General features: G+C 52.0%; 1 protein-coding gene across 2 annotated transcripts; it reads right to left on the reverse strand.

Annotated features, from left to right (window-relative positions):
• Positions 1–32910: 32910 nt before the first annotated feature.
• BCAT1 (branched chain amino acid transaminase 1) lies at positions 32911–99020 on the reverse strand. 2 transcript variants are annotated; one of them, XM_075343516.1, is made up of 11 exons: positions 98932–99020; positions 64805–64879; positions 53734–53934; positions 53132–53242; positions 41541–41660; positions 40916–41079; positions 40661–40803; positions 35997–36082; positions 35785–35925; positions 35387–35455; positions 32911–35242 (listed from the first exon to the last, which is right to left on the reverse strand). In XM_075343516.1, the coding sequence occupies exons 1-11, from the start codon at positions 98935–98937 to the stop codon at positions 35195–35197; spliced, it is 1164 nt and encodes a 387-aa protein (XP_075199631.1). In that variant the 5' UTR covers positions 98938–99020; the 3' UTR covers positions 32911–35194. The 2 variants fall into 2 exon arrangements, with proteins under 2 accessions (XP_075199631.1, XP_075199630.1); XM_075343515.1 differs by lacking the exon at positions 98932–99020 and adding an exon at positions 67953–68056.
• Positions 99021–144179: the final 45159 nt, after the last annotated feature.

Below are 144179 nucleotides of genomic sequence, written 5' to 3' on the forward strand. Positions count from 1 at the left end.
CTATATACAAGAATATAACTACTATAATACTGCCCCTATATACAAGAATATAACTACTATAATACTGCCCCTATATACAAGAATATAACTACTATAATACTGCCCCTATATACAAGAATATAACTACTATAATACTGCCCCTATGTACAAGAATATAACTACTATAATACTGCCCCTATATACAAGAATATAACTACTATAATACTTCCCCTATATACAATAATATAACTACTATAATACTGCTCCTATGTACAAGAATATAACTACTATAATACTGCCCCTATGTACATGAATATAACTACTATAATATTGCCCCTATATACAAGAATATAACTACTATAATACTGCCCCCTATATACAAGAATCTAACTACTATAACACTGCCCCTATATACAAGAATATAACTACTATAATACTGCCCCTATATACAAGAATATAACTACTATAATACTGCCCCTATATACAAGAATATAACTACTATAATACTGCCCCTATGTACAAGAATATAACTACTATAATACTGCCCCTATATACAAGAATATAACTACTATAATACTGCCCCTATATACAATAATATAACTACTATAATACTGCTCCTATGTACAAGAATATAACTACTATAATACTGCCCCTATGTACAAGAATATAACTACTATAATACTGCCCCTATATACAAGAATATAACTACTATAATACTGCCCCCTATATACAAGAATCTAACTACTATAACACTGCCCCTATATACAAGAATATAACTGCTATAATACGGCCTCTATGTACAAGAATATAACTACTATAATACTGCCCCCTATATACAAGAATATAACTACTATAATACTGCCCCCTACATACAAGAATATAACTGCTATAATACGGCCTCTATGTACAAGAATATAACTACTATAATACTGCCCCTATATACAAGAATATAACTACTATCATACTGACCCTATATACAAGAATATAACTACTATAATACTGTCCCCTATATACAAGAATATAACTACTATAATACTGCCCCTATATACAAGAATATAACTACTATAATACTGCTCCTATGTTCAAGAATATAACTACTATAATACTGCCCCTATGTACAAGAATATAACTACTACAATACTGCCCCCTATATACAATAATATAACTACTATAATACTGCTCCTATGTACAAGAATATAACTACTATAATACTGCCCCTATGTACAAGAATATAACTACTATAATACTGCCCCTATATACAAGAATATAACTACTATAATACTGCCCCCTATATACAAGAATATAACTACTATAATACTGCCCCTATATACAAGAATATAACTGCTATAATACGGCCTCTATGTACAAGAATATAACTACTATGATACTGCCCCCTATATATAAGAATATAACTACTATAATACTGCCCCCTACATACAAGAATATAACTGCTATAATACGGCCTCTATGTACAAGAATATAACTACTATAATACTGCCCCCTATGTACAAGAATATAACTACTATAATACTGCCCCTATATACAAGAATATAACTACTATAATACTGCCCCCTATGTACAAGAATATAACTACTATAATACTGCTCCTATGTACAAGAAAATAACTACTATAATACTGCCCCTATATACAAGAATATAACTGCTATAATACGGCCTCTATGTACAAGAATATAACTACTATAATACTGCCCCCTATATACAAGAATATAACTACTATAATACTGCCCCCTACATACAAGAATATAACTGCTATAATACGGCCTCTATGTACAAGAATATAACTACTATAATACTGCCCCTATATACAAGAATATAACTACTATCATACTGCCCCTATATACAAGAATATAACTACTATAATACTGCCCCTATATACAAGAATATAACTACTATAATACTGCCCCTATATACAAGAATATAACTACTATAATACTGCCCCTATATACAAGAATATAACTACTATAATACTGCCCCTATGTACAAGAATATAACTACTATAATACTGCCCCTATATACAAGAATATAACTACTATAATACTTCCCCTATATACAATAATATAACTACTATAATACTGCTCCTATGTACAAGAATATAACTACTATAATACTGCCCCTATGTACATGAATATAACTACTATAATATTGCCCCTATATACAAGAATATAACTACTATAATACTGCCCCCTATATACAAGAATCTAACTACTATAACACTGCCCCTATATACAAGAATATAACTACTATAATACTGCCCCTATATACAAGAATATAACTACTATAATACTGCCCCTATATACAAGAATATAACTACTATAATACTGCCCCTATGTACAAGAATATAACTACTATAATACTGCCCCTATATACAAGAATATAACTACTATAATACTGCCCCTATATACAATAATATAACTACTATAATACTGCTCCTATGTACAAGAATATAACTACTATAATACTGCCCCTATGTACAAGAATATAACTACTATAATACTGCCCCTATATACAAGAATATAACTACTATAATACTGCCCCCTATATACAAGAATCTAACTACTATAACACTGCCCCTATATACAAGAATATAACTGCTATAATACGGCCTCTATGTACAAGAATATAACTACTATAATACTGCCCCCTATATACAAGAATATAACTACTATAATACTGCCCCCTACATACAAGAATATAACTGCTATAATACGGCCTCTATGTACAAGAATATAACTACTATAATACTGCCCCTATATACAAGAATATAACTACTATCATACTGACCCTATATACAAGAATATAACTACTATAATACTGTCCCCTATATACAAGAATATAACTACTATAATACTGCCCCTATATACAAGAATATAACTACTATAATACTGCTCCTATGTTCAAGAATATAACTACTATAATACTGCCCCTATGTACAAGAATATAACTACTATAATACTGCCCCCTATATACAATAATATAACTACTATAATACTGCTCCTATGTACAAGAATATAACTACTATAATACTGCCCCTATGTACAAGAATATAACTACTATAATACTGCCCCTATATACAAGAATATAACTACTATAATACTGCCCCCTATATACAAGAATATAACTACTATAATACTGCCCCTATATACAAGAATATAACTGCTATAATACGGCCTCTATGTACAAGAATATAACTACTATGATACTGCCCCCTATATATAAGAATATAACTACTATAATACTGCCCCCTACATACAAGAATATAACTGCTATAATACGGCCTCTATGTACAAGAATATAACTACTATAATACTGCCCCCTATGTACAAGAATATAACTACTATAATACTGCCCCTATATACAAGAATATAACTACTATAATACTGCCCCCTATGTACAAGAATATAACTACTATAATACTGCCCCTATATACAAGAATATAACTACTATAATACTGCCCCCTATATACAAGAATATAACTACTATAATACTGCCCCCTATATACAAGAATATAACTACTATAATACTGCCCCTATATACAAGAATATAACTACTATAATACTGCTCCTATGTTCAAGAATATAACTACTATAATACTGCCCCCTATATACAAGAATATAACTACTATAATACTGCCCCCTATATACAAGAATATAACTACTATAATACTGCCCCCTATATACAAGAATATAACTACTATAATACTGCCCCTATATACAAGAATATAACTACTATAATACTGCCCCTATATACAAGAATATAACTACTATAATACTGCCCCCTATATACAAGAATATAACTACTATAATACTGCCCCCTATATACAAGAATATAACTACTATAATACTGCCCCTATGTACAAGAATATAACTACTATAATACTGCTCCTATGTAAAAGAATATAGCTGCTATAATACTGCTCCTATGTACAGGAATATAACTACTATAATACTGCTCCTATATACAAGAATATAATTACTATAATACTGCCCCTATATACAAGAATATAACTACTATAATACTGCCCCTATATACAAGAATATAACTACTATAATACTGCCCCCTATATACAAGAATATAACTACTATAATACTGCCCCCTATATACAAGAATATAACTACTATAATACTGCCCCTATGTACAAGAATATAACTACTATAATACTGCTCCTATGTAAAAGAATATAGCTGCTATAATACTGCTCCTATGTACAGGAATATAACTACTATAATACTGCTCCTATATACAAGAATATAATTACTATAATACTGCCCCTATATACAAGAATATAACTACTATAATGCTGCCCCTATGTACAAGAATATAACTACTATAATACTGCCCCCTATGTACAAGAATATAACTACTATAATACTGCCCCTATATACAAGAATATAACTACTATAATACTGCCCCTATGTACAAGAATATAACTACTATAATACTGCCCCTATATACAAGAATATAACTACTATCATACTGCCCCTATATACAAGAATATAACTACTATAATACTGCCCCTATATACAAGAATATAACTACTATAATACTGCCCCCTATGTACAAGAATATAACTACTATAATACTGCTCCTATGTACAAGAAAATAACTACTATAATACTGCCCCTATATACAAGAATATAACTACTATAATACTGCCCCTATATACAAGAATATAACTGCTATAATACGGCCTCTATGTACAAGAATATAACTACTATAATACTGCCCCCTATATACAAGAATATAACTACTATAATACTGCCCCCTACATACAAGAATATAACTGCTATAATACGGCCTCTATGTACAAGAATATAACTACTATAATACTGCCCCCTATATACAAGAATATAACTACTATAATACTGCTCCTATGTACAGGAATATAACTACTATAATACTGCCCCTACATACAAGAATATAACTGCTATAATACTGCCCCTATATACAAGAATATAACTACTATCATACTGCCCCTATATACAAGAATATAACTACTATAATACTGCCCCTATATACAAGAATATAACTGCTATAATACGGCCTCTATGTACAAGAATATAACTACTATAATACTGCCCCCTACATACAAGAATATAACTACTATAATACTGCCCCTATATACAAGAATATAACTGCTATAATACGGCCTCTATGTACAAGAATATAACTACTATAATACTGCCCCCTACATACAAGAATATAACTGCTATAATACGGCCTCTATGTACAAGAATATAACTACTATCATACTGCCCCTATATACAAGAATATAACTACTATAATACTGCTCCTATGTAAAAGAATATAGCTGCTATAATACTGCTTCTATGTACAGGAATATAACTACTATAATACTGCCCCTATATACAAGAATATAACTGCTATAATACGGCCTCTATGTACAAGAATATAACTACTATAATACTGCTCCTATGTACAAGAATATAACTACTATCATACTGCCCCTATATACAAGAATATAACTATTATAATACTGCCCCCTATATACAAGAATATAACTACTATAATACTGCCCCTATATACAAGAATATAACTGCTATAATACTGCTCCTATGTACAAAAATATAACTACTATAATACTGCCCCTATGTACAAGAATATAACTACTATAATACTGCCCCTATATACAAGAATATAACTACTATAATACTGCCCCTATATACAAGAATATAACTACTATAATTCTGCCCCTATGTACAAAAATATAACTACAATAATACTGCTCCTATGTACAGGAATATAACTACTATAATACTGCCCCTATATACAAGAATATAACTACTATAATACTGCCCCTATGTACAAGAATATAACTACTATAATACTGCCCCTATGTACAGGAATATAACTACTATAATACTGCCCCTATGTACAAGAATATAACTACTATAATACTGCACCTATGTACAAGAATATAACTACTATAATACTGCTCCTATGTACAGGAATATAACTGCTATAATACTGCCCCCTATATACAAGAATATAACTACTATAATACTGCTCCTATATATAAGAATATAACTACTATAATACTGCCCCTATTTACAAGAATATAACTGCTATAATACTGCCTCTATATACAAGAATATAACTACTATAATACTGCCCCTATGTACAAGAATATAACTGCTATAATACTGCCCCCTATGTACAAGAATATAACTACTATATTACTGCCCCTATATACAAGAATATAACTACTATAATACTGCCCCTATGTACAAGAATATAACTACTATAATACTGCCCCTATATACAAGAATATAACTACTATAATACTGCCCCTATGTACAAGAATATAACTACTATAATACTGCTCCTATGTACAGGAATATAACTACTATAATACTGCTCCTATGTACAAGAATATAACTACTATAATACTGCCCCTATATACAAGAATATAACTGCTATAATACGGCCTCTATGTACAAGAATATAACTACTATAATACTGCCCCCTACATACAAGAATATAACTACTATAATACTGCCCCTATATACAAGAATATAACTGCTATAATACGGCCTCTATGTACAAGAATATAACTACTATAATACTTCCCCCTACATACAAGAATATAACTGCTATAATACGGCCTCTACGTACAAGAATATAACTACTATCATACTGCCCCTATATACAAGAATATAACTACTATAATACTGCTCCTATGTACAAGAATATAACTACTATAATACTGCCCCTATGTACAAGAATATAACTACTATAATACTGCCCCTATATACAAGAATATAACTACTATAATACTGCCCCTATATACAAGAATATAACTACTATAATACTGCCCCCTATGTACAAGAATATAACTACTATAATACTGCTCCTATGTACAAGAAAATAACTACTATAATACTGCCCCTATATACAAGAATATAACTACTATAATACTGCCCCTATATACAAGAATATAACTGCTATAATACGGCCTCTATGTACAAGAATATAACTACTATAATACTGCCTCCTATATACAAGAATATAACTACTATAATACTGCCCCCTACATACAAGAATATAACTGCTATAATACGGCCTCTATGTACAAGAATATAACTACTATAATACTGCCCCTATATACAAGAATATAACTACTATCATACTGCCCCTATATACAAGAATATAACTACTATAATACTGCCCCTATATACAAGAATATAACTGCTATAATACGGCCTCTATTTACAAGAATATAACTACTATAATACTGCCCCCTACATACAAGAATATAACTACTATAATACTGCCCCTATATACAAGAATATAACTGCTATAATACGGCCTCTATGTACAAGAATATAACTACTATAATACTGCCCCCTACATACAAGAATATAACTGCTATAATACGGCCTCTTTGTACAAGAATATAACTACTATCATACTGCCCCTATATACAAGAATATAACTACTATAATACTGCTCCTATGTACAAGAATATAACTACTATAATACTGCCCCTATGTACAAGAATATAACTACTATAATACTGCCCCTATATACAAGAATATAACTACTATAATACTACCCCTATATACAAGAATATAACTACTATAATACTGCCCCCTATGTACAAGAATATAACTACTATAATACTGCTCCTATGTACAAGAAAATAACTACTATAATACTGCCCCTATATACAAGAATATAACTACTATAATACTGCCCCTATATACAAGAATATAACTGCTATAATACGGCCTCTATGTACAAGAATATAACTACTATAATACTGCCCCCTATATACAAGAATATAACTACTATAATAATGCCCCCTACATACAAGAATATAACTGCTATAATACGGCCTCTATGTACAAGAATATAACTACTATAATACTGCCCCTATATACAAGAATATAACTACTATCATACTGCCCCTATATACAAGAATAAAACTACTATAATACTGCCCCCTACATACAAGAATATAACTGCTATAATACGGCCTCTATGTACAAGAATATAACTACTATAATACTGCCCCTATATACAAGAATATAACTACTATAATATTGCTCCTATGTACAAGAATATAACTACTATCATACTGCCCCTATATACAAGAATATAACTATTATAATACTGCCCCCTATATACAAGAATATAACTACTATAATACTGCCCCTATATACAAGAATATAACTGCTATAATACTGCTCCTATGTACAAAAATATAACTACTATAATACTGCCCCTATGTACAAGAATATAACTACTATAATACTGCCCCTATATACAAGAATATAACTACTATAATACTGCCCCCTATGTACAAGAATATAACTACTATAATTCTGCCCCTATGTACAAGAATATAACTACTATAATACTGCTCCTATGTACAGGAATATAACTACTATAATACTGCCCCTATATACAAGAATATAACTACTATAATACTGCCCCTATGTACAAGAATATAACTACTATAATACTGCTCCTATGTACAGGAATATAACTACTATAATACTGCCCCTATGTACAAGAATATAACTACTATAATACTGCACCTATGTACAAGAATATAACTACTATAATACTGCTCCTATGTACAGGAATAAACCTGCTATAATACTGCCCCCTATATACAAGAATATAACTACTATAATACTGCTCCTATATATAAGAATATAACTACTATAATACGGCCCCTATATACAAGAATATAACTGCTATAATACTGCCCCTATATACAAGAATATAACTACTATAATACTGCCCCTATATACAAGAATATAACTACTATAATACTGCCCCCTATATACAAGAATATAACTACTATAATACTGCCCCCTATATACAAGAATATAACTACTATAATACTGCCCCTATATACAAGAATATAACTACTATAATACTGCCCCTATATACAAGAATATAACTACTATAATACTGCCCCTATGTACAAGAATATAACTACTATAATACTGCCCCTATGTACAAGAATATAACTACTATAATATTGCCCCTATATACAAGAATATAACTACTATAATACTGCCCCTATATACAAGAATATAACTACTATAATACTGCCCCTATATACAAGAATATAACTACTATAATACTGCCCCTATATACAAGAATATAACTACTATAATACTGCTCCCTATATACAAGAATATAACTACTATAATACTGCTCCTATGTACAAGAATATAACTACTATAATACTGCCCCTATGTACAAGAATATAACTACTATAATACTGCCCCTATATACAAGAATATAACTACTATAATACTGCCCCCTATATACAAGAATATAACTACTATAATACTGCCCCTATATACAAGAATATAACTGCTATAATACTGCCCCTATGTACAAGAATATAACTACTATAATACTGCTCCTATATACAAGAATATAACTACTATAATACTGCCGCTATGTACAAGAATATAACTACTATAATACGGCCTCTATGTACAAGAATATAACTACTATAATACTGCTCCTATGTCCAAGAATATAACTACTATAATACTGCCCCCTATGTACAAGAATATACCTACTATAATACTGCTCCCTATATACAAGAATATAACTACTATAGTACTGCCCCCTATATACAAGAATATAACTACTATAATACTGCCCCCTATATACAAGAATATAACTACTATAATACTGCCCCCTACATACAAGAATATAACTGCTATAATACGGCCTCTATGTACAAGAATATAACTACTATAATACTGCCCCTATATACTAGAATATAACTACTATAATACTGCCCCTATATACAAGAATATAACTGCTATAATACTGCTCCTATGTACAGGAATATAACTACTATAATACTGCGTCCTCCTGAGTATATGATTGTGGTCACGCTAGGTATGGGGAAGTACTACACGTACGGCAACTGGGAATAGGATGGAAACCCTGTGTCTAGATAAGGGGACATGGCTCCCTGACCACCCTAGATAGGTTGGGCACCTATACGCTGAGCAGGATTCCATAACCCTGACTGAGCCAAGATAGGAAACGGATGGTATGAGCGCTTAGTCAACCCCATCAACCCCAGTAAGCTCTAAAGAAGACACAAGGACCACACACACATGGGAAAGCATGTAAGGGGGTCTAGGGCAGAGCTAAAAAGCACTGTCCTCAGTGAGGAGAAAGTGAAGAGCTGCAGTAGGCCTTATAGGCCAGAGGCCTGTTTGGATTAGTTTGGCCAGACCTTCGGGGTCAGACTTGGACACCGGATACACAGGGTCCTGTGCGAGGAAGGACTGAGTGTAACTGCTTCCCCACGAGATGGTTAGTCCGTGTGGTCTTAGTGGCTTCCGTTTCCTTGGAACAAATACCCAAAGAACCCCCTGTAGAGACTGACGGTTAGTGTGACCCTGAAGAAAGCGTGGGCCGAATGTGAGAGCAGAGGATGATCCTGCCACGTTCTGAGACGTCCTTAGAGGAGATGAGGGGCTTAGAGGTCTTCTCAGAGACCCAAGTGCCAGGAAGCGGTCGGCCCGTAACATGGACATTGTGACTGTTGCTTTGAGGAACCGCGCCAGGGTCAAAGTCAGTGCCGCATACTGCGAGGTGAAGATGTCTGTGCGAAACGATCAAGTAACGTTCCGGTGACTAAAAGAAGCCCACACGTGTCAGAGTTACTGTCAGCGGATGGATGGAGTTTTATTGCTGTGTTGCACTGGAGTGGCGACCGGGGTGCGAGGAGTTAATGACAGGCTGCGGCCACGGCCCCCGTTTGCCACGCAAACATATGGCGTAGTCCGGAGGATATTCCTGCGTGTCCTGGCCCTGCTCGTAAGGCGAAGCTTAAATGAAGCGCCGCCATCCGTGTGCAGCTGAAGAGAATAAAGATGGAGGAGACTGCATGGAGAGGAGGAAGGCCCAGTGTGACCGGGCGAGCCACAGGCGTCCTGGAGGCCTAAACGACTGGGCAGGAGAGCTGCAGAAAGAAAAGTGGGCGGTGAGTTTCGCGGGTGTGCCCAAGCCTGCGGTCATGAAGTCCCCTGTCCCAGCGAGCATACCCCATGTGGTCGAGGTGCCCGACTGCAGCAGCCAGTAGAGGCCGCATTGGCCAGTGAGGAGGCCGCTCAAGCCAAGGAGGAGGCCGTGCGTGCCAAGGAGGAGACCGCACAGGCCAAGGAGGAGGCCGCTCAGGCCCAAGAGAAGGCTACCGCAAAGGAGGCCCAAGGAGCCTACAAGGACTGCCCTGTGGCCTATGTGGAGCCCCTGAATTCGGCCTGGCTGGGGGACCACCCTGCCTGGGTCAAAAACGTGATAAAAGGCAAGAATGAGCAGGAAAGGCAGGTGCGGGGGCTATGGGTTCTTCTTGGCCGAAGAGGGGACGGGCCACAAGATATACATCAACGCGGGCTCGTTTGATGCAGGACCGCCCGTATACTGCAGGGATAGGATGAAATTTGTTAAAGAAAATGGACCAAGGGGATGGTATGCCGTGGCAGCCCATGCGGTGGTGGTGGAAGTGGAGATGGCTGCTGCTTCCCCTGAGAGATGGCGATCCAGGACCCTCAGCGGGGACACGGGAAGTTGGGATTTTGTGCCGCCCCCGTGGCAACAGCCGAGCTGCTCAGATCTGGATCCGCGGTGGCTTGAGGGTCTCCGGACCCGGGGGTCTTGCGGCCTCTCAAATGAAGGGGGTATTTACAAAGGATTATAGAGTTCGTGACGTGACCCGTGGTGTGTGGTAATTAGGAGTACCACCGCTGCAGTTGGGAGTACCCGGGGATGATGGAACGGGGCAGCCAGGTGTTAGAACCATCCACGGGTAGGGGGAATGCCCTGGGACTCGGTGGTGGTGTTTGGGGAGTGCCGTGGGATGCAGGGATGATTTTTGTACTCACTCAGTCTAGTAAGCTGACACCGACAACTGGATAAACCAAAGTTCTGGACACCACTGCCGCTGAGGGGAGCTAGTTCGGGTCCCGTCCCCAATGGTGCTGCCTGGTGATCTGTGACCTTCCTCCTGGCACTAAGTTTACTTCTCTGTTGGTCTCGGTAGTGTGAAACTTGCCGGGTCCCGCTCCCCGCTATGGCTAAGTGTGGGAGCTTGCTCTAAGGGCTCACGCTTGGGATTTTCTGGACCGTTTTGGATGGAAAGTCCTATCCCTCTTGTTGTGCTAATGCCTCGATTTTGGGGCGGTTGGGAACAAATCTTGAAGGTTCCTTTCTCCACGGGTAAATTATCGGGTTGCATGCAGCTACTCCCCAACCTAGGGTCCACGTACGCTGTTGTACCTTGGTCCCAGCCCGGTGATGGTGCAAGGCCGCCGGCCGTCCTGCTCGACAGACCCAAGCCCCTTGCTACGATCCCCTGCGACCGGGGGTCCAACTCATCTAGGCCCAGAACACCGTCTGCTACCTAGACAGTTTCCTTATAGGAGTCCCCGCTCCCGACCTCCTCAGAGCTCCTCACAGCTCGAGGGCTACTCTCTCCACCACTCCCTAACTCACTCTCTGACTCACTACAGAGTGACTACACTACTCACCTCCGCTCCCTGACCCCCCCAGGTGGGCGACTCTATTCCATTCAGGCCGTCCACTGGTGTGTTTGGTGGGTGTGGTGCAGAGTGTATCTAGGATTTGATTAGCTGCTGTAGGCAACACCATTTGGTTAGGGACCCAGAACCAAGAGGGAGGTGGATACTACACGGGAGGGCAGATTGTGCAGTACCCTGTGACGACCTGATAGTCCAGGGGCATCACAATCCCATCCCATCCAATGCAGGCCGTTCAGATGTGGGGGACCTCACCTCTCTGCTGTGGTGATGCATGTCACCCAGGGGGACAATTCGTCTATCACCATATGCCTGGGTGACCCCGAGTAGGCAGATGGTCCGGTCGTATACTACCCTTGTTTCCTTCGACTGGCCTTGTTTTACCCCCATGATCCCCCAAAAGACTGTTGTTCACAGGAGAAAGAGGATACTTGGGAATTTGATCTCTTTGATAATATTGAAGAAGTGCCCCTAGGGGGAGATGCAGAGCCCCTTGGGAGCTGAAGCTCAGAGTTGTCTATAGTCACTATATTTGGGATTTAGTTGCTTGGTTGATTTTTCCGGCTTTTTGTTTTTCTCGTTTTTTTCATGGTGGGAGAGACCCCAGGCCCTGAAAGGACTTTGCAGTCGGCCCTAGAGGTCAAATTAAGAAGTGTGTTTGTGTTGTTATTAAAAGATGTTATGTGGTTAACCCACGGTGCATGTGTTTAAGGTACAAATTGTGTTTACTGGACCCCAGTACCAAAGGACGAATCATCGGACCCCTGTGGTAGCCAGGAGCAGGCTACATGTTAAGCGGTATGAGGAATGTGGTCAGTACTGATTGTGTGATGTTGGTGATAAAATATTTATTGCAGGTAAAGTTTTCCTTGGAGTGTTCGGCCGGGGACAGCCGAGGTTAAAAGAAGGAGGGATGTAAGGGGGTGTAGGGCTCTGCCACCCCCGCAGAGGTAAAAGCACTTTATATACATTAAAGGAGTATGTTATGTGTTATATGGCCACTAGATGGAAATGTTGTACAGACCGCTTCCCTGGTACCCTCTGGGTTGGAAAGGAGTTAATTGCAGGGAAGAGTATAGTAGATAAAAAGGATAAGTAATAGGGAGAGTCCCCAGTGAGGAGAAAGTGAAGAGCTGCAGCTGCAGTAGGCCTTATAGGCCAGAAGCCTGTTTGGTTTAATTTGGCCAGACCTTCAGACTCGGACTCCGGACACACAGGGTCCTGTACGAGGAAGGACTGAATGTAACTGTGTCACGGGGTCCTTCTCCGATATCACACAATCAACAGAGCGAGAGATGATTGAACAATCCAGAGATCCTATATTCCATGCAAATCAGAAGATCCATAAAATAGTCCACCACACAGAGAGTAAAGTAGTCCAGTAATGGGATAAATGTCCCAGGAGGTTAGTCATAATCCTCCAGGAGTCCTTTTCCAGGGAAATCGGGGGGTTTCACAGTCTCTCTGGGGTGTCGGCTTCTCCCTCAGAGGATCTCCTTCTCGCTTGTCTTTCTCAGCCAGACTGAATAATCTGCCAGGTAAGCAGAGAGTTTAGGTGGATCCCCCAGACTTGGGGACAAAAGCCCGGCAGGGGGTGATTAACCTGCAGACAGGACAAATAATACATAGAATGAACAGAGCACCACGCCTACAATATGAAACTACTCAAAATGATACACAACCCACAATATCACACCAACACAACCTCTCCCTCCTTCGTAATAAGTGAGTGTGCCATGAGATCTACACAGACTTCTGGCCACCTCACTTAAGTCCATGTTGCTCAGCTGTGGATAGTCTATGGTTCTTCTTGCTGGGACAGTCCCTCAGCGTTCTGGTGTTGGCTTCCACGCTTGTATTGGATGGAGAAGCTGTGGATAGTCCCTTGTACAGCGGTAGGGTTGGAAGGACAGGCTTCCCTTTGTGTCCTCCTTCACTCAAACTGTTTCCTGCACCCACAAACCGGCATTGTAGATCTCCCACATCATCTCCTAGGAGAATATCTGCAGGCAGCCGCTCATCACCCCAACCACACATTGCTTCACCCCAAAGCCAAAGTCCAGATCTACAGTTGCCTTTGGGATCTTCCTCCTTTGTCCTCCAGCCAATTCAATAACAACCCCTGGTCTATGATGTATCGCCTCTGGCCGCACCCCCCGGGGGTCAGCTATTGTGAGAAATGCCCCGGAGTAACAAAATCCAATGCCTCTCCGTCCATCCAGCACGACCTCCTGTAAGAGCTTACTGCGATGGTGAGAGGAACTCGGGGCTGTGGCTCGCACCTCATAAACCCCTAGTGGCCGACCACGAGTGTCAGAGTCATTAGGCAAGTCATCCTGAAGGGCGAGAACTCTTCCCCCTTGTATTTGGCTGTAGAGAATGAACAGGTGGATTTGGTGCAAGGTCATTCCTCAATCGACCAGGAAATGCCCCGGCTGCCCACATTGAGAACATCTCCTCTGCGTCGTGCTCCTTCCAATGTGTATTCTGAAGAAGGCAGGAGGAGAACCTGGTGACGAAGGCCGGAGCCCATACACTCCAACCGGGGCATCTATGGTGCAGGGGTCAGCGGTACACTCCAACAGGGGCATCTATGGTGCAGGGGTCAGCGGTACACTCCAACAGGGGCATCTATGGTGCAGGGGTCAGCGGTACACTCCAACCAGGGCATCTATGGTGCAAGGGTCAGCGGTACACTCCAACAGGGGCATCTATGGTGCAGGGGTCAGTGTACACTCCAACAGAGGCATCTATGGTGCAGGGGTCAGCGGTACACTCCAACAGGGGCATCTATGGTGCAGGGGTCAGCGGTACACTCCAACAGGGGCATGTATGGTGCAGGGGTCAGCGGTACACTCCAACAGGGGCATCTATGGTGCAGGGGTCAGCGGTACACTCCAACAGGAGCGTCTATGGTGCAGGGGTCAGCGGTACACTCCAACAGGGGCATCTATGGTGCAGGGGTCAGCGGTACACTCCAACAGAGGCATCTATGGTGCAGAGGTCAGCGTACACTCCAACAGGGGCATCTATGGTGCAGGGGTCAGCGGTACACTCCAACAGGGGCATCTATGGTGCATGGGTCAGCGGTACACTCCAACAGAGGCATCTATGGTGCAGGGGTCAGCGTACACTCCAACAGGGTCATCTATGGTGCAGAGGTCAGCGGTACACTCCAACAGGGGCATCTATGGTGCAGGGGTCAGCGTACACTCCAACAGGGGCATCTATGGTGCAGGGGTCAGCGTACACTCCAACAGGGGCATCTATGGTGCAGGGGTCAGCGGTACACTCCAACAGGGGCATCTATGGTGCAGGGATCAGCGGTACACTCCAACAGGGGCATCTATGGTGCAGAGGTCAGCGGTACACTCCAACAGGGGCATCTATGGTGCAGGGGTCAGCGTACACTCCAACAGGAGCATCTATGGTGCAGAGGTCAGCGTACACTCCAACAGGGGCATCTATGGTGCAGGGGTCAGCGGTACACTCCAACAGGGGCATCTATGGTGCAGGGGTCAGCGTACACTCCAACAGGGGCATCTATGGTGCAGAGGTCAGCGGTACACTCCAACAGGGGCATCTATGGTGCAGGGGTCAGCGTACACTCCAACAGGGGCATCTATGGTGCAGAGGTCAGCGGTACACTCCAACAGGGGCATCTATGGTGCAGGGGTCAGCGTACACTCCAACAGGAGCATCTATGGTGCAGAGGTCAGCGTACACTCCAACAGGGGCATCTATGGTGCAGGGGTCAGCGGTACACTCCAACAGGGGCATCTATGGTGCAGGGGTCAGCGTACACTCCAACAGGGGCATCTATGGTGCAGAGGTCAGCGGTACACTCCAACAGGGGCATCTATGGTGCAGGGGTCAGCGTACACTCCAACAGGGGCATCTATGGTGCAGGGGTCAGCGTACACTCCAACAGGGGCATCTATGGTGCAGGGGTCAGCGGTACACTCCAACAGGGGCATCTATGGTGCAGGGGTCAGCGTACACTCCAACAGGGGCATCTATGGTGCAGGGGTCAGCGTACACTCCAACAGGGGCATCTATGGTGCAGGGGTCAGCGTACACTCCAACAGGGGCATCTATGGTGCAGGGGTCAGCGGTACACTCCAACAGGGGCATCTATGGTGCAGGGGTCAGCGTACACTCCAACAGGAGCATCTATGGTGCAGAGGTCAGCGTACACTCCAACAGGGGCATCTATGGTGCAGGGGTCAGCGTACACTCCAACAGGGGCATCTATGGTGCAGAGGTCAGCGGTACACTCCAACAGGGGCATCTATGGTGCAGGGGTCAGCGTACACTCCAACAGGGGCATCTATGGTGCAGGGGTCAGCGTACACTCCAACAGGGGCATCTATGGTGCAGGGGTCAGCGGTACACTCCAACAGGGGCATCTATGGTGCAGGGGTCAGCGTACACTCCAACAGGGGCATCTATGGTGCAGGGGTCAGCGGTATACTCCAACAGGGGCATCTATGGTGCAGGGGTCAGCAGTGCACTCCGGTGGAGGTGGTGGTAACTCTTCCCCACGTAGGATGGAATGCACAAAATGCACTTGACGAGATGGAGGTGTGTGGGGGTCCCTCTGAGTCATCGGCCTGCGGCTGGGTGGAGGGACAGATAAGATATAACTGGAGAGGGCCGGGGGGCAGGAGCAGGCTGTGGCTGGGTGGAGGGGCAGATATAACTGGAGAGGGCCGGGGGGCAGGAGCAGGCTGTGGCTGGGTGGAGGGGCAGATATAACTGGAGGGGGTCGGGGGGCAGGAGCAGGCTGCGGCTGGGTGGAGGGGCAGATATAACTGGAGGGGGTCGGGGGGCAGGAGCAGGCTGTGGCTGGGTGGAGGGGCAGATATAACTGGAGAGGGTCGGGGAGCAGGAGCAGGCTGTGGCTGGGTGGAGGGGCAGATATAACTGGAGGGGGTCGGGGGGCAGGAGCAGGCTGTGGCTGGGTGGAGGGGCAGATATAACTGGAGGGGGCCGGGGGGCAGGAGCAGGCTGTGGCTGGGTGGAGGGGGAGATATAACTGGAGGGGGCCGGGGGGCAGGAGCAGGCTGTGGCTGGGTGGAGGGGCAGATATAACTGGAGAGGGCCGGGGGGCAGGAGCAGGCTGTGTCTGGGTGGAGGGGCAGATATAACTGGAGGGGGTCGGGGAACAGGAGCAGGCTGTGGCTGGTTGGAGGGGCAGATATAACTGGAGTGGGTCGGGGAGCAGGAGCAGGATGTGGCTGGGTGGTGGGGCAGATATAACTGGAGGGGGTCGGGGGGCAGGAGCAGGCTGTGGCTGGGTGGAGGGGCAGATATAACTGGAGGGGGTCGGGGGGCAGGAGCAGGCTGTGGCTGGTGGAGGGCAGATATAACTGGAGGGGGTCGGGGAGCAGGAGCAGGCTGTGGCTGGGTGGAGGGGTAGATATAACTGGAGGGGGCTGGGGGGCAGGAGCAGGCTGTGGCTGGTGGAGGGGCAGATATAACTGGAGAGGGTCGGGGGGCAGGAGCAGGCTGTGGCTGGTTGGAGGGGTAGATATAACTGGAGGGGGCTGGGAGGCAGGAGCAGGCTGTGGCTGGGTGGAGGGGCAGATATAACTGGAGGGAGTCGGGGAGCAGGAGCAGGCTGTGACTGGTGGAGGGGCAGATATAACTGGAGGGGGCTGGGGAGCAGGAGCAGGCTGTGGCTGGGTGGAGGGGCAGATATAACTGGAGGGGGTCGGGGAGCAGGAGCAGGCTGTGGCTGGGTGGAGGGGCAGATATAACTGGAGAGGGCCGGGGGGCAGGAGCAGGCTGTGGCTGGGTGGAGGGGCAGATATAACTGGAGGGGGCCGGGGGGCAGGAGCAGGCTGTGGCTGGGTGGAGGGGTAGATATAACTGGAGGGGGCTGGGGGGCAGGAGCAGGCTGTGGCTGGTGGAGGGGCAGATATAACTGGAGAGGGTCGGGGGGCAGGAGCAGGCTGTGGCTGGTGGAGGGGCAGATATAACTGGAGTGGGTCGGGGAGCAGGAGCAGGATGTGGCTGGGTGGTGGGGCAGATATAACTGGAGGGGGTCGGGGGGCAGGAGCAGGCTGTGGCTGGGTGGAGGGGAAGATATAACTGGAGGGGGCCGGGGGGCAGGAGCAGGCTGTGGCTGGGTGGAGGGGTAGATATAACTGGAGGGGGCTGGGGGGCAGGAGCAGGCTGTGGCTGGTGGAGGGGCAGATATAACTGGAGAGGGTCGGGGGGCAGGAGCAGGCTGTGGCTGGGTGGAGGGGGAGATATAACTGGAGAGGGCCGGGGAGCAGGAGCAGGCTGTGGCTGGTTGGAGGGGTAGATATAACTGGAGGGGGCTGGGAGGCAGGAGCGGGCTGTGGCTGGGTGGAGGGGCAGATATAACTGGAGGGGGTCGGGGAGCAGGAGCAGGCTGTGACTGGTAGAGGGGCAGATATAACTGGAGGGGGCTGGGGAGCAGGAGCAGGCTGTGGCTGGGTGGAGGGGCAGATATAACTGGAGGGGTTCGGGGAGCAGGAGCAGGCTGTGGCTGGGTGGAGGGGCAGATATAACTGGAGAGGGCCGGGGGGCAGGAGCAGGCTGTGGCTGGGTGGTGGGGCAGATATAACTGGAGGGGGTCGGGGGGCAGGAGCAGGATGTGGCTGGGTGGTGGGGCAGATATAACTGGAGGAGGTCGGGGAGCAGGAGCAGGCTGTGGCTGGTTGGAGGGGCAGATATAACTGGAGTGGGTCGGGGGGCAGGAGCAGGCTGTGGCTGGGTGGTGGGGCAGATATAACTGGAGGGGGTCGGGGGGCAGGAGCAGGATGTGGCTGGGTGGTGGGGCAGATATAACTGGAGGAGGTCGGGGAGCAGGAGCAGGCTGTGGCTGGTTGGAGGGGCAGATATAACTGGAGTGGGTCGGGGGGCAGGAGCAGGATGTGGCTGGGTGGTGGGGCAGATATAACTGGAGGGGGTCGAGGGGCAGGAGCAGGCTGTGGCTGGGTGGAGGGGCAGATATAACTGGAGGGGGTCGGGGGGCAGGAGCAGGCTGTGGCTGGGTGGAGGGGTAGATATAACTGGAGGGGGCCGGGGGGCAGGAGCAGGCTGTGGCTGGGTGGAGGGGCAGATATAACTGGAGGGGTCGGGGGGGCAGGAGCAGGCTGTGGCAGGTGGAGGGGCAGATATAACTGGAGAGGGTCGGGGGGCAGGAGCAGGCTGTGGCTGGTTGGAGGGGTAGATATAACTGGAGGGGGCTGGGAGGCAGGAGCAGGCTGTGGCTGGGTGGAGGGGCAGATATAACTGGAGGGGGTCGGGGAGCAGGAGCAGGCTGTGGCTGGGTGGAGGGGCAGATATAACTGGAGAGGGCCGGGGGGCAGGAGCAGGCTGTGGCTGGGTGGAGGGGCAGATATAACTGGAGGGGGCCGGGGGGCAGGAGCAGGCTGTGGCTGGGTGGAGGGGCAGATATAACTGGAGAGGGTCGGGGGGCAGGAGCAGGCTGTGGCTGGGTGGAGGGGCAGATATAACTGGATAGGGTCGGGGGGCAGGAGCAGGGTGTGGCTGGGTGGAGGGGCAGATACAACTGGAGGGGGCCGGGGGGCAGGAGCAGGCTGTGGCTGGGTGAAGGGGCAGATATAACTGGAGGGGGCGGGGGCAGGAGCAGACTGTGGCTGGGTGAAGGGGCAGATATAACTGGAGGGGGCCGGGGGGCAGGAGCAGGCTGTGGCTGGGTGAAGGGGCAGATATAACTGGAGGGGGCCAGGGGGAGGAGCAGGCTGTGGCTGGGTGAAGGGGCAGATATAACTGGAGGGGGCGGGGGCAGGAGCAGACTGTGGCTGGGTGAAGGGGCAGATATAACTGGAGGGGGCCGGGGGGCAGGAGCAGGCTGTGGCTGGGTGAAGGGGCAGATATAACTGGAGGGGGCCGGGGGGCAGGAGCAGGCTGTGGCTGGGTGAAGGGGCAGATATAACTGGAGGGGGCGGGGGCAGGAGCAGACTGTGGCTGGGTGGAGGAGCAGATATAACTGGAGGGGGTCGGGGAGCAGGAGCAGGCTGTGGCTGGGTGAAGGGGCAGATATAACTGGAGAGGGTCGGGGGGCAGGAGCAGGCTGTGGCTGGGTGGAGGGGCAGATATAACTGGAGGGGGCCGGGGGGCAGGAGCAGGCTGTGGCTGGGTGGAGGGGCAGATATAACTGGAGAGGGTCGGGGGCAGGAGCAGGCTGTGGCTGGGTGGAGGGGCAGATATAACTGGAGGGGGCAGGAGCAGGCTGCGGCTGGGTGGAGGGGCAGATATAACCGGAGAGGGTCGGGGGGCAGTAGCAGGCTGTAGCTGGGTGGAGGGGCAGATATAACTGGAGTGGGTCGGGGAGCAGGAGCAGGATGTGGCTGGGTGGTGGGGCAATTATAACTGGAGGGGGTCGGGGGGCAGGAGCAGGCTGTGGCTGGGTGGAGGGGCAGATATAACTGGAGGGGGCTGGGGGGCAGGAGCAGGCTGTGGCTGGTGGAGGGGCAGATATAACTGGAGAGGGTCGGGGGCAGGAGCAGGCTGTGGCTGGTTGGAGGGGTAGATATAACTGGAGGGGGCTGGGGAGCAGGAGCAGGCTGTGGCTGGGTGGAGGGGCAGATATAACTGGAGGGGGTCGGGGAGCAGGAGCAGGCTGTGGCTGGGTGGAGGGGCAGATATAACTGGAGAGGGACGGGGGGCAGGAGCAGGCTGTGGCTGGGTGGAGGGGCAGATATAACTGGAGGGGGCCGGGGGGCAGGAGCAGGCTGTGGCTGGGTGGAGGGGCAGATATAACTGGAGGGGGCCGGCGGGCAGGAGCAGACTGTGGCTGGGTGGAGGGGCAGATATAACTGGAGGGGGCCGGGGGGCAGGAGCAGGCTGTGGCTGGGTGGAGGGGCAGATATAACTGGAGAGGGTCGGGGGCAAGAGCAGGCTGTGGCTGGGTGGAGGGGCAGATATAACTGGAGGGGGCCGGGGGGCAGGAGCAGGCTGCGGCTGGGTGGAGGGGCAGATATAACTGGAGAGGGCCGGGGGGCAGGAGCAGGCTGTGGCTGGGTGGAGGGGCAGATATAACTGGAGGGGGCCGGGGGGCAGGAGCAGGCTGTGGCTGGGTGAAGGGGCAGATATAACTGGAGGGGATCGGGGGGCAGGAGCAGGCTGTGGCTGGGTGGAGGGGCAGATATAACTGGAGAGGGCCGGGGAGCAGGAGCAGGCTGTGGCTGGGTGGAGGGGCAGATATAACTGGAGAGGGTCGGGGGGCAGGAGTAGGCTGTGGCTGGGTGGAGGGGCAGATATAACTGGAGGGGGCCGGGGGGCAGGAGCAGGCTGCGGCTGGGTGGAGGGGCAGATATAACTGGAGTGGGCCGGGGAGCAGGAGCAGGCTGTGGCTGGGTGGAGGGGCAGATATAACTGGAGAGGGCCGGGGGGCAGGAGCAGGCTGTGGCTGGGTGGAGGGGTAGATATAACTGGAGGGGGCCGGGGAGCAGGAGCAGGCTGTGGCTGGTTGGAGGGGCAGATATAACTGGAGAGGGCCGGGGTGCAGGAGCAGGCTGTGGCTGGGTGGAGGGGCAGATATAACTGGAGGGGGCCGGGGTGCAGGAGCAGGCTGTGGCTGGGTGGAGGGGTAGATATAACTGGAGAGGGTCGGGGGGCAGGAGCAGGCTGTGGCTGGGTGGAGGGGTAGATATAACTGGAGGGGGCTGGGGGGCAGGAGCAGGCTGTGGCTGGGTGGAGGAGCAAATATAACTGGAGAGGGACGGGGGGCAGGAGCAGGCTGTGGCTGGGTGGAGGAGCAAATATAACTGGAGGGGGCCGGGGGGCAGGAGCAGGCTGTGGCTGGGTGGAGGGGCAGATATAACTGGAGGGGGCCGGGGGGCAGGAGCAGGCTGTGGCTGGGTGGAGGGGCAGATATAACTGGAGAGGGTCGGGGGGCAGGAGCAGGCTGTGGCTGGGTGGAGGGACAGATATAACTGGAGGGGGTCGGGGAGCAGGAGCAGGCTGTGGCTGGGTGGAGGGGCAGATATAACTGGAGAGGGCCGGGGGGCAGGAGCAGGCTGTGGCTGGGTGGAGGAGCAGATATAACTGGAGGGGGCCGGGGGGCAGGAGCAGGCTGTGGCTGGGTGGAGGGGCAGATATAACTGGAGAGGGCCTGGGGGCAGGAGCAGGCTGTGGCTGGGTGGAGGGGCAGATATAACTGGAGGGGGCCGGGGGGGCAGGAGCAGGCTGTGGCTGGGTGGAGGGGCAGATATAACTGGAGGGGGCCGGGGAGCAGGAGCAGGCTGTGGCTGGGTGAAGGGGCAGATATAACTGAAGGGGTCTGGGGGGCAGGAGCAGGCTGTGTCTTATTGTCCAGAAGCCCCTCCATTGTGGTCGGATAGTAAGGGCCTCATCATCCAGGGCGGCAGCTCCATCCATGGTGCACGGTGCGTTCTCTGACCCATTCCCGTATTTCTGAGGGACTTGTACAGAAATTGTTCTATAAGAAATACCTGTATAATGTCTCCACAGTGAAGGCGTCTTCCGCTTCCAGCCATCTCCGACATGCCTGGGACATCTTATGGGCACACATCCTAAACGATCCCCCCGTGGTGCATGGGAGGTCTCGGAACTGTGCCCTATGTGAATCTGGGGTGATGGTAATCCAGGATAGTCCGCCTTACAATGTTGTAATCCCAGTTCTGCTGTGAGGCAATGGTGGGATAAGCCTCTGCCAGGCTCCGTTCAGGGGTCCCACTAACAAACGCCTCCAGCCAGAGTGGGGAACTTCCATCACCGCACACTGCTGCTCAAAGTCCTTGAAGAACCCTTCCACATCTCCGGAAGCCTCATCAAATGGCTTGAAGTCCGCCCGGGGGATCCGTACAGGCTCCCGGATCGCTGGGTTTACACTCCAACTCACATCACTCCCTCTGTCGGACTCCATTGCTTCTTGTCTCCTCTGTGCTCGGCGAGCAGCCTGCTCCTTATACTCCTGAGATACACCGGGGCCCAGAACCGCCATCTCTTCTTCATACCACACCACCCACTGGCTTTTTGGTGCAGGGATTCTCGTCTGATGGACAAGCGCTGGAAACATCTGGGAGGAGGGGGTCTGGCTCGCACCCACCAGTAGATCAATTAAGACTTTTTTACTCAGTCCCTGGTAGCTCAGACCCAGATCTCTGGCTCTCTCCTGTAGACTGGATCCAGTTTCTCTCCTCACTCTGTGGGTGGTTCCCCATTAGGTTGCGCTTTGTTGATCCCACCGCTGCCACCAGTTGTGACGGGGTCCGTTTCCTATATCACACAATCAACAGTGAGAGATGAGTGAAAAATCCAAAAATCATTTATTCCAAGCAAGTCAGACGGTCCATAAAATAATCCACCATACAGAGGATAAAAATAGTCCAGAAACACGAATATAGTCCTGTAAGCAATAAATGTCCAGCTCTCTCTGGGGAGCCTCAGCTTCTCCCACAGAGGATGAATCTTCCTGCTTCACTCTTGAAGTTTTCAGCCAGACTGAATAATCCCCCAGGTAAACAGAGATGTTAGGTGGATCCCAGGCCCCCCTCCCCCACACCTAGGGACAAAAGCCTGTCAGGGGATGATTAACCTGCAAACAGGACACTGTACACACAAGGCAAGTAAATAGTAACTGAGCTGAGCAAATTAACTTGCAGACAAGACAAGGAAGACAATGAATAGAGCAAGGCTCCTAAAATATGAACCTACACAAAATGATAATATCACATCATCACACTCCATATTACTACGTCTCCCCACTGCTTGTATAATAAACTGCCCGATGTCACTTGTCATGATCTCCCACCACTCGGCTGTGTCATCGCACATCCACTGGGTAGTCCTCCGCTCATTATAGAAGATGGTGAAGGCCTCTCTGAACCCCGGATCCTGGAGCTGTTCACCTTCCAGTACCTCCCATCACAGCGTCGGCCAGATCCAGTGTCCCGCTCACCATACAACGGTCGGAGGACTCCATTCGGCTGATCTTATACAGAGAGCCTCTCACCACACCTGGTTTATTCTGCTGGTGTTACCGCCCTTATGGTAAGTGTAGGCTTTACTGGTAGGATGGGAACCATAGCGGTCTACTGGATGGGCCTGCTGGACTCTATCATTAAGAAAGGTCTCCTCATATCTCAGGCTCTGGTTGCTGCTGGGTCTATCCACATTATGTGACACATTATTAAAGTCCCCACACAATATAAACCCTTTGTGAAGCAATATGGCCTCTTGTGATCAGACAGTTCCCTCCGCTCTTTCCTCGTCCGCAGAGTGTAAATCTTCATCGCATCAAACATCGGTCCGGTCAGATCTCCAGGACTCTGTCCACCTGGACGTCCATGGTATTAAAGATGATGCCCACACCGTCATCTCTCTCCTGACCGAAGGACCAGTATGACGGCCCGAATCTCCAGTCTTAGCTGCGTGAGAGGGTGGAGGTAACGTCTGCAGTGCCGCCTCCTGTCCACCGGGGGCTCTCTCTGCAGAGACTGGACATAAGACTCTGTGTGGTCAGGTACAGGTGAGTGTCTGGACCAAGCCCGCAGAGTGCAGACGTGTGGTGAGTGCTCTCAGCCAGTTTATCGCTAGTACTGGATCTGGTCGTGAGCTAGACTGTCTGCTGAGTGTGTGAGAGGCGTTAGTGCCACATCAGGAAAGCACTAGACTGAGAACTGAAATCCAGAAGACGTCCTCAGGTGTTGCCTGAACGAAACCCCTGGTTGACCCCGTTTCTGTGAGGACTATTCCAGATGGTTGTCGGCCACCACAGATACAGATACTCTGTATCAATCTACCGATACGCCCTTTATCCCTTCACCTCCTGTATCAGACGAGTGGACATGTAAGTCCTGAGCTCAGGCCCCGCGTGTAGATTTTTGGTGATAGGTGTGCACACATCTGTTTCCATTTGGCGCCAACATAGGTGAGATAGGCTGCAGTTTAGACAGGACTGGACCTGTTCTCATGGTACACTGCAGCTGCTGCTCCAGTGTGGCTCCCGGCTAGCCTGCTGCTGTATGTGGAGTTCAGGGCAGATGGAAGTTAGCCATTGGACCGACCCACCGCCAGGGTCTTCTGTGCACTCATTGATTTTCACTCCCAGCAGTAGTATTCACACCCTTGCACTAGGCAGAGCGCACATTAAGTGAATTCGTCCTGAGATCTCCGGATACATTGGAAAGTGTCGCTGGGGAGCACAATGGTCCCGGTCTTCAGGACCCGGTGAATATTTTATTTCCTTTGTGGTTATTTTCGTGATTTGCTTTCTACTACTGATTCCAAACCAATTTATTAATGAAAACCCAGTTCCCCGACATTGTCTGGTCTCGCTCCTGGCCTGCGCCCTGCTGTATTTCTGTTCACAGTTGCATACACACGGGCATTGCTCTTCAGATAAGTCTCCTATAAGAAGACGCTGGTAACTCGCCTGATGAATGAGAGGAATGAACAGCAGCTAGAAGAGAATGTAGGATTCAGTATGTGTGAGATTGAGCCACAGCGCTACTCATGTAACTGAGGAACAAACAGATATTACAACAGAAGAACAGCAAAATCATACTTTGGGATTAGATGATCTTGTTGAAGCTGCTTCAAAACACTTTCATATTCATCACTTGCGCTGTGTTGTGCACACGCTGCAGCTGGCAATAAGAGATAGTCTGTAAGAGGGACATGCTGGAAATCTGATTGGAAAAATGAGGAAATTGGTTATTGCCACCAGAACCCCTAAAATTGATTCCATCTTGAAGAGACGTGCTGGGAAAGGGGCAATTGTTGATCAAGCCACTCGGTGAGGCAGCACTTATTTAATGATTGAGCGATTGCTTGAACTAAAACTGTTTCTTATAGATATGGCGAACCCTCTGGTAACCCTAAATGAAGGTCTTTGGACACAGGTGGCTGATTTGAAGGAATAGCTTAAACACCCATTTACCGTAACTAAAAAATTACAAGCTGAGGATTTAACTCCTGGCATTTTCATAATGGAGTGGAAGAACTTGCTATTTTGCCTGTCCCAAAGAGGAGGTTTAATCGCAGATGGCATTTCTGCTTCAATGAAACGGAGAGAGACACAGCTATTGGAAAATAAAGTTCTTCTGGCAGCTGTTTATGTGGACCAAAGTCATCGTATACTGCTTGATGATCAACAGCTTACTAAAGGAAAAGAAGCTGTGACTGAGGTAGCAGTTAGGATGAGCGGCTACAGGACTGCCAGGCGCAAGAGGACTTGGGGCCTGACAGTGCTACTGCTGCCGTATCTTCATCTCATCAGATGAGTTTAAGGGCTCGCATGCATTTACGCTGCGTATTTACTATGTTTTTGTTGAAAACTGTTTTTTGCCACTTACATAGCGTATTACATAGTGTTATATATATACAATATATACTGTATATTACATAGTGTATTACATAGTGTTATATATATACAATATATACTGTATATTACATAGTGTATTACATAGTGTTATATATATACAATATATACTGTATATTACATAGTGTATTACATAGTGTTATATATATACAATATATCCTTATATTACATAGTGTATTACATAGTGTTATATATATACAATATATACTGTATATTACATAGTGTATAACATATTTGCAATTTATTACAGTTTTTTGTGTTCTAAAGTTGTATCCAATAAATATATTTTATGTTCTATCTGAATATCTTGATTATTGGATCATAAAAATGATTAAATGTCTGATGATCACATTGTACTACACAAATGTTTTCACTTAAATATAAGCAATATATGTGGGAGTCGGAGTCGGTGCAAGGGAAATTGAGGAGTCGCAGGTTTGGCTGACTCCACAGCCCTGGTCCTCACACGGTCACATTAATGGCGGGGCGCGTGCACGGACACCAGCACCGACCCCTCCGAGTGACCGGTTTGGGAGCAGCTGTGAAACCACAAAGTAAAGGCAGCTTTATGGAGAGTTGTCGTTATGTGCGGGGGTGTAAAGTGCGTGTCCCGGAAAGGTCGGACATTTAAGCTTTTCTCTTTTTATTGATGAACTTATCCTCTTTTTTGCAGAGTTCACACCTCTCACATTATAGGACAGAAGCTTCATTTGGGCCGTATTTGTGAAAGGTGGTGTGTGACCCGCATGGAGGAAGTTCGCAGATTTTTAGGATTCCTGATTTGTGGGTGAAATCTTGGAAGAAAGCTGATGCTGTCGGTGAGGGGCGTCAGAAAGGGTCGGTGATACAAGCAAAAAAAAAGAACATGGATGTAGGCAGACGACTGACTAACAAAGCACAATTGTCACAGGTGTGCCCGGCTGTAGAAGGTCGCAGCATTTGGCTACACAAACTACTCCCTGACTTTCTCTTTTTTTTCCTGCTTGGGGTTCATCCCTTTCTCTTTAGTACCCTGCAGAGTTCCTCACCTTTCAGCTGGTAGTCTTCAGCACTTCCCTTGTTGTCTCTTTATACCCTCATTTCCCCTCACTCTGTGCTGGTGATGAGTCTAATACCCTGAACAAGTCTTCAGTGCGAGCAGGCGGCTTGTATTCTTCTGGAGACACTTTGTGGTTGTTGCAGTTCCTCTCCCGGAGTCATCTGGAGATAAGTACAGTCATATGAAAAAGTTTGGGCACCCCTATTAATGTTACCCTTTTTTCTTTATAACAATTTGGGTTTTTGCTATTTCAGTGTCATATATCTAATAACTGATGGACTGAGGAATATTTCTAGATTGAAATGAGGTTTATTGCACTAACAGAAAATGTGCAATCCGCATTTAAACTAAATGTGACCGGTGCAAAAGTATGGGCACCTCAACATAAAAGTGACATTAATATTTTGTAGATCCTCCTTTTGCAGAAATCACAGTCTCTAGTCGCTTCCTGTAGCTGTTAATGAGTTCCTGGATCCTGGATGAAGGTAGATTTGACCATTCCTGGTTACAAAACAATTCCAGTTCAGTTAAGTTTGATGGTCTCGAGCATGGACAGCCGCTTCACATCATCCCACAGATTTTCAATGATATTCAGGTCTGGGGACTGGGATGGCCATTCCAGAACATTGTAATTGTTCCTCTGCATGAATGCCTGAGTAGATTTGGAGCGGTGTTTTGGATCATTGTCTTGCTGAAATATCCATCCCCTGCGTAACTTCAACTTCGTCACTGATTCTTGCACATTATTGTCAAGAATCTGCTGATACTGAGCGGAATCCATGCGACCCTCAACTTTAACAAGATTCCCGGTGCCGGCATTGGCCACACAGCCCCAAAGCATGATGGAACCTCCACCAAATTTTACTGTGTTTGGCAAGTGCTTTTCTTGGAATGCCGTGTTTTTTGCCTCCATGCATAACGCCTTTTTGTATGACCAAACAACTCAATCTTTGTTTCATCAGTCCACAGCACCTTCTTCCAAAATGTAACTGGCTTGTCCACATGTGCTTTTGCATACCTCAGGCGACTCTGTTTGTGGCGTGCTTGCAGAAACGGCTTCTTTCGCATCACTCTCCCATACAGCTTCTCCTTGTGCAAAGTGCGCTGTATTATTGACCGATTCACATTGACACCATCTGCAGCAAGATGATGCTGCAGGTCTTTGGAGGTGGTCTGTGGATTGTCCTTGACTGTTCTCACCATTCTTCTTCTCTGCCTTTTTGATATTTTTCTTGGCCTGCCACTTCTGGGCTTAACAAGAACTGTACCTGTGTTCTTCCATTTCCTTACTATGTTCCTCACAGTGGAAACTGACAGGTTAAATCTCTGAGACAACTTTTTGTACCTTCCCCTGAACAACTATGCTGAATAATCTTTGTTCTCAGATCATTTGAGAGTTGTTTTGAGGAGCCCATGATGCCACTCTTCATAGGAGATACAAATAGGAGAACAACTTGCAAGTGCCCACCTTAAATACCTTTTCTCATGATTGGATACACCTGCCTATGAAGGTCAAAGCTCAATGAGGTTACAAAACCAATTTAGTGCTTTAGTAAGTCAGTAAAAAGTAGTCAGGAGGGTTCAAATCAAGAAATTGATAAGGGTGCCCATACTTTTGCACCGGTCAAATTTAGTTTAAATGCGGATTACACATTTTCTGTTAGTACAATAAACCTCATTTCAATCCAGAAATATTCCTCAGTCCATCAGTTATTAGATATATGAAACTGAAGTAGCAAAAACCCAAATTGTTATAAAGAAAAAAGGTTACATTAATAGGGGTGCACAAACTTTTTCATATGATTGTAATTTGTTTGCTTTCCCTTGTTTCTTTTCCCTATGCCTTCTTTAGAGCTTACTGGGGTTGACTAAGCGCTCATCCCATCTATTCCCTACCTAGGGTCAGTCAGGGTCAGGTATCCTGCTCGGCGCATAGGTGAGGAATCTGTGTTGGGTGGTGAGGGACCCCAGAGACCAGCAGTAGTTGTAGTCAGGGGTCACCATCTCCCCCTTCCCTAGACACAGGGTTTCCCTTCCCTCTCGCTTGGTACTTCCCCGTTCCTAGCATGACAGCAATGATACCGTAGTTTAAACAACAGAATTGGTAGAAGGCGAAACGCTGAAAACAGTGAAGAGCAGCAATCACCTATTTAGCAAACGGTATATTCACTCTTATACATGTATACTCTTATGTCTTCTTTGGTCCTGAAATTGAGGAGGCGACATATCACACCTCGCGGTGTTCTGGAGGTTTAGGTTCCCTCTCGAGTGCTCTGCTATTAGAAACCGAGGAGTATTGCAGAAGACGTCTTCACAAAGTTTTCCATGTCTGTTTTACAACTTTTTGGGGTCAAACATGTTTTTGACCATTTTGTAAAGAGGGTATTTCAGATGATAAGAAATATGTATCACAGCTCCTTATATTAAGGAGATTACGTCAGTCATTGCAGATACTGGGGTGTAATTTAGACAAAGTGTCGAGGATGACGCTCCGAATTCACCAACAACAGAAGCCGGATGCCATCATCAGAATGTCACTGGTGTATAAAAGTTTAAGACTGAGCCGTAATCTTCCAAATGGCCACAAGATGGCAGTAGAACACCAAAGTCAGTTTACAAAAAAGAGCAGAGCTTTCCACAGCTGCAGGTGGTTCATCAACGGAACTTTCCCCAGCTGCAGGTGGTTCATCAACAGAACTTTCCCCAGCTGCAGGTGGTTCATCAACAGAACTTTCCCCAGCTGCAGGTGGTTCATCAACGGAACTTTCCCCAGCTGCAGGTGGTTCATCAACGGAACTTTCCCCAGCTGCAGGTGGTTCATCAACGGAACTTTCCCCAGCTGCAGGTGGTTCATCAACGGAACTTTCCCCAGCTGCAGGTGGTTCATCAACAGAACTTTCCCCAGCTGCAGGTGGTTCATCAACAGAACTTTCCCCAGCTGCAGGTGGTTCATCAACAGAACTTTCCCCAGCTGCAGGTGGTTCATCAACGGAACTTTCCCCAGCTGCAGGTGGTTCATCAACGGAACTTTCCCCAGCTGCAGGTGGTTCATCAACGGAACTTTCCCCAGCTGCAGGTGGTTCATCAACGGAACTTTCCCCAGCTGCAGGTGGTTCATCAACGGAACTTTCCCCAGCTGCAGGTGGTTCATCAACAGAACTTTCCCCAGCTGCAGGTGGTTCATCAACAGAACTTTCCCCAGCTGCAGGTGGTTCATCAACGGAACTTTCCCCAGCTGCAGGTGGTTCATCAATGGAACTTTCCCCAGCTGCAGGTGGTTCATCAACAGAACTTTCCCCAGCTGCAGGTGGTTCATCAATGGAACTTTCCCCAGCTGCAGGTGGTTCATTGATGGAACTTTCCCCAGCTGCAGGTGGTTCATCAATGGAACTTTCCCCAGCTGCAGGTGGTTCATCAATAGAACTTTCCCCAGCTGCAGGTGGTTCATCAACGGAACTTTCCCCAGCTGCAGGTGGTTCATCAACGGAACGTTCCCCAGCTGCAGGTGGTTCATCAATGGAACTTTCCCCAGCTGCAGGTGGTTCATCAATAGAACTTTCCCCAGCTGCAGGTGGTTCATCAACGCAACTTTCCCCAGCTGAAGGTGGTTCATCAACGCAACTTTCCCCAGCTGAAGGTGGTTCATCAACGCAACTTTCCCCAGCTGCAGGTGGTTCATCAACGCAACTTTCCCCAGCTGAAGGTGGTTCATCAACGCAACTTTCCCCAGCTGCAGGTGGTTCATCAACGCAACTTTCCCCAGCTGCAGGTGGTTCATCAATGGAACTTTCCCCAGCTGCAGGTGGTTCATCAACGCAACTTTCCCCAGCCGCAGGTGGTTCATCAATGGAACTTTCCCCAGCTGCAGGTGGTTCATCAACGCAACTTTCCCCAGCTGCAGGTGGTTCATCAACGCAACTTTCCCCAGCTGCAGGTGGTTCATCAACGCAACTTTACCCAGCTGCAGGTGGTTCATCACTGGAACTTTCCCCAGCTGAAGGTGGTTCATCAATGGAACTTTCCCCAGCTGGGAGCAAGAACATGTGTGTCCGGTCCATCATACAAGAACAGAACTGCTGTAATACGCTTCATGGGCTCAGGTCTGGGATGTGTATTTCAGCCTTTGCTCATTACAGACAGATGACCACTAGGGGGAAACCATCATCATCTTTCTGGTTTGGGCTCGGGGTCCCCCGTTATCAGTGTCACCCCCCATTATATAATCACATACAGATGACCATTAGGGGGAAACCATCATCATCCTTCTGGTTTGGGCTCGGGGTCCCCCGTTATCAGTGTCGCCCCCCCATTATATAATCACATACAGATGACCACTAGGGGGAAACCATCATCATCTTTCTGGTTTGGGCTGTGGGTCCCCCGTTATCAGTGTCACCCCCCATTATATAATCACATACAGATGACCACTAGGGGGAGACCATCCTTCTGGTTTAGGCTGGGGGTCTCCCGTTATCAGTGTCGCCCCCCCATTATATAATCACATACAGATGACCATTAGGGGGAAACCATCATCATCCTTCTGGTTTGGGCTCGGGGTCCCCCGTTATCAGTGTCGCCCCCCCATTATATAATCACATACAGATGACCACTAGGGGGAAACCATCATCATCTTTCTGGTTTGGGCTCGGGGTCCCCCGTTATCAGTGTCACCCCCCATTATATAATCACATACAGATGACCACTAGGGGGAGACCATCCTTCTGGTTTAGGCTGGGGGTCTCCCGTTATCAGTGTCGCCCCCCCATTATATAATCACATACAGATGACCACTAGGGGGAGACCATCATTATCCTTCTGGTTTGGGCTGTGGGTCCCCCGTTATCAGTGTCACCCCCCATTATATAATCACACACAGATGACCACTAGGGGGAGACCATCCTTCTGGTTTGGGCTGGGGGTCCCCCGTTATCAGTGTCGCCCCCCATTATATAATCACACACACACACACGAGGTTTCTTACACAGATTTATTGCAGAATATTGGGTTTCGCTTTGATTCTTGGTCTCGGATCGTTTCTTTACAACATTTCACAATTTCTACTAATCCCTGAATATAACGATTATAACGACATTTATCCGTCACCATGACGACAATATGGAAGGAAAAGAAAGGAGAGATCTCCGGGGTCCACGACCGCACATAACGGCCATGGATCTGAGCTGCGGCGGGCGGGTTCCTGCCGGGGTGATCGGTGCCACACCGAATACAGAGTTGCATAATGTGGTCGCGGGATCCGGCCGCAGAGCGCGACAATCTCGGGGCCGGGACGCAACAACCCATCACTAACACGCGGCGCGCTCTGCAATAAACGCCATCACGGGGCGCGCGATCCGCGGTAAATCCGATAATCCGGCACCACATGTGAGCCTGTATATCACCACTCCGGAGCAGAGGACCGGATCACGGGTACCGGATCATCAGACGATTCCGGATCATCAGACTCACGCTCCTGACGATTATCATAAACTGATCTTTGGTAATAAAAAAAAAAAGTGGATTGTGAAATACAAAAAAAGAAAAAATTATTACCCTGCAAGGAGCGAGGCGGAACCGGGGGAAACATCGAGTGGCGCTGCACTGATCCTCCAGAGCTGCACTCACAATGTAACAGCAGAACAGCGAGTGCAGCTCTGGAGGACAGGAGATGCCACAGCTCCAGGCCAGTGCAGGGTACGTGACACGCTGCGGATGTTTCCCACCATTGTGCGTAGTTTTGGCTTTTTGTGCTCTTTGGGATATTTTTTTTTTTTTAACTGTAAAAGTACCAGTTGACCTGGATTGAAATGCATTAGTAATGAAAGGGTTAATCTGATTGCACGTTCCCCGGACCCGGTGGGACACGATACGACCGCGGCGCAGGTTAGTGGTTTCCCGGTGCTCAGCGATTGACAGCGTGTACAATTCCTGATAGATAAAAAGCAGCGACGAAGAACGTCACCGCGAGTGACGAGAGGAGGGGGATCTGCGGGGCTGTGAGGTCACGGCGCGGCGCACGGGACAGCGACACATTGTAACGAGTCACAGCACAGAATATACCAAAACTAAGGAAGTCCGGGAGACCCAGACTGGAGGAGGAGGAGGAGGAGGAGATCCCAGGAGTCCCAGACTGAAGGAGGAGAGCCCAGGAGTCCCAGACTGAAGGAGGAGGAGGAGATCCCAGGAGTCCCAGACTGAAGGAGGAGGAGGAGATCCCAGGAGTCCCAGACTGAAGGAGGAGATCCCAGGAGTCCCAGACTGAAGGAGGAGATCCCAGGAGTCCCAGACTGAAGGAGGAGATCCCAGGAGTCCCAGACTGAAGGAGGAGGAGGAGGAGGAGGAGGAGGAGATCCCAAACTGAAGGAGGAGGAGATCCCAGGAGTCCCAGACTGAAGGAGGATGAGGAGGAGGAGATCCCAGACTGAAGGAGGAGGAGATCCCAGACTGAAGGAGGAGGAGATCCCAGGAGTCCCAGACTGAAGGAGGAGGAGATCCCAGGAAGTCCAAACTGAAGAAGGAGGAGGAGGAGGAGATCCCAGGAAGTCCAAACTGAAGAAGGAGGAGGAGATCCCAGGAAGTCCAAACTGAAGGAGGAGGAGGAGATCCCAGGAAGTCCAAACTGAAGGAGGAGGAGGAGGAGGAGGAGGAGGAGGAGATCCCAGGAAGTCCAAACTGAAGGAGGAGGAGGAGATCCCAGGAAGTCCAAACTGAAAGAGGAGGAGGAGATCCCAGGAAGTCCAAACTGAAGGAGGAGAAGATCCCACGAAGTCCAAACTGAAGGAGGAGGAGGAGGAGGAGGAGGAGATCCCAGGAGTCCCAGACTGAAGGAGGAGGAGATCCCGGAAGTCCCAGACTGAAGAAGGAAGAGGAGATCCCGGAAGTCCCAGACTGAAGAAGGAGGAGGAGATCCCAAGAGTCCCAGAGTGAATGATGAGGAGGACATCCCAGGAGTCTCCCGACTGGAGGAGATCCCAGGAGTCCCGACTGGAGGAGGAGATCCCAGGAGTCCCGACTGGAGGAGGAGATCCCAGGAGTCCCGACTGGAGGAGGACATCCCAGGAGTCCCGACTGGAGGAGGAGATCCCAGGAGTCCCGACTGGAGGAGGAGAAGATCTCAGGAATCCCAGACTGAAGGAGGAGAAGATCTCAGGAATCCCAGACTGAAGGAGGAGAAGATCTCAGGAATCCCAGACTGAAGGAGGTGGAGGAGATCTGGGAAGTCTAGACTGAAGGAGGATCTCCACCTCACATGAACAGAAGTTACGGATCTCCCACGAGCACCGGCCACTCGCTCGCTGTCCGGCCGTACTGAAAGAGAAAGACAGACTATTAACAGTGGCACAGAGTATTTCAGGGGGTATATCAATCTTCTGCAGGACAAGGATCTAAGGAAATTCAAAAGTAATGCTCAGTCACATAGTGACCGGGAGACTGGGCTGAGCGTCCCCTCACCTGGATGTCAGTCAGCTCCTTCAGGAATCGGGCGGCCAGCTTGTTCTCATTGGTTGGGATATCCAAGTTCTAGAAAAACACAAAAAAAAATAAAATAAATCCACAGATCTGAGAGAGAAGAGAGCACAGCGCACAAAAAACACCCCTCCCCAATGCCGAAGCCCCCAAGAGAGCCGCCAACCGGGGTGACGGCCACAGTCCCACAAGAGAGACATCAGCCAGGGCGATGGACGTAGCCCCCAAGAGGGCCACCAGCAGTCATCCAAGAGGGCCGCCAGCCGGGGCGACGACCACAGTCCCCCAAGAGGGCCGCCAGCCGGGGCGACAACCGCAGCCCCCAACAGAACTGGCACCCAAGAGCAGACAGATATTAGCGGTCCACAGCAGGCCGCTTTTACCTCGTTCTTGTACAGTATCCTCCCGACTGGACACACCACGCACGCCGTCCCAGCACCGAACATCTCCTTGATGCGATCCTCCTTCACCGCTTTCACCAGAGCAGCCATAGTTAAATATCGCTCCGACACCTTGAACTCCCCCTGCAGGCAGACATCTCATCAGATACAGACACTGGTGAAGCGGCTGAAACCAGAGAGCAATATCAACCTACCCATTTAAGAGCCAGGTCAAGAATGCTGCGCCTGGTGACCCCCGGGAGGATGATGCCATCGAGTGGTGGAGTCGCCAATTCCAACTCTGTCGAGTGAAGGAAGAATAGATTATTACAGAATATAAATTTAGAAAATACACACGGTGCCTTGCAAAAGTATTCACCACCCCCTCTCCTTTGGATGTCTCTATGAGATTTCCACATCTTCCTCAAGGTAGATCTGCTCTGGCTCCTTCCATTAGAGGTTTCTTCTGGTGAGCAGCCATCTTCTCGTCTGACCACAGGTTCTCCGGTGGATTAGGGTCTGGGCTGTGACTCGGCCGCTCCATTTTGCATGTTTCCCCTCACACCCGTCCAGTGCGGCTTTAGCAGTAGCTCCTCTGCCCCATCTCAGATCACCGACAGACAAACAGGTTTTGCTCAGGAATAGTCCTGTATTTCGCAGCACCCATCTTCCCCTCGACTCAGACCATTTTCCCTGTCCCATCCCCATGCCACCACCATGCTTTACTGTGGGGATGGCATTCTTTTGGTGATGAGCAATGTTTGTTGGTGCCAGACATAGCATTTACCATAATGACTAAAAAGTTCAATTTTGGTCTCATTTGACCTCAGCACCTTCCTGTGGGGAGTCTCCCACATGTGTTGGCAACTCAAAACAAGCCTCCAATTTTTGACTAGTAAAGGTTTTTTTCTGGCTATTCTTCCATGAAGGCCGGCTCGATTGAATGTACGGCTTATTGTGGTCATATGGACAGATCTTCCAGTCTCTGCTTGGGAACGCTGCCTTGCTGATTAATGCCCTCCTTGCCTGAGCTGAGAGTTTTGGTGGGCGGCCCTCTCTACTGGTAGGTTTGTTGTGGTACCATGTTCTTTACATTTGATGATCATGGATTTGATGGAGCTCCGAGGATCATCAGAGATTGAGATATTTTTTTTTAGAACCCAACTCTAATTTATGCTTCTAACCACTGTCTTTGACTTGTTTGGAGATCTCCTTGGTCTTCGTGGTGTTGGCTGGACATCTCCTTGGTCTTCGTGGTGTTGGCTGGACATCTCCTTGGTCTTCGTGGTGTTGGCTGGACATCTCCTTGGTCTTCGTGGTGTTGGCTGGACATCTCCTTGGTCTTCGTGGTGTTGGCTGGACATCTCCTTGGTCTTCGTGGTGTTGGCTGGACATCTCCTTGGTCTTCGTGGTGTTGGCTGGACATCTCCTTGGTCTTCGTGGTGTTGGCTGGACATCTCCTTGGTCTTCGTGGTGTTGGCTGGACATCTCCTTGGTCTTCGTGGTGTTGGCTGGACATCTCCTTGGTCTTCGTGGTGTTGGCTGGACATCTCCTTGGTCTTCGTGGTGTTGGCTGGACATCTCCTTGGTCTTCGTGGTGTTGGCTGGACATCTCCTTGGTCTTCGTGGTGTTGGCTGGACATCTCCTTGGTCTTCGTGGTGTTGGCTGGACATCTCCTTGGTCTTCGTGGTGTTGGCTGGACATCTCCTTGGTCTTCGTGGTGTTGGCTGGACATCTCCTTGGTCTTCGTGGTTTTGGCTGGAGATCCTCTTGGTCTTCATGGTGTTGGCTGGAGATCCTCTTGGTCTTCATGGTGTTGGCTGGAGATCCTCTTGGTCTTCGTGGTGTTGGCTGGAGATCCCCTTAGTCTTCGTGTTGTTGGCTGGAGATCCCCTTGATATTTGTGCTGTTGGCTGGAGATCCCCTTGGTCTTCGTGCTGTTGGCTGGAGATCCCCTTGGTCTTCGTGGTGGGGGCTGGACATCTCCTTGGTCTTCGTGGTGTTGGCTGGACATCTCCTTGGTCTTCGTGGTGTTGGCTGGAGATCCTCTTGGTCTTCGTGGTGTTGGCTGGAGATCCCCTTGGTCTTCGTGTTGTTGGCTGGAGATCCCCTTGATCTTTGTACTGTTGGCTGGAGATCCCCTTGTCTTCGTGGTGTGGGCTGGAGAACCCCCTAGCCTTCGTGGTGTTAGCTGGACAGCTCCTTGTTGCGGCACCAACATTTTTTTCAGGGGCTTCATAGCAAAAAGGGGTGAATACATATGAACATGGAAATTTTTATTTATTTTATCCCATAAATTTAATTTTTGCCTACATTTTTGTTCACTTTAACTTAGAGCATTTAGTGCTGAAGCCTCACACACAAATCAGATTGCAAAAATATTTACACAGGTTGCAATGTAACAAGATAGGTAAAAATCCAACAAGTGGGGGGCGAGGTGAATACTTTCACAAGGATAGAGGAATATTATATATCACACACACACGTGCCGGAAAAGCAGCGGGGGGAGGGTGGGGGCACAGAGAGCAGCAACGGGGGGCGGCAGAGAGTGAGAGCATAGAGAGCAGCAGCGGGGGGCCACAGAGAGCAGCAGCGGGGGGGGAAGGGCACACAGAGCAGCGGGGGGGGGGGGGGAGCATGGAGAACAGCATGGGGGGGGGAGGGCACAGAGAGCAGCAGGGGGGGTGGGAGCATAGAGAGCAGCAGCAGGAGGAGGGCACAGAGTAGCCGGGGTGGGAGCATAGAGAGCAGCAGCGGGGGGGGGGGGCACAGAGAGCAGCAGCGGGGGGTGGGAGCATAGAGAGCAGCAGCAGGGGGACGGCACAGAGTAGCAGGGTGGGAGCATAGAGAGCAGCAGCGGGGGGGGGAGCATGGAGAACAGCATGGGGGGGAGGGCACAGAGAGCAGCAGTGGGGGTGGGAACATAGGGAGCAGCAGCAGGGGGAGGGCAGAGAGTAGCAGTGGGGGGCACAGAGAGCAGCAGCGGGGCGGAGGGCACACAGAGCAGCAGGGGGGGGGGAGCATGGAGAACAGCATGGGGGGGAGGGCACAGAGAGCAGCGGGGGGGTGGGAGCATAGAGAGCAGCAGCAGGGGGGGAGCACAGAGAGCAGCAGCAGGGGGGGGAGCATAGAGCAGCAGCGGGGGGGTGGGAGCATAGAGAGCAGCAGCAGGGGGGGAGCACAGAGAGCAGCAGCGAGGGGGGGAGCACAGAGAGCAGCAGCGAGGGGGGGAGCAAAGAGAGCAGCAGCGAGGGGGGAGCACAGAGAGCAGCAGCGAGGGGGGGAGCACAGAGAGCAGCAGCCGGGGGGGAGCACAGAGAGCAGCAGCCGGGGGGGAGCACAGAGAGCAGCAGCCGGGGGGGAGCAGAGAGCAGCAGCAGCAAGGGGAGCATAGAGCAGCAGCAGCAAGGGGAGCATAGAGAGCAGCAGCAAGGGGAGCATAGAGAGCAGCAGCAAGGGGAGCATAGAGAGCAGCAGCAAGGGGAGCATAGAGAGCAGCAGCAAGGGGAGCATAGAGAGCAGCAGCGGGGGAATATCATTAGCAGGAGCAGTGGTAATTTTAGCCCAGCTCTTGATGACACAGCCTTCCTTAGGGCATAAGTTTTAGCGCCCCTGCTGCTGCTGCTGCTTCTGCATTTACACCTGGTAAGACTGGACTTCTAGATCCCGGCTCATTTAACCCTGACCTTGCTGAAGATTAACCCTTAAGCCACCAAGGCAGACGCTTCACAAAATGAGGATTCTCAAACAGAGGGAAAATAAATAATGTTTTTTCTGCAGAGAACGAAATCTGAAGCTTAAATTGGATTTGAGAAGTGATTAGTGTTGTGCGGTGAGCGGCCATCTGTGCCCCTCTGCGCCGGCGGTGCGGCCGGGGGTCCACGAGCCGCTATCAGAGGGGGTTATAGAGGAGAGGAGGTCACCCGCAGAATATTCTGGCCAGTGGTGAGCGGCCATCTGTGCCCCTCTGCGCCGGCGGTGCGGCCGGGGGTCCACGAGCCGCTATCAGAGGGGGTTATACAGGAGAGGAGGCACACGCAGAATATTCCGGCCAGCGGTGAGCGGCCATCTGTGCCCCTCTGCGCCGGCGGTGCGGCCGGGGGTCCATAAGCCGCCATCAGAGGGGGTTATAGAGGAGTAGGGGGCACACGCAGAATATTCCGGCCAGTGGTGAACGGCCATCTGTGCCCCTCTGCGCCGGCGTTGCGGCCGGGGGTCCACGAGCCGCCATCAGAGGGGGTTATAGAGGAGCAGGGGGCACACGCAGAATATTCCGGCCAGTGGTGAACGGCCATCTGTGCCCCTCTGCGCCGGCGGTGCGGCCGGGGGTCCACGAGCCACCATCAGAGGGGGTTATAGAGGAGCAGGGGGCACACGCAGAATATTCCGGCCAGTGGTGAACGGCCATCTGTGCCCCTCTGCGCCGGCGGTGCGGCCGGGGGTCCACGAGCCGCCATCAGAGGGGGTTATACAGGAGAGGAGGCACACGCAGAATATTCCGGCCAGCGGTGAGCGGCCATCTGTGCCCCTCTGCGCCAGGGGTGAGGCCGGGGGTCCACGAGCCGCCATCAGAGGGGGTTATACAGGAGAGGAGGCACACGCAGAATATTCCGGCCAGCGGTGAGCGGCCATCTGTGCCCCTCTGCGCCGGCGGTGCGGCCGGAGGTCCACGAGCCGCCATCAGAGGGGGTTATAGAGGAGAGGAGGCACACGCAGAATATTCCGGCCAGCGGTGCTAGTGTCCTTATCACCATATAATGTGAATTATCCCATCCGCAGTTCTCACAGTGGCCACCAGATGTCAGCACAACCTTACACCTCAGCATCGCTTTACGACCTGCTGTAAAGCACGGTCACATTATTATTTTTTTTTCTTACCGCCGTCTTCATTTGTCCAGAACAGGAAGAGATTCATCGTGCCGACCTCGGTGATCTGCTCGTCCTCGCCGTACAGCCACAGGACCTGCTGACAGCCGTAGCCCTGAGCCTCGTACTGCGCGAACAGGGAGTTCCCGTAATTCCTACAAGAAGAGCACATGAGAGGCTCCTGAGGGTCTCGGGGGAGCACAATCACCCCCCCCCCACTGGGGGCGCTGTATAATAACACGGCGGTCACGTGTCACGAGGACGTACCCTCCGACCTTGCTGTCGCCGGTGCCGCCTTTCCAGGCCCGGATGTATTTGGGGTCGGCCCATAATGAGATCGGGGAGAAGGCTCCGCTGGAGAAGTACGGTCCAACTGGGCTCAGGATGACGTAGATCAGCGCCTTGGAGGGTCTCTTCACCCCCAGAGACGGCTACAAGAGTGAGAGACAGGGACGCGGTAAAGACGAGACCCCCCGACAACTACAAGATCCCCTCCCCCCCCAATCTACAGGGACCCCCGACAACTACAAGACCCCCCAATCTACAGGGATCCCCGACAACTACAAGACCCCCCAATCTACAGGGATCCCCGACAACTACAAGACCCCCCAATCTACAGGGACCCCGACAACTACAAGACCCCCCAATCTACAGGGACCCCGACAACTACAAGACCCCCCCAATCTACAGGGATCCCGACAACTACAAGACCCCCCCAATCTACAGGGATCCATGACAACTACAAGACCCCCCCCCCATCTACAGGGACACCCGACAACTACAAGACCCCCCAATCTACAGGGATCCCCGACAACTACAAGAGCCCCCCAATCTACAGGGACCCCCGACTACTACAAGACCCCCCCAATCTACAGGGATTCCGACCGCTCACCTCAGTACCAATGAAGACGGGCCGGACGTACAGGCTGGCGGCAGACGACTTCGGCACCCACTCTCTGTCCACATCGATCAGCCTCCGGATACAGTCCAGGAGCTCCCGCTTATCGAACGGCTGCAAGATACCAGAGGCAGATATCAGTGACGGAGCGATATAAGAGGGGCTGATATCAGTGACGGAGCGATATAAGAGGGGCTGATATCAGTCACATATGTAATGTCTGGGGTTATATCAGCACTGGAGCATTATAAGAGGGGCTGATATCAGTGACGGAGCGATATAAGAGGGGCTGATATCAGTCACATATGTAATGTCTGGGGTTATATCAGCACTAGAGCATTATAAGAGGGGCTGATATCAGTCACATATGTAATGTCTGGAGGTTATATCAGCACTGGAGCATTATAAGAGGGGCTGATATCAGTCACATATGTAATGTCTGGAGGTTATATCAGCCCTGGAGCATTATAAGAGGGGCTGATATCAGTCACATATGTAATGTCTGGGGTTATATCAGCCCTGGAGCATTATAAGAGGGGCTGATATCAGTCACATATGTAATGTCTGGGGTTATATCAGCACTGGAGCATTATAAGAGGGGCTGATATCAGTCACATATGTAATGTCTGGGGTTATATCAGCACTGGAGCGTTATAAGAGGGGCTGATATCAGTCACATATGTAATGTCTGGAGGTTATATCAGCACTGGAGCGTTATAAGAGGGGCTGATATCAGTCACATATGTAATGTCTGGAGGTTATATCAGCCCTGGAGCATTATAAGAGGGGCTGATATCAGTCACATATGTAATGTCTGGGGTAATATCAGCACTGGAGCGTTATAAGCGGGGCTAATATCAGTCACATATGTAATGTCTGGAGGTTATATCAGCACTGGAGCATTATAAGAGGGGCTGATATCAGTCACATATGTAATGTCTGGGGTTATATCAGCACTGGAGCGTTATAAGAGGGACTGATATCAGTCACATATGTAATGTCTGGGGTTATATCAGCACTGGAGCGTTATAAGAGGGGCTGATATCAGTCACATATGTAATGTCTGGGGTTATATCAGCACTGGAGCGTTATATGAGGGGCTGATATCAGTCACATATGTAATGTCTGGGGTTATATCAGCACTGGAGCATTATAAGAGGGGCTGATATCAGTCACATATGTAATGTCTGGAGGTTATATCAGCACTGGAGCATTATAAGAGGGGCTGATATCAGTCACATATGTAATGTCTGGGGTTATATCAGCACTGGAGCATTATAAGAGGGGCTGATATCAGTCACATATGTAATGTCTGGGGTTATATCAGCACTGGAGCATTATAAGAGGGGCTGATATCAGTCACATATGTAATGTCTGGGGTTATATCAGCACTGGAGCATTATAAGAGGGGCTGATATAGTCACATATGTAATGTCTGGGGTTATATCAGCACTGGAGCATTATAAGAGGGGCTGATATAGTCACATATGTAATGTCTGGGGTTATATCAGTAACGGAGCGATATAAGAGGGGCTGATATCAGTCACATATGTAATGTCTGGGGTTATATCAGCACTGGAGCATTATAAGAGGGGCTGATATAGTCACATATGTAATGTCTGGGGTTATATCAGCACTGGAGCATTATAAGAGGGGCTGATATAGTCACATATGTAATGTCTGGGGTTATATCAGCACTGGAGCGTTATAAGAGGGGCTGATATCAGTCACATATGTAATGTCTGGGGTTATATCAGCACTGGAGCATTATAAGAGGGGCTGATATCAGTCACATATGTAATGTCTGGGGTTATATCAGCACTGGAGCATTATAAGAGGGGCTGATATCAGTCACATATGTAATGTCTGGGGTTATATCAGCGCTGGAGCGTTATAAGAGGGGCTGATATCAGTCACATATGTAATGTCTGGGGTTATATCAGCACTGGAGCATTATAAGAGGGGCTGATATCAGTCACATATGTAATGTCTGGGGTTATATCAGCACTGGAGCATTATAAGAGGGGCTGATATCAGTCACATATGTAATGTCTGGAGGTTATATCAGCACTGGAGCATTATAAGAGGGGCTGATATCAGTCACATATGTAATGTCTGGAGGTTATATCAGCACTGGAGCATTATAAGAGGGGCTGATATCAGTCACATATGTAATGTCTGGAGGTTATATCAGCCCTGGAGCATTATAAGAGGGGCTGATATCAGTCACATATGTAATGTCTGGGGTTATATCAGCACTGTAGCATTATAAGAGGGGCTGATATCAGTCACATATGTAATGTCTGGGGTTATATCAGCACTGGAGCGTTATAAGAGGGGCTGATATCAGTCACATATGTAATGTCTGGAGGTTATATCAGCACTGGAGCATTATAAGAGGGGCTGATATCAGTCACATATGTAATGTCTGGAGGTTATATCAGCCCTGGAGCATTATAAGAGGGGCTGATATCAGTCACATATGTAATGTCTGGGGTTATATCAGCACTGGAGCGTTATAAGCGGGGCTAATATCAGTCACATATGTAATGTCTGGAGGTTATATCAGCACTGGAGCATTATAAGAGGGGCTGATATCAGTCACATATGTAATGTCTGGGGTTATATCAGCACTGGAGCGTTATAAGAGGGGCTGATATCAGTCACATATGTAATGTCTGGGGTTATATCAGCACTGGAGCGTTATAAGAGGGGCTGATATCAGTCACATATGTAATGTCTGGGGTTATATCAGCACTGGAGCGTTATATGAGGGGCTGATATCAGTCACATATGTAATGTCTGGAGGTTATATCAGCACTGGAGCATTATAAGAGGGGCTGATATCAGTCACATATGTAATGTCTGGGGTTATATCAGCACTGGAGCGTTATAAGAGGGGCTGATATCAGTCACATATGTAATGTCTGGGGTTATATCAGCACTGGAGCGTTATAAGAGGGGCTGATATCAGTCACATATGTAATGTCTGGGGTTATATCAGCACTGGAGCGTTATATGAGGGGCTGATATCAGTCACATATGTAATGTCTGGGGTTATATCAGCACTGGAGCATTATAAGAGGGGCTGATATCAGTCACATATGTAATGTCTGGAGGTTATATCAGCACTGGAGCATTATAAGAGGGGCTGATATCAGTCACATATGTAATGTCTGGGGTTATATCAGTAACGGAGCGATATAAGAGGGGCTGATATCAGTCACATATGTAATGTCTGGGGTTATATCAGCACTGGAGCATTATAAAAGGGGCTGATATCAGTCACATATGTAATGTCTGGGGTTATATCAGCACTGGAGCATTATAAGAGGGGCTGATATAGTCACATATGTAATGTCTGGGGTTATATCAGCACTGGAGCGTTATAAGAGGGGCTGATATCAGTCACATATGTAATGTCTGGGGTTATATCAGCGCTGGAGCGTTATAAGAGGGGCTGATATCAGTCACATATGTAATGTCTGGGGTTATATCAGCACTGGAGCATTATAAGAGGGGCTGATATCAGTCACATATGTAATGTCTGGGGTTATATCAGCACTGGAGCATTATAAGAGGGGCTGATATCAGTCACATATGTAATGTCTGGAGGTTATATCAGCACTGGAGCATTATAAGAGGGGCTGATATCAGTCACATATGTAATGTCTGGAGGTTATATCAGCACTGGAGCATTATAAGAGGGGCTGATATCAGTCACATATGTAATGTCTGGAGGTTATATCAGCCCTGGAGCATTATAAGAGGGGCTGATATCAGTCACATATGTAATGTCTGGGGTTATATCAGCACTGGAGCATTATAAGAGGGGCTGATATCAGTCACATATGTAATGTCTGGGGTTATATCAGCACTGGAGCGTTATAAGAGGGGCTGATATCAGTCACATATGTAATGTCTGGGGTTATATCAGCACTGGAGCGTTATAAGAGGGGCTGATATCAGTCACATATGTAATGTCTGGAGGTTATATCAGCCCTGGAGCATTATAAGAGGGGCTGATATCAGTCACATATGTAATGTCTGGGGTTATATCAGCACTGGAGCGTTATAAGCGGGGCTAATATCAGTCACATATGTAATGTCTGGAGGTTATATCAGCACTGGAGCATTATAAGAGGGGCTGATATCAGTCACATATGTAATGTCTGGGGTTATATCAGCACTGGAGCGTTATAAGAGGGGCTGATATCAGTCACATATGTAATGTCTGGGGTTATATCAGCACTGGAGCGTTATATGAGGGGCTGATATCAGTCACATATGTAATGTCTGGGGTTATATCAGCACTGGAGCATTATAAGAGGGGCTGATATCAGTCACATATGTAATGTCTGGAGGTTATATCAGCACTGGAGCATTATAAGAGGGGCTGATATCAGTCACATATGTAATGTCTGGGGTTATATCAGCACTGGAGCGTTATAAGAGGGGCTGATATCAGTCACATATGTAATGTCTGGGGTTATATCAGCACTGGAGCATTATAAGAGGGGCTGATATCAGTCACATATGTAATGTCTGGGGTTATATCAGTACTGAAGCGTTATAAGAGGGGCTGATATCAGTCACATATGTAATGTCTGGGGTTATATCAGCACTGGAGCGTTATAAGAGGGGCTGATATCAGTCACATATGTAATGTCTGGAGGTTATATCAGCACTGGAGCATTATAAGAGGGGCTGATATCAGTCACATATGTAATGTCTGGGGTTATATCAGCACTGGAGCATTATAAGAGGGGCTGATATCAGTCACATATGTAATGTCTGGGGTTATAATCAGTACTGGAGCATTATAAGAGGGGCTGATATCAGTCACATATGTAATGTCTGGAGGTTATATCAGCACTGGAGCGTTATAAGAGGGGCTGATATCAGTCACATATGTAATGTCTGGGGTTATATCAGCACTGGAGCGTTATATGAGGGGCTGATATCAGTCACATATGTAATGTCTGGGGTTATATCAGCACTGGAGCATTATAAGAGGGGCTGATATCAGTCACATATGTAATGTCTGGAGGTTATATCAGCACTGGAGCATTATAAGAGGGGCTGATATCAGTCACATATGTAATGTCTGGGGTTATATCAGCACTGGAGCGTTATAAGAGGGGCTGATATCAGTCACATATGTAATGTCTGGGGTTATATCAGCACTGGAGCGTTATAAGAGGGGCTGATATCAGTCACATATGTAATGTCTGGGGTTATATCAGCACTGGAGCGTTATATGAGGGGCTGATATCAGTCACATATGTAATGTCTGGGGTTATATCAGCACTGGAGCATTATAAGAGGGGCTGATATCAGTCACATATGTAATGTCTGGGGTTATATCAGCACTGGAGCGTTATAAGAGGGGCTGATATCAGTCACATATGTAATTTCTGGGGTTATATCAGCACTGGAGCGTTATAAGAGGGGCTGATATCAGTCACATATGTAATGTCTGGGGTTATATCAGCACTGGAGCGTTATAAGAGGGGCTCATATCAGTCACATATGTAATGTCTGGGGTTATATCAGCACTGGAGCATTATAAGAGGGGCTGATATCAGTCACATATGTAATGTCTGGGGTTATAATCAGTACTGGAGCATTATAAGAGGGGCTGATATCAGTCACATATGTAATGTCTGGAGGTTATATCAGCACTGGAGCGTTATAAGAGGGGCTGATATCAGTCACATATGTAATGTCTGGGGTTATATCAGCACTGGAGCGTTATAAGAGGGGCTGATATCAGTCACATATGTAATGTCTGGAGGTTATATCAGCACTGGAGCGTTATAAGAGGGGCTGATATCAGTCACATATGTAATGTCTGGAGGTTATATCAGCACTGGAGCATTATAAGAGGGGCTGATATCAGTCATATATGTAATGTCTGGGGTTATATCAGCACTGGAGCATTATAAGAGGGGCTGATATCAGTCACATATGTAATGTCTGGAGGTTATATCAGCACTGGAGCGTTATAAGAGGGGCTGATATCAGTCACATATGTAATGTCTGGAGGTTATATCAGCACTGGAGCATTATAAGAGGGGCTGATATCAGTCACATATGTAATGTCTGGAGGTTATATCAGCACTGGAGCATTATAAGAGGGGCTGATATCAGTCACATATGTAATGTCTGGGGTTATATCAGCACTGGAGCGTTATAAGAGGGGCTGATATCAGTCACATGTGTAATGTCTGGGGTTATATCAGCACTGGAGCGTTATAAGAGGGACTGATATCAGTCACATATGTAATGTCTGGGGTTATATCAACACTGGAGCGTTATAAGAGGGGCTGATATCAGTCACATATGTAATGTCTGGAAGTTATATCAGCCCTGGAGCGTTATAAGAGGGGCTGATATCAGTCACATATGTAATGTCTGGAGGTTATATCAGCACTGGAGCATTATAAGAGGGGCTGATATCAGTCACATATGTAATGTCTGGAGGTTATATCAGCACTGGAGCGTTATAAGAGGGGCTGATATCAGTCACATATGTAATGTCTGGGGTTATATCAGCACTAGAGCATTATAAGAGGGGCTGATATCAGTCACATATGTAATGTCTGGGGTTATATCAGCCCTGGAGCGTTATAAGAGGGGCTGATATCAGTCACATATGTAATGTCTGGGTTATATCAGCACTGGAGCATTATAAGAGGGGCTGATATCAGTCACATATGTAATGTCTGGAGGTTATATCATTACTAGAGCATTATAAGAGGGGCTGATATCAGTCACATATGTAATGTCTGGAGGTTATATCAGCACTGGAGCATTATAAGAGGGGCTGATATCAGTCACATATGTAATGTCTGGGGTTATATCAGCACTGGAGCGTTATAAGAGGGACTGATATCAGTCATATATGTAATGTCTGGGGTTATATCAGCACTGGAGCATTATAAGAGGGGCTGATATCAGTCACATATGTAACGTCTGGGGTTATATCAGCACTGGAGCGTTATAAGAGGGACTGATATCAGTCATATATGTAATGTCTGGGGTTATATCAGCACTGGAGCGTTATAAGAGGGGCTGATATCAGTCACATATGTAATGTCTGGAGGTTATATCAGCCCTGGAGCGTTATAAGAGGGGCTGATATCAGTCACATATGTAATGTCTGGAGGTTATATCATTACTAGAGCATTATAAGAGGGGCTGATATCAGTCACATATGTAATGTCTGGAGGTTATATCAGCACTGGAGCATTATAAGAGGGGCTGATATCAGTCACATATGTAATGTCTGGGGTTATATCAGCACTGGAGCGTTATAAGAGGGACTGATATCAGTCACATATGTAATGTCTGGAGGTTATATCAGCACTGGAGCATTATAAGAGGGACTGATATCAGTCACATATGTAATGTCTGGAGGATATATCAGCACTGGAGCATTATAAGAGGGGATGATATCAGTCACATATGTAATGTCTGGGGTTATATCAGCACTGGAGCATTATAAGAGGGGCTGATATCAGTCACGTGTGTAATGTCTGGGGTTATATCAGCACTGGAGCGTTATAAGAGGGACTGATAGCAGTCACATATGTAATGTCTGGGGTTATATCAGCACTGGAGCTTTATAAGAGGGGCTGATATCAGTCACATATGTAATGTCTGGGGTTATATCAGCACTGGAGCATTATAAGAGGGGCTGATATCAGTCACATATGTAATGTCTGGGGTTATATCAGCACTGGAGCGTTTGTAAGAGGGGCTGATATCAGTCACATATGTAATGTCTGGGGTTATATCAGCACTGGAGTGTTATAAGAGGGGCTGATATCAGTCACATGTGTAATGTCTGGGGTTATATCAGCACTGGAACGTTATAAGAGGGGCTGATATCAGTCACATATGTAATGTCTGTGGTTATATCAGCACTGGAGCATTATAAGAGGGGCTGATATCAGTCACATATGTAATGTCTGGGGTTATATCAGTAACGGAGCGATATAAGAGGGGCTGATATCAGTCACATATGTAATGTCTGGGGTTATATCAGTAACGGAGCGATATAAGAGGGGCTGATATCAGTCACATATGTAATGTCTGGGGTTATATCAGCACTGGAGCATTATAAGAGGGGCTGATATCAGTCACATATGTAATGTCTGGGGTTATATCAGCACTGGAGCATTATAAGAGGGGCTGATATCAGTCACATATGTAATGTCTGGAGGTTATATCATTACTAGAGCATTATAAGAGGGGCTGATATCAGTCACATATGTAATGTCTGGGGTTATATCAGCACTGGAGCGTTATAAGAGGGGCTGACATCAGTCACATATGTAATGTCTGGGGTTATATCAGCACTGGAGCGTTATAAGAGGGACTGATATCAGTCACATATGTAATGTCTGGAGGTTATATCAGCACTGGAGCATTATAAGAGGGGCTGATATCAGTCACATATGTAATGTCTGGAGGTTATATCAGCCCTGGAGCGTTATAAGAGGGGCTGATATCAGTCACATATGTAATGTCTGGGGTTATATCAGCACTGGAGCATTATAAGAGGGGCTGATATCAGTCACATATGTAATGTCTGGGGTTATATCAGCACTGGAGCGTTATAAGAGGGGCTGATATCAGTCACATGTGTAATGTCTGGGGTTATATCAGCACTGGAGTGTTATAAGAGGGGCTGATATCAGTCACATATGTACTGTCTGGGGTTATATCAGCACTGGAGCATTATAAGAGGGGCTGATATCAGTCACATATGTAATGTCTGGAGGTTATATCAGCACTGGAGCATTATAAGAGGGGCTGATATCAGTCACATATGTAATGTCTGGGGTTATATCAGCACTGGAGCATTATAAGAGGGACTGATATCAGTCACATATGTAATGTCTGGGGTTATATCAGCGCTGGAGCATTATAAGAGGAGCTGATATCAGTCACATATGTAATGTCTGGAGGTTATATCAGCACTGGAGCATTATAAGAGAGGCTGATATCAGTCACATATGTAATGTCTGGAGGATATATCAGCACTGGAGCATTATAAGAGGGGCTGATATCAGTCACATATGTAATGTCTGGGGTTATATCAGCACTGGAGCATTATAAGAGGGGCTGATATCAGTCACATATGTAATGTCTGGAGGTTATATCAGCACTGGAGCGTTATAAGAGGGGCTGATATCAGTCACATATGTAATGTCTGGGGTTATATCAGCACTGGAGCGTTATAAGAGGGCCTGATATCAGTCACATATGTAATGTCTGGAGGTTATATCAGCACTGGAGCATTATAAGAGGGGCTGATATCAGTCACATATGTAATGTCTGGGGTTATATCAGCACTGGAGCGTTATAAGAGGGGCTGATATCAGTCACATGTGTAATGTCTGGAGGTTATATCAGCACTGGAGCATTATAAGAGGGGCTGATATCAGTCACATATGTAATGTCTGGGGTTATATCAGCACTGGAGCGTTATAAGAGGGGCTGATATCAGTCACATATGTAATGTCTGGAGGTTATATCAGCACTGGAGCATTATAAGAGGGGCTGATATCAGTCACATGTGTAATGTCTGGGGTTATATCAGTAACGGAGCGATATAAGAGGGGCTGATATCAGTCACATATGTAATGTCTGGGGTTATATCAGCACTGGAGCATTATAAGAGGGGCTGATATCAGTCACATATGTAATGTCTGGGGTTATATCAGCACTGGAGCTTTATAAGAGGGGCTGATATCAGTCACATATGTAATGTCTGGGGTTATATCAGCACTGGAGCATTATAAGAGGGGCTGATATCAGTCACATATGTAATGTCTGGGGTTATATCAGCACTGGAGCGTTATAAGAGGGACTGATATCAGTCACATATGTAATGTCTGGGGTTATATCAGCACTGGAGCGTTATAAGCGGGGCTGATATCAGTCACATATGTAATGTCTGGAGGTTATATCAGTACTGGAGCGTTATAAGAGGGGCTGATATCAGTCACATATGTAATGTCTGGGGTTATATCAGCACTGGAGCGTTATAAGCGGGGCTGATATCAGTCACATATGTAATGTCTGGAGGTTATATCAGCACTGGAGCGTTATAAGAGGAGCTGATATCAGTCACATATGTAATGTCTGGAGGTTATATCAGCACTGGAGCGTTATAAGAGGGGCTGATATCAGTCACATATGTAATGTCTGGAGGTTATATCAGCACTGGAGCGTTATAAGAGGGGCTGATATCAGTCACATGTGTAATGTCTGGGGTTATATCAGCACTGGAGCATTATAAGAGGGGCTGATATCAGTCACATATGTAATGTCTGGGGTTATATCAGCACTGGAGCGTTATAAGAGGGGCTGATATCAGTCACATGTGTAATGTCTGGGGTTATATCAGCACTGGAGCATTATAAGAGGGGCTGATATCAGTCACATATGTAATGTCTGGGGTTATATCAGCACTGGAGCGTTATAAGCGGGGCTGACGTCAGTCACATATGTAATGTCTGGGGTTATATCAGCACTGGAGCATTATAAGAGGGGCTGATATCAGTCACATATGTAATGTCTGGAGGTTATATCAGTAACGGAGCATTATAAGAGGGGCTGATATCAGTCACATATGTAATGTCTGGGGTTATATCAGCACTAGAGCATTATAAGAGGGGCTGATATCAGTCACATATGTAATGTCTGGGGTTATATCAGCACTGGAGCGTTATAAGAGGGGCTGATATCAGTCACATATGTAATGTCTGGGGTTATATCAGCACTGGAGCATTATAAGAGGGGCTGATATCAGTCACATATGTAATGTCTGGGGTTATATCAGCACTGGAGCGTTATAAGAGGGGCTGATATCAGTCACATATGTAATGTCTGGGGTTATATCAGCACTGGAGCATTATAAGAGGGGCTGATATCAGTCACATATGTAATGTCTGGGGTTATATCAGCACTGGAGCATTATAAGAGGGGCTGATATCAGTCACATGTGTAATGTCTGGGGTTATATCAGCACTGGAGCGTTATAAGAGGGGCTGATATCAGTCACATATGTAATGTCTGGGGTTATATCAGCACTGGAGCATTATAAGAGGGGCTGATATCAGTCACATATGTAATGTCTGGAGGTTATATCATTACTAGAGCATTATAAGAGGAGCTGATATCAGTCACATATGTAATGTCTGGAGGTTATATCAGCACTGGAGCGTTATAAGAGGGGCTGATATCAGTCACATATGTAATGTCTGGGGTTATATCAGCACTGGAGCATTATAAGAGGGGCTGATATCAGTCACATATGTAATGTCTGGGGTTATATCAGCACTGGAGCGTTATAAGAGGGGCTGATATCAGTCACATATGTAATGTCTGGAGGTTATATCAGCACTGGAGCATTATAAGAGGGGCTGATATCAGTCACATATGTAATGTCTGGGGTTATATCAGCACTGGAGCATTATAAGAGGGGCTGATGTCAGTCATATGTGATATCTGGGGTTACAGCCTCTCGCGGTCGGTACATTATATGTTTCGGGGGCGGTCGCACTCACCGGCAGGGTCAGTCTTTTCGCAGATCGGAGCATCCTCTCCATGTTCAGCTGAGGACGGAACAATCGAATCTTCCCGTCTTCTCCCCGGTACGCCTTCATCCCCTCGAAGAGCTGCACAAAGAACCTCGGCTCAATAACCACAACCCCCAGTGGACGCGAGACCACCCTCCTTATACTATAGGACCACGCATCACCACTGACAACCAGCAGCATATCCTGTGTGATGACATCACTCAGCCCCCGCCCCCTGGTTATGACATCATACAGCCCCCGCCCCCTGGTTATGACATCACACAGCCCCGCCCCCTGGTGATGACCTCACACAGCCCCCGCCCCCTGGTGATGACATCACACAGCCCCCACCCCCTGGTGATGACATCACACAGCCCCCACCCCCTGGCGATGACATCACACAGCCCCCACCCCCTGGCGATGACATCACACAGCCCCCGCCCCTGGTGATGACATCACACAGCCCCCGCCCCTGGTGATGACATCACACAGCCCCCGCCCCTGGTGATGACCTCACACAGCCCCCGCCCCCTGGCGATGACATCACACAGCCCCCGCCCCCTGGCGATGACATCACGGCCGTCACTCACCTCTATGGCGTAGTTGAACACGCTGCACGCCGGGTGCAGGCTCAGGTTCTGCAGGGGTTTGATGGCCGGTTGCTGCCATCCCTTCTCCGCGGACCACTCCACCGTCAGCATGTGGTCGGTGAATTCGGTACCGAACACCAGCTTGGTCGGGTCGGGCTTTACTTTCGGGGCGTCTGTGAGTTCAATTGTTATGTCTGATGCCTAAATGTAGACGACAACGGAGATTAGACGAGAGGTAACACCCTCCCGAGAACACAGATGCACTACAAGCACCAGCAAGGTCAGGGCACAGATCTCCCAGCACATATACCGTCTAACATTGCCCAAAATATTGCAGGTTACAACCCCAGCTCACCAGGGATGTCGGCATTATTTCCTTCCTGACCCCAGCCCACCAGGGATGTCGGCATTATTTCCTTCCTGACCCCAGCCCACCAGGGATGTCGGCATTATTTCCAACCTGACCCCAGCCCACCAGGGATGTCGGCATTATTTCCAACCTGACCCCAGCCCACCAGGGATGTCTGCATTATTTCCTTCCTGACCCCAGCCCACCAGGGATGTCGGCATTATTTCCTTCCTGACCCCAGCCCACCAGGGATGTCGGCATTATTTCCTTCCTGACCCCAGCCCACCAGGGATGTCGGCATTATTTCCTTCCTGACCCCAGCTCAACAGGGATGTCGGCATTGTTTCCTTCCTGACCCCAGCCCATCAGGGATGTCGGCATTATTTCCAACCTGACCCCAGCCCACTAGGGATGTCGGCATTATTTCCTTCCTGTCCCCAGCTCAACAGGGATGTCGGCATGGTTTCCTTCCTGACCTCAGACCACCAGGGATGTCGGCATTATTTCCTTCCTGACCCCAGCACACCAGGGATATCAGCATTATTTCCTTCCTGACCCCAGCCCACCAGGGATGTCTGCATTATTTCCCTCCTGACCCCAGCCCACCAGGGATGTCAGCATTATTTCCTTCCTGACCCCAGCCCACCAGGGATGTCGGCATTATTTCCTTCCTGACTCCAGCCCACCAGGGATGTCGGCATTATTTCCTTCCTGACCCCAGCCCACCAGGGATGTCGGCATTATTTTCTTCCTGACCTCAGACCACCAGGGATGTCGGCATTATTTCCTTCCTGACCCCAGCCCACCAGGGATGTCGGCATTATTTCCTTCCTGACCCCAGACCACCAGGGATGTCGGCATTATTTCCTTCCTGACCCCAGCTCAACAGGGATGTCGGCATTGTTTCCTTCCTGACCCCAGCCCACCAGGGATGTCGGCATTATTTCCAACCTGACCCCAGCCCACTAGGGATGTCGGCATTATTTCCTTCCTGACCCCAGCTCAACAGGGATGTCGGCATTGTTTCCTTCCTGACCTCAGACCACCAGGGATGTCGGCATTATTTCCAACCTGACCCCAGCCCACCAGGGATATCAGCATTATTTCCTTCCTGACCCCAGCCCACCAGGGATGTCTGCATTATTTCCCTCCTGACCCCAGCCCACCAGGGATGTCAGCATTATTTCCTTCCTGACCCCAGCCCACCAGGGATGTCGGCATTATTTCCTTCCTGACTTCAGCCCACCAGGGATGTCGGCATTATTTCCTTCCTGACCCCAGCCCACCAGGGATGTCGGCATTATTTCCTTCCTGACCCCAGACCACCAGGGATGTCGGCATTATTTTCTTCCTGACCCCAGACCACCAGGGATGTCGGCATTATTTCCTTCCTGACCCCAGCCCACCAGGGATGTCGGCATTATTTCCTTCCTGACCCCAGACCACCAGGGATGTCGGCATTGTTTCCTTCCTGACCCCAGACCACCAGGGATGTCTGCATTATTTCCTTCCTGACCCCAGCCCACCAGGGATGTCGGCATTATTTCCTTCCTGACCCCAGACCACCAGGGATGTCAGCATTATTTCCTTCCTGACCCCAGACCACCAGGGATGTCAGCATTATTTCCTTCCTGACCCTAGCCCACCAGGGATGTCGGCATTATTTCCTTCCTGACTCCAGACCACCAGGGATGTCGGCATTATTTCCTTCCTGACCCCAGACCACCAGGAATGTCTCCTTTAGTTTAATTGTGGCTGAAGTGGAGGCCTGATGTGTCCTTTCATTAATTCCGGCCTCTAGACCACCAGGAACGTCTTAATTTCTGCAGCAGCTCAGGGCAGGGTTGTACAGGCCAGACCACGCATTGGTTGATAGGTGGACATTTGGCGGCGCTGGTTCTCGGCAGCACATGCAGGTTACACGGGACGATGTGCTGCCGGGGACAGTATTCCCTTCCTCCGGTGAGTGAGCGCTCGGCTCCGCACTCGTTTTCTGGGTGCGCCCGATTATTCAATTCCAGCTTTAGAACACAAAGGTTATTTCACCCCACCCAGGAACGACCCTTGGCCACCAGGGATCTTATCACTGACCTTTAAGCCAAGAATGTGAATTATCTCCTCCTGACTACGAAGAAGAGGCTCGACCCCCCCTCCCTCCCCCCCATCAGCGGGGGCAGAAGTCCTGGGGGTCAGTGGCCCCGACACCGGTCACAGGAGCTGCTGGGGTCAGGGACGGCCGATGTGATGATGATGAGCCCCGGGGTCTATACATATACGATCGTGTGTCCCCCACATTATACTGTGACACGGAGTAACCCCAAACACGGAAAATACAACGCACTGAGTCAACAGCAGGGAAGTGACCTTGTAGAGGCCGACATCCAGGAATACAAACACTGATAAAAGCTGAGCCGGCAGAAGCACCGACACTGCGGCCACCCGGGAGGCGTCAGCACCGACACTGCGGCCACCCGGGAGGCGTCAGCACCGACACTGCGGCCACCCGGGAGGCGTCAGCACCGACACTGCGGCCACCCGGGAGGCGTCAGCACCGACACTGCGGCCACCCGGGAGGCGTCAGCACCGACACTGCGGCCACCCGGGAGGCGTCAGCACCGACACTGCGGCCACCCGGGAGGCGTCAGCACCGACACTGCGGCCACCCGGGAGGCGTCAGCACCGACACTGCGGCCACCCGGGAGGCGTCAGCACCGACACTGCGGCCACCCGGGAGGCGTCAGCACCGACACTGTGAGGAAGCGCACCAGTCATGACATCAGTAAACCCAGGCTCTTAAAGGGAAACTCCAGATTTGTACCCTGTGCCCTCCGGTCACAACTGCAAAAATTTACAAATCCCTTTAATTTTATTTCTGACTCTTACTGCAGCATCTCCAGCGTCAGGCTGTGACCGGATTGGTGTAAACAGACGGGTGATTAATGGGGTCTCCCACCATTAGCAGTGATGTCTTATCGAGAGCATGCACGGACCCCCCGACTCGGAATGAATGGGGTTCAGCGCAGGTTCAGCCCTGCCGCCACTGCACAGCAATGATGCCACAGGACCAGCAGGGGGCGCCTGGGCAAGTACACCTCTGGACCCCCCGACCCCAGCAGTGTGAGGTACCATCTCAGATACAGTGAAGGGGGAGATGGTAACATCCCTGGTGGTCTAGGGCAGATGAGGGTAACAATAATACCATCCCTGGTGGTCTAAGGCAGATGAGGGTAACAATAATACCATCCCTGGTGGTCTAGGGCAGATGAGGGTAACAATAATACCATCCCTGGTGGTCTAGGGCAGATGAGGGTAACATCCCTGGTGGTCTAGGGCAGATGAGGGTAACAATAATAACATCCCTGGTGGTCTAGGGCAGATGAGGGTAACATCCCTGGTGGTCTAGGGCAGATGAGGGTAACAATAATAACATCCCTGGTGGTCTAAGGCAGATGAGGGTAACAATAATACCATCCCTGGTGGTCTAAGGCAGATGAGGGTAACAATAATACCATCCCTGGTGGTCTAGGGCAGATGAGGGTAACAATAATACCATCCCTGGTGGTCTAGGGCAGATGAGGGTAACATCCCTGGTGGTCTAGGGCAGATGAGGGTAACAATAATAACATCCCTGGTGGTCTAAGGCAGATGAGGGTAACAATAATACCATCCCTGGTGGTCTAGGGCAGATGAGGGTAACATCCCTGGTGGTCTAGGGCAGATGAGGGTAACATCCCTGGTGGTCTAGGGCAGATGAGGGTAACATCCCTGGTGGTCTAGGGCAGATGAGGGTAACATCCCTGGTGGTCTAGGGCAGATGAGGGTAACAATAATAACATCCCTGGTGGTCTAGGGCAGATGAGGGTAACATCCCTGGTGGTCTAGGGCAGATGAGGGTAACAATAATAACATCCCTGGTGGTCTAGGGCAGATGAGGGTAACATCCCTGGTGGTTTAAGGCAGATGAGGGTAACAATAATAACATCCCTGGTGGTCTAGGGCAGATGAGGGTAACATCCCTGGTGGTTTAAGGCAGATGAGGGTAACAATAATAACATCCCTGGTGGTCTAGGGCAGATGAGGGTAACATCCCTGGTGGTCTAGGGCAGATGAGGGTAACATCCCTGGTGGTTTAAGGCAGATGAGGGTAACAATAATAACATCCCTGGTGGTCTAGGGCAGATGAGGGTAACATCCCTGGTGGTCTAGGGCAGATGAGGGTAACATCCCTGGTGGTTTAAGGCAGATGAGGGTAACAATAATAACATCCCTGGTGGTCTAGGGCAGATGAGGGTAACATCCCTGGTGGTTTAAGGCAGATGAGGGTAACAATAATAACATCCCTGGTGGTCTAGGGCAGATGAGGGTAACATCCCTGGTGGTCTAGGGCAGATGAGGGTAACATCCCTGGTGGTTTAAGGCAGATGAGGGTAACAATAATAACATCCCTGGTGGTCTAGGGCAGATGAGGGTAACATCCCTGGTGGTCTAGGGCAGATGAGGGTAACATCCCTGGTGGTTTAAGGCAGATGAGGGTAACAATAATAACATCCCTGGTGGTCTAGGGCAGATGAGGGTAACATCCCTGGTGGTCTAGGGCAGATGAGGGTAACATCCCTGGTGGTTTAAGGCAGATGAGGGTAACAATAATAACATCCCTGGTGGTCTAGGGCAGATGAGGGTAACATCCCTGGTGGTCTAGGGCAGATGAGGGTAACATCCCTGGTGGTTTAAGGCAGATGAGGGTAACAATAATAACATCCCTGGTGGTCTAGGGCAGATGAGGGTAACATCCCTGGTGGTTTAAGGCAGATGAGGGTAACAATAATAACATCCCTGGTGGTCTAGGGCAGATGAGGGTAACATCCCTGGTGGTTTAGGGCAGATGAGGGTAACAATAATAACATCCCTGGTGGTCTAGGGCAGATGAGGGTAACATCCCTGGTGGTCTAGGGCAGATGAGGGTAACATCCCTGGTGGTCTAGGGCAGATGAGGGTAACAATAATAACACGTCTAACTAATTTCAACGTGAGAGGAATCCAAAAAGTGGGTTAACAACCAAAAATTCCCAAAACATCCAAGTTATTAAATATACACAATAAGAGGGTGTAAATATATATTATTTATATATAGAAAAAAACTCCATAAAAAGTAACAGATGTAGCCGTGTGCTGTGGGTGAAAAACGGGTCGTATATAATATATACTGAGGACCCTGGAGCCGCCCCGAGGCACCGACCGCCCTGACTGCGGAGGTCGCCCCCTGAACAAATAGCGCCCCCCCACCCCCACCGCTCACCCTATAACGGTCCGTAAGCCAGAACCTGCCGCACCAAATTATCCACAAATAACCCAACTCCCCAATGTGTGACGCAGACGCACTACACGCACCAGTCACCAGAGCCGCAGTGCACAGACCAATGACAGTCTCCAAACAAGGGGCAGAAACAGGAGACACGGGCCAAGCGGGAAAAAGAGGAAAAACAACTTCCCTTCAGATGTGACCCTCCAAACACGGCCTCCAGCCTCCACCTCATCCTGGGGCCTCTACGCCCCGCTCCGGCCTCCACCTCATCCTGGGGCCTCTACGCCCCGCTCCGGCCTCCACCTCATCCTGGGGCCTCTACGCCCCGCTCCGGCCTCCACCTCATCCTGGGGCCTCTACGCCCCGCTCCGGCCTCCACCTCATCCTGGGGCCTCTACGCCCCGCTCCGGCCTCCACCTCATCCTGGGGCCTCTACGCCCCGCTCTGGCCTCCAGCCTCCACCTCATCCTGGGGCCTCTACGCCCCGCTCCGGCCTCCAGCCTCCACCTCATCCTGGGCCCTCTACGCCCCGCTCCGGCCTCCACCTCATCCTGGGGCCTCTACGCCCCGCTCCGGCCTCCACCTCATCCTGGGGCCTCTACGCCCCGCTCCGGCCTCCACCTCATCCTGGGGCCTCTACGCCCCGCTCTGGCCTCCAGCCTCCACCTCATCCTGGGGCCTCTACGCCCCGCTCCGGCCTCCAGCCTCCACCTCATCCTGGGCCCTCTACGCCCCGCTCCGGCCTCCACCTCATCCTGGGGCCTCTACGCCCCGCTCCGGCCTCCACCTCATCCTGGGGCCTCTACGCCCCGCTCTGGCCTCCGGCCTCCACCTCATCCTGGGGCCTCTAAGCCCCGCTCCGACCTCCAGCCTCCAACTCATCCTGGGGCATCTACGCCCCGCTCCAGCCTCCACCTCATCCTGGGCCCTCTACGCCCCGCTCCGGCCTCCACCTCATCCTGGGGCCTCTACGCCCCGCTCCGGCCTCCACCTCATCCTGGGGCCTCTACGCCCCGCTCTGGCCTCCAGCCTCCACCTCATCCTGGGCCCTCTACGCCCCGCTCCGGCCTCCACCTCATCCTGGGGCCTCTACGCCCCGCTCCGGCCTCCACCTCATCCTGGGGCCTCTACGCCCCGCTCCGGCCTCCACCTCATCCTGGGGCCTCTACGCCCCGCTCTGGCCTCCAGCCTCCACCTCATCCTGGGGCCTCTAAGCCCCGCTCCGACCTCCAGATGAACTGGACGCACAGGAGAAACGCGTTGAGGCCGTTTTTGGAGAAAGGGAAGTTCTGTTTTTCCTCTTTTTCCCCGCTTGGCCCGTGTCTCCTGTTTCTGCCCCTTGTTTGGAGACTCAGTCATTGGTTTCTGTGCACTGCGGCTCTGGTGACTGGTGCGTGTAGTGCGTCTGCGTCACACCTTGGGGAGTTGGGTTATTTGTGGATAATTTGGTGCCGGCGAGTTCTAGATTAGGGGCTCTTCTAGGGTCTCCGAGGGTGAGCGAGGGGGGGGGGGGGCGCCATTTATTCAGGGGGGTGACCTCCACAGTTAGGAGGGGTCGGTGCCTCGGGGCAGCTCCAGGGTCCTCATATATCCTCAGTATATAGTATATATGACCCGTTTTTCACCCACAGCACACAGCTACCATCTGGTTACTTTTTTATGGAGTTTTTTGCTCTATACACCCATCTATTGCGTATATTTAATAAGTTGGATGTTTTAAGAATTTTTTGTTTGTTAACCTAACAATAATACCATCCCTGGTGGTCTAGGGCAGAGAAGGGTAACAATAATACCATCCCTGGTGGTCTAGGGCAGAGAAGGGTAACAATAATACCATCCCTGGTGGTCTAGGGCAGAGAAGGGTAACAATAATACCATCCCTGGTGGTCTAGGGCAGAGAAGGGTAACAATAATACCATCCCTGGTGGTCTAGGGCAGAGAAGGGTAACAATAATACCATCCCTGGTGGTCTAGGGCAGATGAGGGTAACAGTAATACCATCCCTGGTGGTCTAGGGCAGATGAGGGTAACAGTAATACCATCCCTGGTGGTCTAGGGCAGATGAGGGTAACATCCCTGGTGGTCTAGGGCAGTGAAGAGATCCTGATCTGCAGACCGCTCAGTCACGTGGATCCTGTATCACCTGCATCTCAGCCGCCGGCTCCAGGCCGTGTATCTGCACTTTATAAAGTCCTATTGCAGGTGTCAGTTCCTCCATCTTTGTACCTCTCGTGCTGCGATGCATTACTGCTCCCACAGCCTCGCCGGGCCCCGCACCCCCCGATGTTCACGTGTGAGACCCCCGCCCTGGTGGTAATTAGTGGGGTTCTGTGTAATCTGTTCTGGAACATGGGGGATTACGGCAGTAATAGGATCACTCCGGTAGATTTTGGTGATCCCTCTCCCCCCTCTTTGTTTTCGGATCACCAAAATCTAATTTTGTGATCTCAGAACAACGACCTCTTTGTAGATTTTCGCCAAGAAATCGGAGATCGGAGACTTGTGTCCGGCCCAAAAGGGGACAACGCAAAGACCGGGAGCGCTAAAAGGGGAACCTCCTGTAATGTGTCCACCCTGCACAAGACAACGAGGGGCCCCCCAGCCCCGCACGAGACAACGAGGGGCCCCCCAGCCCCGCACGAGACAACGAGGGGCCCCCCAGCCCCGCACGAGACAACGAGGGGCCCCCCAGCCCCGCACGAGACAACGAGGGGCCCCCCAGCCCCGCACGAGACAACGAGGGGCCCCCCAGCCCCGCACGAGACAACGAGGGGCCCCCCAGCCCCGCACGAGACAACGAGGGGCCCCCCAGCCCCGCACGAGACAACGAGGGGCCCCCCAGCCCCGCACGAGACAACGAGGGGCCCCCAGCCCTGCACGAGACAACGAGAGGCCCCCAGCTCTGCAGAAACCCTCACCACTGAAACTGTGAGGATGGAGCTGGCATATAGACCCCAGGAAGATTCCCAGACTGCAGGGACCAACAGATCAGCCATGAAGCGCCGCTACAGGGGGCTCCGCCGCCGCCTCTGCCGCACCACGGCTTCCCCACAGGGGGCTCCTCTGCCGCACCACGGCTTCCCCACAGAAGGCTCCACCGCCGCCTCTGCCGCACCACGGCTTCCCTACAGGGGGCTCCTCTGCCGCACCACGGCTTCCCTACAGGGGGCTCCTCTGCCGCACCACTGCTTTCCTACAGGGGGCTCCTCTGCCGCACCACGGCTTCCCCACAGAGGGCTCCACCGCCGCCTCTGCCGCACCACGGCTTCCCTACAGGGGGCTCCTCTGCCGCACCACTGCTTCCCTACAGGGGGCTCCTCTGCTGCACCACGGCTTCCCCACAGAGGGCTCCACCGCCGCCTCTGCCGCACCACGGCTTCCCTACAGGGGGCTCCTCTGCCGCACCACGGCTTCCCCACAGAAGGCTCCACCGCCGCCTCTGCCGCACCACGGCTTCCCTACAGGGGGCTCCTCTGCCGCACCACGGCTTCCCTACAGGGGGCTCCTCTGCCGCACCACTGCTTTCCTACAGGGGGCTCCTCTGCCGCACCACGGCTTCCCCACAGAGGGCTCCACCGCCGCCTCTGCCGCACCACGGCTTCCCTACAGGGGGCTCCTCTGCCGCACCACTGCTTCCCTACAGGGGGCTCCTCTGCTGCACCACGGCTTCCCCACAGAGGGCTCCACCGCCGCCTCTGCCGCACCACGGCTTCCCTACAGGGGGCTCCTCTGCCGCACCACGGCTTCCCCACAGAGGGCTCCACCGCCGCACCACGGCTTCCCTACGGGGGGCTCCGCCGCCGCACCACGTCTCTCCTATTCTGGATTTGTAATTCATCAGCTTCATCCTGATACTCCGGAAATGAAGATGGGTCAAAAGCAGAAGCGGCTGATAAAGGAGGACAGTAACGGAGCCTCTCTCACTCTTTCACCCTCCGGGAGGTTCGTTAATCCCCAGCAGGAGGCAGAAGATCAGAGCGAGGATAAAATAAGACCGGACAGAAATAGCCGCAGGAATGTGCGGAGCGGCCAGATGTCGTCAGGCGGGACTCCCGAGGTCAGGAGGGGCCGATACCCCCATACTGTGCTGTGCACGAGGAGAAGAGGGTGCGCACCACCGCCACCGGGGGAATGGCAGACAACGAGGGCACCCACCACCACCGGGGGAACGGCAGACAACAAGGGGGAACGGCACACAACGAGGGGGGGAGGAACGGCAGACGAGGGGGGGGGGGGGGGGAACGGCAGACAACGAGGGGGGGAGGAACGGCAGACAACGAGGGGGGGGGAGGAACGGCAGACAACGAGGGGGGGGGGGAACGGCAGACAACGAGGGGGGGGGGGGGAACGGCAGACGAGGGGGGGGGGAACGGCAGACAACGAGGGGGGGAGGAACGGCAGACAACGAGGGGGGGAGGAACGGCAGACAACGAGGGGGGGGGGGGACGGCAGGCAACGAGGGGGGAACGGCAGACAACGAGGGGGGAACGGCAGACAACGAGGGGGGGAACGGCAGACAACGAGGGGGGAACGGCAGACAACGAGGGGGGAACGGCAGACAACGAGGGGGAACGGCAGACAACGAGGGGGAACGGCAGACAACGAGGGGGAACGGCAGACAACGAGGGCGTACACCGCCGCCAGAGGAACGGCAGACAATGAGGGTGCCCACCACTGCAGGGGTAACAGCTAGTTACTGGGGACCCTCACACCTCGACCATGATGGGTGTAATGCCCTGCATACACGTGAGCCGCTGCCACCCATCAGACGCTTCCATCAGTCAGTCACCCTCCTCATGACCTCACCGCACAGTGTATTGAAGTGTAGGCCTTTCCTCCATGATGAGCTGTGGGGGGAGTGTCAGACCCTGCACCACTGACATCGCTCGTCGTGGCGGCCCCCACCGCAGACCACATTCTGCAAAGCCACGGAGATCTGGTAACTGGAGACACTCGATCCGCCAACAACCATAGAACGGATTACAGCCGCAGCCTCTGCTCCTGACAGCGGGGTCAACGACAGGTGACAGCGGGGTCAGCGACAGGTGACAGCGGGGTCAGCGACAGGTGACAGCGGGGTCAGCGACAGGTGACAGCGGGGTCAGCGACAGGTGACAGCGGGGTCAGCGACAGGTGACAGCGGGGTCCGAAAGTGAGAGACCCCCCCACACCAGGGAAAATACACACCCAACCCCCACCCAGAGTACAGGAGAATCTGTCCTGCCCCTGACAACACGGACATCATTACTGCTGACAACCTGCCTGTGTATATGTGTGAGGGGTTGTCAGCCCCGCCCCCTGGTGATGACATCACTGATATAATGACGAGGCCACACCCCTTATATACAGCTCCTCATGTATTACCGCTGACACCCGGCCTGTACATGTGACAGGTTGTCAGCGCCGCCCCCGTCACTCACCCTGAAGGCTCCGGGCACGCGCTCCTCACATCCGGGGGTCCCGTTCGTCCCGTTTTCGCAGCCATTTTTGCAGTTCTGTAGAGAAAACAAACAGAAGAGACGGAGATGAGCTCGGGGGTCGGCGGCTCCTGCACATCATCAGGTTATTACAGGAATCACTCATAATGTACCGGGACACAGCTGCTGCACAACCTCTTTTCTGGAGTTTCATGTCTGCCTCAGCAACTAACAAAGCTACCCATTACTGAAGTGGTTCTGACGCATTCGGGGCGCGGGACGTCGCTCTCTGACGCAGCCGGGGCGCGGGACGCCGCTCTCTGACGCAGCCGGGGCGTCGCTCTCTGACGCAGCCGGGGCGCGGGACGCCGCTCTCTGACGCAGACGGGGCGCGGGACGCCGCTCTCTGACGCAGACGGGGCGCGGGACGCCGCTCTCTGACGCAGACGGGGCGCGGGACGCCGCTCTCTGACGCAGACGGGGCGCGGGACGCCGCTCTCTGACGCAGACGGGGCGCGGGACGCCGCTCTCTGACGCAGACGGGGCGCGGGACGCCGCTCTCTGACGCAGACGGGGCGCGGGACGCCGCTCTCTGACGCAGACGGGGCGCGGGACGCCGCTCTCTGACGCAGCCGGGGCGCGGGACGCCACTCTCTGACGCAGCCGGGGCGCGGGACGCCACTCTCTGACGCAGCCGGGGCGCGGGACGCCACTCTCTGACGCAGCCGGGGCGCGGGACGCCACTCTCTGACGCAGCCGGGGCGCGGGACGCCACTCTCTGACGCAGCCGGGGCGCGGGACGCCACTCTCTGACGCAGCCGGGGCGCGGGACGCCACTCTCTGACGCAGCCGGGGCGCGGGACGCCACTCTCTGACGCAGCCGGGGCGCGGGACGCCACTCTCTGACGCAGCCGGGGCGCGGGACGCCACTCTCTGACGCAGCCGGGGCGCGGGACGCCACTCTCTGACGCAGCCGGGGCGCGGGACGCCACTCTCTGACGCAGCCGGGGCGCGGGACGCCACTCTCTGACGCAGCCGGGGCGCGGGACGCCACTCTCTGACGCAGCCGGGGCGCGGGACGCCACTCTCTGACGCAGCCGGGGCGCGGGACGCCACTCTCTGACGCAGCCGGAACGTCGCTTTCTGCCAGAGTCGGGGTGTCCTTTCTCCCGCAGTCGGGGTGACCTCTGCTGGCTGCGGCCTCTCTCATTTTGCCTCCAGCACGTTACGCGGTTTCTTTCTATAATGATTAGCCGCCTCACGCGCCATTACCCGCGATATCGTAATACTACTATCAGGATCACATGAGCGCAGGGCGGGAGGACGCCGGGTCACCGCACTGCAGATGAGGAAACAGCCGGAACATCACCACATGACGCATAGAACTGTACACCGAATTGGTTGGGTGCTAGGGACAGCCAGAGCCGGACCCATCATTGGTTGGTTGCTAGGGACAGCCAGAGCCGGACCCATCATTGGTTGCTAGGGACAGCCAGAGCCGGACCCATCATTGGTTGCTAGGGACAGCCAGAGCCGGACCCATCATTGGTTGCTAGGGGCAGCCAGTGCCACACCCATCATTGGTTGCTAGGGGCAGCCAGTGCCGGACCCATCATTGGTTGCTAGGGGCAGCCAGTGCCGGACCCATCATTGGTTGCTAGGGGCAGCCAGTGCTGGGCAATCATTGGTTGGTTGCTAGGGGCAGCCAGTACAGGACCCATCATTGGTTGCTAGGGGCAGCCAGCGCCGGACCCATCATTGGTTGCTAGGGGCAGCCAGTGCCGGACCCATCATTGGTTGCTAGGGGCATCCAGTGCCGGACCCATCATTGGTTGCTAGGGGCAGCCAGTGCTGGGCAATCATTGGTTGGGTGCTAGGGACAGCCAGAGCCGGACCCATCATTGGTTGCTAGGGACAGCCAGAGCTGGACCCATCATTGGTTGCTAGGGACAGCCAGAGCCGGACCCATCATTGGTTGCTAGGGGCAGCCAGTGCCACACCCATCATTGGTTGCTAGGGGCAGCCAGTGCCGGACCCATCATTGGTTGCTAGGGGCATCCAGTGCCGGACCCATCATTGGTTGCTAGGGGCAGCCAGTGCTGGGCAATCATTGGTTGGGTGCTAGGGACAGCCAGAGCCGGACCCATCATTGGTTGCTAGGGACAGCCAGAGCTGGACCCATCATTGGTTGCTAGGGACAGCCAGAGCCGGACCCATCATTGGTTGCTAGGGGCAGCCAGTGCCACACCCATCATTGGTTGCTAGGGACAGCCAGAGCTGGACCCATCATTGGTTGCTAGGGACAGCCAGAGCCGGACCCATCATTGGTTGCTAGGGGCAGCCAGTGCCACACCCATCATTGGTTGCTAGGGGCAGCCAGTGCCGGACCCATCATTGGTTGCTAGGGGCAGCCAGTGCCGGACCCATCATTGGTTGCTAGGGGCAGCCAGTGCTGGGCAATCATTGGTTGGTTGCTAGGGGCAGCCAGTGCCGGACCCATCATTGGTTGCTAGGGGCAGCCAGAGCCGGACCCATCATTGGTTGCTAGGGGCAGCCAGTACCGGACCCATCATTGGTTGCTAGGGACAGACAGTGCCGCACCCATCATTGGTTGCTAGGGGCAGTGAGAGACAAACCCTGTATGGTTGCTAGGTGTAGTTACAACCAATCTCTCATTGGTTGCTACAGGGACTGAGAAGAGCGACTAGTCATTGGTCACTTGTGGGAGTGAGAACCGGCCCCTCATTGGTTAATAGAAAGAGTCGACTCCTCATTGGTCGCTAGTGACAGCCGACGCCTCATTGGTTAATAAGGGGAGTGAAAGCTGGCCCCTCATTGGTTAATAGAAAGAGTCGACTCCTCATTGGTCGCTAGTGACAGCCGACGCCTCATTGGTTAATAAGGGGAGTGAAAGCCGGCCCCTCATTGGTTACTAGGAGGAACCAAGCCCTCAGCGGTCGCGGTGACAGCCGGTGTGCGGCCTCGTCTTGCCCCGGACAGCCGCGTCCTGCAGTCACCGCGCGCACATGGCAGCGGGTTATGGCGGCGCGCGCACCGGGACAATAACGGACGTCCCGGGCAGCGGAGAGCGCGGGTCACGTGACGCTGCTGATAACGGAGCCCGGAGGAGGGGGGCCCGGTCCCGCGTTACCTGGTGTCCGGCCTCAGCCGCCGTCTCCATCATCCAAATCCTGCGCGAGAGAAGCCCCCGACACGTGACCGCGCCCCCTCCTCCACCGCGGCCGTATATAGAGCGCGGGTGACGTCAGCAGAGACACCGCCATAATCCCGCGTGACGTCACCAGTGCACAGCACAGGGGGCCGCTCGGTAACGTCTGACGTCACTACAGGCCGTGCAGCTCATGACGTCACCACCTCCTCCTGACACTGACGTCACCGCCCCCCTCACACTCCCAATACGTGACGTCATGATTCCGGTGTCTGCATCTGTTACACGCCACGCTGCGACATTTCTATAGGAAGAAGCTTCTGTACTAATAAGGTCACAGACTGCGCAGCTGCGCTGTGAGGTCATCGCCTGCGCTGTGAGGTCATCGCCTGCGCTGTGAGGTCATCGCCTGCGCTGTGAGGTCATCTTCTGCGCTGTGAGGTCATCGCCTGCGCTGTGAGGTCATCGCCTGCGCTGTGAGGTCATCGCCTGCGCTGTGAGGTCATCTTCTGCGCTGTGAGGTCATCGCCTGCGCTGTGAGGTCATCGCCTGCGCTGTGAGTCCATCGCCTGCGCTGTGAGTCCATCGCCTGCGCTGTGAGGTCGTCGCCTGCGCTGTGAGGTCGTCGCCTGCGCTGTGAGGTCGTCGCCTGCGCTGTGAGGTCGTCGCCTGCGCTGTGAGGTCGTCGCCTGCGCTGTGAGGTCGTCGCCTGCGCTGTGAGGTCATCGCCTGCGCTGTGAGGTCATCGCCTGCGCTGTGAGGTCATCGCCTGCGCTGTGAGGTCATCGCCTGCGCTGTGAGGTCATCGCCTGCGCTGTGAGGTCATCGCCTGCGGGCTATTCACTATTCTGACATCATCACTGTATAACTATCCCCGTTCTCCACCTGCAGGAGACACGCACAGTCACTTACAGGAACTGTCCATGGACAAGGACGCCTGCGCCGAGGGCGGAGCCAGACTCCCAGGACGCCAACGCTAGAAGTCCGACTCCGCCCCTCGGACCTGCGCTGGACGACAGTCCACTGACCCTTGTACTGCTGCTGCGGGAGGCCGAGCACCGTCACATCCCAGAGGTTTACACACACCGCCCCTCCCCCCCGCTGCACAACAAAGGGAGGGGTACACCGAGAGACTGCAACCGGGAGAATCCGGACAGATCCGCACCATCCAGACCCGGCTGCCGGTGCCGGCACTGGGCCCACTGTGCACACGCATTATATAACTGCTCCTGTACTCCAGAGCTGCGCTCACGATTCTGCTGATGGACACACACTGGAGAGGAAAATTAGAGAACACAGTTTCCTAAATGTTAGAGAGCGCGGATCACAATTAGAGAACGCGGATCACAATTAGAGAACACGGATCACAATTAGAGAACACTGTCAGATCCTGCAGGTTATTGGTGATAATCTGCACCTGGTGCTAATTTCCTTCATTATCTGACAATCCCTGTGTAACTGGGCGCAGAACTTTCCAGTTTGCACTGACTTTGACATTCCAAAGTGACTGAAACCCTCCAGCAGCAGGTTGTCCAGATGAAGGCCATGGGGTGACCCTATCAGCCATAGCAAGAGACGTCTGTCTTTCCAAGTCTGTGATTTTAATGCATCTTTACAACATCACAAACTCTTTCAAAGTCCCCCAAGAAGCTGGTCGCCCTCGAAAGACAAATGCAAGAGAGGACAGGATAATGCGGAGACTCTCCATAGAGAGGACAGGATAATGCGGAGACTCTCCATAGAAAGGACAGGATAATGCGGAGACTCTCCATAGAGAGGAGGGGATAATGCAAAGACTCTCCATAGAGAGGGACAGGATAATGCGGAGACTCCCCATAGAGAGGACAGGATAATGCGGAGACTCTCCATAGAGAGGACGGGATAATGCGGAGACTCTCCATAGAGAGGAACAGGATAATGCGGGAGACTCTCCATAGAGAGGACAGAATAATGTGGAGACTCTCCATAGAGAGGACAGGATAATGCGTAGACTCTCCATAGAGAGGACGGGATAATGCGGAGACTCTCCATAGCGAGGAACAGGATAATGCGAGACTCTCCATAGAGAGGACAGAATAATGTGGAGACTCTCCATAGAGAGGACGGGATAATGCGGAGACTCTCCATAGAGAGGACAGGATAATGCGGAGACTCTCCATAGAGAGGGACAGGATAATGCGGAGACTCTCCATAGAGAGGACAGGATAATGTGGAGACTCTCCATAGAGAGGACAGGATAATGTGGAGAATCTCCATAGAGAGGAGGGGATAATGCGGAGACTCTCCATAGAGAGGACAGGATAATGCGGAGACTCTCCATAGAGAGGACGGGATAATGCGGAGACTCTCCATAGAGAGGACAGGATAATGCGGAGGACTCTCCATAGAGAGGACAGGATAATGCGGAGACTCTCCATAGAGAGGACAGGATAATGCGGAGACTCTCCATAGAGAGGACAGGATAATGCGGAGACTCTCCATAGAGAGGACAGGATAATGCGGAGACTCTCCATAGAGAGGACAGGATAATGCGGAGACTCTCCATAGAGAGGACAGGATAATGCGGAGACTCTCCATAGAGAGGACAGGATAATGTGGTGAATCTCCATAGAGGACAGGATAATGCGGAGACTCTCCATTGATATCCACACTGCAGCTGGAATTGCCGCCATTCAGCACTGAACAAGGTAAGGATCTGTCTCGTCATACAGTGTCACGACGTGTAAAAAAAAATACAACTCTGGGCCAGTTAGGGTGAAATCCCCCAGAATGTAAGAAGAGGGAGAACAAGGTGATGGTGGGTCTCGGGCTCAGATCTGGGGCCTCTGCCGCCTTTCATGAGACGTTTGTGGTCGGCTGAGGAGGAAACCACACAGGAAGAAAGACTGCGAGTAACAGAAGATGGGAGAAGTAGTGATACTGAGAGGAGCAGAGACGAAGATGCAGAGAGGAGGGAGGAGCGGGGACGAGGCCAAGAGGAGGAGCGGGGATGAGGCCGAGAGGAGAAGCGGTGACAAGGCCGAGAGGAGGAGCGGGGACAAGGCCGAGAAGAGGAGCGGGGACGAGGAGGAGCACAGACGAGGCCAAGAGGAGGAGCGGGGATGAGGCCAAAAGGAGGAGCGGGGATGAGGCCGAAAGGAGGAGCGGGGACGAGGAGGAGCACAGACGAGGCTGAGAGGAGGAGCGGGGACGAGGCTGAGAGAAGGAGCGGGGACGAGGTTGAGAGGAGGAGCGGGGACGAGGTTGAGAGGAGGAGCGGGGACGAGGCCGAGAGGAGGAGCGGGGATGAGGCCGAGAGGAGGAGCGGGGATGAGGCCGAGAGGAGAAGCGGTGACGAGGCAGAGAAGAGGAGCGGGGATGAGGAGGAGCACAGACGAGGCCGAGAGGAGGAGCGGGGATGAGGCCGAAAGGAGGAGCGGGGACGAGGAGGAGCACAGACGAGGCTGAGAGGAGGAGCGGGGACGAGGCTGAGAGAAGGAGCGGGGACGAGGCTGAGAGGAGGAGCGGGGACGAGGTTGAGAGGAGGAGCGGGGACGAGGTTGAGAGGAGGAGCGGGGACGAGGTTGAGAGGAGGAGCGGGGACGAGGTTGAGAGGAGGAGCGGGGACGAGGTTGAGAGGAGGAGCGGGGACGAGGTAGAGCGGAGGAGCGGGGACGAGGTAGAGCGGAGGAGCGGGGATGAGGTAGAGCGGAGGAACGGGGACGAGGTAGAGCGGAGGAACGGGGACGAGAAGGAGCACAGACAAGGCTGAGAGGAGGAGCGGGGATGAGGCCGAGAGGAGGAGCGGGATGAAGCCGAGAGGAGGAGCGGAGACGAGACTGAGAGGAGGAGCGGAGACGAGACAGAGGAGGAGCGGAGACGAGACTGAGAGGAGGAGCGGAGACGAGACTGAGAGGAGGAGCGGAGACGAGACTGAGAGGAGGAGCGGAGACGAGACTGAGAGGAGGAGCGGAGACGAGACTGAGAGGAGGAGACGAGACTGAGAGGAGGAGCGGAGACGAGACTGAGAGGAGGAGCGGAGACGAGACTGAGAGGAGGAGCGGAGACGAGACTGAGAGCAGGAGCGGGGACAAGGCAGAGAGGAGGAGCGGGGACAAGGCAGAGAGGAGGAGCACAGACAAGACCGAGAGGAGGAGCGGGGATGAGGCCGAGAGGAGGAGCGGGGATGAAGCCGAGAGGAGGAGCGGGGATGAAGCCGAGAGGAGGAGCGGAGATGAGACTGAGAGGAGGAGCGGAGACGAGACTGAGAGGAGGAGCGGAGACAAGACTGAGAGGAGGAGCGGAGACGAGACTGAGAGGAGGAGCGGAGATGAGACTGAGAGGAGGAGCGGAGACGAGACTGAGAGGAGGAGCGGAGACGAGACTGAGAGGAGGAGCGGAGACGAGACTGAGAGGAGGAGCAGAGACGAGACTGAGAGCAGGAGCGGGGACAAGGCAGAGAGGAGGAGCGGGGACAAGGCAGAGAGGAGGAGCACAGACAAGACCGAGAGGAGGAGCGGGGATGAGGCCGAGAGGAGGAGCGGGGATGAAGCCGAGAGGAGGAGCGGAGACGAGACTGAGAGGAGGAGCGGAGACGAGACTGAGAGGAGGAGCGGAGACGAGACTGAGAGGAGGAGCGGAGACGAGACTGAGAGGAGGAGCGGAGACGAGACTGAGAGGAGGAGCGGAGACGAGACTGAGAGGAGGAGCGGAGACGAGACTGAGAGGAGGAGCGGAGACGAGACTGAGAGGAGGAGCGGAGACGAGACTGAGAGGAGGAGCGGAGACGAGACTGAGAGGAGGAGCGGAGACGAGACTGAGAGGAGGAGCGGAGACGAGACTGAGAGCAGGAGCGGGGACAAGGCAGAGAGGAGGAGCGGGGACAAGGCAGAGAGGAGGAGCGGGGACAAGGCAGAGAGGAGGAGCACAGACAAGACCGAGAGGAGGAGCTGGGACGAGGTTGAGAGAAGGAGCGGGGACGAGGTTGAGAGGAGGAGAGGGGACGAGGTTGAGAGGAGGAGCGGAGACGAGACCGAGAGGAGGAGCGGAGACGAGACCGAGAGGAGGAGCGGAGACGAGACCGAGAGGAGGAGCGGAGACGAGACCGAGAGGAGGAGCGGAGACGAGACCGAGAGGAGGAGCGGAGACGAGACCGAGAGGAGGAGCGGAGACGAGACCGAGAGGAGGAGCGGAGACGAGACCGAGAGGAGGAGCGGGGACGAGGCAGAGAGGAGGAGCGGGGACAAGGCAGAGAGGAGGAGCGGGGACGAGGCCGAAAGGAGGAGTGCGTACGAGGCCCAGAGGAGGAGCGGGGACGAGGCCCAGAGGAGGAGCGGAGACGAGACTGAGAGGAGGAGCGGAGACGAGACTGAGAGGAGGAACGGAGACGAGACTGAGAGGAGGAGCGGAGAAAAGGCAGAGAGGAGGAGCGGGGACAAGGCAGAGAGGAGGAGCACGGACAAGACCGAGAGGAAGAGCAGGGACGAGGCCAAAAGGAGGAGTGCGGACGAGGCCCAGAGGAGGAACGGGGATGAGGTAAAGAGGGGGAGCGGGAACGAGGCGTCCAGTGGAGGAGGAACACGGAGCAGGCGCCAAGAGGAGAAGGAGCACGGAGCAAGCGCCGAGATGATCTTTTTCCAGCATGATCACCTCCAGTGAAAGTCTATACTGCACCTGACATAATGTATCTGTGCTATTCTGTGTGATACTGTCTGCTGAGCCGTGTATCTAATCCTCTCCTGTGTGATACTGTCTGCTGAGCCGTGTATCTAATCCTCTCCTGTGTGATACTGTCTGCTGAGCTGTGTATTTAATCCTCTCCTGTGTGATACTGTCTGCTGAGCCGTGTATCTAATCCTATCCTGTGTGATACTGTCTGCTGAGCCGTGTATCTAATCCTCTCCTGTGTGATACTGTCTGCTGAGCCATGTATCTAATCCTCTCCTGTGTGATACTGTCTGCTGAGCCATGCATCTAATCCTCTCCTGTGTGATACTGTCTGCTGAGCAGTGTATCTAATCCTCTCCTGTGTGATACTGTCTGCTGAGCTGTGTATCTAATCCTCTCCTGTGTGATACTGTCTGCTGAGCTGTGTATCTAATCCTCTCCTGTGTGATACTGTCTGCTGAGCTGTGTATCTAATCCTCTCCTGTGTGATACTGTCTGCTGAGCTGTGTATCTAATCCTGTGTGATACTGTCTGCTGAGCCGTGTATCTAATCCTCTCCTGTGTGATACTGTCTGCTGAGCTGTGTATCTAATCCTCTCCTGTGTGATACTGTCTGCTGAGCCGTGTATCTAATCCTCTCCTGTGTGATACTGTCTGCTGAGCTGTGTATTTAATCCTCTCCTGTGTGATACTGTCTGCTGAGCCGTGTATCTAATCCTATCCTGTGTGATACTGTCTGCTGAGCCGTGTATCTAATCCTCTCCTGTGTGATACTGTCTGCTGAGCCATGTATCTAATCCTCTCCTGTGTGATACTGTCTGCTGAGCAGTGTATCTAATCCTCTCCTGTGTGATACTGTCTGCTGAGCAGTGCATCTAATCCTCTCCTGTGTGATACTGTCTGCTGAGCAGTGCATCTAATCCTCTCCTGTGTGATACTGTCTGCTGAGCAGTGCATCTAATCCTCTCCTGTGTGATACTGTCTGCTGAGCAGTGTATCTAATCCTCTCCTGTGTGATACTGTCTGCTGAGCTGTGTATCTAATCCTCTCCTGTGTGATACTGTCTGCTGAGCTGTGTATCTAATCCTCTCCTGTGTGATACTGTCTGCTGAGCTGTGTATCTAATCCTCTCCTGTGTGATACTGTCTGCTGAGCAGTGTATCTAATCCTCTCCTGTGTGATACTGTCTGCTGAGCTGTGTATCTAATCCTCTCCTCTGTGATACGGTCTGCTGAGCCGTGTATCTAATCCTCTCCTGTGTGATACTGTCTGCTGAGCCGTGTATCTAATCCTCTCCTGTGTGATACTGTCTGCTGAGCCGTGTATCTAATCCTCTCCTGTGTGATACTGTCTGCTGAGCTGTGCATCTAATCCTCTCCTGTGTGATACTGTCTGCTGAGCAGTGTATCTAATCCTCTCCTGTGTGATACTGTCTGCTGAGCTGTGCATCTAATCCTCTCCTGTGTGATACTGTCTGCTGCGCTGTGTATCTAATCCTCTCCTGTGTGATACTGTCTGCTGAGCTGTGTATCTAATCCTCTCCTGTGTGATGCTGTCTGCTGAGCAGTGTATCTAATCCTCTCCTGTGTGATACTGTCTGCTGAGCTGTGTATCTAATCCTCTCCTGTGTGATACTGTCTGCTGAGCTGTGTATCTAATCCTCTCCTGTGTGATACTGTCTGCTGAGCTGTGTATCTAATCCTCTCCTGTGTGATACTGTCTGCTGAGCAGTGTATCTAATCCTCTCCTGTGTGATACTGTCTGCTGAGCCATGTATCTAATCCTCTCCTGTGTGATACTGTCTGCTAAGCTGTGTATCTAATCCTCTCCTGTGTGATACTGTCTGCTGAGCCGTGTATCTAATCCTCTCCTGTGTGATACTGTCTGCTGAGCCGTGTATCTAATCCTCTCCTGTGTGATACTGTCTGCTAAGCTGTGTATCTAATCCTCTCCTGTGTGATACTGTCTGCTGAGCTGTGTATCTAATCCTCTCCTGTGTGATACTGTCTGCTGAGCTGTGTATCTAATCCTCTCCTGTGTGATACTGTCTGCTGAGCCGTGTATCTAATCCTCTCCTGTGTGATACTGTCTGCTGAGATGTGTATCTAATCCTCTCCTGTGTGATACTGTCTGCTGAGCCGTGTATCTAATCCTCTCCGTGATACTGTCTGCTAAGCTGTGTATCTAATCCTCTCCTGTGTGATACTGTCTGCTGAGCTGTGTATCTAATCCTCTCCTGTGTGATACTGTCTGCTGAGCTGTGTATCTAATCCTCTCCTGTGTGATACTGTCTGCTGAGCTGTGTATCTAATCCTCTCCTGTGTGATACTGTCTGCTGAGCTGTGTATCTAATCCTATCCAGAGCGGCAGGATATCACACGTCACCACATGAATGTTGCTGTGAGGCGTGAAGTTTCCTGCGCCTCGAGCTCAAGTAACCGATACTGAATAAATTCATCACGGGTTCATGGACGTCATTTCAATGACAGGATGCCGCCATCTCAGAAGACGTCTTCTGGACTCGCCAGTGCTCCACGCTGCGTCCTCACCGGCGACTCCAGAGGATGGGGACGAAGCAGCCGAGATACAGCCCAACACTGATAAGAAACAGCCGAGATACAGCCCAACACTGATAAGAAACAGCCGAGATACAGCCCAACACTGATGAGAAACAAAGCTGCTGATGCACACGCACTGAAAAGGAAATTAGAGAACACACAGTTTCCGAAATGTTGGGGTCGTTGTGTCGTCCTCTCTGATTATCTCCAAACATGAGGAAACTTGCGGGACTTTCCACTTGTTTCGTGAACTGAATTTATTGTAAAGCAAATAATAAAAATGTAAATGAGAGAAATGTAAAGGAAACGGATCAGAGAACACGGATCAGAATTAGAGAACACGGATCAGATATAGAGAACACGGATCAGATATAGAGAACACGGATCAGATATAGAGAACACGGATCAGATATAGAGAACACGGATCAGATATAGAGAACACGGATCAGATATAGAGAACACGGATCAGATATAGAGAACACGGATCAGATATAGAGAACACGGATCAGATATAGAGAACACGGATCAGATATAGAGAACACAGGTCACAATTAGAGAACATGGTCAGATCCCTGCAGGTTATTGGTGATAATCTGCACCTGGTGCTAATTTCCTTCATTTTCTGACAAACCCTATGTAACTGGCGCCGAACTTTCCAGTTTGCACTGACTTCACCATTCCAAAGTGACTGAAACCCTCCGGCAGCAGGTCATCCAGTGAAAGCCAAAGGAATGACCCTATCAGCCATAGCAAGAGACGTTGGTTGTTCCAAGTCTGTGATTTTGAGAATATTGCATCTTTACAACATCACAAATTCTTTCAAGTCCCCCAAGAAGACTGGTCGCCCTCAAAGACAAATACAAGAGGGGACAGGATAATGCAGAGACTCTCCATGAGTAATTATTCCCAGACTGCAGCTGGAATTGCCACCAGTTCATCACTAAACAGGGTAAGGATCTGTCTCGTCATACAATGTCACGACGTGTAAGAGCATTTGGACTGAAAGCCCACTCTGCAGTGACCAAACCTCTCATTAGTAGAAAGAATCACAAGTTTAGACTCCTCTTTGGTGAGGAGCATGTTGTGTGGACAGAGGAGAAGGGTCCACAGCTCATTTACTGATGAAAGCAAGTTTAATTTATTTGGGTGTGATGGGAAACATTATGTTCATCGAAAAACTGGGGAAAAACTGAACCCAAAGTGTGTTAGGAAGTTAGTGAGAGGCGGTGGAGGAAGGGTCATGGTTTGGAGAATGTTTTCTGCTGCAGGAGTTGGACCTCTCATACACCTACATGGCAGAGTGATACAAGTGTGGATCAGAACCTTCTTCACAACACGCGGCTCCTTACTTGTGTCCATCACTCAATCAGCAGCAATTTTCATGCAGGACAATGCCCCCTGTCACACAGCAAAACGGGGAAAGGAGCTCCTGGGAACAATGAAATGTCCACAGCCCAGAGTCCTGATCTAAACCCAATAGAAACCTCCAGAAAATCCTTGGTGACAAAATTATGGCCAATAAACCACAACAATCAAAGAACTGTGGAAGAGATTGGAAGAGTGGGCCAAAATCCCTTCAAGAGCAGCGTGAGAGACTAGTGATGTCCTGTGGAAGAGACTGGAAGAAGAGTGGGCCAAAATCCCACCAGAGCAGTGTGAGAGACTAGTGATGTCCTATGGAAGAGACTGGAAGAAGAGTGGGCCAAAATCCCTCCAAGAGCAGCGTGAGAGACTAGTGATGTCCTGTGGAAGAGACTGGAAGAAGAGTGGGCCAAAATCCCACCAGAGCAGTGTGAGAGACTAGTGATGTCCTATGGAAGAGACTGGAAGAAGAGTGGGCCAAAATCCCCCCAGAGCAGTGTGAGAGACTAGTGATGTCCTGTGGAAGAGACTGGAAGAAGAGTGGGCCAAAATCCCCCCAGAGCAGTGTGAGAGACTAGTGATGTCCTGTGGAAGAGACTGGAGGAAGAGTGGGCCAAAATCCCCCCAGAGCAGTGTGAGGGACTAGTGATGTCCTGTGGAAGAGACTGGAAGAAGAGTGGACCAAAATCCCCCCAGAGCAGTGTGAGAGACTAGTGATGTCCTGTGGAGGAGACTGAAAGAAGAGTGGCCCAAAATCCCCCCAGAGCAGTGTGAGAGACCAGTGATGTCCTGTGGAAGAGACTGGAAGAAGAGTGGGATAAAATCCCCCCAGAGCAGTGTGAGAGACTAGTGATGTCCTGTGGAAGAGACTGGAAGAAGAGTGGGATAAAATCCCCCCAGAGCAATGTGAGAGACCAGTGATGTCCTGTGGAAGAGACTGGAAGAAGAGTGGGCCAAAATCTCACCAGAGCAGTGTGAGAGACTAGTGATGTCCTGTGGAAGAGACTGGAAGAAGAGTGGGCCAAAATCCCACCAGAGCAGTGTGAGAGACTAGTGATGTCCTGTGGAAGAGACTGGAAGAAGAGTGGGATAAAATCCCCCCAGAGCAGTGTGAGAGACTAGTGATGTCCTGTGGAGAGACTGGAAGAAGAGTGGACCAAAATCTCCCCAGAGCAGTGTGAGGGACTAGTGATGTCCTGTGGAGAGACTGGGAGAAGAGTGGGCCAAAATCCCTCCAGAGCAGTGTGAGAGACTAGTGATGTCCTGTGGAAGAGGAGCAGTGTGAGAGACTAGTGATGTCCTGTGGAAGAGACTGGAAGAAGAGTGGACCAAAATCCCCCCAGAGCAGTGTGAGAGACTAGTGATGTCCTGTGGAAGAGACTGGAAGAAGAGTGGGCCAAAATCCCCCCAGAGCAGTGTGAGAGACTAGTGATGTCCTGTGGAAGAGACTGGAAGAAGATTGGGCCAAAATCCCCCCAGAGCAGTGTGAGAGACTAGTGATGTCCTGTGGAAGAGACTGGAAGAAGAGTGGGATAAAATCCCCCCAGAGCAGTGTGAGAGACTAGTGATGTCCTGTGGAAGAGACTGGAAGAAGAGTGGGCCAAAATCCCCCCAGAGCAGTGTGAGACTAGTGATGTCCTGTGGAAGAGACTGGAAGAAGAGTGGGATAAAATCCCCCCAGAGCAGTGTGAGAGACTAGTGATGTCCTGTGGAAGAGACTGGAAGAAGAGTGGCCAAAATCCCACCAGAGCAGTGTGAGAGACCAGTGATGTCCTGTGGAAGAGACTGGAAGAAGAGTGGACCAAAATCCCCCCAGAGCAGTGTGAGAGACTAGTGATGTCCTGTGGAAGAGACTGGAAGAAGAGTGGGCCAAAATCCCCCCAGAGCAGTGTGAGAGACCAGTGATGTCCTGTGGAAGAGACTGGAAGAAGAGTGGGCCAAAATCCCCCCAGAGCAGTGTGAGAGGCTAGTGATGTCCTGTGAAAGAGACTGGAAGAAGAGTGGGCCAAAATCCCCCCAGAGCAGTGTGAGAGACTAGTGATGTCCTGTGGAAGAGACTGGAAGAAGAGTGGGCCAAAATCCCCCCAGAGCAGTGTGAGAGACTAGTGATGTCCTGTGGAGGAGACTGGAAGAAGAGTGGGCCAAAATCCCCCCAGAGCAGTGTGAGAGACTAGTGCTGTCCTGTGGAAGAGACTGGAAGAAGAGTGGGCCAAAATCCCCCCAGAGCAGTGTGAGAGACTAGTGATGTCCTGTGGAAGAGACTGGAAGAAGAGTGGGCCAAAATCCCCCCAGAGCAGTGTGAGAGACTAGTGATGTCCTGTGGAAGAGACTGGAAGAAGAGTGGGCCAAAATCCCCCCAGAGCAGTGTGAGAGACTAGTGATGTCCTGTGGAGAGACTGGAAGAAGATTGGGCCAAAATCCCCCCAGAGCAGTGTGAGAGACTAGTGCTGTCCTGTGGAAGAGACTGGAAGAAGAGTGGGCCAAAATCCCCCCAGAGCAGTGTGAGAGACTAGTGATGTCCTGTGGAAGAGACTGGAAGAAGAGTGGGCCAAAATACCCCCAGAGCAGTGTGAGAGACCAGTGATGTCCTGTGGAGGAGACTGGAAGAAGAGTGGGCCAAAATCCCCCCAGAGCAGTGTGAGACTAGTGATGTCCTGTGGAAGAGACTGGAAGAAGAGTGGGCTAAAATCCCCCCAGAGCAGTGTGATAGACTAGTGATGTCCTGTGGAAGAGACTGGAAGAAGAGTGGGCCAAAATCCCCCCAGAGCAGTGTGAGAGACCAGTGATGTCCTGTGGAGAGACTGGAAGAAGAGTGGACCAAAATCCCCCAAGAGCAGTGTGAGACTAGTGATGTCCTGTGGAAGAGACTGGAAGCAGAGTGGACCAAAATCCCCCCAGAGCAGTGTGAGAGACTAGTGATGTCCTGGGGAAGAGACTGGAAGAAGAGTGGACCAAAATCCCCCCAGAGCAGTGTGAGAGACTAGTGATGTCCTGTGGAAGAGACTGGAAGCAGAGTGGACCAAAATCCCCCCAGAGCAGTGTGAGAGACTAGTGATGTCCTGTGGAAGAGACTGGAAGAAGAGTGGACCAAAATCCCCCCAGAGCAGTGTGAGACTAGTGATGTCCTGTGGAAGAGACTGGAAGAAGAGTGGGCCAAAATCCCCCCAGAGCAGTGTGAGGGACTAGTGATGTCCTGTGGAAGAGACTGGAAGAAGAGTGGGCCAAAATCCCCCCAAAGCAGTGTTAGAGACTAGTGATGTCCTGTGGAAGAGACTGGAAGAAGAGTGGGATAAAATCCCCCCAGAGCAGTGTGAGAGACTAGTGATGTCCTGTGGAGAGACTGGAAGAAGAGTGGACCAAAATCTCCCCAGAGCAGTGTGAGGGACTAGTGATGTCCTGTGGAGAGACTGGGAGAAGAGTGGGCCAAAATCCCTCCAGAGCAGTGTGAGAGACTAGTGATGTCCTGTGGAAGAGACTGGAAGAAGAGTGGACCAAAATCCCCCCAGAGCAGTGTGAGAGACTAGTGATGTCCTGTGGAAGAGACTGGAAGAAGAGTGGGCCAAAATCCCCCCAGAGCAGTGTGAGAGACTAGTGATGTCCTGTGGAAGAGACTGGAAGAAGATTGGGCCAAAATCCCCCCAGAGCAGTGTGAGAGACTAGTGATGTCCTGTGGAAGAGACTGGAAGAAGATTGGGCCAAAATCCCCCCAGAGCAGTGTTAGACACTAGTGATGTCCTGTGGAAGAGACTGGAAGAAGAGTGGGATAAAATCCCCCCAGAGCAGTGTGAGAGACTAGTGATGTCCTGTGGAAGAGACTGGAAGAAGAGTGGGCTAAAATCCCCCCAGAGCAGTGTGAGAGACCAGTGATGTCCTGTGGAGAGACTGGAAGAAGAGTGGACCAAAATCCCCCAAGAGCAGTGTGAGACTAGTGATGTCCTGTGGAAGAGACTGGAAGCAGAGTGGACCAAAATCCCCCCAGAGCAGTGTGAGAGACTAGTGATGTCCTGGGGAAGAGACTGGAAGAAGAGTGGACCAAAATCCCCCCAGAGCAGTGTGAGAGACTAGTGATGTCCTGTGGAAGAGACTGGAAGCAGAGTGGACCAAAATCCCCCCAGAGCAGTGTGAGAGACTAGTGATGTCCTGTGGAAGAGACTGGAAGAAGAGTGGACCAAAATCCCCCCAGAGCAGTGTGAGACTAGTGATGTCCTGTGGAAGAGACTGGAAGAAGAGTGGGCCAAAATCCCCCCAGAGCAGTGTGAGGGACTAGTGATGTCCTGTGGAAGAGACTGGAAGAAGAGTGGGCCAAAATCCCCCCAAAGCAGTGTGAGAGACTAGTGATGTCCTGTGGAAGAGACTGGAAGAAGAGTGGGATAAAATCCCCCCAGAGCAGTGTGAGAGACTAGTGATGTCCTGTGCAAGAGACTGGAAGAAGAGTGGGCCAAAATCCCCCCAGAGCAGTGTGAGAGACCAGTGATGTCCTGTGGAGAGACTGGAAGAAGAGTGGACCAAAATCTCCCCAGAGCAGTGTGAGGGACTAGTGATGTCCTGTGGAGAGACTGGGAGAAGAGTGGGCCAAAATCCCTCCAGAGCAGTGTGAGAGACTAGTGATGTCCTGTGGAAGAGACTGGAAGAAGAGTGGACCAAAATCCCCCCAGAGCAGTGTGAGAGACTAGTGATGTCCTGTGGAAGAGACTGGAAGAAGAGTGGGCCAAAATCCCCCCAGAGCAGTGTGAGAGACTAGTGATGTCCTGTGGAAGAGACTGGAAGAAGATTGGGCCAAAATCCCCCCAGAGCAGTGTGAGAGACTAGTGATGTCCTGTGGAAGAGACTGGAAGAAGATTGGGCCAAAATCCCCCCAGAGCAGTGTGAGACACTAGTGATGTCCTGTGGAAGAGACTGGAAGAAGAGTGGGATAAAATCCCCCCAGAGCAGTGTGAGAGACTAGTGATGTCCTGTGGAAGAGACTGGAAGAAGAGTGGGCTAAAATCCCCCCAGAGCAGTGTGAGAGACTAGTGATGTCTTGTGGAGGAGACTGGAAGAAGAGTGGGCCAAAATCCCCCCAGAGCAGTGTGAGACTAGTGATGTCCTGTGGAAGAGACTGGAAGAAGAGTGGGATAAAATCCCCCCAGAGCAGTGTGAGAGACTAGTGATGTCCTGTGGAAGAGACTGGAAGAAGAGTGGCCAAAATCCCACCAGAGCAGTGTGAGAGACCAGTGATGTCCTGTGGAAGAGACTGGAAGAAGAGTGGACCAAAATCCCCCCAGAGCAGTGTGAGAGACTAGTGATGTCCTGTGGAAGAGACTGGAAGAAGAGTGGGCCAAAATCCCCCCAGAGCAGTGTGAGAGACTAGTGATGTCCTGTGGAAGAGACTGGAAGAAGAGTGGGCCAAAATCCCCCCAGAGCAGTGTGAGAGACTAGTGATGTCCTGTGGAAGAGACTGGAGGAAGAGTGGGCCAAAATCCCCCCAGAGCAGTGTGAGACTAGTGATGTCCTGTGGAGGAGACTGGAAGAAGAGTGGACCAAAATCCCCCCAGAGCAGTGTGAGACTAGTGATGTCCTGTGGAAGAGACTGGAAGAAGAGTGGGCCAAAATCCCCCCAGAGCAGTGTGAGGGACTAGTGATGTCCTGTGGAGGAGACTGGAAGAAGAGTGGACCAAAATCCCCCCAGAGCAGTGTGAGAGACTAGTGATGTCCTGTGGAAGAGACTGGAAGAAGAGTGGGCCAAAATCCCCCCAGAGCAGTGTGAGAGACCAGTGATGTCCTGTGGAAGAGACTGGAAGAAGAGTGGGCCAAAATCCCCCCAGAGCAGTGTGAGAGGCTAGTGATGTCCTGTGAAAGAGACTGGAAGAAGAGTGGGCCAAAATCCCCCCAGAGCAGTGTGAGAGACCAGTGATGTCCTGTGGAAGAGACTGGAAGAAGAGTGGGCCAAAATCCCCCCAGAGCAGTGTGAGAGACTAGTGATGTCCTGTGGAAGAGACTGGAGGAAGAGTGGGCCAAAATCCCCCCAGAGCAGTGTGAGACTAGTGATGTCCTGTGGAGGAGACTGGAAGAAGAGTGGACCAAAATCCCCCCAGAGCAGTGTGAGAGACTAGTGATGTCCTGTGGAGGAGACTGGAAGAAGAGTGGACCAAAATCCCCCCAGAGCAGTGTGAGAGACTAGTGATGTCCTGTGGAAGAGACTGGAAGAAGAGTGGGCCAAAATCCCCCCAGAGCAGTGTGAGAGACCAGTGATGTCCTGTGGAAGAGACTGGAAGAAGAGTGGGCCAAAATCCCCCCAGAGCAGTGTGAGAGGCTAGTGATGTCCTGTGGAAGAGACTGGAAGAAGAGTGGGCCAAAACTCCCCCAGAGCAGTGTGAGAGACTAGTGATGTCCTGTGGAGAGACTGGAAGAAGAGTGGGATAAAATCCCCCCAGAGCAGTGTGAGAGACTAGTGATGTCCTGTGGAGAGACTGGAAGAAGAGTGGGACACAATCTCACCAGAGCAGTGTGAGACTAGTGATGTCCTGTGGAAGAGACTGGAAGAAGAGTGGACCAAAATCCCCCCAGAACAGTGTGAGAGACTAGTGATGTTCTGTGGAAGAGACTGGAAGGAGAGTGGACCAAAATCCCCCCAGAGCAGTGTGAGGGACTAGTGATGTCCTGTGGAAGAGACTGGAAGAAGAGTGGGCCAAAATCCCCCCAGAGCAGTGTGAGAGACTAGTGATAGGACGCCATTCACAGCGACGGCCGGTGCACGTCCTACTGATTGTGACTGTCACCTGCAGAACATTTACTGATCATGTCTCTACAGTCATTGCTGCTCTCTAATTATCATCATCACGTTTTCGGGCAAAATAAAGGGTTTATGGTGATAAACTTAGGATCTTAAGTAAAACCCTGCTCTAGTGGCATGGTGCACCCCTTACCCTGCTCTAGTGGCATGGTGCCCCCCTTACCCTGTTCTAGTGGCATGGTGCACCCCTTACCCTGTTCTAGTGGCATGGTGCCCCCCTTACCCTGTTCTAGTGGCATGGTGTCCCCCTTACCCTGTTCTAGTGGCATGGTGCACCCCTTACCCTGCTCTAGTGGCACGGTGCACGCCTTACCCTGTTCTAGTGGCATGGTGCACCCCTTACCCTGTTCTAGTGGCATGGTGCATCCCTTATCCTGTTCTAGTGGCACGATGCACCCCTTACCCTGTTCTAGTGGCACGGTGCATCCCTTACCCTGTTCTAGTGGCATGATGCACCCCTTATCCTGTTCTAGTGGCATGATGCACCCCTTACCCTGCTCTAGTGGCATGGTGCACCCCTTACCCTGCTCTAGTGGCATGGTGCACCCCTTTCCCTGCTCTAGTGGCATGGTGCACCCCTTTCCCTGCTCTAGTGGCATGATGCACCCCTTACCCTGTTCTAGTGGCACGGTGCACCCCTTACCCTGTTCTAGTGGCATGGTGCACCCCTTTCCCTGCTCTAGTGGCATGGTGCACCCCTTTCCCTGCTCTAGTGGCATGGTGCACCCCTTTCCCTGCTCTAGTGGCATGGTGCACCCCTTACCCTGCTATAGTGGCACGGTGCACCCCTTTCCCTGCTCTAGTGGCATGGTGCACCCCTTACCCTGTTCTAGTGGCATGGTGCACCCCTTACCCTGCTCTAGTGGCATGGTGCACCCCTTACCCTGCTCTAGTGGCATGGTGCACCCCTTACCCTGCTCTAGTGGCATGGTGCACCCCTTACCCTGCTCTAGTGGCATGGTGCACCCCTTACCCTGCTCTAGTGGCATGGTGCGCCCCTTACCCTGCTCTAGTGGCATGGTGCACCACTTATACAAAACCGGAGCGTGGACATCAATGGAGATAACATTATTTCTGAGCAAAGCAACAACTGATCAGACCTTGTGCTCTCATTGTCATCTCCAGTGTAGATCAGCTACAGAAGGTCGAATCCCGGAAATCACTCACATATCATTTCCATATTATTCCTGTAAAACACTCGAGACACGAAACCTGAGACTCTGATAACATAAATCCAGCTAGAGAAATCCAGCCACCACTAGGGGGAGCTCCCTGTATACAGAGATACATGATAAGATCCTGTCTGCAGTCACCACTAGGGGGAGCTCCCTGTATACAGAGATACATGATAAGATCCTGTCTGCAGCCTCCACTAGGGGGAGCTCCCTGTATACAGAGATACATGATAAGATCCTGTCTGCAGCCACCACTAGGGGGAGCTCCCTGTATACAGAGATACATGATAAGATCCTGTCTGCAGCCACCACTAGGGGGAGCTCCCTGTATACAGAGATACATGATAAGATCCTGTCTGCAGTCACCACTAGGGGGAGCTCCCTGTATACAGAGATACATGATAAGATCCTGTCTGCAGCCACCACTAGGCGGAGCTCCTTGTATACAGAGATACATAAGATCCTGTCTGCAGCCACCACTAGGGGGAGCTCCCTGTATACAGAGATACATGATAAGATTCTGTCTGCAGACACCACTAGGGGGAGCTCCCTGTATACAGAGATACATGATAAGATCCTGTCTGCAGTCACCACTAGGGGGAGCTCCCTGTATAGAGAGATACATGATAAGATTCTGTCTGCAGCCACCACTAGGGGGAGCTCCCTGTATACAGAGATACATGATAAGATCCTGTCTGCAGTCACCACTAGGGGGAGCTCCCTGTATACAGCGATACATGATAAGATCCTTCCTGCAGCCACCACTAGGAGGAGCTCCCTGTATACAGAGATCCATGATAAGATCCTGTCTGCAGCCACCACTAGGGGGAGCTCCCTGTATACAGAGATACATGATAAGATCCTGTCTGCAGTCACCACTAGGGGGAGCTCCCTGTATACAGAGATACATGATAATATCCTGTCTGCAGCCACCACTAGGGGGAGCGCCCTGTATACACAGATACATGATAAGATCCTGTCTGCAGCCACCACTAGGGGGAGCTCCCTGTATACAGAGATACATGATAAGATCCTGTCTGCAGCCACCACTAGGGGGAGCTCCCTGTATACACAGATACATGATAAGATCCTGTCTGCAGCCACCACTAGGGGGAGCTCCCTGTATACACAGATACATGATAAGACCCTGTCTGCAGCCACCACCAGGGGGAGCTCCCTGTATACAGAGATACATGATAAGATCCTGTCTGCAGCCACCACTAGGGGGAGTTCCCTGTATACAGAGATACATGATAAGATCCTGTCTGCAGCCACCACCAGGGGGAGCTCCCTGTATAGAGATACATGATAAGATCCTGTCTGCAGCCACCAGTAGGGGGAGCTCCCTGTATACAGAGATACATGATAAGATCCTGTCTGCAGCCACCACTAGGGGGAGCTCCCTGTATACAGAGATACATGATAAGATCCTGTCTGCAGCCACCACTAGGGGGAGCTCCCTGTATACAGAGATACATGATAAGATCCTGTCTGCAGCCACCACTAGGGGGAGCTCCCTGTATACACAGATACATGGTAAGATTCTGTCTGCAGCCACCACTAGGGGGAGCACTCTGTATACAGAGATACATGATAAGATCCTGTCTGCAGCCACCACTAGGGGGAGCTCCCTGTATACAGAGATACATGATAAGATCCTGTCTGCAGCCACCACTAGGGGGAGCTCCCTGTATACAGAGATACATGACAAGATTCTGTCTGCAGCCACCACTAGGGGGAGCTCCCTGTATACAGAGATACATGATAAGATCCTGTCTGCAGCCACCACTAGGGGGAGCTCCCTGTATACAGAGATACATGATAAGATCCTGTCTGCAGCCACCACTAGGGGGAGCTCCCTGTATACAGAGATACATGATAAGATCCTGTCTGCAGCCACCACTAGGGGGAGCTCCCTGTATACAGACAGTCAATCTTGCTGTTATGGAAGAACAAAATCTGCTAATAAGATGCAGACACTTGTGACACGAGGAGTGAGTTAGCAGTGCAGTTGTCTGTGCGCTCCTTCGCCCCCCGCCGCCCCCTGACATTTTCTGCAGTGTCAGAGATTCCTCTCGGAATAGTCTTGAATCTTCAGCTCCTTCTTGTGCGTTCGCTCTTCTGAGCCCCTCATGAACAATAAGGAGGGGTCTGAAGATAAAAGCAATATCAAATCCGCGAAAGAATGTGAAATTACAACAGAACGAAGTAAAGGGGCCGAGAGCGACCTTCCTGCCCCCCGAAACCCCTCCAGACATCAGGGTCCCCACATCTGCAACAGCAAGACAAGGCTTGTCTACACTCCCTGATTGTCTCCTCCAATCACAGCAGCCGAATCTGCGACCTCCTATCTATGAGGCTGGAGGCTGACCAGAAATTACAAGTCACGAGGATAGCATCTGTATTATATAACTGCAAGCACGAGACGCGTATACACCCAGTATACAGGAGAAGCGGTACTGTGCAGTGTATATATACAGATACTGAGGATTACACCCAGTATACAGGACAGGAGAAGTGGTACTGTGCAGTGTATATATACAGAATAATACAGATACTGAGGATTACACCCAGTATACAGGACAGGAGGAGTGGTACTGTGCAGTGTATATATACAGAATAATACAGGTACTGAGGATTACACCCAGTATACAGGACAGGAGAAGTGGCACTGTGCAGTGTATATATACAGAATAATACAGATACTGAGGAATACACCCAGTATACAGGACAGGAGAAGTGGTACTGTGCAGTGTATACATACAGAATAATACAGATACTGAGGATTACACCCAGTATACAGGACAGGAGAAGTGGTACTGTGCAGTGTATATATACAGAATAATACAGATACTGAGGATTACACCCAGTATACAGGACAGGAGAAGTGGTACTGTGCAGTGTATATATACAGAATAATACAGATACTGAGGATTACACCCAGTATACAGGACAGGAGAAGTGGTACTGTGCAGTGTATATATACAGATACTGAGGATTACACCCAGTATACAGGACAGGAGAAGTGGTACTGTGCAGTGTATATATACAGAATAATACAGATACTGAGGATTACACCCAGTATACAGGACAGGAGAAGCGGTACTGTGCAGTGTATATATACAGATAGTGAGGATTACACCCAGTATACAGGACAGGAGAAGTGGTACTGTGCAGTGTATATATACAGAATAATACAGATACTGAGGATTACACCCAGTATACAGGACAGGAGGAGTGGTACTGTGCAGTGTATATATACAGAATAATACAGATACTGAGGATTACACCCAGTATACAGGACAGGAGAAGTGGTACTGTGCAGTGTATATATACAGAATAATACAGATACTGAGGATTACACCCAGTATACAGGACAGGAGAAGTGGTACTGTGCAGTGTATATATACAGAATAATACAGGTACTGAGGATTACACCCAGTATACAGGACAGGAGGAGTGGTACTGTGCAGTGTATATACAGAATAATACAGATACTGAGGATTACACCCAGTATACAGGACAGGAGAAGTGGTACTGTGCAGTGTATACATACAGAATAATACAGATACTGAGGATTACACCCAGTATACAGGACAGGAGAAGTGGTACTGCGCAGTGTATATATACAGATACTGAGGATTACACCCAGTATACAGAACAGGAGAAGTGGTACTGTGCAGTGTATATATACAGATACTGAGGATTACACCCAGTATACAGGACAGGAGAAGTGGTACTGTGCAGTGTATATATACAGAATAATACAGATACTGAGGATTACACCCAGTATACAGGACAGGAGAAGCGGTACTGTGCAGTGTATATATACAGATACTGAGGATTACACCCAGTATACAGGACAGGAGAAGTGGTACTGTGCAGTGTATATATACAGAATAATACAGATACTGAGGATTACACCCAGTATACAGGACAGGAGGAGTGGTACTGTGCAGTGTATATATACAGAATAATACAGATACTGAGGATTACACCCAGTATACAGGACAGGAGAAGTGGTACTGTGCAGTGTATATATACAGAATAATACAGATACTGAGGATTACACCCAGTATACAGGACAGGAGAAGTGGTACTGTGCAGTGTATATATACAGAATAATACAGGTACTGAGGATTACACCCAGTATACAGGACAGGAGAAGTGGTACTGTGCAGTGTATATATACAGAATAATACAGATACTGAGGATTACACCCAGTATACAGGACAGGAGAAGTGGTACTGTGCAGTGTATATATACAGATACTGAGGATTACACCCAGTATACAGGACAGGAGAAGTGGTACTGTGCAGTGTATATATACAGAATAATACAGATACTGAGGATTACACCCAGTATACAGGACAGGAGAAGTGGTACTGTGCAGTGTATATATACAGAATAATACAGGTACTGAGGATTACACCCAGTATACAGGACAGGAGAAGTGGTACTGTGCAGTGTATATATACAGAATAATACAGATACTGAGGATTACACCCAGTATACAGGACAGGAGGAGTGGTACTGTGCAGTGTATATATACAGAATAATACAGATACTGAGGATTACACCCAGTATACAGGACAGGAGAAGTGGTACTGTGCAGTGTATATATACAGAATAATACAGGTACTGAGGATTACACCCAGTATACAGGACAGGAGAAGTGGTACTGTGCAGTGTATATATACAGAATAATACAGATACTGAGGATTACACCCAGTATACAGGACAGGAGAAGTGGTACTGTGCAGTGTATATATACAGAATAATACAGACACTGAGGATTACACCCAGTATACAGGACAGGAGGAGTGGTACTGTGCAGTGTATATATACAGGATAATACAGATACTGAGGATTACACCCAGTATACAGGACAGGAGGAGTGGTACTGTGCAGTGTATATATACAGAATAATACAGATACTGAGGATTACACCCAGTATACAGGACAGGAGAAGTGGTACTGTGCAGTGTATATATACAGAATAATACAGATACTGAGGATTACACCCAGTATACAGGACAGGAGAAGTGGTACTGTGCAGTGTATATATACAGATACTGAGGATTACACCCAGTATACAGGACAGGAGAAGTGGTACTGTGCAGTGTATATATACAGAATAATACAGATACTGAGGATTACACCCAGTATACAGGACAGGAGAAGTGGTACTGTGCAGTGTATATATACAGAATAATACAGATACTGAGGATTACACCCAGTATACAGGACAGGAGGAGTGGTACTGTGCAGTGTATATATACAGAATAATACAGATACTGAGGATTACACCCAGTATACAGGACAGGAGGAGTGGTACTGCGCAGTGTATATATACAGAATAATACAGATACTGAGGATTACACCCAGTATACAGGACAGGAGAAGTGGTACTGTGCAGTGTATATATACAGAATAATGCAGATACTGAGGATTACACCCAGTATACAGGACAGGAGAAGTGATACTGTGCAGTGTATATATACAGAATAATACAGATACTGAGGATTACACCAAGTATACAGGACAGGAGAAGTGGTACTGTGCAGTGTATATATACAGATTAATACAGATCCTGAGGATTACACCCAGTATACAGGACAGAAGAAGTGGTACTGTGCAGTGTATATATACAGAATAATACAGATACTGAGGATTACACCCAGTATACAGGACAGGAGAAGTGGTACTGTGCAGTGTATATATACAGAATAATACAGACACTGAGGATTACACCCAGTATACAGGACAGAAGAAGTGGTACTGTGCAGTGTATATATACAGAATAATACAGGTACTGAGGATTACACCCAGTATACAGGACAGGAGAAGTGGTACTGTGCAGTGTATATATACAGAATAATACAGATCCTGAGGATTACACCCAGTATACATGACAGGAGAAGTGGTACTGTGCAGTGTATATATACAGAATAATACAGATACTGAGGATTACACCCAGTATACAGGACAGAAGAAGTGGTACTGTGCAGTGTATATATACAGAATAATGCAGATACTGAGGATTACACCCAGTATACAGGACAGAAGAAGTGGTACTGTGCAGTGTATATATACAGAATAATGCAGATACTGAGGATTACACCCAGTATACAGGACAGGAGAAGTGGTACTGTGCAGTGTATATATACAGAATAATACAGATACTGAGGATTACACCCAGTATACAGGACAGAAGAAGTGGTACTGTGCAGTGTATATATACAGAATAATACAGATCCTGAGGATTACACCCAGTATACAGGACAGAAGAAGTGGTACTGTGCAGTGTATATATACAGAATAATACAGATCCTGAGGATTACACTCAGTATACATGACAGGAGAAGTGGTACTGTGCAGTGTATATATACAGAATAATACAGATACTGAGGATTACACCCAGTATACAGGACAGGAGAAGTGGTACTGTGCAGTGTATATATACAGAATAATACAGATACTGAGGATTACACCCAGTATACAGGACAGGAGAAGTGGTACTATTCAGTGTATATATACAGAATAATACAGATACTGAGGATTACACCCAGTATACAGGACAGGAGAAGTGGTACTGTGCAGTGTATATATACAGAATAATACAGATACTGAGGATTACACCCAGTATACAGGACAGGAGAAGTGGTACTGTGCAGTGTATATATACAGAATAATACAGGTACTGAGGATTACACCCAGTATACAGGACAGGAGAAGTGGTACTGTGCAGTGTATATATACAGAATAATACAGATACTGAGGATTACACCCAGTATACAGGACAGGAGGAGTGGTACTGTGCAGTGTATATATACAGAATAATACAGATACTGAGGATTACACCCAGTATACAGGACAGGAGGAGTGCTACTGTGCAGTGTATATATACAGAATAATACAGGTACTGAGGATTACACCCAGTATACAGGACAGGAGAAGTGGTACTGTGCAGTGTATATATACAGAATAATACAGATACTGAGGATTACACCCAGTATACAGGACAGGAGAAGTGGTACTGTGCAGTGTATATATACAGAATAATACAGGAACTGAGGATTAGTGGTACTGAGTGACAGGTGAATGATGGGAATTGTATATATTATTTACATACATATAGTCACGGCTGAAAGTTTTGGCAAACATTAAATTGTTCCAGAAAATGAAGTATTTCTCCTGGGTAATTATTACACTTCCTCGTGGGTGGGTGGAAGGTAATTTTCAGCAGTTTTGGTTTTCCAGTCCTCAGTTCTCTTCTCCTCTTTCTGTTCTCCGTGCTTAGTGAGACATATATTGCAGAGATTGATGGAACTTCTCCCCTTTTTATCTGGTTTCCGGTGTGATTTCTATATTGCCCACTCCTGTTTCTTGCCACAGCTGAGTGTGAACGAGTATCACAGGCTGGAAACTAAGTCGCTGATCCAGTATTTGGAAAGGGGTCAACAAATTTGTCCGACCTAATTTTGGGGTTTTGTGTGAAATTCTGTCCAATTTCCCTTTTTTTCCTCAGTTTTTTTTGTGTTGTTCCAAAACACACAGGAAATAAACCTGAGTAATGCAAAACCTTTCAGGGAGGAATACTTCATTTTCTCGAACAATTTCATGGGTGCCAACACTTTCGGCCATTATTGTCTATATATAGTAGTTATAGTTGGTGGCCGGGGCAGTGAGCGCTGCTCTTGCAGGAATCACCAGCTGAATGCGGGGAGTTTTTGCTGTAGTCAGCCCCATCTCACATTGTCAGTCTTATCTGTTGCTGCCACTCACATGTGACGCCCAGCAGTGCCCCCTCCTCGGGGGTGCAGGGGTCAGCAGTGCCCCCTCCTCGGGGGTGCAGGGTCTCAGCAGTGCCCCCTCCTCGGGGGTGCAGGGTCTCAGCAGTGCCCTCTCCTCGGGGGTGCAGGGGTCAGCAGTGCCCTCTCCTCTGGGGTGCAGGGGTCAGCAGTGCCCTCTCCTCGGGGGTGCAGGGGTCAGCAGTGCCCTCTCCTCTGGGGTGCAGGGGTCAGCAGTGCCCTCTCCTCGGGGGTGCAGGGGTCAGCAGTGCCCTCTCCTCTGGGGTGCAGGGGTCAGCAGTGCCCTCTCCTCGGGGGTGCAGGGGTCAGCAGTGCCCTCTCCTCGGGGGTGCAGGGTGTCAGCAGTGCCCTCTCCTCGGGGGTGCAGGGTGTCAGCAGTGCCCTCTCCTCGGGGGTGCAGGGGTCAGCAGTGCCCTCTCCTCTGGGGTGCAGGGGTCAGCAGTGCCCTCTCCTCGGGGGTGCAGGGGTCAGCAGTGCCCTCTCCTCGGGGGTGCAGGGGTCAGCAGTGCCCTCTCCTCGGGGGTGCAGGGGTCAGCAGTGCCCTCTCCTCGGGGGTGCAGGGGTCAGCAGTGCCCTCTCCTCGGGGGTGCAGGGGTCAGCAGTGCCCTCTCCTCGGGGGTGCAGGGGTCAGCAGTGCCCTCTCCTCGGGGGTGCAGGGGTCAGCAGTGCCCTCTCCTCGGGGTGCAGGGGTCAGCAGTGCCCTCTCCTCGGGGGTGCAGGGGTCAGCAGTGCCCTCTCCTCGGGGGTGCAGGGGTCAGCAGTGCCCTCTCCTCGGGGGTGCAGGGGTCAGCAGTGCCCTCTCCTCGGGGGTGCAGGGGTCAGCAGTGCCCTCTCCTCGGGGGTGCAGGGGTCAGCAGTGCCCTCTCCTCGGGGGTGCAGGGGTCAGCAGTGCCCTCTCCTCGGGGGTGCAGGGGTCAGAAGTGCCCTCTCCTCGGGGGTGCAGGGGTCAGCAGTGCCCTCTCCTCGGGGGTGCAGGGGTCAGCAGTGCCCTCTCCTCGGGGTGCAGGGGTCAGCAGTGCCCTCTCCTCGGGGGTGCAGGGGTCAGCAGTGCCCTCTCCTCGGGGGTGCAGGGGTCAGCAGTGCCCTCTCCTCGGGGGTGCAGGGGTCAGCAGTGCCCTCTCCTCGGGGGTGCAGGGGTCAGCAGTGCCCTCTCCTCGGGGGTGCAGGGGTCAGCAGTGCCCTCTCCTCGGGGTGCAGGGGTCAGCAGTGCCCTCTCCTCGGGGGTGCAGGGGTCAGCAGTGCCCTCTCCTCGGGGGTGCAGGGGTCAGCAGTGCCCTCTCCTCGGGGGTGCAGGGGTCAGCAGTGCCCTCTCCTCGGGGTGCAGGGGTCAGCAGTGCCCTCTCCTCGGGGTGCAGGGGTCAGCAGTGCCCTCTCCTCGGGGGTGCAGGGGTCAGCAGTGCCCTCTCCTCGGGGGTGCAGGGGTCAGCAGTGCCCTCTCCTCGGGGGTGCAGGGGTCAGCAGTGCCCTCTCCTCGGGGGTGCAGGGGTCAGCATTGCCCTCTTTACTCATATACTATTGTGAATGTATCTTCCTGCAGACACCAGAGAGCAGGCGCTGTGTGCGGAGCCGGGGGACACCGGTGTCAGTGGGTGTTACCTCTACACACTGGGAGGGGGGAGCTGCCGGGAATTGTATCTGTGCCGGTGCCATTCACCAGGTCATTGCTCTATGGCACAGTCCCAGGACACACAAATATTCACACCCCTGCACACTGTGGCAGAGTCCCAGGACACACAAATATTCACACCCCCCTGTACACTCCGCCAAGCACCTGGCACCTAGAAGTGCCCACTATCTGGTAATGAAGGTCAGAGAATGGTGAGGCCGCGTCCTTCCTCAGGACATATTCATGATATTGTCCCCTCTGAGCACCTGGAAGAGCAGAAACTGGCATATATAATGTGTATACACTGTATACAGCGCGGCAGCACGGGGACATACAGCGTATACAGCGTATTCCCAGAACTGGGTGCAGTGAGGAGCAGAACGCAGGCTCAGTGGTCAGCACTGTACTATATAGAGAGCAGCACGGTGACTCAGTGGTTAGCACTATACTATATATAAGGTAGCATGGTGGCTCAGTGGTCGGCACTGTACTATATATAGAGCAGTACAGTGACTCAGTGGTTAGGACTGTACTACATATAAAGAGCAGTATGGTGGCTCAGTGGTCAGCACTGTACTATATATAAAGCAGCACAGTGAGTCAGTGGTTAGCACTATACTATATATAAGGTAGCATGGTGGCTCAGTGGTCGGCACTGTACTATATATAGAGCAGCACAGTTGTTCAGTGTTTAGTATTGTACTATATATAGGGCAGCAAAGTGGTTCAGTGGTTAGCACTGTACTATATATAGGGTAGCACAGTGGCTCAGTGGTTAGCACTGTACTATATATAGGGCAGCACAGGGGCTCAGTGGTTAGCACTGCACTATATATAGGGCAGCATAATGGCTCATTGGTTAGCAGTGTACTATATATAGGGCAGCACGGGGGCTCAGTGGTTAGCACTGTACTATATATAGAGCAGCACAATGGCTCAGTGGTTAGCACTGTTCTATACATAGGGCAGCACAGGGGCTCAGTGATTAGGACTGTATTATATATACAACAGCACGGTGGCTCAGTGGTTAGCACTGTACTATATATAGAGCAGCACAATGGCTCAGTGGATAGCACTGTACTATATATAGGGCAGCCTGTGGGCTCAGTGGTTAGCACTGTACTATATATATAGAGCAGCAGAATGGCTAAGTAGTTAGCACTGTACTATATATAGAGCAGCAAGGTGGCTCAGTGGTTAGTACTGTACTATATATAGGGCAGCCCGGGGCTCAGTGGTTAGCGCTGTACTATATATAGAGCAGCAAGGTGGCTCAGTGGTTAGGACTGTTGCTTTCCAGCATTGGGGTTCTGTGTTCAAATCTCAGCACGGAGACATCTGCCAGGGGCTGTTGTTCTCCCAGAATTTGCGCGGGTTTTCTCTCGGTTCTCCGGTTTCCTCCCACACTCCAGAAATGATAGGGAATGTAGATTGTGAGCCCCGATGGGGAGAGTGATGGCAAGGTCTGTGCAGCGCAGCAGAATATGTGAGTGCTATACACGGAAAATAAATAATAAAGCCAAACATCTGCAGATGATAATGTGCTTCTGCCATTAGAGAGACGTGTGGAGGACAGGAGTCTGCAGAGCACGTGTCCACCCATACATTGTATATAGCACAGCTGTGTATACTATATACAGCAGATACATTATATACAGAGAAGATACCATCTATATATGATCCACGCGCGCCCCCTCTCTCACCTCCTGCCCCCTGTGTGCTCACAGCTGCCCCTCTCTCACCTCCTGCCCCGTGTGCTCACAGCTGCCCCTCTCTCACCTCCTGCCCCCTGTGTGCTCACAGCTGCCCCTCTCTCACCTCCTGCCCCCTGTGTGCTCACAGCTGCCCCTCTCTCACCTCCTGCCCCCTGTGTGCTCACAGCTGCCCCTCTCTCACCTCCTGCCCCCTGTGTGCTCACAGCTGCCCCTCTCTCACCTCCTGCCCCCTGTGTGCTCACAGCTGCCCCTCTCTCACCTCCTGCCCCCTGTGTGCTCACAGCTGCCCCTCTCTCACCTCCTGCCCCCTGTGTGGTGACAGCTGCCCCTCTCTCACCTCCTGCCCCCTGTGTGCTCACAGCTGCCCCTCTCTCACCTCCTGCCCCCTGTGTGGTGACAGCTGCCCCTCTCTCACCTCCTGCCCCCTGTGTGGTGACAGCTGCCCCTCTCTCACCTCCTGCCCCCTGTGTGCTCACAGCTGCCCCTCTCTCACCTCCTGCCCCCTGTGTGCTCACAGCTGCCCCTCTCTCACCTCCTGCCCCCTGTGTGGTGACAGCTGCCCCTCTCTCACCTCCTGCCCCCTGTGTGCTCACAGCTGCCCCTCTCTCACCTCCTGCCCCCTGTGTGCTCACAGCTGCCCCTCTCTCACCTCCTGCCCCCTGTGTGCTCACAGCTGCCCCTCTCTCACCTCCTGCCCCTTGTGTGCTCACAGCTGCCCCTCTCTCACCTCCTGCCCCCTGTGTGCTCACAGCTGCCCCTCTCTCACCTCCTGCCCCCTGTGTGCTCACAGCTGCCCCCCTGTTACCTCCTGCCCCGTGTGTGCTCACAGCTGCCCCTCTCTCACCTCCTGCCCCCTGTGTGCTCACAGCTGCCCCTCTCTCACCTCCTGCCCCCTGTGTGCTCACAGCTGCCCCTCTCTCACCTCCTGCCCCCTGTGTGCTCACAGCTGCCCCTCTCTCACCTCCTGCCCCCTGTGTGGTGACAGCTGCCCCTCCCTTACCTCCTGCCCCCTGTGTGCTCACAGCTGCCCCTCTCTCACCTCCTGCCCCCTGTGTGCTCACAGCTGCCCCTCTCTCACCTCCTGCCCCCTGTGTGCTCACAGCTGCCCCTCTCTCACCTCCTGCCCCCTGTGTGCTCACAGCTGCCCCTCTCTCACCTCCTGCCCCCTGTGTGCTCACAGCTGCCCCCCTGTTACCTCCTGCCCCGTGTGTGCTCACAGCTGCCCCTCTCTCACCTCCTGCCCCCTGTGTGCTCACAGCTGCCCCTCTCTCACCTCCTGCCCCCTGTGTGCTCACAGCTGCCCCTCTCTCACCTCCTGCCCCCTGTGTGCTCACAGCTGCCCCTCTCTCACCTCCTGCCCCCTATGTGGTGACAGCTGCCCCTTTCTCCTGCCCCTCTCTCACCTCCTGCCCCCTGTGTGCTCACAGCTGCCCCTCTCTCACCTCCTACCCCCTGTGTGGTCACAGCTGCCCCTCTCTCACCTCCTGCCCCCTATGTGGTGACAGCTGCCCCTCTCTTACCTCCTGCCCCCTGTGTGGTGACAGCTGCCCCTCTCTCCTGCACCTCTCTTACCTCCTGCCCCCTGTGTGGTGACAGCTGCCCCTCTCTCCTGCACCTCTCTCACCTCCTGCCCCCTGTGTGGTCACAGCTGCCCCTCTCTCACCTCCTGCCCCCTGTGTGCTCACAGCTGCCCCTCTCTCACCTCCTGCCCCCTGTGTGCTCACAGCTGCCCCTCTCTCACCTCCTGCCCCCTGTGTGCTCACAGCTGCCCCTCTCTCACCTCCTGCCCCCTGTGTGGTGACAGCTGCCCCTCTCTCACCTCCTGCCCCCTATGTGGTGACAGCTGCCCCTCTCTCCTGCACCTCTCTCACCTCCTGCCCCCTGTGTGGTCACAGCTGCCCCTCTCTCACCTCCTGCCCCCTATGTGGTGACAGCTGCCCCTCTCTCACCTCCTGCCCCCTATGTGGTGACAGCTGCCCCTCTCTCACCTCCTGCCCCCTGTGTGGTGACAGCTGCCCCTCTCTTACCTCCTGCCCCCTGTGTGGTGACAGCTGCCCCTCTCTCCTGCACCTCTCTCACCTCCTGCCCCCTATGTGGTGACAGCTGCCCCTCTCTCACCTCCTGCCCCCTATGTGGTGACAGCTGCCCCTCTCTCACCTCCTGCCCCCTGTGTGGTGACAGCTGCCCCTCTCTCCTGCACCTCTCTTACCTCTTGCCCCCTGTGTGGTGACAGCTGCCCCTCTCTCCTGCACCTCTCTTACCTCTTGCCCCCTGTGTGGTGACAGCTGCCCCTCTCTCCTGCACCTCTCTTACCTCCATGCTGCCGGAGATGCCGCGGACACGTTGCAGACTCGGGAGATTGTGGCTGATCGCTGCCTCTGCTGGAGGATGACATCAGCCGGGAGGAGGAGAAGAAGAAGAAGGAGGAGGAGGACGACGAGGAGGAGCAGTGCCCCCTGCTGACACCAAGCCTGGCACTGCGTACACCCTGCACAGAGGATACCACCCTGTACAGAGGATACCCTCCACCCGCCCCGGAACAGAGGATACCCCCCACCCTACACAGAGGATACCCCCACCCTACACAGAGGATACCCCCACCCTACACAGAGGATACCACACTACACAGAGGATACCCCCACCCTACACAGAGGATACCACACTACACAGAGGATACCCCCACCCTACGCAGAGGACACCACACTACACAGAGGATACCCCCACCCTACACAGAGGATACCACACTACACAGAGGATACCCCCACCCTACACAGAGGATACCACACTACACAGAGGATACCCCCACCCTACACAGAGGATACCCCCACCCTACCCAGAGGATACCACACTACACAGAGGATACCCCCACCTTACACAAAGGATACCCCCCTGCACAGAGGATATCCCCCACCCTAGACAAAGGATACCCCCACCCTACACAGAGGATACCCCCACCCTACACAGAGGATACCACACTACACAGAGGATACCCCCACCCTACACAGAGGATACCACACTACACAGAGGATACCCCCACCCTACACAGAGGACACCACACTACACAGAGGATACCCCTACCCTACGCAGAGGACACCACACTACACAGAGGATACCCCCACCCTACACAGAGGATACCACACTACACAGAGGATACCCCCACCCTACACAGAGGATACCCCCACCCTACACAGAGGATACCCCCACCCTACGCAGAGGACACCACACTACACAGAGGATACCCCCACCCTACACAGAGGATACCACACTACACAGAGGATACCCCCACCCTACACAGAGGATACCACACTACACAGAGGATACCCCCACCCTACACAGAGGATACCCCCACCCTACACAGAGGATACCACACTACACAGAGGATACCCCCACCCTACCCAGAGGATACCACACTACACAGAGGATACCCCCACCTTACACAAAGGATACCCCCCTGCACAGAGGATATCCCCCACCCTAGACAAAGGATACCACCCTGCACAGAGGATACCAACCTGCACAGAGGACACCCTCCACCCCCCCCATCTGCACAGAGGATCCCACCCTGCAAAGAGGATACCACCCTTCACAGAGGATACCACCCTGCAGATAGGATACCATCCACTCCCTCTGCACAGGGGATGGGGACAAGGATGGGCATTTTACAACAGGATGGGGACAAGGATGGGCACATTATTACAGGATGGGGACGAGGATGGGCATATTACCAGAGGATGAGCACATTACTACAGGATGGGCATGTTACTACAGGATGGGGACCAGGATGGGCACATTACTACTGGATGGGTACAAAGATGGGGCACATTGCTACAGGATGAGGACTAGGATGGGGACATTACTAGGTTGGGCACAGGTGAGAAGAATGTTTTGGTGTGTGTGTGTGTGTGTGTGTGTGTGTGTTGCCCACTTAGGCTGCACAGCACAGGGTGTGTGTGTGTGTGTGTAATGACACAGCAGGTGTTGCGGTCCAGTAATGAGGACATTACTACAGGATGGGGATAAGATGGGCACATTACTACGTGATGCGCACAAGAATGGGGCACATTACTTCAGGATGGGAACAAAGATTTGTATATTACTACAATATGGGCACAAAGATGGGGCACATTACTACAGAATGGGCACATTACTACAGAATGGGCACATTACTACAGGATGAGCACATTACTACATGATGGGGATAAGATGGGCACATTACTACGTGATGTGTACAAGAATGGGGCACATTACTTCAAGATGGGTACAAAGATGAGCACATTACTACAGAATGTAGAAATGGTTGTCCAAAGACTCCAGCGGACAAATTCCAGGACTCAATAGATATTCTTATTTTTTTTTTCTTTTTGGAAAGCAATTTTATTTGAATAGTTCCATTAAAATTACATCCACGTGGGGCAAGACAAATATCGGATAAGGGTAGTGGTCTCTCGGACTACGCGTTTCGGCGTGTGTGCGCCTTCTACATGGTCCCTAAACAAAAGACTCCTTGCAAAGCATTAAAAAAGGAAGTGAGGGGGTGGGGTAAAAACAAACATGGGACACCCAAATTAACCCCATGTTGACATATCCCTCCGAAGAAGTATAAATTGAACATTTACTTAATATATAAATATATTAGGATAATAATAGCTATAATGCAAAAGAACTTTTCATGTAGTCAAATAGCACAAATCGGAAACAAATATAATAAAATAAAAATTGGAAGAATATCTGCAAACATTACCCATAATCATCAATTAATACATGAGAATGGATGCAGAAATTCATTTTAATAAGCATAGAGAATGTTTCTGGGGAACCCTCTACATAATCAGCATATAATTTCCAAAAGATGTTTATGGATGCGCTTTTTTCTGGGTCCGGTAGTGCAGCCGATATATTGGATCTGACAATCGCAGCTTTCTATAGAATATATAACATTACTAGTATTGCAATTTATAAAACTCCTGATGTCACATATGTATTATTAGTAAATGATGAAAAAGTTTTGGATTTTTTCGCAAAGCGGCAGCATTTTCATTTCCTAGCGCCACATTAGAAAAATCCCTTTAGATCAAGTCAGGTTTTTCACAGATTAGAGCTTTGAGAAAAGTAACCAGGTGACGAAATATCCTTCGAGGAGGCGCTTTCTGAGCAACAAACTGTGTCTTTTATTCGTCATAATTTCCCTAAGATTATGCTCTTGATTTAAAATGGGAATATATTGCAATAAAAAAATAATAATTTCATAAAATTCGGCGCTGAACTGTGGGGAAAATGCAATTACTGAATCCATTTTGCCAGATTTTTTATTTTTATTAGTCAGTAAAAGATTACAATTCTCAACAATATTATCGGCCCGGGATAGCCCCATTCAGGGCAGCCCCTTTTTGCTAATCTTTTGCGGGTTTTATTTTTTCCTTTCTAAAATCCTCAGAATTGGTGCTATTGCGTTTCACCCTCACTAGTTCTCCTATAGGTAAGTTCTCGTAATATGCGGTGGGTGACGTGATTTTGCGGCCAGAATGTTATTGGACGCTGTAGGCTTTCTATAGGGAGAAATGTCAACTCGATTTTCAGTGTTAACCCATAAAGTGATGTCTACAAAGTCAATTGTGTTATGACTATGGCAAGATGGAAACTTCAAATTGAAACCATTCACCATGATAGGGATTTTCTGCCTATGCGGCATCACAATGCTGCTTGAGGCTTCCGCCACACATCCGTGAAAAACGTGCGTGTTTGGTCCGTTTCCGTGTATACTGGAGACACGGCCAAACGTGCACCAATGTTACTATATCTCAGCGGTTACACTTGCGTTTTTGGTTATGTCCGTTTGTCCGTCTCCGTGATGCGTTTTGTGGGCCGTGTCTCACGCCAGCATGTCCGTTTTATTCACGCCACACGCAGCACGGACCCAATGAAAGTCAATGGGTCTGTGCGCATGTCCGAGTGACACGGACGCATCTCTGTTTGTTCCCTGTATGTTTTGTGCTTTTTTCATGTCATGTCAGTCTTTTTTCTTTTTATGTTTCGTTCTCTCCCTCAGTCCGTCGGTCGGTCTCTATGTCTGTCGGTCGGTCTCTCTGTCTTATCTGTCCCTCTAGCTGTCTGTCGGTCAGTTCCCCCCCCTCTCTCATACTTACCATTCCCCGATCCCCGGCGCGGCGCTGCACGGCTGTTATAAAAACTCCGGCGGCTTTTCCTCTTTTGAAAAAGCCGGCCGCCCATTAATCAATCTCGTATTCCCTGCTTTCCCCGCCCACCGGCGGCTGTGATTGGTTGCAGTGAGACACGCCCACCACGCTGAGTGACAGGTGTCACACTGCACCCAATCACAGCAGCCGGTGGGCGTGTCTATACTGTGCAGTAAAATAAATAAATAATTAAAAAAACCGGCGTGCGGTCCCCCCCCATTTTAATACCAGCCAGATAAAGCCATACGGCTGAAGGCTGGTATTCTCAGGATGGGGAGCTCCACGTTATGGGGAGCCCCCCACCCTAACAATATCAGTCAGCAGCCGCCCAGAATTGCCGCATACATTATATGCGACAGTTCTGGGGCTGTACCCGGCTCTTCCCGATTTGCCCTGGTGCTTTGGCAAATCGGGGTAATAAGGAGTTATTGGCAGCCCATAGCTGCCAATAAGTCCTAGATTAATCATGTCAGGCGTCTATGAGACACCCTCCATGATTAATCTGTAAGTTACAGTAAATAAACACACACACACATGAAAAAATCCTTTATTAGAAATAAAAAACACAAACACATTCCCTCATTACCAATTTATTAACCCCGACAAACCCTCCATGTCCGGCGTACTCCACAGTCCTCCAGCGTCGCGTCCAGCTCTGCTGCATGCAGGTGACAGGAGCAGCAGAAGACACAGCCGCTCCTGTCACCTCCACGCAGCTAATGAGGTGAGTAGCGCGATCTGCTGCTGTCACTGAGGTTACCCGCGGCCACCGCTTGATCCAGCGGTGACCGCGAGTTACCAGACTGACAGCTGCTGATCGCGCTACTCATCTCATTAGCTGCGTGGAGGTGACAGGAGCGGCTGTGTCTTCTGCTGCTCCTGTCACTTCCATGCAGCAGAGCTGGACGCGACGCTGGAGGACTGTGGAGTACGCCGGACATGGAGGGTTTGTCGGGGTTAATAAATTGGTAATGAGGGAATTTGTTTGTGTTTTCTATTTCTAATAAAGGATTTTTTCGGGCGTGTGTGTGTTTTTTTACTGTCACTTACAGATTAATCATGGAAGGTGTCTCATAGACACCTGACATGATTAATCTAGGACTTATTGGCAGCTATGGGCTGCCAATAACTCCTTATTACCCCGATTTGCCAACACACCAGGGTAAATCGGGAAGAGCCGGGTACAGTCCCAGAACTGTCGCATATAATGTATGCGGCAATTCTGGGCGTCTGCTGACTGATATTGTGAGGCTGGGGGGTTCCCCATAACGTGGAGCTCCCCATCCTGAGAATACCAGCCTTCAGCTGTATGGCTTTATCTGGCTGGCATTAAAATTGGGGGGGACCGCACGCCGGTTTTTTTAATTATTTATTTATTTATTTTACTGCACAGTATAGACACGCCCACCGGCTGCTGTGATTGGGTGCAGTGTGACACCTGTCACTCAGCATGGTGGGCGTGTCTCACTGCAACCAATCACAGCCGCCAGTGGGCGGGTAAAGCAGGGAATACGAGATTGATTAATGGGCGACCGGCTTTTTCAAATTAGAAAAAGCCGCCGGAGCAGTGTGAACGCCGTGCAGCGCCGGGGATCGGGGATCGGTGAGTATGAGAGAGGGGGGGACACTTCAGTCACTCGGGGGATTACCGGTCACCGGTGAATCCTTCACAGGTGACCGCTAATCAGTACACGGCACAGACAGAGCCGCGGCATGTCAATGAACTCGGGTGAAGTTCACCCGAGTTCATTCTCATCCCGCTACTCTGTCTTCCGACATGTAGTAACGACATTTTGCATCACACACGGACATTTCACACGGACAACACATACACATGTCAGTTATTTCACTCACGCACACACGGACATTCCACACGCACATACGGCTAGCATACGGGATACACACGCAGGCCACACATACCATAAAAACGGACATAAAAAACGGAAAACGGACCCGAAAAACGGCCCGTTTTACACGGACGTGGTTTTCACGGATGTGTGGCGGAGCCCTGAAAGATAGAATGTCTGTCTCAATGTATACCTATTTATAAGATGGTTATATCTCTGATTCATTATCTGTGTTGTTATACATTTTGAACTATGGTGATTCTGGTATAAGATTTATTATCTTTGAGAGGAGTTATTCTGGATTGGGTCTCATTACCATTGTCCTTGGTGTTTTTTAATATGTCTGCACTGTGTTGTATTTTGTATGTGTGTTTTTAAACTTTTTGATACACAAATAAAAATCGTATTATATTATACTAATTCTGGAGTGAACGCCTTTTGGTCAAGCGCTTTTCTGGTGATTGACAACAAAATTTCTATTGATGATAAAAAATCTTTAATTATCAAATCATAATCACTAAAAGCACATCACTACAGGATGGGCACATTACTACAGGATGGGCACAAGAGTGGGCACAGTACTACAGGATGGGCACATTACTACAGGATGGGCACAAGAGTGGGCACAGTACTACAGGATGGGCACATTACTACAGGATGGGCACAAGAGTGGGCACAGTACTACAGGATGGGCACATTACTACAGGATGGGCACATTACTACAGGATGGGCACAAGAGTGGGCACAGTACTACAGGATGGGCACATTACTACAGGATGGGCACATTACTACAGGATGGGCACAAGAGTGGGCACATTACTACAGGATGGGCACATTACTACAGGATGGCCACAAGAGTGGGCACAGTACTACAGGATGGGCACATTACTACAGGATGGGCACAAGAGTGGGCACAGTACTACAGGATGGGCACATTACTACAGGATGGGCACATTACTACAGGATGGGCACAAGAGTGGGCACAGTACTACAGGATGGGCACATTACTACAGGATGGGCACATCACTACAGAATGGGCACATTACTACAGGATGGGCACATCACTACAGAATGGGCACATTACTACAGGATGGGCACATTACTACAGGATGGGCATATTACTACAGGATGGGCACAAGAGTGGGCACATTACTACAGGATGGGCACATTACTACAGGATGGGCACAAGAGTGGGCACAGTACTACAGGATGGGCACATTACTACAGGATGGGCACATTACTACAGGATGGGCACAAGAGTGGGCACAGTACAACAGGATGGGCACATTACTACAGGATGGGCACATTACTACAGGATGGGCACAAGAGTGGGCACATTACTACAGGATGGGCACATTACTACAAGATGGGCACATTACTACAGGATGGGCACAAGAGCGGGCACATTACTACAGGATGGGGACATTACTACAGGATGGGCACATTACTACAGGATTGGCACAAGAGTGGGCACATTACTACAGGATGGGCACATTACTACAGGATGGGCACAAGAGTGGGCACATTACTACAGGATGGGCACAAGAGTGGGCACATTACTACAGGATGGGCACATTACTACAGGATGGGCACAAGAGTGGGCACATTACTACAGGATGGGCACATTACTACAGGATTGGCACAAGAGTGGGCACATTACTACAGGATGGGCACATTACTACAGGATTGGCACAAGAGTGGGCACATTACTACAGGATGGGCACATTACTACAGGATGGGCACAAGAGTGGGCACAGTACTACAGGATGGGCACATTACTACAGGATGGGCACAAGAGTGGGCACAGTACTACAGGATGGGCACATTACTACAGGATGGGCACATTACTACAGGATGGGCACATTACTACAGGATGGGCACAAGAGTGGGCACAGTACTACAGGATGGGCACATTACTACAGGATGGGCACATCACTACAGGATGGGCACATTACTACAGGATGGGCACATTACTACAGGATGGGCACATTACTACAGGATGGGCACATCACTACAGAATTGGCACATTACTACAGGATGGGCACATTACTACAGGATGGGCATATTACTACAGGATGGGCACAAGAGTGGGCACATTAATACAGGATGGGCACATTACTACAGGATAGGCACAAGAGTGGGCACAGTACTACAGGATGGGCACATTACTACAGGATGGGCACATTACTACAGGATGGGCACAAGAGTGGGCACAGTACTACAGGATGGGCACATTACTACAGGATGGGCACATTACTACAGGATGGGCACAAGAGTGGGCACAGTACTACAGGATGGGCACATTACTACAGGATGGGCACATCACTACAGAATGGGCACATTACTACAGGATGGGCACATCACTACAGAATGGGCACATTACTACAGGATGGGCACATTACTACAGGATGGGCATATTACTACAGGATGGGCACAAGAGTGGGCACATTACTACAGGATGGGCACATTACTACAGGATGGGCACAAGAGTGGGCACAGTACTACAGGATGGGCACATTACTACAGGATGGGCACATTACTACAGGATGGGCACAAGAGTGGGCACAGTACAACAGGATGGGCACATTACTACAGGATGGGCACATTACTACAGGATGGGCACAAGAGTGGGCACATTACTACAGGATGGGCACATTACTACAAGATGGGCACATTACTACAGGATGGGCACAAGAGCGGGCACATTACTACAGGATGGGGACATTACTACAGGATGGGCACATTACTACAGGATTGGCACAAGAGTGGGCACATTACTACAGGATGGGCACATTACTACAGGATGGGCACAAGAGTGGGCACATTACTACAGGATGGGCACAAGAGTGGGCACATTACTACAGGATGGGCACATTACTACAGGATGGGCACAAGAGTGGGCACATTACTACAGGATGGGCACATTACTACAGGATTGGCACAAGAGTGGGCACATTACTACAGGATGGGCACATTACTACAGGATTGGCACAAGAGTGGGCACATTACTACAGGATGGGCACATTACTACAGGATGGGCACAAGAGTGGGCACAGTACTACAGGATGGGCACATTACTACAGGATGGGCACAAGAGTGGGCACAGTACTACAGGATGGGCACATTACTACAGGATGGGCACATTACTACAGGATGGGCACATTACTACAGGATGGGCACAAGAGTGGGCACAGTACTACAGGATGGGCACATTACTACAGGATGGGCACATCACTACAGGATGGGCACATTACTAAAGGATGGGCACATTACTACAGGATGGGCACATCACTACAGAATTGGCACATTACTACAGGATGGGCACATTACTACAGGATGGGCATATTACTACAGGATGGGCACAAGAGTGGGCACATTACTACAGGATGGGCACATTACTACAGGATAGGCACAAGAGTGGGCACAGTACTACAGGATGGGCACATTACTACAGGATGGGCACATTACTACAGGATGGGCACAAGAGTGGGCACAGTACTACAGGATGGGCACATTACTACAGGATGGGCACATCACTACAGGATAGGCACAAGAGTGGGCACAGTACTACAGGATGGGCACATTACTACAGGATGGGCACATCACTACAGAATGGGCACATTACTACAGGATGGGCACATTACTACAGGATGGGCATATTACTACAGGATGGACACAAGAGTGGGCACATTACTACAGGATGGGCACATTACTACAGGATGGGCACAAGAGTGGGCACAGTACTACAGGATGGGCACATTACTACAGGATGGGCACATTACTACAGGATGGGCACAAGAGTGGGCACAGTACTACAGGATGGGCACATTACTACAGGATGGGCACAAGAGTGGGCACATTACTACAGGATGGGCACATTACTACAAGATGGGCACATTACTACAGGATGGGCACAAGAGCGGGCACATTACTACAGGATGGGCACATTACTACAGGATGGGCACAATACTACAGGATTGGCACAAGAGTGGGCACATTACTACAGGATGGGCACATTACTACAGGATGGGCACAAGAGTGGGCACATTACTACAGGATGGGCACATTACTACAGGATAGGCACAAGAGTGGGCACAGTACTACAGGATGGGCACATTACTACAGGATGGGCACATTACTACAGGATGGGCACAAGAGTGGGCACAGTACTACAGGATGGGCACATTACTACAGGATGGGCACATCACTACAGGATAGGCACAAGAGTGGGCACAGTACTACAGGATGGGCACATTACTACAGGATGGGCACATCACTACAGAATGGGCACATTACTACAGGATGGGCACATTACTACAGGATGGGCATATTACTACAGGATGGACACAAGAGTGGGCACATTACTACAGGATGGGCACATTACTACAGGATGGGCACAAGAGTGGGCACAGTACTACAGGATGGGCACATTACTACAGGATGGGCACATTACTACAGGATGGGCACAAGAGTGGGCACAGTACTACAGGATGGGCACATTACTACAGGATGGGCACAAGAGTGGGCACATTGCTACAGGATGGGCACATTACTACAAGATGGGCACATTACTACAGGATGGGCACAAGAGCGGGCACATTACTACAGGATGGGCACATTACTACAGGATGGGCACAATACTACAGGATTGGCACAAGAGTGGGCACATTACTACAGGATGGGCACATTACTACAGGATGGGCACAAGAGTGGGCACATTACTACAGGATGGGCACATTACTACAGGATGGGCACATTACTACAGGATGGGCACAAGAGTGGGCACATTACTACAGGATGGGCACAAGAGTGGGCACATTACTACAGGATGGGGACAAGGATGGGGCACATTATGTCAGGATGGGGACAAAGAATAGGAATATTACTTCAGCATGGGAATAAGGATGGGCACATTACTACAGGATGGGGACAAGGATGGACACATTACCAGAGGATTAGCACATTATTACAGGATGGGGGCAAGGATGGACACATTACCAGAGGATTAGCACATTATTACAGGATGGGGGCAAGGATGAAGCACATTAATACAGAATATGGACATTACTACAGGATGAAGACCAGGATGGGGCACATTAATACAGGATGGGGACAGTATTACAGTATGGGGACCAAGATGGGGCACACTACAGGATGGGCACATTACTACAAAATGAGGAAAAGGTACGGCACATTACTACAGGATGAAGACCAGAATTGTGAACATTACTATGGGATGGGGACAAGGATGGACACAATACTACAGGATGGGCACAAAGATGGACACGTTATTTCTGGATGGGCACAAGGATGGGGCACATTACGTCAGGATGGGGAAAAGGATGGGCACATTCCTACAAGATGGGGACAACAATGGGCACATTACTACAAGATGGGGACAAGGAGGAGAAAATTGCAACGGGATGACGACCAGGATGGGGAACATTGCAACGGGATGGGGACAAGGATGGACACAATACTACAGGATGGGGACAAGGATTGGGCAAAGTTCTACAAGATGGCGACAAGGATGGGGCACATTACTTCAGGATGAGGACCAGGATGGGCACATTAGTACATGATGAGGATCAAGATGGGGCACATTACTACAAGAAAGGGGCAAGGATGGGCACATTACTACAGGATGGAGACATTACAACAAGATGGGGACAAGGATGGGGCACATTACTACAAGAATGGGGCAAGGATGGGCACATTACTACAGGATGGAGACATTACAACAAGATGGGGACAAGGATGGGGCACATTACTACAAGAATGGGGCAAGGATGGGCACATTACTACAGGATGGGGACAAAGATGGGTTTGTTATAATAAACAAACGTAAAATGTTCTAAAACATTGATCCAAAAGGTTTATAGAAACAAATATGGTACCAATAAAAATGTCACTTTGTCCTGAAAAGAATGCAGCCCCCCCAAATTATTTTTTCTATGTGCGACCTTTATACCCAGCCGGATTTGAGACCCCTGCTCTAGTCTGAGCCAAATTAAAGCAGAGGTCTGATTGGTTACTGCCATGATTGAAACATATAATAATACTCCACACACGGGGGCGCCGTCTCTCCCCGCTCGTGAACATTGGGTTCAGCCGTTACAATGGAGATGACCCGGACCTTCGTCTCCCCTGACATCATCTATCGGGAAGTCAGGAAGACATTGCTCTGCTGGGTGTCTCCCGGTGGTGCTCTGCTGGGTGTAGTAGTCCCTGTCTCCCAGCGGTGCTCTGCTGGGTGCAGTAGTCCCTGTCTCCCGGCGGTGCTCTGCTGGGTGCAGTAGTCCCCGTCCCCCGGCGGTGCTCTGCTGGGTGCAGTAGTCCCCGTCCCCGGCGGTGCTCTGCTGGGTGCAGTAGTCCCCGTCCCCCGGCGGTGCTCTGCTGGGTGTACTAGTCCCCGTCCCCCTGGCGGTGCTCTGCTGGGTGTAGTAGTCCCCGTCCCCCGGCGGTGCTCTGCTGGGTGTAGTAGTCCCTGTCCCCCAGTGGTGCTCTGATGGGTGTACTAGTCCCTGTCCCCTGGCGGTGCTCTGCTGGGTGTAGTAGTCCCCGTCCCCCGGCGGTGCTCTGCCGGGTGCAGTAGTCCATGTCTCCCGGCGGTGCTCTGCTGGGTGCACTAGTCCCTGTCCCCTGGCGGTGCTCTGCTGGGTGCAGTAGTCACTGTCTCCCGGCGGTGCTCTGCTGGGTGCAGTAGTCCCCGTCCCCCGGCGGTGCTCTGCTGGGTGCAGTAGTCCCCGTCCCCCGGCGGTGCTCTGCTGGGTGCAGTAGTCACTGTCTCCCGGCGGTGCTCTGCTGGGTGCAGTAGTCCCCGTCCCCCGGCGGTGCTCTGCTGGGTGCAATAGTTCCCGTCCCCCGGCGGTGCTCTGCTGGGTGCAGTAGTCCCCGTCCCCCGGCGGTGCTCTGCTGGGTGCAGTAGTCCCCGTCCCCCGGCGGTGCTCTGCTGGGTGCAGTAGTCACTGTCTCCCGGCGGTGCTCTGCTGGGTGCAGTAGTCCCCGTCCCCCGGCGGTGCTCTGCTGGGTGCAGTAGTCCCCGTCCCCCGGCAGTGCTCTGCTGGGTGCAGTAGTCCCCGTCCCCCGGCGGTGCTCTGCTGGGTGCAGTAGTTCCCGTCCCCCGGCGGCGCTCTGCTGGGTGCAGTAGTCCCCGTCCCCCGGCGGTGATCTGCTGGGTGTAGTAGTCCCCGTCCCCCGGCGGTGCTCTGCTGGGTGCAGTAGTCCCCGTCCCCCGGCGGTGCTCTGCTGGGTGCAGTAGTCCCCGTCCCCCGGCGGTGCTCTGCTGGGTGCAATAGTTCCCGTCCCCCGGCGGTGCTCTGCTGGGTGCAGTAGTCCCCGTCCCCCGGCGGTGCTCTGCTGGGTGCAGTAGTCCCCGTCCCCCGGCGGTGCTCTGCTGGGTGCAGTAGTCACTGTCTCCCGGCGGTGCTCTGCTGGGTGCAGTAGTCCCCGTCCCCCGGCGGTGCTCTGCTGGGTGCAGTAGTCCCCGTCCCCCGGCAGTGCTCTGCTGGGTGCAGTAGTCCCCGTCCCCCGGCGGTGCTCTGCTGGGTGCAGTAGTTCCCGTCCCCCGGCGGCGCTCTGCTGGGTGCAGTAGTCCCCGTCCCCCGGCGGTGATCTGCTGGGTGTAGTAGTCCCCGTCCCCCGGCGGTGCTCTGCTGGGTGCAGTAGTCCCCGTCCCCCGGCGGTGCTCTGCTGGGTGCAGTAGTCCCCGTCCCCCGGCGGTGCTCTGCTGGGTGCAATAGTTCCCGTCCCCCGGCGGCGCTCTGCTGGGTGCAGTAGTCCCCGTCCCCCGGCGGTGATCTGCTGGGTGTAGTAGTCCCCGTCCCCCGGCGGTGCTCTGCTGGGTGCAGTAGTCCCCGTCCCCCGGCGGTGCTCTGCTGGGTGCAGTAGTCCCCGTCCCCCGGCGGTGCTCTGCTGGGTGCAATAGTTCCCGTCCCCCGGCGGTGCTCTGCTGGGTGCAGTAGTCCCCGTCCCCCGGCGGTGCTCTGCTGGGTGCAGTAGTCCCCGTCCCCCGGCGGTGCTCTGCTGGGTGCAGTAGTCCCCGTCTCCCGGCGGTGCTCTGCTGGGTGCAGTAGTCCCCGTCCCCCGGCGGTGCTCTGCTGGGTGCAGTAGTCCTCTGCGATTCCTTGGCTACACTCTATCACCCCGCCATGTTGCACAATCTCTATTGCCGCACCCACCATTCACAAGAAGCTCATTGTGCCAAAAATGCTGCCGTCCTCCGCTGCACCCTCCTGGAGGACGGCCTGCTCCAGACTCCGGGTCTGGACTCACAGCCAACATACATCGAGACGCCCTGTTTAATTATAGGGCACCTGTCACCCCAATCCGGGTCACCCGTCCTGCCAGAGCCGAGCAGAGACCCTGCGGGGAGACACAAGAGAACGGATCCGTCATCTGCCAGAACCGGCCGGAGGGCGCCACTGTGCAGAATGTGAATATGGGGGAGCACGAGAGGGACCGGCCCCCAACAATGTACAGAGAGGTCTGTGCTGCTGTGACCGCTCACAGGAGACTGCACCGATACATTGTAACGACCCGCCAGGACAGGAGACTGCACCGATACATTGTAACAACCCGCCAGGACAGGAGAGGTCTGTGCTGCTGTGACCGCTCACAGGAGACTGCACTGATACATTGTAACGACCCGCCAGGACAGGAGAGGTCTGTGCTGCTGTGACCGCTCACAGGAGACTGCACTGATACATTGTAACGACCCGCCAGGACAGGAGAGGTCTGTGCTGCTGTGACCGCTCACAGGACTGCACCGATACATTGTAACGACCCGCCAGGACAGGAGAGGTCTGTGCTGCTGTGACCGCTCACAGGACTGCGCCGATACATTGTAACGACCCACCAGGACATTAGACTGCACCGATACATTGTAACGACCCGCCAGGACAGGAGAGGTCTGTGCTGCTGTGACCGCTCACAGGAGACTGCACTGATACATTGTAACGACCCGCCAGGACAGGAGAGGTCTGTGCTGCTGTGACCGCTCACAGGACTGCGCCGATACATTGTATCGACCCGCCAGGACAGGAGAGGTCTGTGCTGCTGTGACCGCTCACAAGAGACTGCACTGATACATTGTAACGACCCGCCAGGACAGGAGAGGTCTGTGCTGCTTTGACCGCTCACAGGAGACTGCACTGATACATTGTAACGACCCGCCAGGACAGGAGAGGTCTGTGCTGCTGTGACCGCTCACAGGACTGCGCCGATACATTGTAACGACCCGCCAGGACAGGAGAGGTCTGTGCTGCTGTGACCGCTCACAAGAGACTGCACTGATACATTGTAACGACCCGCCAGGACAGGAGAGGTCTGTGCTGCTGTAACCGCTCACAGGAGACTGCACTGATACATTGTAACAATATCAATTCTGTTTAAAGGGACGGTGTATCAGTAATTAGCGCAGTGTTGCGTTTTTCTGACATTAATCTGCAAACAGGGACGGTGTTTTTGTGTCACAGGACGGGTTCATGGTCAGCTCCGGGGCGCCCCCGTCTGCCCGCCGCGCCCCCATCCGCGCCCCCATCCGTGCCCCCATCCGCGCCTCCGTCCGCCGCGGCGCCTCCTGTCTTTATAGGACTTGTTATTGTGGAAGTGCGATAACGTCAAGGTCCCGAGTAAACACATGGGCAGCTGTGAGGGGGCGATGACACAGCACACCTTCCCCCCTCCCCTCCGAGTCAACAGAACAATAATAATTTTATTTATATAGCGCCAACAGTGAAGCTCAATTCGCCGCCATCATTTTAAATATCCGCAATTAGGAATCCTGGGAGATACGAGCCATGGAGCAATAGAGCAGCGCCACCTGCTGGTGACAGCACGGAATAGCAGGCTGCAGGAAATCAAATCACGAACAGACGCAAATGAGCAACAAAACAAAAGAGAGCGATGGCGGCCGTCGTCATGTAACGTGAAATATAGGGACGGGTGAGGAAATGGATAATGCGGCTGCTCACTTCAAATCTAAGCTGCTGTTATAGGGAGACCAGTGTCCTGCCGCCCCACTTTGATATGGTGACTAGTGGAACTGTAGTATCCATATTTTTTTTTTTAGGTGAGTTATGTCACAGTACTGCCAGCTACCACTAGTTGCTAGTAGGTAGCAGAGAAAGGAGGTCCATATATGTAGGTGTAGTGGCAATACTGATAGGGTTAGCGAATACACGCGGCCCACAGTGAAAGTATTTTACTGATGAATGTTTTTATATACTGTATGCTGTTTTGTTTTAGGAGCCGCCATTTCGATCGCCAGAGGACTGGCGACATTAAAGTGGGGGGAGTGTAATAGGGTGTCCGGTGCCCTACCGCCCTCACTTTGTTATGGTGACTAGTGGAACTGTAGTATCTATATGTGAACTGTATTGTAATTTTATTATTTGTGTATTCCTCCTGTGTAATATGGCCGGCTGCCACCAGATGGCATGGGCTCCCGGGTCCCTTAGTAAGAAGGGATGAATAGGGAGTGACAGGGCAGCAAGGGTTAGGATGGATGAGGAGCGTCCCCAGCACAGGAGGATATAGGAAAGTAGCTTCCTATTTGGAGGCAGATAGGGAAATGCAGAGTTATTGTGAAAAACAAGAAAGAGAGGACGAGGAAGGTCAGGAAAAGCGGAGTGGAGTGAATAGGGTGGAGGTGGCATAGACAGGACTGAAGGAGCAAGAAGAGAGGACCAGGAGGGTCAGGAGAAGCAGAGTGGAGTGAATAGGGTGGAGGTGGCATAGACAGGACTGAAGGAGCAAGAAGAGAGGACCAGGAGGGTCAGGAGAAGTGGAGTGGAGTGAATAGTGTGGAGGTGGCAGAGACAGGACTGAAGGAGCAAGAAGAGAGGACCAGGAGGGTCAGGAGAAGCGGAGTGGAGTGAATAGGGTGGAGGTGGCATAGATAGGACTGAAGGAGCAAGAAGAGAGGACCAGGAGGGTCAGGAGAAGCAGAGTGGAGTGAATAGGATGGAGGTGGCAGAGAAGAGACAGGACTGAAGGAGCAAGAAGAGAGGACCAGGAGGGTCAGGAGAAGCGGAGTGGAGTGAATAGGGTGGAGGTGGCAGAGAACAGACAGGACTGAAGGAGCAAGAAGAGAGGACCAGGAGGGTCAGGAGAAGCGGAGTGGAGTGAATAGGGTGGAGGTGGCAAAGACAGGACTGAAGGAGCAAGAAGAGAGGACCAGGAGGGTCAGGAGAAGCAGAGTGGAGTGAATAGGGTGGAGGTGGCATAGACAGGATTGAAGGAGCAAGAAGGGAGGACCAGGAGGGTCAGGAGAAGTGGAGTGGAGTGAATAGTGTGGAGGTGGCAGAGACAGGACTGAAGGAGCAAGAAGAGAGGACCAGGAGGGTCAGGAGAAGCGGAGTGGAGTGAATAGGGTGGAGGTGGCAGAGACAGGACTGAAGGAGCAAGAAGAGAGGACCAAGAGGGTCAGGAGAAGCGGAGTAGAGTGAATAGGATGGAGGTGCCAGAGAAGAGACAGGACTGAAGGAGCAAGAAGAGAGGACCAGGAGGGTCAGGAGAAGCGGAGTGGAGTGAATAGGGAGGGGAGGGGGGACAGAGACAGGACTGAAGGAGCAAGAAGAGAGGACCAGGAGGGTCAGGAGAAGCGGAGTGGAGTGAATAGGGTGGAGGTGGCAGAGAAGAGACAGGACTGAAGGAACAAGAAGAGAGGACCAGGAGGGTCAGGAGAAGCGGAGGGGAGTGAATAGGGTGGACGTGGCAGAGACAGGACTGAAGGAGCAAGAAGAGAGGACCAGGAGGGTCAGGAGAAGCGGAGTGGAGTGAATAGGATGGAGGTGGCAGAGAAGAGACAGGACTGAAGGAGCAAGAAGAGAGGACCAGGAGGGTCAGGAGAAGCGGAGTGGAGTGAATAGTGTGGAGGTGGCATAGACGGGACTGAAGGACCAAGAAGAGAGGACCAGGAGGGTCAGGAGAAGCGGAGTGGAGTGAATAGGGTGGAGGTGGCAGAGAAGAGACAGGACTGAAGGACCAAGAAGAGAGGACCAGGAGGGTCAGGAGAAGCGGAGGGGAGTGAATAGGGTGGAGGTGGCAGAGACAGGACTGAAGGAGCAAGAAGAGAGGACCAGGAGGGTCAGGAGAAGCGGAGTGGAGTGAATAGGATGGAGGTGGCAGAGAAGAGACAGGACTGAAGGAGCAAGAAGAGAGGACCAGGAGGGTCAGGAGAAGCGGAGTGGAGTGAATAGGGTGGAGGTGGCAGAGAAGAGACAGGACTGAAGGAGCAAGAAGAGAGGACCAGGAGGGTCAGGAGAAGCGGAGTGGAGTGAATAGGGTGGAGGTGGCATAGACAGGACTGAAGGAACAAGAAGAGAGGACCAGGAGGGTCAGGAGAAGCGGAGTGGAGTGAATAGGGTGGAGGTGGCAGAGAAGAGACAGGACTGAAGGACCAAGAAGAGAGGACCAGGAGGGTCAGGAGAAGCGGAGGGGAGTGAATAGGGTGGAGGTGGCAGAGACAGGACTGAAGGAGCAAGAAGAGAGGACCAGGAGGGTCAGGAGAAGCGGAGTGGAGTGAATAGGATGGAGGTGGCAGAGAAGAGACAGGACTGAAGGAGCAAGAAGAGAGGACCAGGAGGGTCAGGAGAAGCGGAGTGGAGTGAATAGGGTGGAGGTGGCAGAGAAGAGACAGGACTGAAGGAGCAAGAAGAGAGGACCAGGAGGGTCAGGAGAAGCGGAGTGGAGTGAATAGGGTGGAGGTGGCATAGACAGGACTGAAGGAACAAGAAGAGAGGACCAGGAGGGTCAGGAGAAGTGCAGTGGAGTGAATAGGGTGGAGGTGGCAGAGACAGGACTGAAGGAGCAAGAAGAGAGGACCAGGAGGGTCAGGAGAAGCGGAGTGGAGTGAATAGGGTGGAGGTGGCAGAGAAGAGACAGGACTGAAGGAGCAAGAAGAGAGGACCAGGAGGGTCAGGAGAAGCGGAGTGGAGTGAATAGGGTGGAGGTGGCATAGACAGGACTGAAGGAACAAGAAGAGAGGACCAGGAGGGTCAGGAGAAGTGCAGTGGAGTGAATAGGGTGGAGGTGGCAGAGACAGGACTGAAGGAGCAAGAAGAGAGGACCAGGAGGGTCAGGAGAAGCGGAGTGGAGTGAATAGGGTGGAGGTGGCAGAGACAGGACTGAAGGAGCAAGAAGAGAGGACCAAGAGGGTCAGGAGAAGCGGAGTAGAGTGAATAGGATGGAGGTGCCAGAGAAGAGACAGGACTGAAGGAGCAAGAAGAGAGGACCAGGAGGGTCAGGAGAAGCGAAGTGGAGTGAATATGGAGGGGAGGGGGGGCAGAGACAGGACTGAAGGAGCAAGAAGAGAGGACCAGGAGGGTCAGGAGAAGCGGAGTGGAGTGAATAGTGTGGAGGTGGCATAGACGGGACTGAAGGACCAAGAAGAGAGGACCATGAGGGTCAGGAGAAGCAGAGTGGAGTGAATAGGGTGGAGGTGGCAGAGAAGAGACAGGACTGAAGGACCAAGAAGAGAGGACCAGGAGGGTCAGGAGAAGCGGAGTGGAGTGAATAGGGTGGAGGTGGCAGAGAAGAGACAGGACTGAAGGACCAAGAAGAGAGGACCAGGAGGGTCAGGAGAAGCGGAGTGGAGTGAATAGGGTGGAGGTGGCAGAGAAGAGACAGGACTGAAGGACCAAGAAGAGAGGACCAGGAGGGTCAGGAGAAGTGCCGTGGAGTGAATAGTGTGGAGGTGGCAGAGACAGGACTGAAGGAACAAGAAGAGAGGACCAGGAGGGTCAGGAGAAGTGGAGTGAATAGGATGGAGGTGGCAGAGACAGGCCTGAAGGAGCAAGAAGAGATGAAAAGATACAGCAAGAAAGGAGCTTCTCTGCAGTGTAAGTCTAGGAAGCAGAGGAAGGAGAAGTTGGGCGCCCCACCTTAGGACGACACCTGTCAGTAGCTGAGGGAATGCTATCGCAGCAGGATGGCAGCTTGGTCCATCAGTTTGTGTGCCAAGCCGAACAATCCACCACCATGCCTAGGGAGTCAGAACCAAGAGGATAAGTCGCCCCATAATGGCCGTCCCTGTAGGGTCGAGCCGGGTACAGAAACAAAGGACTGTAACCAATGATGACGATGCATCTGCCATGAGAAAAGTACAAGCTGTTGTCAAATGTTTCCTTAGTAAAGTTATGCGAGTGTTACCTGGTGGTCGTCCCTTTACTGAACGCACGGGACACGAGGCCCATGGAAGTGAATGGTAGCCAGAGGAGCCAGCTGAAGATACAGAAGCGCAGCAGCCCGCAGGTATCACCTCCACACCTACCACGCACACCACTATGCCCCCCGTATCTGTACTGTGCCGGCGTGGGCAGAGGACCACCACTACCCTCGCCCACGACTGCCCCTTCCCAGCACTTTACATTTGGCGCAGTTGGCAGGATGCGAACATCTGACATCCAAACAGGTATATGAATCTGACCCTGGGCGCAGAACAGACCGCGCCTTAAGCTGAGAAGCCTGAAGCGACACTACAGCGGCACTGCAGCAGAGCATTTTGCCTGAAAACTGCGAGAGTGAAACTGAAGAAAAGATGGTGACCAAGATGGCGGACGACAGCGAGACTCAAGATGGTGGTGACACGTGGCCTGAGAGAAGGAGACCCTGCCCTTCGTAGGAGGAGATGGTGCCATAGCACATGAAAATGTACCTGGCCTGGAGGTGTGCCATCCATGAAGGAGGGAGGCGCCGCAGAGAAGGTCCTCCACAGAAAAAGGGGACCTCAAGCTACCTCAAGCTAGAGAGCTGAGTAGAGTTGGGTCAGAGAACGTTGCCCCAAAGTAGCCAGAAGAGGTCAAAGTTAAAGAAGGTTCTGTTTTTCTTGTTGAGGGATGGGACATGCCCCTCGTGGCCGGACCAGACAAGAACTTTGTGGTTTTATTTTTACTCCTATTCCAAGTTGTGCCTTCCCCTGCTGGAATTGTGGAGTTTGCAAGCCTTTCAGGCTGGAGGAGGATGGTGCCCTCAGCCCGGGACTCGCCCTGCAACTCTCAGGGACCCTGTCTCGCTTTGCCCCCTTGGACTTTGCCCCCAAGGACTTTGCCCCACTCCATCCCCACCGTGAGAGTCTGCATCCAGTGGCAACAGAAGCGTGACGTTTGGTATTGTAAGAGTAAAGGCCCCGTTACATGCTACGATATATCGGGCGATATGTTGGGGTCACGGATTCCGTGACGCACATCCGGCATCGTTTCACACATCGTAGCGTGTGACAGCTACGAGCGACTGTGAACGAGCAAAATTACTCTCCTTATCGTTGCTCGTTGACACGTTGTTCATTTTCATAATGTCGTTCCTTCTTCTGTGCGCCGGTTGTTCATCGTTCCCGGGGCAGCACATATCGCTCCGTGTGACACCCCGGGAACGACGAACAACACCTTACCTGCGTCCTGCGGCTCCCGCCGGCAATGCGGAAGGAAGAAGGTGGGCGGTTACGTCCCGCTCATCTCCGCCCCTCCGCTTCTATTGGACAGCTGCTTAGTGACGTCGCTGTGACGCCGAATGTCCCTCCCCCTTCAGGAAGAGGATGTTCGCCGCCCACAGAGAGGTCGTTTGTGAGGTAAGTACTTGTGACGGGAGTAAACGACTTTGTGCGACACGGGCAACAAATTGCCCGTGACGCACAAACGACGGGGGCGGGTACGATCGCACGATAAATCGACGCGTGTAACGGGGCCTTACCCGCCCCCGTCGTTTGTGCGTCATGGGCAATTTGTTGCCCGTGTCGCACAGAGTCGTTTACCCCCGTCACACTACTTACCTCGCAAACGACCTCTCTGTGGGCGGCGAAAATCCTCTTCCTGAAGGGGGAGGGACGTTCAGCGTCACAGCGACGTCTCACAGCGGCCGGCCAATAGAAGCCGAAGGGCGGAGATGAGCGGGACGTAACATCCCGCCCACCTCCTTCCATCCGCATTGGCGGTGAACGGAGGTAAGGAGATGTTCGTCGCTCCTGTGGTGTCACACACAGCGATGTGTGCTGCCGCAGGAATGAGGAACAACATCACTACGTATGAGACGATTTATAGTGTTTGGACGACCTCTCCAAAACTAACGTTTTTTGTCTCTTTTGCGATCGTTGTAGGTTGCTCGTATGTGTTACACGCTGCAATGTCGCTAACGGCGCCGGATGTGCGTCACAAACACCGTGACCCCGATGATAAATTGTTAGCGATATTGCAGCGTGTAAAGCCCCCTTTAGAACTTCAGGACTGTCTGGATGTCCCACCCCCTTGTTTTAAGGACAGCACCCCCACCGTATGTGTCTGGTGGGCGACATGGACAATGCCACTACGTGGTCCTCCCCATGACCGGCAGGTAAGAAGATTATGTATTTTAGGACTGATTTTAGGCAGCTGCAAATTTTTCCCAGAGGACCGGATGGGACTACGGCTGCTCGAAAGAAAATGCACCCGTGTTATTAATATTGAATGCTATGTTCTAAGTGTTTTATAATGTAAAAGTATATAATATGTTAAAAAAAAATTTGTTGCAGTACTGCCAGCTACCACTTGCTGGCAAAGGGCTCCGTAGCAGAGAAGGGAGGACCATATATATAGGTATAGTAGCAGTACCGATAGGGTTAGCGAATACACTCAGCCTACAGTGAAAGTATTCTACTGATGTATGTTTTTATATACTGTATGTATTTTAGGAGCCGTTCCGATCACCTGAGGACTGGCAACATTAAAGTGGGGGGAGTGTAATAGGGTGTCCGGTGCCCTACCACCCCCACTTTTTATGGTGACTAATGGAACTGTATTATCTATATGTGTGAACTGTATTGTGATTTTATTATTTGTGCATTCCTCCTGTGTAAAACGGCCGACTGCCACCAGGTGTCATGGGCTCCCAGGTCCCTTAGTAAGGGATGGATAGGGAGTGACAGGGCAACAAGGGTTAAGAAGGGGGAGGAGAGTCCCCCCAGCACAGGAGGATATAGGGAAGGAGCTTCCTGTTTTGAGGCAGATAGGGAAATGCAGAGTTATTGTGAAGAACAAGAAAGAGAGGATGAGGAGGGTCAGGAGAAGCGGAGTGGAGTGAATAGGGTGGAGGTGGCATAGACAGGAGTGAAGGAGCAAGAAGAGAGGACCAGGAGGGTCAGGAGAAGCGGAGTGGAGCGAATAGGGTGGAGGTGGCATAGACAGGACTGAAGGAGCAAGAAGAGAGGACCAGGAGGGTCAGGAGAAGCGGAGTGGAGCGAATAGTGTGGAGGTGGCAGAGACAGAACTGAAGGAGCAAGATGAGATGAAACGATACAGCAAGAAAGGAGCTCTTCTGCAGTGTAAGTCCAGGGAGCAGAGGAAGAAGTTGGGTGCTCCATCTTAGGACGGCATCTGTCAGTACCTTAGGGAATGCAGTCACAGCGGGGGGGGGGGGAAGCTTGGTCCATCCGTTTGTGTGCCAAGCTGAACAATCCACCACCATGCTCAGGGAGTCAGAAAAAGGAGGATAAGTCACCCCATAATGGCCGTCCCTGTAGGGCTGAGCCGGGTACAGAAACAAAGGATTGTAACCGATGATGATGACAATGTGGCTGCCACGAGAAAAGTACAAGCTGCTGTCAAATGTTTCCTTAGTAAAGTTATGCGAGTGTTACCTGGTGGTCGTCCCTTTACTGAATGCACGGGGCACGAGGCCCATGGAAGTGAATGGGAGCCGGAGGATCCGGCTGAAGATACAGAAGCGCAGCAGCCTGCAGGTATCACCTCCACACCTACCACGCACACCACTCGGCCCCCATGTCTATACTGGGGTGGGTTGGGGACCACCACGACCCTCGCCCACGACTGCCCCTCCCTGGCACTTTTCACCGCTCTTCCCTGACAGATGGAGAAAAGGCGTGAAGAGTATTCTGCTGCAGGAGCCAAGATAAGCTGCTGACCCACCGACAACAGCCAGAGAAAGGAGAGAAGCTGCAGTGCAAGGTCTATGAGCAGCGGGATCATGCGAGAAAGAAGGATGTCGCACCCATGGATATGGGCAGTTTACGTCTTGGGAATGTCACGGTGGTGGCCGTTCCCGCTTCCGTGCCCTGGGCCCTTTTTGTAATGGGGATATTTACAGGGGATTGGTGAATAAAGTTATTAGTGACGCCACTTGCGGTGTTGCGGCTAAGTGTAGGGAGCCGCCGGTGCAGAATGTCTCTACTGGGGCTGGTGGTATTGGCAGCTAGTATGGTAGACCCTCCGCAAGCAGGGTATTGCCCAACGGGTGTATGGTGCGGTGGGCGTCGGAAGGAGGAGTCCAGACAGGTATTCAGTGCAACTGGTTTACTCACTTGGATGGTAACTGGTCGCCCGAGGCCGGCTGGTTTCTCCTCCAGGTCCCCTTCATCCCAGTGCCAGTCTGGTTCTCTGGTACCTTCCTCCCCTGCACCTGTCTCTGGTAAGTGGGTCCCCGTGGTATAGAACACTGGGGGTCCCCGGTCTGTGGTTTGTCCTCCTCTGTCCGCCTGACGGTAGCGTGAACCCTGTGGCGTTGGAGTCTCTGGTCCTGTCCCCGGTTCTCCCTTTGCTACTGAGTCTTCGGATTCTTTAGGGTCAGCGAGGTCCCTTAACAAATTAGTTTGAAGCTCTTTCCTGTCGTAGGGACCTGTACCCCGTCGGTGCATAGTTCCGGGAGTACTCCACCGTACTAGACCGGCAACCACTTTTCCTGGGTACCAGGTCACCGATAACCCGAGTCAGGACATCACTTTGCTTTGACCTTCGCTCTCCTGCTGTCAACTCTCAACTGACTACTCTCCACAGTCCGCCCCTCCACCTGGTCAACTAGTGGACTGGTCTGGCTCCACCTCTAGGCGGCCATCCATTGGTCCCACCCTAGCTGGGTACCATTGTATGCGGGATTGTTGGGGAAAACTGGGATTACCTGGGTTTTTGTTGGTACCAGCACTGGGGTTCTGCATCCCTAAGGGGGTAGGCCCTGCATCCTTGTGGGGATGCAGAACCTTGTAGCACCCTGATAGTTTCAGGGGCGCTACACTTATCTCTAGCTACATCATAATCGTAGACACAGTAGCATATGAGCGTGAATATGTCATCACCAGGGGGCGGGGCTGTATAGAAGGGGCGTGGTCTCATGTCTGATCATGTCGTTATATCAGTGATGTCATCACCAGGGGGCGGGGATGTATAGAAGGGGCGTGGTCTCATGTCTGATCATGTGGTTATATCAGTGATGTCATCATCAGAGGCTGGGCTGTATAGAAGGGGTGTGGTCTCATGCCTGATCATGTCGTTATATCAGTGATGTCATCACCAGAGGGCGGAGTCTGGGATCCTGGGATTCTCAGGACAAGAAAACTCTGTGATCCTTTCCAGCGAGCGGAGACTCCAATCCTGAGGAAGACTCACTGCATCTTCTAGAAGTTTCCAGACTCAATCCCGTCACTGAGCTCCCGGGACATTCACTGCTCCTTATATAAAGGCTAATAGCGGTCTCTGTTTACCACTGACCCTGAAAGTGCTGGTGTCCTAGGGACTGATCCCTTCCAGTGAGCGGCGACTACAATCCTGAGGAACACTCACTGCGTCTTCTAGAAGTTTCCAGACTCACTCACCTCACTGAGCTCCTGGGAAATTCACTGCTCCTTATATAAAGGTTAATAGCCGTCTCTGAAAGTGCTGGTGTCCTAGGGACTGATCCCTGCCAGTGTGCAGCTGCCCCTGCAGAGGGTTCACCAGTCTCCTCAGGACAGGATGTCTCCATGTCACCTCCTCACCTCACACCGGCCGCAACTGCATCTGACAGAATTTACCTCAGAACTAAGCTCCTCCCCTTCTCTTTCTAGGGCGGGAACACAAGCTCCTCCCCTTTCTCCTAGGGCGGGAACACAGGCTCAGGTGACCGGCCCCAGTAAGGGAGTGTGGGCAAATGTGCGTATGTGGTGACCGGCCCCAGTAAGGGAGTGTGGGGGAGTGTGGGGGAATGTGCGTATGTGGTGACCGGCCCCAGTAAGGGAGTGTGGGCAAATGTGTGTATGTGGTGACCGGCCCCAGTAAGGGAGTGTGGGCAAATGTGTGTATGTGGTGTCCGGCCCCAGTAAGGGAGTGTGGGAAATGTGCGTATGTGGTGACCGGCCCCAGTAAGGGAATGTGGGGGAATGTGTGTATGTGGTGACCGGCCCCAGTAAGGGAGTGTGGGGAATGTGTGTATGTGGTGACCGGCCCCAGTAAGGGAGTGTAGGGGAATGTGTGTATGTGGTGACCGGCCTCAGTAAGGGAGTGTGGGGAAATGTGCGTATGTGGTGACCGGCCTCAGTAAGGGAGTGTGGGGGAATGTGCGTATGTGGTGACCGGCCCCAGTAAGGGAGTGTGGGGGAATGTGTGTATGTGGTGACCGGCCCCAGTAATGGAGTGTGGAGGAATGTGTGTATGTGGTGACCGGCCCCAGTAAGGGAGTGTGGGGGAATGTGTGTATGTGGTGACCGGCCCCAGTAAGGGAGTGTGGGGGAATGTGTGTATGTGGTGACCGGCCCCAGTAAGGGAGTGTGGAGGAATGTGTGTATGTGGTGACCGGCCCCAGTAAGGGAGTGTGGGGGAATGTGTGTATGTGGTGACCGGCCCCAGTAAGGGAGTGTGGGGGAATGTGTGTATGTGGAGATCGGCCCCAGTAAGGGAGTGTGGGGGAATGTGTGTATGTGGAGACCGGCCCCAGTAAGGGAGTGTGGGGGAATGTGCGTATGTGGTGACCGGCCCCAGTAAGGGAGTGTGGAGGAATGTGTGTATGTGGTGACCGGCCCCAGTAAGGGAGTGTGGGGGAATGTGTGTATGTGGTGACCGGCCCCAGTAAGGGAGTGTGGAGGAATGTGTGTATGTGGTGACCGGCCCCAGTAAGGGAGTGTGGGGAAATGTGTGTATGTGGTGACCGGCCCCAGTAAGGGAGTGTGGGGGAATGTGTGTATGTGGAGATCGGCCCCAGTAAGGGAGTGTGGGGGAATGTGTGTATGTGGTGACCGGCCCCAGTAAGGGAGTGTGGGGGAATGTGCGTATGTGGTGACCGGCCTCAGTAATGGAGTGTGGGGGAATGTGTGTATGTGGTGTCCGGCCCCAGTAATGGAGTGTGGAGGAATGTGCGTATGTGGTGACCGGCCCCAGTAAGGGAGTGTGGGTAAATGTGGGTATGTGGTGACCGGCCCCAGTAATGGAGTGTGGAGGAATGTGCGTATGTGGTGACCGGCCTCAGTGAGGGAGTGTGGAGGAATGTGTGTATGTGGTGACCGGCCCCAGTAAGGGAGTGTGGGCAAATGTGCGTATGTGGTGACCGGCCCCAGTAAGGGAGTGTGGAGGAATGTGCGTATGTGGTGACCGGCCCCAGTAAGGGAGTGTGGAGGAATGTGTGTATGTGGTGACCGGCCTCAGTGAGGGAGTGTGGAGGAATGTGCGTATGTGGTGACCGGCCCCAGTAAGGGAGTGTGGGGGAATGTGTGTATGTGGTGACCGGCCTCAGTGAGGGAGTGTGGAGGAATGTGCGTATGTGGTGACCGGCCCCAGTAAGGGAGTGTGGGCAAATGTGCGTATGTGGTGACCGGCCCCAGTAAGGGAGTGTGGAGGAATGTGCGTATGTGGTGACCGGCCCCAGTAAGGGAGTGTGGAGGAATGTGTGTATGTGGTGACCGGCCCCAGTAAGGGAGTGTGGGCAAATGTGCGTATGTGGTGACCGGCCCCAGTAAGGGAGTGTGGAGGAATGTGCGTATGTGGTGACCGGCCCCAGTAAGGGAGTGTGGAGGAATGTGTGTATGTGGTGACCGGCCCCAGTAAGAGAGAGTGGGGAAATGTGTGTATGTGGTGACCGGCCCCAGTAAGGGAGTGTGGGGGAATGTGTGTATGGGGTGACCGGCCCCAGTAAGGGAGTGTGGAGGAATGTGTGTATGTGGTGACCGGCCCCAGTAAGGGAGTGTGGGGGAATGTGTGTATGTGGTGACCGGCCCCAGTAAGGGAGTGTGGGGGAATGTGTGTATGTGGAGATCGGCCCCAGTAAGGGAGTGTGGGGGAATGTGCGTATGTGGTGACCGGCCCCAGTAAGGGAGTGTGGAGGAATGTGCGTATGTGGTGACCGGCCCCAGTAAGGGAGTGTGGGGGGAATGTGTGTATGTGGTGACCGGCCCCAGTAAGGGAGTGTGGGGGAATGTGTGTATGTGGTGACCGGCCCCAGTAAGGGAGTGTGGGGGAATGTGTGTATGTGGTGACCGGCCCCAGTAAGGGAGTGTGGGGGAATGTGTGTATGTGGTGACCGGCCCCAGTGAGGGAGTGTGGGGGAATGTGTGTATGTGGTGACCGGCCTCAGTAAGAGAGTGTGGGGAAATGTGTGTATGTGGTGACCGGCCCCAGTGAGGGAGTGTGAGGGAATGTGTGTATGTGGTGACCGGCCCCAGTAAGGGAGTGTGGGGCAATGTGCGTATGTGGTGACCAGCCCCAGTAAGGGAGTGTGGGGGAATGTGCGTATGTGGTGACCGGCCTCAGTAAGGGAGTGTGGGGGAATGTGTGTATGTGGTGACCGGCCCCAGTAAGGGAGTGTGGGGCAATGTGCGTATGTGGTGACCAGCCCCAGTAAGGGAGTGTGGGGGAATGTGCGTATGTGGTGACCGGCCCCAGTAAGGGAGTGTGGGGCAATGTGCGTATGTGGTGACCGGCCCCAGTAAGGGAGTGTGGGGGAATGTGTGTATGTGGTGACCGGCCCCAGTGAGGGAGTGTGAGGGAATGTGTGTATGTGGTGACCGGCCCCAGTAAGGGAGTGTGGGGCAATGTGCGTATGTGGTGACCAGCCCCAGTAAGGGAGTGTGGGGGAATGTGCGTATGTGGTGACCGGCCTCAGTAAGGGAGTGTGGGGAATGTGTGTATGTGGTGACCGGGCCCCAGTAAGGGAGTGTGGGGGAATGTGCGTATGTGGTGACCGGCCCCAGTAAGGGAGTGTGGGGGAATGTGTGTATGTGGTGACCGGCCCCAGTAAGGGAGTGTGGGGGAATGTGCGTATGTGGTGACCGGCCCCAGTAAGGGAGTGTGGGGGAATGTGCGTATGTGGTGACCGGCCCCAGTAAGGGAGTGTGGAGGAATGTGTGTATGTGGTGACCGGCCCCAGTAAGGGAGTGTGGGGGAATGTGTGTATGTGGTGACCGGCCCCAGTAAGGGAGTGTGGAGGAATGTGCGTATGTGGTGACTGGCCCCAGTGAGGGAGTGTGGGGGAATGTGTGTATGTGGTGACCGGCCCCAGTAAGGGAGTGTGGGGGAATGTGTGTATGTGGTGACCGGCCCCAGTAAGGGAGTGTGGGGGAATGTGTGTATGTGGTGACCGACCCCAGTAAGGGAGTGTGGGGGAATGTGTGTATGTGGTGACCGGCCCCAGTAAGGGAGTGTGGGCAAATGTGTGTATGTGGTGACCGGCCCCAGTAAGGGAGTGTGGGGGAATGTGTGTATGTGGTGACCGGCCCCAGTAAGGGAGTGTGGAGGAATGTGCGTATGTGGTGACTGGCCCCAGTGAGGGAGTGTGGGGGAATGTGTGTATGTGGTGATCGGCCCCAGTAAGGGAGTGTGGGGGAATGTGCGTATGTGGTGACCGGCCCCAGTAAGGGAGTGTGGGGGAATGTGTGTATGTGGTGACCGGCCCCAGTAAGGGAGTGTGGGGGAATGTGTGTATGTGGTGACCGGCCCCAGTAAGGGAGTGTGGGGGAATGTGTGTATGTGGAGACCGGCCCCAGTAAGGGAGTGTGGGGGAATGTGTGTATGTGGTGACCGGCCCCAGTAAGGGAGTGTGGGGAAATGTGTGTATGTGGTGATCGGCCCCAGTAAGGGAGTGTGGGGGGAATGTGTGTATGTGGTGACCGGCCTCAGTAAGGGAGTGTGGGGGAATGTGTGTATGTGGAGACCGGCCCCAGTAAGGGAGTGTGGGGGAATGTGTGTATGTGGTGACCGGCCCCAGTAAGGGAGTGTGGGGAAATGTGTGTATGTGGTGATCGGCCCCAGTAAGGGAGTGTGGGGGGAATGTGTGTATGTGGTGACCGGCCCCAGTAAGGGAGTGTGGGGGAATGTGTGTATGTGGAGACCGGCCCCAGTAAGGGAGTGTGGGGAAATGTGTGTATGTGGTGACCGGCCCCAGTAAGGGAGTGTGGGGGAATGTGTGTATGTGGTGACCGGCCCCAGTAAGGGAGTGTGGGGCAATGTGCGTATGTGGTGACCGGCCCCAGTAATGGAGTGTGGGGGAATGTGCGTATGTGGTGACCGGCCCCAGTAAGGGAGTGTGGGGGGAATGTGTGTATGTGGTGACCGGCCTCAGTAAGGGAGTGTGGGGAAATGTGCGTATGTGGTGACCGGCCTCAGTAAGGGAGTGTGGGGAAATGTGCGTATGTGGTGATCGGCCCCAGTAAGGGAGTGTGGGGGGAATGTGTGTATGTGGTGACCGGCCTCAGTAAGGGAGTGTGGGGGAATGTGTGTATGTGGAGACCGGCCCCAGTAAGGGAGTGTGGGGGAATGTGTGTATGTGGTGACCGGCCCCAGTAAGGGAGTGTGGGGAATGTGTGTATGTGGTGTCCGGCCCCAGTAAGGGAGTGTGGGGAAATGTGCGTATGTGGTGACCGGCCCCAGTAAGGGAGCGCGGGGGAATGTGCGTATGTGGTGACCGGCCCCAGTAAGGGAGCGCGGGGGAATGTGTGTATGTGGTGACCGGCCCCGGTGGGGGAATGTGCATATGTGGTGACCGGCCCCAGTAAGGGAGTGTGGGGAATGTGTGTATGTGGTGTCCGGCCCCAGTAAGGGAGTGTGGGGAAATGTGCGTATGTGGTGTCCGGCCCCAGTAAGGGAGTGTGGGGAATGTGTGTATGTGGTGACCGGCCTCAGTAAGGGAGTGTGGGGGAATGTGGGTATGTGGTGACCGGCCTCAGTAAGGGAGTGTGGGGCAATGTGCGTATGTGGTGACCGGCCTCAGTAAGAGAGTGTGGGGAAATGTGCGTATGTGGTGACCGGCCCCAGTAAGGGAGTGTGGGGGAATGTGTGTATGTGATGACCGGCCTCAGTAAGGGAGTGTGGGGCAATGTGTGTATGTGGTGACCGGCCTCAGTAAGAGAGTGTGGGGGAAATGTGCGTATGTGGTGACCGGCCCCAGTGAGGGAGTGTGGGGGAAATGTGTGTATGTGGTGACCGGCCCCAGTGAGGGAGTGTGGGGGAAATGTGCGTATGTGGTGACCGGCCTCAGTAAGAGAGTGTGGGGGAATGTGTGTACGTGGTGACCGGCCCCAGTAAGGGAGTGTGGGGAAATGTGTGTATGTGGTGATCGGCCCAAGTAAGGGAGTGTGGGGGAATGTGTGTATGTGATGACCGGCCCCAGGAAGGGAGTGTGGGGGGAATGTGCGTATGTGGTGACCGGCCTCAGTAAGGGAGTGTGGGGAAATGTGCGTATGTGGTGATCGGCCCAAGTAAGGGAGTGTGGGGGAATGTGTGTATGTGATGACCGGCCCCAGGAAGGGAGTGTGGGGGGAATGTGCGTATGTGGTGACCGGCCCCAGTAAGGGAGTGTGGGGGAATGTGTGTATGTGGTGACCGGCTCCAGTAAGGGAGTGTGGGGGAATGTGTGTACGTGGTGACCGGCCTCAGTAAGAGAGTGTGGGGGAATGTGTGTACGTGGTGACCGGCCCCAGTAAGGGAGTGTGGGGAAATGTGTGTATGTGGTGATCGGCCCAAGTAAGGGAGTGTGGGGGAATGTGTGTATGTGGTGACCGGCCCCAGTAAGGGAGTGTGGGGGAATGTGTGTATGTGATGACCGGCCCCAGTAAGGGAGTGTGGAGGAATGTGTGTATGTGGTGATCGGCCCCAGTAAGGGAGTGTGGGGAAATGTGCGTATGTGGTGACCGGCCTCAGTAAGGGAGTGTGGGGAAATGTGTGTATGTGGTGACCGGCCCCAGTAAGGGAGTGTGGGGGAATGTGTGTATGTGGTGACCGGCCCCAGTAAGGGAGTGTGGGGGAATGTGTGTATGTGGTGACCGGCCTCAGTGAGGGAGTGTGGGGGAATGTGTGTATGTGGTGACCGGCCCCAGTAATAGAGTGTGGGGGAATGTGCGTATGTGGTGACCGGCCCCAGTAAGGGAGTGTGGAGGAATGTGTGTATGTGGTGACCGGCCCCAGTAAGGGAGTGTGGAGGAATGTGTGTATGTGGTGACCGGCCCCAGTAAGGGAGTGTGGGGGAATATGTGTATGTGGTGACCGGCCCCAGTAAGGGAGTGTGGAGGAATGTGTGTATGTGGTGACCGGCCCCAGTAAGGGAGTGTGGGGGGAATGTGTGTATGTGGTGACCGGCCTCAGTAAGGGAGTGTGGGGCAATGTGCGTATGTGGTGACCGGCCTCAGTAAGAGAGTGTGGGGAAATGTGCGTATGTGGTGACCGGCCTCAGTAAGGGAGTGTGGGGCAATGTGCGTATGTGGTGACCGGCCTCAGTAAGAGAGTGTGGGGAAATGTGCGTATGTGGTGACCGGCCCCAGTAAGGGAGTGTGGGGGAATGTGTGCATGTGGTGACCGGCCCCAGTAAGGGAGTGTGAGGGAATGTGTGTATGTGGTGACCGGCCCCAGTAAGGGAGTGTGGGGGAATGTGTGTATGTGGTGACCGGCCCCAGTAAGGGAGTGTGGGGGAATGTGTGTATGTGGTGACCGGCCCCAGTAAGGGAGTGTGGGGGAATGTGTGTATGTGGAGACCGGCCCCAGTAAGGGAGTGTGGGGCAATGTGCGTATGTGGTGACCGGCCCCAGTAAGGGAGTGTGGGGCAATGTGCGTATGTGGTGACCGGCCCCAGTAAGGGAGTGTGCGGCAATGTGCGTATGTGGTGACCGGCCCCAGTAAGGGAGTGTGGGGCAATGTGCGTATGTGGTGACCGGCCTCAGTAAGAGAGTGTGGGGAAATGTGCGTATGTGGTGACCGGCCTCAGTAAGAGAGTGTGGGGAAATGTGCGTATGTGGTGACCGGCCCCAGTAAGGGAGTGTGGGGGAATGTGTGTATGTGGAGACCGGCCCCAGTAAGGGAGTGTGGGGCAATGTGCGTATGTGGTGACCGGCCCCAGTAAGGGAGTGTGGGGAAATGTGCGTATGTGGTGACCGGCCCCAGTAAGGGAGTGTGGGGGAATGTGTGTATGTGGTGACCGGCCCCAGTAAGGGAGTGTGGGGGGAATGTGTGTATGTGGTGACCGGCCTCAGTAAGGGAGTGTGGGGAAATGTGCGTATGTGGTGACCGGCCTCAGTAAGGGAGTGTGGGGGAATGTGTGTATGTGGTGACCGACCCCAGTAAGGGAGTGTGGGGGAATGTGCGTATGTGGTGACCGGCCCCAGTAAGGGAGTGTGGGGAATGTGTGTATGTGGTGTCCGGCCCCAGTAAGGGAGTGTGGGGAAATGTGCGTATGTGGTGACCGGCCCCAGTAATGGAGTGTGGGGCAATGTGCATATGTGGTGACCGGCCCCGGTGGGGGAATGTGCATATGTGGTGACCGGTCCCAGTAAGGGAGTGTGGGGAAATGTGCGTATGTGGTGACCGGCCCCAGTAAGGGAGTGTGGGGAATGTGTGTATGTGGTGTCCGGCCCCAGTAAGGGAGTGTGGGGAAATGTGCGTATGTGGTGTCCGGCCCCAGTAAGGGAGTGTGGGGGAATGTGTGTATGTGGTGACCGGCCTCAGTAAGGGAGTGTGGGGCAATGTGCGTATGTGGTGACCGGCCTCAGTAAGAGAGTGTGGGGAAATGTGCGTATGTGGTGACCGGCCCCAGTAAGGGAGTGTGAGGGAATGTGTGTATGTGGTGACCAGCCCCAGTAAGGGAGTGTGGGGGAATGTGTGTATGTGGTGACCGGCCCCAGTAAGGGAGTGTGGGGGAATGTGCGTATGTGGTGACCGGCCCCAGTAAGGGAGTGTGGGGGAATGTGCGTATGTGGTGACCGGCCCCAGTAAAAGAGTGTGGGGGAATGTGTGTATGTAGTGACCGGCCCCAGTAAGGGAGTGTGGGGGAATGTGTGTATGTGGTGACCGGCCCCAGTAAGGGAGTGTGGGGAAATGTGTGTATGTGGTGACCGGCCCCAGTAAAAGAGTGTGAGGGAATGTGTGTATGTGGTGACCGGCCCCAGTAAGTGAGTGTGGGGAAATGTGCGTATGTGGTGACCGGCCCCAGTAAGGGAGTGTGTAGGAATGTGTGTATGTGGTGATCGGCCCAAGTAAGGGAGTGTGGAGGAATGTGTGTATGTGGTGACCGGCCCCAGTAAGGGAGTGTGGGGGAATGTGTGTATGTGGTGACCGGCCCCAGTAAGGGAGTGTGGGGGAATGTGCGTATGTGGTGACCGGCGTCAGTAAGGGAGTGTGGGGGAATGTGTGTATGTGGTGACCGGCCCCAGTAAGGGAGTGTGGGGGAATGTGCGTATGTGGTGACCGGCCCCAGTAAGGGAGCGCGGGGGAATGTGCGTATGTGGTAACCGGCCCCAGTAAGGGAGTGTGGGGGAATGTGTGTATGTGGTGACCGGCCCCAGTAAGGGAGTGTGGGGGAATGTGCGTATGTGGTGACCGGCCTCAGTAAGGGAGTGTGGGGGAATGTGCGTATGTGGTGACCGGCCTCAGTAAGGGAGTGTGGGGGAATGTGCGTATGTGGTGACCGGCCCCAGTAAGAGAGTGTGGGGGAATGTGTGTATGTGTTGACCTGCCCCAGTAAGGGAGTGTGGGGGAATGTGTGTATGTGGTGACCGGCCCCAGTAAGGGAATGTGGGGAAATGTGCGTATGTGGTGACCGGCCTCAGTAAGGGAGTGTGGGGGAATGTGCGTATGTGGTGACCGGCCCCAGTAATGGAGTGTGGGGGAATGTGTGTATGTGGAGACCGGCCCCAGTAAGGGAGTGTGGGGGAATGTGTGTATGTGGTGATCGGCCCAAGTAAGGGAGTGTGGGGGAATGTGTGTATGTGGTGACCGGCCCCAGTAAGGGAGTGTGGGGAAATGTGCGTATGTGGTGACCGGCCCCAGTAAGGGAGTGTGGGGGGAATGTGTGTATGTGGTGACCGGCCCCAGTAAGGGAGTGTGGGGGAATGTGTGTATGTGGTGACCGGCCCCAGTAAGGGAGTGTGGGGGGAATGTGTGTATGTGGTGACCGGCCTCAGTAAGGGAGTGTGGGGCAATGTGCGTATGTGGTGACCGGCCTCAGTAAGAGAGTGTGGGGAAATGTGCATATGTGGTGACCGGCCCCAGTAAGGGAGTGTGGGGAATGTGTGTATGTGGTGACCGGCCCCAGTAAGGGAGTGAGGGGGAATGTGTGTATGTGGTGACCGGCCCCAGTAAGGGAGTGTGGGGAAATGTGCGTATGTGGTGACCGGACTCAGTAAGGGAGTGTGGGGGAATGTGTGTATGTGGTGATCGGCCCAAGTAAGGGAGTGTGGGGGAATGTGTGTACGTGGTGACCGGCCCCAGTAAGGGAGTGTGGGGGGAATGTGTGTATGTGGTGACCGGCCCCAGTAAGGGAGTGTGGGGGAATGTGCGTATGTGGTGACCGGCCCCAGTAAGGGAGTGTGGGAAAATGTGCGTATGTGGTGACCGGCCCCAGTAAGGGAGTGTGGGGAAATGTGCGTATGTGGTGACCGGCCCCAGTAAGGGAGCGCTGGGGAATGTGCGTATGTGGTGACCGGCCCCAGTAAGGGAGTGTGGGGAAATGTGCGTATGTGGTGACCGGCCCCAGTAAGGGAGCGCGGGGGAATGTGCGTATGTGGTGACCGGCCCCAGTAATGGAGTGTGGGGCAATGTGCATATGTGGTGACCGGCCCCGGTGGGGGAATGTGCATATGTGGTGACCGGCCTCAGTAAGGGAGTGTGGGGGAATGTGTGTATGTGGTGACCGGCCCCAGTAAGGGAGTGTGGGGGAATGTGTGTATGTGGTGACCGGCCCCAGTAAGGGAGTGTGGGGAAATGTGCGTATGTGGTGACCGGCCCCAGTAAGGGAGTGTGGGGCAATGTGTGTATGTGGTGACCGGCCCCAGTAAGGGAGTGTGGGGGAATGTGCGTATGTGGTGACCGGCCCCAGTAAGGGAGTGTGGGGGAATCTGTGTATGTGGTGACCGGCCCCAGTAAGGGAGTGTGGGGAATGTGTGTATGTGGTGACCGGCCCCAGTGAGGGAGTGTGGGGGAATGTGCGTATGTGGTGACCGGCCCCAGTGAGGGAGTGTGGGGGAATGTGCGTATGTGGTGACCGGCCCCAGTAAGGGAGTGTGGGGAATGTGTGTATGTGGTGACCGGCCCCAGTAAGGGAGTGTGGGGAATGTGTGTATGTGGTAACCGGCCCCAGTAAGGGAGTGTGGGGGAATGTGTGTATGTGGTGACCGGCCCCAGTAAGGGAGTGTGGGGGAATGTGCGTATGTGGTGACCGGCCTCAGTAAGGGAGTGTGGGGGAATGTGCGTATGTGGTGACCGGCCTCAGTAAGGGAGTGTGGGGAATGTGTGTATGTGGTGATCGGCCCCAGTAAGGGAGTGTGGGGGAATGTGTGTATGTGTTGACCGGCCCCAGTAAGGGAGTGTGGGGGAATGTGTGTATGTGTTGACCGGCCCCAGTAAGGGAGTGTGGGGGAATGTGTGTATGTGGTGACCAGCCCCAGTAATGGAGTGTGGGGGAATGTGTGTATGTGGTGACCAGCCCCAGTAAGGGAGTGTGGGGGAATGTGTGTATGTGGTGACCAGCCCCAGTAAGGGAGTGTGGGGAAATGTGCGTATGTGGTGACCGGCCCCAGTAAGGGAGTGTGGGGGAATGTGCGTATGTGGTGACCGGCCCCAGTAAGGGAGTGTGGGGGAATGTGTGTATGTGGTGACCGACCCCAGTAAGGGAGTGTGGGGAAATGTGTGTATGTGGTGACCGGCCCCAGTAAGGGAGTGTGGGGGAATGTGCGTATGTGGTGACCGGCCCCAGTAAGGGAGTGTGGGCAAATGTGTGTATGTGGTGACCGGCCCCAGTAAGGGAGTGTGGGGCAATGTGTGTATGTGGTGACCGGCCCCAGTAAGGGAGTGTGGGGCAATGTGTGTATGTGGTGACCGGCCCCAGTAAGAGAGTGTGGGGGAATGTGTGTATGTGGTGACCGGCCCCAGTAAGGGAGTGTGGGGGAATGTGTGTATGTGGAGATCGGCCCCAGTAAGGGAGTGTGGAGGAATGTGTGTATGTGGTGACCGGCCCCAGTAAGGGAGTGTGGGGAAATGTGTGTATGTGGTGACCGGCCCCAGTGAGGGAGTGTGGGGGAATGTGCGTATGTGGAGATCGGCCCCAGTAAGGGAGTGTGGGGAAATGTGCGTATGTGGTGACCGGCCCCAGTAAGGGAGTGTGGGGAAATGAGCGTATGTGGTGACCGGCCCCAGTAAGGGAGTGTGGGGGAATGTATGTATGTGGTGACCGGCCCCAGTAAGGGAGTGTGGGGAAATGTGCGTATGTGGTGACCGGCCCCAGTAAGGGAGTGTGGGGAATTGTGCGTATGTGGTGACCGGCCCCAGTAAGGGAGTGTGGGGAAATGTGCGTATGTGGTGACCGGCCCCAGTAAGGGAGTGTGGGGAATGTGTGTATGTGGTGTCCGGCCCCAGTAAGGGAGTGTGGGGAAATGTGCGTATGTGGTGACCGGCCCCAGTAAGGGAGCGCGGGGGAATGTGCGTATGTGGTGACCGGCCCCAGTAATGGAGTGTGGGGCAATGTGCGTATGTGGTGACCGGCCCCAGTAATGGAGTGTGGGGCAATGTGCATATGTGGTGACCGGCCCCGGTGGGGGAATGTGCATATGTGGTGACCGGCCCCAGTAAGGGAGTGTGGGGAAATGTGCGTATGTGGTGACCGGCCCCAGTAAGGGAGTGTGGGGAATGTGTGTATGTGGTGTCCGGCCCCAGTAAGGGAGTGTGGGGAATTGTGCGTATGTGGTGACCGGCCCCAGTAAGGGAGTGTGGGGAATGTGCATATGTGGTGACCGGCCCCAGTAAGGGAGTGTGGGGAAATGTGCGTATGTGGTGACCGGCCCCAGTAAGGGAGTGTGGGGGAATGTGTGTATGTGGTGACCGGCCCCAGTAAGGGAGTGTGGGGGAATCTGTGTATGTGGTGACCGGCCCCAGTAAGGGAGTGTGGGGAAATGTGTGTATGTGGTGACCGACCCCAGTAAGGGAGTGTGGGGAATTGTGCGTATGTGGTGACCGGCCCCAGTAAGGGAGTGTGGGAAAATGTGCGTATTTGGTGACCGGCCCCAGTAAGGGAGTGTGGGGGAATGTGTGTATGTGGTGACCGGCCCCAGTAAGGGAGTGTGGGGGAATGTGTGTATGTGGTGACCGGCCCCAGTAAGGGAGTGTGGGGAAATGTGCATATGTGGTCACCTGCCCCAGTAAGGGAGTGTGGGGAATGTGTGTATGTGGTGACCGGCCCCAGTAAGGGAGTGTGGGGAATTGTGCGTATGTGGTGACCGGCCCCAGTAAGGGAGTGTGGGGAAATGTGCATATGTGGTGACCGGCCCCAGTAAGGGAGTGTGGGGAAATGTGTGTATGTGGTGACCGGCCCCAGTAAGGGAGTGTGGGGAAATGTGCATATGTGGTGACCGGTCCCAGTAAGGGAGTGTGGGGAAATGTGCGTATGTGGTGACCGGCCCCAGTAAGGGAGTGTGGGGGAATGTGCGTATGTGGTGACCGGCCCCAGTAAGGGAGTGTGGGGGAATGTGCGTATGTGGTGACCGACCCCAGTAAGGGAGTGTGGGGAAATGTGCGTATGTGGTGACCGGCCCCAGTAAGGGAGTGTGGGGAAATGTGCGTATGTGGTGACCGGCCCCAGTAAGGGAGTGTGGGGGAATGTGTGTATGTGGTGACCGGCCCCAGTAAGGGAGTGTGGGGGAATGTGCGTATGTGGTGACCGGCCCCAGTAAGGGAGTGTGGGAGAATGTGTGTATGTGGCGACCGGCCCCAGTAAGGGAGTGTGGGCAAATGTGTGTATGTGGCGACCGGCCCCAGTAATGGAGTGTGGGGGAATGTATGTATGTGGCGACCGGCCCCAGTAAGGGAGTGTGGGCAAATGTGTGTATGTGGCGACCAGCCCCAGTAAGGGAGTGTGGAGGAATGTGTGTATGTGGTGACCGGCCCCAGTAAGGGAGTGTGGGCAAATGTGTGTATGTGGTGACCGGCCCCAGTAATGGAGTGTGGGGGAATGTATGTATGTGGCGACCGGCCCCAGTAAGGGAGTGTGGGCAAATGTGTGTATGTGGCGACCGGCCCCAGTAAGGGAGTGTGGGGGAATGTGTGTATGTGGTGACCGGCCCCAGTAAGGGAGTGTGGGCAAATGTGTGTATGTGGCGACCGGCCCCAGTAAGGGAGTGTGGAGGAATGTGTGTATGTGGTGATCGGCCCCAGTAAGGGAGTGTGGGGAAATGTGCGTATGTGGTGACCGGCCCCAGTAATGGAGTGTGGGGGAATGTGTGTATGTGGTGACCGGCCCCAGTAATGGAGTGTGGGGGAATGTGTGTATGTGGTGACCGGCCCCAGTAAGGGAGTGTGGGGGAATGTGTGTATGTGGTGACCGGCCCCAGTAAGGGAGTGTGGGGGAATGTGTGTATGTGGTGACCGGCCCCAGTAAGGGAGTGTGGGGGAATGTGTGTATGTGGTGACCGGCCCCAGTAAGGGAGTGTGGGGGAATGTGTGTATGTGGTGATCGGCCCCAGTAAGGGAGTGTGGGCAAATGTGTGTATGTGGTGACCGGCCCCAGTAAGGGAGTGTGGGGGAATGTGTGTATGTGGTGATCGGCCCCAGTAATGGAGTGTGGGGAAATGTGTGTATGTGGAGACCGGCCCCAGTAAGGGAGTGTGGGGGAATGTGTGTATGGGGTGACCGGCCCCAGTAAGGGAGTGTGGGGGAATGTGTGTATGTGGTGATCGGCCCCAGTAAGGGAGTGTGGGGGAATGTGTGTATGTGGTGATCGGCCCCAGTAATGGAGTGTGGGGGAATGTGTGTATGTGGTGACCGGCCCCAGTAAGGGAGTGTGGGGAATGTGTGTATGTGGTGATCGGCCCCAGTAAGGGAGTGTGGGGGAATGTGTGTATGTGGTGACCGGCCCCAGTAAGAGAGTGTGGGGGAATGTGTGTATGTGGTGATCGGCCCCAGTAAGGGAGTGTGGGGGAATGTGTGTATGTGGTGACCGGCCCCAGTAATGGAGTGTGGGGGAATGTGTATATGTGGTGACCGGCCCCAGTAAGGGAGTGTGGGGAAATGTGCGTATGTGGTGACTGGCCCCAGTAAGGGAGTGTGGGGGAATGTGTGTATGTGGTGACCGGCCCCAGTAAGGGAGTGTGGGGGAATGTGTGTATGTGGTGACCGGCCCCAGTGAGGGAGTGTGGGAGGAATGTGTGTATGTGGTGACCGGCCCCAGTAATGGAGTGTGGGGGAATGTGTGTATGTGGTGACCGGCCCCAGTAAGGGAGTGTGGGGGAATGTGTGTATGTGGTGACCGGCCCCAGTAAGGGAGTGTGGGGGGAATGTGTGTATGTGGTGACCGGCCCCAGTAAGAGAGTGTGGGGCAATGTGTGTATGTGGTGACCGGCCCCAGTAAGAGAGTGTGGGGGAATGTGTGTATGTGGTGACCGGCCCCAGTAATGGAGTGTGGGGGAATGTGTGTATGTGGTGACCGGCCCCAGTAAGGGAGTGTGGGGAATGTGTGTATGTGGTGATCGGCCCCAGTAAGGGAGTGTGGGGGAATGTGTGTATGTGGTGACCGGCCCCAGTAAGAGAGTGTGGGGGAATGTGTGTATGTGGTGATCGGCCCCAGTAAGGGAGTGTGGGGGAATGTGTGTATGTGGTGACCGGCCCCAGTAATGGAGTGTGGGGGAATGTGTATATGTGGTGACCGGCCCCAGTAAGGGAGTGTGGGGAAATGTGCGTATGTGGTGACCGGCCCCAGTAAGGGAGTGTGGGGGAATGTGCGTATGTGGTGACAGGCCTCAGTAAGGGAGTGTGGAGGAATGTGCGTATGTGGTGACCGGCCCCAGTAAGGGAGTGTGGGGGAATGTGTGTATGTGGTGACCGGCCCCAGTAAGGGAGTGTGGAGGAATGTGCGTATGTGGTGACCGGCCCCAGTAAGGGAGTGTGGGGGAATGTGTGTATGTGGTGACCGGCCCCAGTAAGGGAGTGTGGGGGAATGTGTGTATGTGGTGACCGGCCCCAGTAAGGGAGTGTGGGAGGAATGTGTGTATGTGGTGACTGGCCCCAGTAATGGAGTGTGGGGGAATGTGTGTATGTGGTGACCGGCCCCAGTAAGAGAGTGTGGGGGAATGTGTGTATGTGGTGACCGGCCCCAGTAAGAGAGTGTGGGGGAATGTGTGTATGTGGTGACCGGCCCCAGTAATGGAGTGTGGAGGAATGTGTGTATGTGGTGACCGGCCCCAGTAAGAGAGTGTGGGGGAATGTGTGTATGTGGTGACCGGCCCCAGTAATGGAGTGTGGGGGAATGTGTGTATGTGGTGACCGGCCCCAGTAAGAGAGTGTGGGGGAATGTGTGTATGTGGTGACCGGCCCCAGTAAGGGAGTGTGGGGGAATGTGTGTATGTGGTGACCGGCCCCAGTAAGGGAGTGTGGGGAAATGTGTGTATGTGGTGACCGGCCCCAGTAAGAGAGTGTGGGGGAATGTGTGTATGTGGTGACCGGCCCCAGTAAGGGAGTGTGGGGGAATGTGTGTATGTGGTGACCAGCCCCAGTAATGGAGTGTGGAGGAATGTGTGTATGTGGTGACCGGCCCCAGTAATGGAGTGTGGGGGAATGTGTGTATGTGGTGACCGGCTCCAGTAAGGGAGTGTGGAGGAATGTGTGTATGTGGTGACCGGCCCCAGTAAGGGAGTGTGGGGAAATGTGTGTATGTGGTGACCGGCCCCAGTAAGGGAGTGTGGGGGAATGTGTGTATGTGGTGACCGGCCTCAGTAAGGGAGTGTGGGGGAATGTGTGTATGTGGTGACCGGCCCCAGTAAGGGAGTGTGGGGGAATGTGTGTATGTGGTGACCGGCCTCAGTAAGGGAGTGTGGGGGAATGTGTGTATGTGGTGACCGGCCCCAGTAAGGGAGTGTGGGGGAATGTGTGCATGTGGTGACCGGCCCCAGTAAGGGAGTGTGGGGGAATGTGTGTATGTGGTGACCGGCCCCAGTAAGAGAGTGTGGGGGAATGTGTGTATGTGGTGACCGGCCCCAGTAAGGGAGTGTGGGGGAATGTGTGTATGTGGTGACCGGCCCCAGTAAGGGAGCGTGGGGGAATGTGTGTATGTGGTGACCGGCCCCAGTAAGGGAGTGTGGGGGAATGTGTGTATGTGGTGACCGGCCCCAGTAAGGGAGTGTGGGGGAATGTGTGTATGTGGTGACCGGCCCCAGTAAGGGAGTGTGGGGGAATGTGTGTATGTGGTGACCGGCCCCAGTAAGGGAGTGTGGGGGAATGTGTGTATGTGGTGACCGGCCCCAGTAAGGGAGTGTGGGGGAATGTGCGTATGTGGTGACCGGCCCCAGTAAGGGAGTGTGGGGGAATGTGTGTATGTGGTGACCGGCCCCAGTAAGAGAGTGTGGGGGAATGTGTGTATGTGGTGACCGGCCCCAGTAATGGAGTGTGGAGGAATGTGTGTATGTGGTGACCGGCCCCAGTAATGGAGTGTGGGGGAATGTGTGTATGTGATGACCGGCCTCAGTAAGGGAGTGTGGGGAAATGTGCGTATGTGGTGACCGGCCCCAGTAAGGGAGTGTGGGGGAATGTGTGTATGTGGTGACCGGCCCCAGTAAGAGAGTGTGGGGGAATGTGTGTATGTGGTGACCGGCCCCAGTAAGGGAGTGTGGGGGAATGTGTGTATGTGGTGACCGGCCCCAGTAAGAGAGTGTGGGGGAATGTGTGTATGTGGTGACCGGCCCCAGTAATGGAGTGTGGAGGAATGTGTGTATGTGGTGACCGGCCCCAGTAATGGAGTGTGGGGGAATGTGTGTATGTGGTGACCGGCCCCAGTAAGGGAGTGTGGGGGAATGTGTGTATGTGGTGACCGGCCCCAGTAAGGGAGTGTGGGGGAATGTGTGTATGTGGTGACCGGCCCCAGTAAGAGAGTGTGGGGGAATGTGTGTATGTGGTGACCGGCCCCAGTAATGGAGTGTGGGGGAATGTGTGTATGTGGTGACCGGCCCCAGTAATGGAGTGTGGGGGAATGTGTGTATGTGGTGACCGGCCCCAGTAAGGGAGTGTGGGGGAATGTGTGTATGTGGTGACCGGCCCCAGTAAGGGAGTGTGGGGGAATGTGCGTATGTGGTGACCGGCCCCAGTAATGGAGTGTGGGGAAATGTGTGTATGTGGTGACCGGCCCCAGTAAGAGAGTGTGGGGGAATGTGTGTATGTGGTGACCGGCCCCAGTAAGAGAGTGTGGGGAAATGTGTGTATGTGGTGACCGGCCCCAGTAAGAGAGTGTGGGGGAATGTGTGTATGTGGTGACCGGCCCCAGTAAGAGAGTGTGGGGGAATGTGTGTATGTGGTGACCGGCCCCAGTAAGGGAGTGTGGGGAAATGTGTGTATGTGGTGACCGGCCCCAGTAAGAGAGTGTGGGGGAATGTGTGTATGTGGTGACCGGCCCCAGTAATGGAGTGTGGGGAATGTGTGTATGTGGAGACCGGCCCCAGTAATGGAGTGTGGAGGAATGTGTGTATGTGGTGACCGGCCCCAGTAATGGAGTGTGGAGGAATGTGTGTATGTGGTGACCGGCCCCAGTAATGGAGTGTGGGGAATGTGTGTATGTGGTGACCGGCCCCAGTAATGGAGTGTGGGGAATGTGTGTATGTGGTGACCGGCCCCAGTAATGGAGTGTGGAGGAATGTGTGTATGTGGTGACCAGCCCCTGTAATGGAGTGTGGGGAATGTGTGTACGTGGTGATCGGCCCCCAGTAAGGGAGTGTGGGGAAATGTGCGTATGTGGTGACCGGCCCCAGTAATGGAGTGTGGGGAATGTGCGTATGTGGTGACCAGCCCCAGTAAGGGAGTGTGGGGGAATGTGTGTATGTGGAGATCGGCCCCAGTAAGGGAGTGTGGGGGAATGTGTGTATGTGGTGACCGGCCCCAGTAATGGAGTGTGGAGGAATGTGTGTATGTGGTGACCGACCCCAGTAAGGGAGTGTGGGGGAATGTGCGTATGTGGTGACCGGCCCCAGTAATGGAGTGTGGGGAATGTGCGTATGTGGTGACCAGCCCCAGTAAGGGAGTGTGGGGGAATGTGTGTATGTGGTGACCGGCCCCAGTAAGAGAGTGTGGGGGAATGTGTGTATGTGGTGACCGGCCCCAGTAAGGGAGTGTGGGGAAATGTGTATATGTGGTGACCGGCCCCAGTAAGGGAGTGTGGGGGAATGTGTGTATGTGGTGACCGGCCCCAGTAATGGAGTGTGGGGGAATGTGTGTATGTGGTGACCGGCCCCAGTAAGAGAGTGTGGGGGAATGTGTGTATGTGGTGACCGGCCCCAGTAATGGAGTGTGGGGGAATGTGTGTATGTGGTGACCGGCCCCAGTAATGGAGTGTGGGGGAATGTGTGTATGTGGTGACCAGCCCCAGTAAGGGAGTGTGGGGGAATGTGTGTATGTGGTGATCGGCCCCAGTAAGGGAGTGTGGAGGAATGTGCGTATGTGGTGACCGGCCTCAGTAAGAGAGTGTGGGGAAATGTGCGTATGTGGTGACCGGCCTCAGTAAGGGAGTGTGGGGAATGTGTGTATGTGGTGACCGGCCCCAGTAAGGGAGTGTGGGGGAATGTGTGTATGTGGTGACCGGCCCCAGTAAGGGAGTGTGGGGGAATGTGCGTATGTGGTGACCGGCCCCAGTAAGAGAGTGTGGGGAAATGTGTGTATGTGGTGACCGGCCCCAGTAAGAGAGTGTGGGGGAATGTGTGTATGTGGTGACCGGCCCCAGTAATGGAGTGTGGAGGAATGTGTGTATGTGGTGACCAGCCCCAGTAAGGGAGTGTGGGGAAATGTGTGTATGTGGTGACCAGCCCCAGTAATGGAGTGTGGGGGAATGTGTGTATGTGGTGACCAGCCCCAGTAAGGGAGTGTGGGGAAATGTGTGTATGTGGTGACCAGCCCCAGTAATGGAGTGTGGGGAATGTGTGTATGTGGTGACCGGCCCCAGTAAGAGAGTGTGGGGGAATGTGTGTATGTGGTGACCGGCCCCAGTAATGGAGTGTGGAGGAATGTGTGTATGTGGTGACCAGCCCCAGTAATGGAGTGTGGGGAATGTGTGTATGTGGTGACCGGCCCCAGTAAGGGAGTGTGGGGAAATGTGTGTATGTGGTGACCGGCCCCAGTAAGGGAGTGTGGGGAAATGTGTGTATGTGGTGACCGGCCCCAGTAATGGAGTGTGGAGGAATGTGTGTATGTGGTGACCAGCCCCAGTAAGGGAGTGTGGGGGAATGTGTGTATGTGGTGACCAGCCCCAGTAAGAGAGTGTGGGGGAATGTGTGTATGTGGTGACCAGCCCCAGTAATGGAGTGTGGAGGAATGTGTGTATGTGGTGACCGGCCCCAGTAATGGAGTGTGGAGGAATG

This window comes from Anomaloglossus baeobatrachus, chromosome 4, assembly GCF_048569485.1.
Source record: "Anomaloglossus baeobatrachus isolate aAnoBae1 chromosome 4, aAnoBae1.hap1, whole genome shotgun sequence".
Taxonomy (NCBI): Eukaryota; Metazoa; Chordata; class Amphibia; order Anura; family Aromobatidae; genus Anomaloglossus; species Anomaloglossus baeobatrachus.

Bases quoted from the DNA above. Each gene is read 5' to 3' on its own strand.
- BCAT1 (XM_075343515.1), bottom strand. From the start codon at position 67,985: ATGATGGAGACGGCGGCTGAGGCCGGACACCAG. The intron at 64,880-67,952 runs GTAACGCGGGAC...TTTTCTCTACAG, and splicing joins CGGCTGAGGCCGGACACCAG to AACTGCAAAAATGGCTGCGA. The intron at 36,083-40,660 runs GTAAGAAAAAAA...TTCACTCGACAG, and splicing joins CTGGACAAATGAAGACGGCG to AGTTGGAATTGGCGACTCCA.